Below are 144,179 nucleotides of genomic sequence, written 5' to 3' on the forward strand. Positions count from 1 at the left end.
AGTTACAAATAAAGCCTGCTGATTTAAAGTTACTTCTCGTAATAATTATGAGTACTCGTCGTAGTTAATAAAATAAATATATAATTTGTATTTGTTTTTATTGTTATACGACTACTGGTGTCTGAGTACCCACAACACAACGGCAATGCATTCGTAATTTTTTTTTTTAAGTACATAAAATTTCATAGGTGGTGTGGTGTAGGCGAGAGGCTGGCAACCTGTCACTGCAATGCCACAGTTTCGTTTTCTTTTAACCCCTTATTTGCCAAGTGTGGCCCTGAAGCTTTAGTAGTTTCATGTGCTCTGCCTACCCCTTTATGGGATACAGGCGTGATTGTATGTATGTATAAAATTTCATAGTAAACCTCCGCTCTGAGAGATCATGACCAGATCAAATGTGACTCTTAGAAAATTAGCTTTTTGAGGATTGATAGTGTCTATCATAAAATTGTCTCTGTTATGACTTACTCTCGTTGTTCCGAAAATCCGGACCAGCCGCGATGTTATCGTGTCCGGTGGAAACCGGGGAGATCAAACACATTGTCAGCGCATCTTAATGTGTTTTAAGGTGATATCACACTTGCAATTTTCATGCTGCGATCACTGGGTGTCTGGATTGTTTACGCTTCGTAATGAGCGACACGGCAATGTCTCTGTCGCAATAATGTGGATAGATTAATTTATTAAGAATTCAGTAATGTGCATAGTATAATAAAGAGTAGTATTGTACAGTATGGCCACTCCCGCTCCCCGCTGACAGTGCCGCCCACCCCCTCTCGGTTACCTGACAGTTACCGTCTGTCAAAAACGCGAACAGTCGACCTATCATATCTCACTCATACAAGCATGGTACGCGTTCACCTACACGAGCTTAGACTGTGTGCTAGGAACGCGCCTCTTTCATATATTTAATCGCCAGTGTCCGAGCTGTGACTGGGCCATTTTTTTCAAAGTTGTCCACCCCACTTTTTTTGTAACATGGGTATTTTTTACGCGATTAATACTCAGAATCGCGAGCTCTTTCGATCCTGATAGGAGAAAAAAAATGTCCCAAGATTTCCATACATTTTTTCGAACCTTCCATTCCGTTACCGCCATACAAAATGTATGAAAAAATGGTAACGGAATGGGAAAAAAACCTTGGGACACTTTTTTTCTCCTATTAGACTTGAAAGAGCTCGCGATTCTGAGTGGAAACCACATAAAAAAATCCAAATCCAAAAAAGAAGTGGGGTGGACAACTTTGAAAAAAATGGCCCGACTAAAGCGAGCTGAGCGGGTCCGTCCGCAGTTTACACTTTAGGTACAGAGTGTTCGCTGCGGTTGCATAGTGAAGCGTTTTATTTTCAATGAAGTAGCTTCTGCCTGATAAATTCTGTTTTTTTTTTTACTTATTAGATATTTAGATAAAAATAATTTATTCGTAAACCGCAGTGCTCAGTGTGATAAAGCCTTTACTTAAGCCCCGGTTTAAATTATGGGGACCTTCAATCTCCAATGTTATAACATTTCGACGTAACTTTGCGTAGAATCTTAGATACGTAGATATAGGTAGGTAGGTACTAGGTACATACATTATCACAACATAAACATATGGTTAGGTAGGTACCCATCATGTTTCGCAATACTACCTACTTTGAATATTAGACTTAACATTAGAATTCTGATGGTCTTCTTGGAACGTAGCGTATTCCTTTTATTGCCTTTCCGCAATTAAGAATCGGCTTCAGGCTACTTACCTATAGGAACGTCAAGAAATTTAAAAAAAAAACCCTGTTGGTCAGATTTTTGTATATCGATACTATCCGCAATTTTGGAAGTTTTCGTCAATAGGTAGGTACTAGGTACATCATCAACGGACAATAGTAACTGTGTGATAAGGCCTTGGACGCTTTTTTGGTCCATACGCCGACGACGGTGGCGGGCGTATATGTTATGTTTGAAAATGCTCGGATCTGATAGTTCTCATCCGATAAGGAAACACACCATTCAGACGCCGGACGTCGGGCCGGTGCTCGCCGCCCGCGGCGGGTCAGAAAGACCAAGGTCTAAGCTGATAGGAGTGATAGAATTTTAACTTATTTTGAATGCGGTCCGTCTCAAGCTCGTGTGTGCAAGATGGACGTTGCATAATCTTGCGTAAGGTCAATTACAATTCGTGCAAATCCTAACAACGGGTGCATTTTCGCAACGTCTAGGCAAACAATGATAATTGCTAAGGTATCCACGTCCCCAGATGCGATCTAGGCGATACTTAACACATATCTCCAAGTAGTGAAGGACGCAGTTGTTATTGCCACTAACGAAGCGACCATTCGCTTCTAAATGTCCAAGCGGAAGCTAGGTTTAGACGAGGGCTACCAGCGATGGCTTATGACGTATAAATAGTTTTCAAGACGCGTAATTAGCCAAGCCAATTTTCCAAGATTGGTGGCAAGTAGGTAATGAAAACTTTCTCCTTTCCCTTTTTTGAAGTGTATCCCTAATTCCCTATACGTAAACAACGCATAGGTACGCAAACCAAGACCGCACTGGTATTGGCTAGTGTTAATTGGGAATAGGGCTAGGCAAAGGCATTAAACTCTGCAGCGCTTAAACCTATGCGACCTATGCGTTCATGATGTTTAAGTGACTACTTATCATAATGTGACATAGGTATTCATCCCTGCGTGCTTGTTTTATCAATGTTCCATTAAAATGTAGGTACCTAAATATATTTTCCCCTCACTAGCTCGGAAACACGTGTTTTGTCCTTTAATACCAGCGAGTAAAAACGCATTTTATCCACTAGTGGGTAAAGTAATTTGACCTTGAATAAAGTCAAATTAACTGCTTTAAAATTGATAAAAGTAGGTGAATCTAGTAATAAAGATGATTTACCACCTGTGGAACTACTGGAAGCAGTGATAAACGCATTTTTTTCGTTGTAGTTTCCTCGCTATAGTGAGGGGAAAAGTTTTGTGTTCCACTCGGGTGCAAATGTATTTTACTTCTCGTGTGTTAAAAAACTCGCAAGTTCAGGATTCTATTCTCGAACCACTCGCTTCGCTCGTGGTTCAACTAGAGAATCCTTTCACTTGCTCGTTTTTCAATTTCACACTCGGCTTTAAAATACAACTTTGCCCCCTTGTATAACAAATAACTATTATTATTAAACGGTCAATAAAGGTGCTCTTTGAGTATGTTAGTAAATTGTTAAATAAATGGGAGGTTACCAAACAGTCGCTTAATTCGAAAGTGATTTTACAGTAGATACCTAGGTGTAATATTTATTACTACATATAAGTAATATATCCAGTTATTCAAGTCGCGCTGGTTTCGAATTACCCGAATACGGCTAATGTCGAGTAGGTATTATTTTCACCACCCATCTATGTTAAGGCCTCCCACATCTAGCGTCTCGCGAGCGTAGCGTCGGGCCAACTGTATGGCAAAGCCGACGCGGCGTCTTTTTCCATACAGTTGGCCCGACGCTACGCTCGCGAGACGCTAGATGTGGGGGGCCCTAAAGCTTACAAAATTAATGTTTACGAAATGGAGCTTTGATCCTTAAGGTTTCTAAAGGCCAAGTGGTCGTTTGTACACAGGCTAATGTCCTGCCCTTTCCTATTCGCCCTACAAACACTAAACTTTTACAGCAACGCTTTATGCAATCTAATAAACGGATCTAAGCATCAGACCCGATCAATCAGCGGTTGGAGTGATCCATTATATGCACTGTGAATGACCAATCGTTGTGAAATTGCCACTCCTAGCTTTACTAAGCAATTAGGTGTAAGATTCCTAACCCAAACCTCTTCGTTACTTAAATCGGACAGTAAATGTTCGACCAAGAGTGCGGCAACACAATCCGGCATTGCTAGTTAACTTAGTGAAGCCTATTCTGAGTAGGTATTCTGCTTAGGTATTGTTAGGTTAGGTCCGGATACATATCCGGACTTTCTGAGCCCCTTATGATATACAACATATGTAATCAAAACCTTAGAACGAGGAGAGCATACCTCATGGTAAGTAGAGTAGGTTAATGCGTGAAAGTTCGGACTAAATACTAGTAAATAGTTAAATTCAAAAGTGCGAAATGTCCGCTCTTGCCGCCATGGCCAATTGGCCATGCGTCTCCGTCGTTCGTTCGTCATCGTGTTCCTTGACTTCCTTGTGAGAGCATATAGTAATGCTGAAACAAATATCCATACTATATTATAAATGGGAAAGTGTGTGTGTCTGTTTGTTTGTCCGTCTTTCACGGCAAAACGGTGCGTCGAATTGACGTGACTTTTTAAGTGGAGATAGTTGAAGGGATGGAGTGACATAGGCTACTTTTTGTCTCTTTCTAACGCGAGCTAAGCCACGGGCAAAAGCTAGTAATTACATACATGTTACATAGCATAGGTTAAGTGGTTAAGTATATCGAGTTCTACACTTGTCAGTCCGTCATTGCCCTTGGTTCCCACGGACCACGTGCCATGCATGAACGCATTTCCCCATCGTAAAAATAAGGACTGCACCAAAGTCCCAGAACAAAATAATGCCTAATAGTAACTATCGACATTAAAGTGGTAGAAGTAGGCAAGACCCGCATATGCACTTACGAATTATGATATGATAGTTATTGGCGGTGTTTGAAGTTCATAGTTCCTTATCAACATCGGATGTAGGTATTTACCTACAACTAAAACGAACACTTTATATTCCACGCATATCTTACGTGTAAAATCAGCCAACCAAATCTGAGTAGGTATTTTGTAATACATAGATATATATGCAAAATAGCAATAGTGCACTTACTATTTCATACCTACTTAGCTAAGAGAAATCCTTATTTAGCATTTATTTAGTATAATTTAACTACTCTTCCAAACTCCAAACTCTCCAAAGCATTTTTGTGCGTAGGTTTTCTTTTATTTTTTATTTAATCGACGCAGAGCTCGAATTTTAGTGTAAGTACCTAAAGTCAATTTAATCGTTATTAGACTGTGTGTAGTCAACCAAGCCAGTTACTAATTATTATAACTAGTCCGTAATAATCCTTGTAACAAACTTTAGTACCTAAGCACCAACTCACCTAGTAAATGTTTACCTATTTATTCTGATCTGACTTGTCTTGGGCTTTGACTTTTGAAGCTGTATTATTAAAATAATAGTTATTTTATACAGCCTCACGTTTTACGTCATACTTATATACACAACTAATACACATACATACAACAGAATTTAGCGTATGCATTATATTAAATGGTATTGTTACTACGTAACGTAAAAGATATTAGTTATGAGCGGTTTTTATAATACGAGACTATTGAGGATGTACCTAACGGTAAACAATGTGGACTATTTACGTCATCCGAAATTTAAAGTTTGTATAAACGGAAGTCAATGCGAATGGTGAGAGGTAATATTGGTTATAAGATTACGTATCTTCCGCTTGAATAAATACTAAAGGAGTTGACTTGCTTTAGGCTATACCGGAGCTTAAAGTCGCAATGATGACCATTTGTTGGCCCGTCTTTCACGGCAAAATGGAGCGACGAATTGACGTGATTTTTTAAGTGGAGATAGTTGATGGGATGGAGAGTGATATAGGCTACTTTTTGTCTCTTTCTAATGCGAGCGAAGCCGCGGGCAAAAGCTAGTGTTCTATAACTACAACTTCGGAAACTGAGCCTTATTGTTAAGAAGTAAGAAGGAACTCAAATTATATCGAGGATTTTAGTAGGTATTGTTTATCTCAAAGAATCGCTACATTTTCGATTAAGCATGCGCAATAATATCATCTTGAGGTCAAAAGTAATGTTATGAGCTCTTGTAAGAAATGAGATGGTCCAAACGTTGGAAACAGAATACCTATTAGTAACGCGTTTTCTTTCCTCTTTACTTGTTGTTGTCTTGTTTATTAACCGACTTCTTTTGGTGACTATTTCAGTCATAGTACCTATTGAACATACATATGATATGTGTATAGTAGGTATATGCTTTACAGACATAGATAATTATTGAACTTTGATCAGTACAACAGGACAAAATGAATTATTATCAAACGTCATATTTTTATATAGACCCAGAGAGCCCAGGCCCGCCAGACCTTCCTCAAATTCTCAAGGATGAAACTTTGGGACAATGTAGAGTTCATATCGGCGGTTAATGTGTGCATATTTTCTAGTTCGGCCCATCGGCCAATTTTTTGCTATCAAGTGATGAAGGTGAAAAAAAAAAGTGCTTACTTTCCTTAAATTCTCAAGGCTGATTTTTATATATGTGTTAGAGCACGTTGTTAGAAATTGGTTATCATCAATGCCAGACCGTTTCCGCCGGCCATAACTTTTACCAGACGCGACAAAGTTGGCAAAAAACGACTCTAACTTACCTCATTTTCTCAAGCCTGATTTTGATATATGATACGCAGGGACCTGTAACCAGACCGTTTGTAAGCAGCCAGACCAATCGGATGGACCCAACCATCCGCCAGACCGACTTAAAGTTTCGATATGAGCATTAGTAGAATTGAAATATTCCGGGTCTATAAAAGCTAAAAACTTGAATTTTCTACATTAAGCTACGTGTATATTGTATAGGTACTTGACGTAATAAGCGACTTTCAAAAATTTTACTTCTAAGGAAATAAAAAAATGAAAGTTTATATGTGGTGCAAGATTAATTTTAAGCTATGAATTTTATTTACACTGCGTAAGTACATGTATATTTTATTATAAATATAACTTTTACCAGACGCGACAAAGTTGGCAAAAAACGACTCTAACTTACCTCATTTTCTCAAGCCTGATTTTAATATAATATGATACGCAGGGACCTGTAACTAGACCGTTTGTAAGCAGCCAGACCAATCGGATGGACCCAACCATCCGCCAGACCGACTTAAAGTTTCGATATGAGCATTAGTAGAGTTGAAATATTCCGGGTCTATAAAAGCTAAAAACTTGAATTTTCTACATTAAGCTACGTGTATATTGTATAGGTACTTGACGTAATAAGCGACTTTCAAAAATTTTACTTCTAAGGAAATAAAAAAATGAAAGTTTATATGTGGTGCAAGATTAATTTTAAGCTATGAATTTTATTTACACTGCGTAAGTACATGTATATTTTATTATAAATATAACTTTTACCAGACGCGACAAAGTTGGCAAAAAACGACTCTAACTTACCTCATTTTCTCAAGCCTGATTTTAATATATGATACGCAGGGACCTGTAACTAGACCGTTTGTAAGCAGCCAGACCAATCGGATGGACCCAACCATCCGCCAGAGCGACTTAAAGTTTCGATATGAGCATTAGTAGAGTTGAAATATTCCGGGTCTATAGAAGCTAAAAACTTGAATTTTCTACATTAAGCTACGTGTATATTGTATACTTGACGTAATAAGCGACTTTCAAAAATTTTACTTCTAAGGAAATAAAAAAATGAAAGTTTATATGTGGTGCAAGATTAATTTTAAGCTATGAATTTTATTTACACTGCGTAAGTACATGTGTATTTTATTATAAATTTAAAGAAGAAAAGTAAATTAAACTTTTTTTCGGTCGTCGAACAAGGTGGTTTAAAATTAGTTTTAAGATCGATCCTTTTTAATTTGTGGGCGAGGGACCTCACACTATGTATAAAGGCACTATGTGTATGTTGCATATAATGTCAAATCCCTCGCATACTACAAAAGTTATTTAAGCATTTATATAAGTTCAGTTAAAATGAGGTGGAAAGTATAAGTGTATATGTTGTGTACACACGTAAAGTATTCTAAACTTTTTATAACGGCATACATGTATTTGAAGAATGCCAAAAATGTATTCGTGTCTGAAAATTCAGCATCTCCAACATGGGTTATAACGGGGTCGATGATGTTCGTATTGAGTACAAATGTTTAAACTTCCTAAACTTGTAATTTTAAAGTTCGTCACTTAGGTATGTTACCATGTTTTGTAGGAGAAAGGAAATTCGTTTAGTTATATACCGTTGTAACATTGATTGTTTACTTCTTTGAATTGAATATTTAATTTATAATGCACTGTACCAATTTGTTTTTTCCTTGTTTAAGTTATTTATAATATAAAATTCAATTCATTATTCAAGTTTTTAGCTTTTATAGACCCGGAATATTTCAATTCTACTAATGCTCATATCGAAACTTTAAGTCGGTCTGGCGGATGGTTGGGTCCATCCGATTGGTCTGGCTGCTTACAAATGGTCTAGTTACAGGTCCCTGCGTATCATATATCAAAATCAGGCTTGAGAAAATGAGGTAAGTTAGAGTCGTTTTTTGCCAACATTGTCGCGTCTGGTAAAAGTTATATTTATAATAAAATACACATGTACTTACGCAGTGTAAATAAAATTCATAGCTTAAAATTAATCTTGCACCACATATAAACTTTCATTTTTTTATTTCCTTAGAAGTAAAATTTTTGAAAGTCGCTTATTACGTCAAGTATACAATATACACGTAGCTTAATGTAGAAAATTCAAGTTTTTAGCTTTTATAGACCCGGAATATTTCAATTCTACTAATGCTCATATCGAAACTTTAAGTCGGTCTGGCGGATGGTTGGGTCCATCCGATTGGTCTGGCTGCTTACAAACGGTCTAGGTACAGGTCCCTGCGTATCATATATCAAAATCAGGCTTGAGAAAATGAGGTAAGTTAGAGTCGTTTTTTGCCAACTTTGTCGCGTCTGGTAAAAGTTATGGCCGGCGGAAACGGTCTGGCATTGATGATAACCAATTTCTAACAACGTGCTCTAACACATATATAAAAATCAGCCTTGAGAATTTAAGGAAAGTAAGCACTTTTTTTTTTCACCTTTATCACTTGATAGCAAAAAATTGGCCGATGGGCCGAACTAGAAAATATGCACACATTAAACGCCGATGTGAACTCTACATTGTCCCAAAGTTTCATCCTTGAGAATTTGAGGAAGGTCTGGCGGGCCTGGGCTCTTGATCTAATACCACAGGTACTCTGTAGATGCTCTGTAGTGCGACACGTTTTCGTAGCAAATATTATGCCCACACTTGTAGAACAAAAGACATCAACGAGTTCGCGCAGACTGCCGGTGCGCACGCGCTGATACTACGATTGACTAATTTATTGTTAACGAAAATTAAATCATTTATTTTTATTACTATTTCAATGGTATATTTTTTTATAGACTACATCGATGACAAACAAGCATACAGCCTGCCCCTAGCCAATGGACGTTGCGTGTAGCAGGGACTACAGCCTACATTCACTAAAAATCTAATCATACATAAAAGGTAAACAATGAAACAACTTGTCTGCTGGATTTTTAGCAACTGAAATATTTAGTTACTGGTCGTTCAGATTTGAAAACTGAGCCACAGTTGCACAACCCACGAATCTGTGAAATGAAATACGGCTCGACAACGACATAGGATATCAGTATCACTTGTGTGCAATTCGTAATCTGGCCGTGAGATATTGCACTTGTAACAGGAGCGGGATGTGGAAAACTCACAGCGGTTGTCAGAATATTTTGTAGAATAGTTAAGATTTTTTTATTTGGTATTCTAATTGTGGCAGTAAAATTAAAAAAAAAAAATTATTTGATTAGTGCTTTCGTAACAGTCAGCGCGAATTGTTAAGTGCTTCCGAATCAAATAAATATTGAATGGTCAATAATTATCGGTGTTACGGCCCAGCCACGACATTGGTTTAAGCGCGACAGCGGTGAGCGGCAGCCATACGTGCGAATGAAAAGTCCCATCGCTGTGTCTCGCTCTAATGCAGGGCCGCCGCTCACCGCTGTCGCGCTTAGACCAATGTCGTGGCTGGCCCCGTAGCCGAATGGCATTTCTCCGACGCCAAACGAAAGCGATACGCCGCTGGCTCTGTCGCGCCAATACGCAAGCGCGATAGAGATAGATATCTACTAGCGCTTCGTTTCGTGAGCGTTTCGTGAGCGATTGTGCCATTCGGCTAGCCACCCTGAGCTGTTAAGATAATAATCGTTAAAGACCATGCTACATGATAGATATATTAGGTATATATAAACTTGCTGTTCCAACCCCAAGTAAATAGGATAGGCAAGCGAATGATGATAAATAATAAAAAAATAATAAAAATATTGGTGTGACCATGTACATATACATATGTTACATACTTAATAAAATCATATGTTTTAGTAGGGTACTACGAACCAAAACGTTTCGTAGCGTATTGAAAGAAACCAAACCAAACCACTCGCTCTACCGTATTGGCGCGACAGAGTCAGAGTCAGTCGCGTTTACCACTGAACGTTAACGATTATGACTTTGGCTAGGCCGCCTGTCATCTCCGACAGAGTAGACCTTTTTGTGGAATGTACCTTTCCGCGGAGTGTTTGGCCACAGCCTCCGGTGACAGTTCACATGTTTAGAGCCTTCTGGCGTAACACGGTGACGTCACCGTGACTAGGCGATGATGTCAGCGAAGTGCAAGATCAGCATGCTAATGCTAACCACGAGCGCTGTGGGAAAGGTATCACCCTGAACGGGGATTTCGGGGCCGTGGATAGTTGGATACCGACGGATTATAGTTTACACGAGCGGCTCCACTTGAACTTTAGATAATTAGAAGGTACCTCTAATTACGATCATAAAGCACATCGCATAAAAATGCAGTTGGTTTGTATACAGCAGGCGAGGTAGGGTAGGCGGGTAATAGGTTTTTCATCACACCCGCACTTTAAATGTGCTATTTCCACGCAGGCGGAGCGTTAGTTTTAGAAAAATCGTTCTCCCAAGGGAATAATGAAATTTCTTGTTCCGTACTTAACTTTTTTACATCTATTTACATATTTTTTACATTGCGAGTGTGATGAAAAACGTGTGTAACTCGGGGAGTATGAATATTACAAACTCGAGTCTTTAAATCGCTCCGGCAAGCCGTCGCGATTTAACTTACTCTCGTTAGTAATATTCAACTTCCTCCCCTTGTTGCACAATGTACTATTAATATGAAAAAGTGTGATAATAAAAATTGAATAGCTTCATAACTATTTATACTGTGCACGTAGGTTGTATATTTCGCTGTGCTTATACCTACCTACATAAATTCAGCCAGATTAAACTAAAAACACGAGTTTAATACTAACATTTATTATTGTAGGTGTGGGCAACGGGCATATTTCATAATTATAATTTATATCCGTCCTCAGGGCAAAGGCGAAGGTGATAATTGAAATATGTTCAAAAATTTGAATTAAATTTATTGTTAGGTTGTAGGTTATTAGGATGTTACAAGAATATAGCTGTGTCCAAGTCGGGATAATGTACTCACTAATAGTAGAATTATACTATGTAGCTACAGGTACTTAAGTACGAATATAGTTTAGATACGCTCAATTAGGACTACAAATCTGATGTACCTACCTACTGTCATGCTTGATGATTAATTTGTAGACCATCAAGCTCAGACTAATCGCCTATTACCTAATCTAAAACGCAGTATAAAGAACCATCTGCATCTAATGCTAAATGAACAAATGGGTCATTTATCACGAACACCAATCCATCAGCACCTTAGTCATAGTCACATAGGCTGATTCACAGGTAAATTCGAACTTACACTAATCATCAGCTATCGTGAATTTTGCTAGTCTTTTTACGCACCTAGGTATCTATTTGGCGCGGTCGAGACGCACGAGAACAGTTCAAATATGAGTGTTTTTTCTGATGTCAGTGTATGAGTGTAGGTTCGTTAGAATTGGCCTGCCAGTCGTAATTAGCCTTTATAGCAGTCATTACAAGAATACGAGTGATCGAAAAAATTCGAATGCACAAAAGTCCAAGATATAATTTAGAGCGAAGGCCACGGGGCGGGTGAAGGAAGACTAATTATTAACGTGTGCTTCCAAATAATGTGGCAACCGGTAAGGTCAGCTTTAGAATTGTGTTGGTTTTACCACTACATTAAGTATTTACGCGAAAATTCATGTTTTGATGGGTGTTGAGGCCGAAGTCAAGTGGTAAACTGAGATTGCACTGTATTTTTGGCACCAAATTCTGCGTCATCCTACTTATCTCATCACTACACGACACAGAATGTGTCTTAACTCCACATAGCATTGTGATATTGCGAAACTTCAGCAGATTAAGCAGCAATGTCGAAAATTTCTGCTCACGGCCCGGAACTGCATTATCAGTCCATCTTACACAATTATATTAATGCATATATAATTTACTAATCTCCTCTATTATTATATACCTCTATTGTAACATTTTTCATGCAGTTTGTATTTTTTGAGCTTTTTTATGGACCTGATTCACCATGATTGTTGAGTTGAGTTTGGTTTTTCGAATACTTACTCGAATAAAAATTGCACAGTTGAGTTGAGCTTTTCGAATACTCACTCGAATAAAAATTGCACACTTTTAACATATAAAGTTTAAAATCTTTGGGGCACGAAATAGTATAGCGAACGTAATAATACTAAGGGCCTATTTCACTCGAGAAAATATGAGACGGTGATATGTCAGTTGCAAGACAGTCTCACAGCGTAGCACAAAATAAAGTAAATAAAATGTATAAAAAAAAATATTTAGAGTAACGTCATTATTATATATGTGAATCTATATTTTCCATTTTTTAATAGTTTATTTGTAGCCGGGCAATTTTCCGAATTTTGACATTATAGAAATTTTGAAAATTAGTTTAATTGAAGTTGGAATGTTTGGCACGATATAATAATATACATAATTGATATATCCTCATCACGCCTGCCATACAACATTTTTTCTAGAGAATTTTTGACCGTAGTATTCCTAGTTGTATTTTAAAATAAGTTGAGTTTATTTGTTCATATGAAAGTTAAAATTCCACAAACAATATGATGTGCAGTGCAATGTAAATTGGGCGGCAAGAGCGTACATGCTATACCTACATCCCATTTCTGGGTGTGTACAGTGCATGAAGACCCAGACCCATGATGAATTCCTATTCGTTGACCATAATATAGAGGAAATCTGATTTCAGTATTTAAAAATATATTTTTCCCCTCACTAGCTCGGAAACACGTGTTTTGTCCTTTAATACCAGCGGGTAAAAACGCATTTTATCCACTAGTGGGTAAAGTAATTTGACCTTGAATAAAGTCAAATTAACTGATTTAAAATTGATAAAAGTAGGTGAATATAGTAATAATGATGATTTACCACCTGTGGAACTACTAGAAGCAGTGATAAACGCATTTTTTGCGTTGTAGTTTCCTCGCTATAGTGAGGGGAAAAGTTTTGTGTTACACTCGAGTGCAAATGTATTTTACTTCTCGTGTATTGAAAAACTCGCTAAGTTCAGGATTCTATTCTCGAACCACTCGCTTCGCTCGTGGTTCAACTATAGACTCCTTTCACTTGCACGTTTTTCAATTCCACACTCGGCGTTAAAATACAACTTTGCCCCCTTGTATAACAAATAACTATTTACGGCTATGTGTATTACGCAAAGAGTGCATATACGAATTACCTACTGTGTACATGACGTTTTTGTTTTGATGTTATACATGTTTACCGACACAGAAGGCTAAGATGAAAACGCACTCGCCGCCTTACCTTTGACCTCAATATTAAGCATACACGTACTTAACTTGGTATCTTAATTATTGACGTAATCCCATTGGGAGATAACTAATAACTACCGATCGGTAACTAATAAAAAAACTCTTAAGATCATCTTAACCTCGCCAGTAGTCTGTTTTCCGGCAGGAGTATTTAATAAGCCATAAGATAATGAAATACATTTGTTTCCCGGTGTTTCTTGCTGTTGAGTAAATAAAACGAATGTAAAATGTAAAAGCCTTGGTCGTGCGGGTGAACGACTCAGTAATATTATAGCTGAAGAGGACTGACGAAAAAATCAACAGGTTAACGATATATTTATATTATGTTACTAGCTTTTACCCGCGGCTTCGCCCGCGTAATAAAAGTATTCATTAAGATTTTCATTTGGATCCGTAGGGACCGTAGGTTTCTCTGTAGGTATATTTATCTGCGATTATTTCGATTGCACATAATACTTTTGCTTGCAATGATTGTAGAAATATTACACATCGACCACAGCGTAGGTAATTCTATATACGCTGGGGAAACCTTTATAAACATCCCACATAGCCCGTATTTAGACACTATGATCGGTGGGTAAAAAGTACTTTTTTCTATTATCCCTTACAATTTTTTACATTTTGCTTATACTTATCGCAAACTTAATCTTCAAGCAAGCAAACAACGATCGTCTTAGAGCACATTGATTGTAAGAGACCGCCGACCGATTATCCGTATCCCTCTAACGATACCCATATTATCCGTATCCGTATCCGTATCGCTATCGCTATCGCTATCACTATCGCTATCGCTATCGCTATCGCTAACGCTATCGCTATCGCTATAGCTATCGCTATCCCTATCGCTATCCCTATCGCTATCCCTATCGCTATCCCTATCGCTATCCCTATCCCTATCCCTTATCAAGATGTTTAATGATATAACACTTATATTTATTTATTATATTTACACATATTTAAAGTCACATACAGGTCGAACGCGATTAATTAACATTATTTTTACCTTTTTTCCCAAGGTTTCGGCCAGGTTGCACTGGCCGTGGTCGCGGAAGACTGACGTCCCAGCAAAATGTCACCGGAGATGTAAACAACACAAAACTACCCGATATTAATTTATATAAATGTTCGGGGTAGACAAATAAATATAATCTACCCGCTTTTAGTTAATGTTTATTTCCCACCATGTTTATTTTAAAGGTAAAAATAATGTTAATTAATCGCGTTCGACCTGTATGTGACTTTAAATATATGTTTAATGATTTCTTATCAAGTGCTAAAATATAAAGTTTCATGGTTTTATCATTTAAAATTAAGAAATCCCATACAAACTTTCAACCTCTTTTTCAACCCCTTCATCCCTTTTTTTCGAAATAAAAAGTAGCCTATGTTCTGTCTCAGGGTCTAAAGATTGTCTGTTCCAAATTTCATCAAAATCGGTTGCGTGGTTTAAGCGGGAAAGCGTAACAGACAGACAGACAGACAGACAGACAGACAGAGTTACTTTCGCATTTATAATATTAGTATGGAATGGAATAGTATGGAATAGTATGGAATGGAAGTATGGATTTAGAAAGAGCTCAAACCATGCGCGGATCCAGGGCCCCCCAGGGGGTCATGACCCCCATGACCCCCGGTCATGGGGGTCATGACCCCCCCTGGAGCCTAAGTTGGCCATACAAATAGACCACGTGACCCCCTCCTGGGGCCCCGGGCCTTTACCACGTGACCCCTCCCCCCCCTGGGCACGAATCTGGATCCGCGCTTGGCTCAAACTGTACATATGAAAACTATTTGTTATAATTTTTATTAATTATATTTCTATATACGAGTTTTCTATATTAAATTTCTATTTTACGTATCCATTGTTTAGTTAGTCCAAATAACTAATGATGGAATGGTCCTTCCTAGTACCGTGCACAATACCTCCTTTTGTAAAACGTTCAAAACGCACGAGGTACAGGCCCCGTAGTAGCCAAATGGCATTTCTGCGACGCCAAACGCCGCAGAAATGCAGTCTGGCTCTGTCGCGCCAATACGCAAGAGCGATAGAGATAGATTGCATTTTTGCGGCGTTTTGGCGTCGCAGAAATGCCATTCGGCTACTGGGCCAGGTACCTACAATTAAGTAGGTACTATAGGTACTGCTGTCGCTGTACGGAAAATATTTGAAAATCCTTTTTTGAACTAATTCCCTCCGATGTAATTATTATTTTTTGAACGTCTAGTGGAATCGCATTGCATAATAAAGTAAAGTCTAGTCTAGTTCACCTGTCTGTCGTAAGTGGCTTTCATTTGCCTGACGTTTTGGATGGTTCAAGCCACAATCTCGGATTGCTCGTACTTAGCTCGCGGGTTGCGATTTTTGCTATTGAGCAATTCGGCTCCTTTCACGGAACGGTTTTTCCTGGTCGCTCACTTGAACCATTAAGTCACACATATGGAGAGTCCGAGTCGGAAGGCATAATCCTCGTAATACTTACGGCCGTATTCTAATAATGCTTATAAGATTTCACTGTGATACGACACCGATCTGTCCGTATAAAAAGTGACATTTCTTCAACAAAAACGTCACTTTTGACTCTAGCCGGTATTGTATCGATGTGGTATTTTATAAGTTTATTAATAACCAAATAAATACAAACCTGATCCGCCACATGCTTCGTCAAAACACAAATGTAATCCGCCCAAGCGTCGTCAGATTTTTATTCTACATTATCAATAAAACAAACCACAATATCTGCAACACGCTTCGTCAACACACAAAAACTAACATAACTACAAACTATTTCCATCCCCTCTCTGCATCGTGCCCGGCCCGAAAGTTCCCATCACACTGGCCGCATTCCCACGCTGTATATAAGTATCGCTGCTGTTTTATAAGTATTGTTCGAATGTGGCCTGTACTTTTATGGTGTTTAACCGACAGCAAGCTACAAAATAGGGTAATGAGTTTTATACCTAAGCCTACGTGCTTTCGGGTTCCATGTGCATTTCTATAAATCGTGCGTAATTAGATAATTTGTCCTAACTCTTACCTTTGGAGGCTACTGATGTATTTAGGTCATTACCACGGCGGACGGTAAATAATTTATTATATTATTAGTAGGCACATGTTTTGGGAAGTTCTAAGAAAAACTCCTTAAGTCACTAAGGGGCGGAAAGTTTTATACGGACGGGGGTTGCCGGTTGAGGGGTCAAGCAAGAGTCAAAATTAAGGGGTCGGGGTACAGAATCAAGGCATTCTGTAATCAGGTAGGCAAGTATGATCGCGCTATAAATGATAAAACGTCAGGCCGTCCCGATCGCACTATTTGTAAATGCGATAGGGACGGCCCGATATTTTATCGTTTTTAGCGCCACCATGATTGCCTGCCAGGTAGGGAGTTTATAGATTCGGGTGATAAATAGTACGTTTTACCATACGTCCTATAAAACTAATTATTTTAATGAAATGTTTGTATGAAGTGAGCTTACTTCTCTATGTTAAGCTTAAGACGAACCTTTCACGGAACATGCAAGACCAATAAAATGAAATCAAATGGCAATAAAATGATTTCATACTGATAATTTTATGGCCTCCCATAAAATTACCTTTAAGACATAAGTATTTCATAGACAATTGTTGATAACGACCTACCTTCCTACATGTAACTTACCTATAGGTAAGAACCTATGTAATAGAAATTAATTGTTTTATTATCTAATAGTAATCAACACGTATTATTTCAGGAAATATGTGTTTACTGATTGTTTATTTTTAGTGACAAATTCTAAGCAATAGTTAGGTACTTATTTGTATTACAAGGGGGCAAAGTTGTTGCTTAACCGCGTGCCAATATTGATATCCGAGCAAACGAAATATTCCAATATTGAACCGCGAGCTTTTTGCCACCGAGTGAAACACGACAATTGTCACCACACTAACACAAGGAAAATATTAACTTTAAAACAGCCATACGTGCGAATGAAAAGTCCCATCGCTTACCGCTGCCGCGCTTACGGCTCAGCCACGACATTGGTCTAAGCGCGACAGCGGTGAGCGGCGGCCATACATTGGAGCGAGACACAGCGATGGGACTTTTCATTCGCACGTATGGCTGCCGCTCACTGCTGTCGCGCTTAGACCAATGTCGTGGCTGGGCCGTTAGACCAATGTCGTGGCTGAGCCGTAAGCGTCAATTCTACTAGCCAGATTTAGGCATCAAGTAAAATTTTGTATGAATTAGCTTTGCACTCGTATGGATAAAATACAACTCAGTCATTCGTTTTTGAAGTATCAAGAGAGCATATTGAACATGTAAAATCGGGTAACTCACGTAAAATTGTCGAGCGACCTTCGACAATTTTATAGTATGAATTTTCTGAGATAAACTTTTCGGTTTTGCCCTAATCTGTTAAACAAAGGCCTTTGTTTCTATTATTCGCGGTGGTTAGCTCCCGTTTCCACAGCACGTGCTAAAGTCTCAGTGTAGTTAAAAAGCAACTATCATGATAGCAATAAGGTTAAGGTAATATGTCAGTGTCTCACGGTAGTTTTATTATTAAAATTATAAAGAGAGCATTTACCGGGGAGTGGTGAAAAATTTCATTTTATTGGTAAATTGTTTTTAAATAAAATAAAGAATGAAGACATTGTTCCTCGAAATATAATTTGATGTTCACTAGACGCTTTTCGGCGGAGAAAAGAATCGTGGGGAAACTGGACTAATAAGACCTAGTTTACCCTCTGGATTGATAAGTCATCAGACGATGGTCGTTTCCGTAAAAACTAGAGCCTACGCCAAATTCTTGGTACGGTCAGTCAAGAAAGTGGTTTACCACTTTTCGAGTCTATGTTAAACACATAAGGTCGATAAGTGATAAACCACTTTTTTGGCTGACTCTAAGTATATATTATTTTCCAAGCAATTCAATATACCTACAATACACATACATACGTAGTTCTACCTTCTTATTTTACTTTTTTTTTTTTTTCTTATTTTTTTGGTTGGTTTCAACACAAGGCCCACCAAGCGTGACTAAAAAGCTTTACAAATTAATATTAGATAGTACGATTTTATCATGTTTAGGGATTTTACTCTCGTCTAAATGCGAGCCTAGTAAGGTATGACGGTGTAATACGCGCTTAGTATACAATGGAAACATTATTGACAGACATTAAGCAGGCTATTTACACCTTGTAAAACATCGTCGTTTGTCACGTTGCGGGGCTACCGCTTGCGATTGCGTGGGTAGAGTGTAGTGTACCATGTGCGATTGTGCGAGTCACAATCACATCATAACATAAACGTTCGGGACAGCCGTTTTTTCAATGGACTATTTAAGATTTACATAATATCGTCACAACTTTTAAAAAATCTCGTATCTCACGCTGTTCCTCAAAGTTAAAACAAAACGCGGTAAGTCTATATGCATTCCATACATACTACAATTTTCTTTTAATTGACAGACGAAGATACAAGTACAAGTAGTGACGATATGTAACGTAATATTATTTGTTTTACAAGGTACCTGATAACCCGATAACACGAAATATTCCAATAACACATTGTTCAAAAAGCATCCTCTTACGCTTTTAGATAATGTTCAAGCGTAAGATCATTATTGAAAGGTTGCGAGAGATTCAAGGCACAAATTTTGACATCGAATGAAACACAACATTTTTCAGGGGACTTTCTAGTATAGTTCGAGTCGTTAAGGACCGCTCTTGTATGAAAAGGCGATTTTGTGCGGACGTCTACATCCATTACCTATACGATAAGTAGATTCAAAGAGGATCGAGTATTATAGAGAGGTACTGTCGAAGTAAAATGTGTAATTACAGTGCATAGACTGCCATCTCTTGACACAGGCTTAAAACTTTTGAACCTCAGTTTTGACAATTTGGCCCATATTCTTAGCTCGATATGTTTTAAAATGTCAAATATTAATATTAGCGCCATCTAGCTGAGCGTAACCCAAAGATGTAATGCCATCTAGGCCACCGTACCTTTTTCTGTATGGTACTGGGTACCTACGTTTTTTTTCTTAGACTTTATCTGTCTTTACGGAGTTATATATGTCTTTGGTAGATTATAAAACGTTCGCCATTTCTTAAAAATAACAAAGCAGCTACATGTCACGAGTTAACATTACAGCAAGTCGAATAAACCTCTCGAGCTGAGGCATCAGAGATGACGGGCTGGGAGCAAGCCACAATGGGTTGCATCAGCGTAGGAACCGCTTCCGCTCCAAGACCATAAATAACAATTCACAGCACATGTTGTAACTTATTCGAGCACGTCCAGTATAACTTGACAATCATACCCGTAACAGCTAAGTACACACGGTGATTACAGCTTACACTGGTTCTTCAAAGTTAAAGCGGCCGGTGAGCGCTGTACATACTGTTCAGACCTCGCCGCGAGTGGGAGATGCCTTTAGTATATAACGCACGACCACCGACCCCTAGGCAAGCACTCATCGCTCAGCTTGAAGCATGAAGGTAACTAAATTACATTACATGAATATTCGGCAGCATTTAGGTTTAAACCATTAACCTCATCGTCTTCACAACCGCCTTTCATATTGCACTTTCAATTTTTTCGGTGAGATAATAATTATGTCGCTGCAACAATAATGATCTTACGCTTGAACATTACTCGTATCTAAAAGCGTGAGAGGATGCTTTTTGTGAATACTTTAATGAGATTTATGAGGAATCGGCTTTAGATTTCTTAATGGTAGAGCTATAAAAAGGTTTGATTACAATAAAGGAGCTATATAATTATAAATTGAGTAAACGTCCTGGAACTTGGCGCTGAATGTGAAACCTGTACTGTATGTTTCTATTTTGAATGAAATGTATGTTTAGTTTCATTAAAGAGGACCTGACAAACATAACAAAATGTGTAGCCGGCCCAAACATAGGCCATTTATCTTCGTAATTTCTGTACCTATATTATTCCATAAATTAGGACAAAAATGGACTAGTTAGGTAGGTACCTTATTTTGTAAAATTGACATTCTTAATGATCGGTAATAGGTATAGATTGAAAAATTATTTCGAAAGGTATTTCTAAAAACTAACCTCTGTTCCAGGTATTCGTGTGCTTGTTGGCTTTGGCCGTGGCGGCGCGCGCCGGTTCTATCGGCTGGTCCGGCGGCAGCGGCGGTGGTTATGGCGGCGGCGGTTGGTCGAGCGGCGGGGGCGGATGGCCGAGTGGCGGCGGCGGCGGCGGTGGCTGGTCGAGCGGCGGCGGCGGTGGCTGGTCCGGTGGCGGCGGCGGCGGCTACGGCGGTGGTGGACGTAAGTTATTTTCTGATCAAAATATTGGTTATTAACACAGTCCGTTTAAAAATATTCTTATGCCTAAATGTAATTTCCATGATGAACACAAAATGTCATTAATTTCTACACAGAGTGCAATAGTAATTAATTAATAATTAGAATTCCCACTTGCGCTTTGCACGCTGACATGATCGTAAATCACATTAGAAATCCTGAACTGAACCTTAGAGCTCACAGAATTTTAAAAGTTTGCAATTTACGCTTATTGTGATTTTTTTATTTACGCTCATTATAGTTAATAACTACTTAGAACATAAAGCTTTGCAGTAAATAGTATAACACCATACACATTATGTAAGTCGCACCCTTCTTTGTTCCATTCCAGAGGTGAAGATCATTAAAATCATCACCAGCGGCGGCGGCGGAGGTAAGTTCAAGTTCACAGATTTAAGTCTACAAATTCTTCCCACGGCTTGCGTTTTTAATTTATCAAAATTAGTTGAGCGTTTCCTTTCTTGACCATTATTTTTAAATGTGATATTTTTGATAAATTTTATTATTTCTGCTCAGTAGGTACCACTAGCTTTTTCAATCCTAATAGGCACAAAAGTGCTACCTATACGATTTTTCCTGCTGTGTTACCATTTCCCATACATTTTGTACAGGATAACAAAAGAGGACAGTAACAAAAACCCTATTTATCCTATTGAGATAGAAAGCGCTCGCGATTCTGACCTAAATAAAATTCACTAAAAAAGTAAATTTGCGTAATCGACAAAATGTATGTACATCTATAATGATTCAAAGCTTTATTCAAATTAAGTACCTATTCTTCAGCGAATAAAACTTTGTATTCACAAACGGCTTAGTACTGAAGTTTTATTTTGAATGAACAGGCGGCAGCGGTTGGCCTAGCGGCGGCAGCGGCGGCTGGAAGAGCGGCGGCGGCGGAGGCGGCTGGTCAAGCGGCGGCTCCTCCGGCTGGCCGAGCGGCGGCTCCTCCGGCTGGTCAAGCGGCGGCTCCTCCGGATGGCCCAGCGGCGGCTCCTCAGGATGGTCGAGCGGCGGCTACGGCGGCGGGAGCGGCGGCTGGTCGCTCGGAGGCGGCAGCGGCGGGTGGAAGTCCGGCGGCGGCAGCAGCGGCTGGTCGCTCGGCGGTAGCAGCGGCGGATGGCAGTCCGGCGGCGGCGGTGGCTACGGAGGCGGCAGCGGCGGCGGCTGGAAGTCCGGCGGATCGTGGTGATAACCATTCTTAGCTCAATTGTCAACAATACATTAATACTTTCATATGAATTCGTTTTATTTACATTTTACCTTGCCTAAATCATAGGCTAAGGCCATTCCCTTCATCTCATTATTTGATGCCATGGTAATACAACTCCAAAATGAAAAATATACAAATCTATCACCCAATAATTATGAGTGGGTATGTATAGTAGGTACCTGTATATGTATAAATAGGTACGGTCATCCAAGAATGTGGTTTACCACTTTTCGACTCTATTTTTAAACAAATAAGATCGCAAAGTCTTAAACCACTTTTTTGGCTAACTGTACCTATTGAAAGAAGACATGTATATGCGAGTAAACACAGGTGCAAGTTATTATCATTACAATCTGAAAAGGTTAATTATTTTATGGGCATAAGAACCTTGTGTTTGCATTCGTATAGTCATTTGATTTGACTCATTTGCAATAAATCGATGTTGAAGCACTTATAATAAAATAAACTAAATACGTATCTAATCCAAATATCTTGCAATAGAGATGATTGAAATAATCGCTAAAGTCAGGCCAGTGATATTTGCTGTGACAGTGTGGCAAGTTTCCAGCTTTCTTTGAAAATATGTCGTTCATAATGCCACTGCTGCATTTGTTGTGCTCAAGTTGGTGCAGAGTTAGTCTAGACGATGTTTTTAACTTCTCGTGGCGGCACGGATGCGAGAGGATCAATATATTACTATAGCGCACTTCCCTAATTAGAGCGATGACCGCACTGAGAGAAATTTGCATTGTGAATTTTACAAGTTCGACTTGTTGCGGGTTTATCCGTTTGAAACAAAAGTATTTTATTTAGTAAACGGAATAAATCACAATGGTGATGATACAAGTCGAATTTGTTCGAACAACAAGGTCAAACTTGTTAAAAGATATTTGATTGAATCAGCCAAACATATGTTTAAAACAATATGAGTCATGTTGCTTTTATAAAATCGACTTGTTGATTCAAATAAAATGAAACTTGTAGAATGTACTAGTTACACTTAACAAAATCTAACTTGTTGTTTGAACCAAAGAGCACGTAGGCGCTATTTCAACCAAAAAACTTGATGAACTAACATGAAAATTGGTTGTTTTTTCTCTCAGTGCGAGGTTATAATGGCTCTAGAGTCTAATGACTTCATAGTTAGTACAGAAAAAGTCTGTTGAGGTCAAAATACACGACCATGTTGTTTTTTTATTCGCATCATCTTTGCTAATAATAATATAACCATGATAATAAATAAATACATATTATAGGACATTCTTACACAGATTGTCTGAGTCCCACGGTAAGCTCAAGAAGGTTTGTACTCGAGAAGGTACTCAGACAACGATATATATAATATACAAATACTTATATACATAGAAAACATCAATGACTCAGGAACAAATATCTGTGCTCATCACACAAATAAATGCACTTAACGGGGTTCGAACCCCAAACCGCGGCTTAGCAGGCAGGGTCACCACCGACTGAGCCAGACCGGTCGTCAAATGGCGAATAATGCTTAATTAAATAGACATCATGATTAAAATAAGACAATCTTACACAGATCTACTATTGATTACGTCCCACGGAAAAGTTCAATAAGGCTTGTGATGTTGGGACTTAAACAAAAATATATACTTAAATACTGTATATATATGTACCTAGAAAGTATGTACCCAAGACTGGAATATAATAGTATACAATTTTATCTGAGTATTTATATTCGTTTTAATCCATAGGCAACCCTATATCGTCCGACGCTGCGCACATGCGGCTCGTAATTAAGAAAGTAATTTAAGAAAATAGGCAAAAATGAACATTCTCCACCCCCTCCCCCTTTATCTCCGAAACTACTAAGCGCAATAGTTTAAAAAACACGGGATAGCCTTCAATCTATAGATTACAGGAAAACCTATTAGAAATCTACAGTCAAGCGTAAGTCGGACTTAAAAGAAGAAAACTCAAATTACGAACTTCACTCACTGCCGCTGCAAGGAGTTACCAAACCAAATCTCTTGAAATTGTGTGAGTGCGTTTGAATATTACATATAAATTCATTCCTGTTTCATTTATTAGAAATTATTCAAAATATCGATTATTCGTAAAAATTACTTAAGTGCTTCAAAACAAGGAGGCGCTTAAGCCCTTCTTGTGGTGAACCCTTGCAACACGAGTACAACTCGCACTTGGCCGGTTTATATTAACAAGAATGCCATATACATATGTGTCCAGTCCACTGAACACGCGTGTCATGTGTAACCGGGGGACACTCTTATATGTGAAAACTGTAAAACATGACAAACATTACTCCTATTTGAAATTACCAATTCGCCATTGTAAATTGCCCCCTGTACCTTATCTAAATTATATATATAAGTATATACATAATTACATAATTTTTAAGAAAAAAAACCGCCTTCCTTTGGGGTTCTGGTGATAAATACTTTCAAATTTTGGATTATGTTATCAATTCGTCTGTATATTTTTTAATGTTTGTTATTTGATATCTCCGTCATTTCTGAACATCTGAACCAATTTTGAAATCTGGATGATTCTAAAGTACCTACTTACAGATGAGAATGATTATCAGAACGGAACTCTAACCAGGGGCGGCTCACTCTTCATCAGCAGTTCCACTACACCAAATGTCACTGTTCTGGACGTAAGTAAATAAATAAAATAAAATTCATTTATTTCAAGCTTCTTGGCTCATAATATTGACACATCCAACCCAATACAAATAATATATACAATAAAAATCACAATATTTACATTAAATCAACATTACATAATTAAATTACATTATATATTAAATTAAAAGAACACTAACCTATTCCCTTCTTAATTACATGCCTGTCGCAGCAGTGCATGATGTAAGGACAGTCCAGTCTATCCGCAATCATCGCTAGGACAGTGTTGTGGCTGGCCCGCACCCGCTGCACCAAGGACGCGGCGCGCAATCGCATGGTAGTATTAAAACACGCCGTGTGCGCCGCCGCGAACATGCCCGAGGCGCTGCAGTAGCGAGGCAGCCCCATCACTGCCCGGAACGCGTTATTGTATTGGACGCGAAGTGCATTGTATGTTTTCTGAGTGTAGCTAGCCCACAGGCTGCACGTGTACAGCGACGTGCAGAACGCTTTAAATAGCGTCAATCTCACGCCGCTAGAACAGCGAGCAAACCTGCGGGCCAACATGTTTGCCCTTACACACAATGCCCTTCGCTCCCGCTCCATATCAACGTTGTCTTTTAGGTCGGCAGTAACGACGTGCCCTAGATATTTAAAGGTATTAACCCTTTCAAGCGGTGTTCCATACAAAGCTATCTCAGGAACATTCATAGGTCTATTACTGCCTGTAGTAAGTGCATGCTGTTCTTATAAAAATACCAAAGTCACTATAAGAAGTGTGCCGTTCAGATTTGAGGAGTTCCGTTCTGACCATCATCAGCAGTTCCACTGCACCAAATGTCACTGTTCTGGACGTAAGTGCATGCTGTTCTTATAAAAATACCAAAGTTACTATAAGTGTGCCGTTCAGATTTGAGGAGTTCCATTCTGACCATCATCAGGAGTTCCACTGCACCAAATGTCACTGTTCCATACGTAAATGCATGCTGTTCCTTTAAAAACACAAAAATCACCATATGTATGCCTTTCAGATTTGAGGAGTTCCCTCGATTTCTCCAGGATCCTATCATCAGAACTGGGTTCTGAGAAAAATGGGATCAATCTGTATGCATATACATTCAATCAAAAAAAAAATTTCAAAATCGGTTCAGTAACGACGGAGATATCGAGGAACAAACATTAAAAAAAATAAAAAAATACAGACGAATTGAAAACCCCTAAGCTTCCTTTGAGATTTGGAAGGCGGTTAAAAAGTCAAAATCAAATGTATTTAATGTCCCAGAATCACTTAATGACGGCGATAGCCTCACTAACGTCGTTTGAAGAATTTTAACTATTTTCAGCTTAAAATCTCACCAAACAGCGCTGCATCAACCCGATCTATTCAGTAGGTAAGGTGCATTAGGGTAATTCTGAATGACAGAAATGATCTGGTAATTCCGAAAGGGGAATCTTGATATGATGGAAATAATGGTGATTTTTGTGCGACTTTCGAAATTAGACGACTTTCGGAATTATCCTAATGCACCTTATTAGGTTTTTGACAGGCTGTAACTGTGAGGTAACCGAGAGCCGGTGGGCGGCACTTTCAGCGGGGAGCGGAGTGGCCATACTGTACGATAATACTCTTTATTATATGTACTATGCTACAATGGAACCCATATCCCATACTTGGCTTCTACGACACAGGAGGAAAGGGGGTGGTGAAATTCATAACCCGTCACCGCACAGGATAAAATCATTGTCCGTCACCTTAATATAAAATGCCATAGAATTGTGCCTAAGGGCATTTTCAGAATTTAGGACCCCCCAATTAGCGAAAGTTGTTAACGAAAATTAACTCACTGTCAGTTTTATGACGATAATTAAGAATGAAATTTCAATAAAAATATTGTTTTTGTGTTAATTTCATAAACTTTAAGCGATAATCCACATTCAGAATGTGAAAAAATTTAATTTTTAGAGAATTTCATGCTTAATTGTCGTCACAAAACTGACAGCGAGTTAATTTATGTTAACAACTTTTGCTAATTGGGGGGACCCAAATTCTGAAAATGACCCTAAACCAGAAGGCTCGACATGCCAAGATTTTACGCGCGAGCTGCACTTCTCGTCACTGCATTATTTTCTTACAATAAACCTAAGAGACTGACAGGTCCCAACGACCTTGAAATGTTTATTTTAGTAAATACAGCAAAAACTATTTAAGTTAATATATTCATCAATTATATTTAAGTGATAATAATATAGGTAGAGCCGATTCAGGATTGGGCAAAATCGGCTAGGTAGAAAATAATTGCAAGGATTGGTCTAATAGGTAATCTATGTCTTTATGTCTGAAATATTGACTTCTGCGTCTAAAATTAAAATCACAATTCAGATATTCTGTATATCGACTGACGAGTGATAGTTAATAAAAAAAAAGTTTTTGATGTTTAATACTAAATAATTTAATATGGGTTCCATTATATTGTCATAACAGTTATTAGTGCATAAATATCCGAGCTCAAGGCATCACAGATGTCAAGTTGGGAGTAAAGCACAATGGGTTGCATCCGCTCCCCAAAACCGTTTCCGTTCAAAAAGCAATCTAATTAAAAACACATTTCGCACCGAAATGGTTTCGTACAATGTAACCTGACCTCCAGATCAGTAGGGGCTGGGTACGGATCGGGGATCACGCTTTTGCCGGTGCCCTTCAAACAAAGTAGTCTGTGAGCGCCGTGAACCAAGACCAGACCTCGACGTGAGAAATGCATTTAGGTATATAATGCACAAGTACCGACCCCTTGACAAGCATTCATCGCTGAGCTTCGATCATGAAGGTAACTAAACTACAATTTACATAGACTACACGAATTTCATTAAAATACAGCTCCTTAATACCTCTCTTACATTGTAAGTGGGTATGGTAGGAGCCCTAAGCCCTAAGGTTTATGTACCCTATACATAATCGCCGCCGTACAAGCTGTGTGAAAAAGTGGTTTCCTGCGTAACATATACGCAGAGCACCAAATAATATCAGAAAATCAAAACTAGAACATAATGCAACTTCTAAAGACGCTTACCTGTATTCCAGATATTCGCGTGTCTGTTGGCTTTGATCGTGGTCGTGCACGCCGGGTTCATCGGCGGCGGCGGCGGGGGGTGGTCGGGCGGCGGTGGGGGGTGGTCGGGCGGCGGCGGCGGCTGGAAGTCTGGAGGCGGAGGCGGCGGCGGCGGTTGGCGCAGCGGCGGCGGTGGTGGCCGTAAGTTATGTTTATGTCCTGTACGTGATGGCTCCTTGGTACAATTGGCCACCAAAACTGACAACTGACGTCAGCGGCTATTAGCCATGTCCATTTCGTCAAGTGGTGTTGGGAACATAATTATCAAAGCACGAACGAATAATTGGAGTCAAAAATTAATTTGAAATTCCCTTCAATAATTAGAGAAAATTTTAATCAGACCACACAATACACTAATGGTTGTTAAAAAAAACAGGTTAAGTGCAAGTCGGACTCGCTCACCGAGGGTTCCGTAAAAACTTTTAATAGTTGAATCATCAAATGTTATTCATAGCTCTACAGACTTGACTAAATCCCTCAAGACTCAATTTCCCACATAACAAGTAATATTTTGATATACATATTTTATTGTTATACAACGTCCAAATAAAATCTAGACTACGTTTACGACTTACGACATGTCGCAAGGACGCTCCTGAAGCGACCTCATTATATCAGGAAAAACGCGATGTAGGAAATGAGCGTTCAACGTACAGCGGCAAATTAAGTAAACTAATGTGCGCGAGCTAGTATGGAAGATGATTTTTATGGGATAATTGTTTGTTGCGTGAACCGATTTTAGCCATTTTGCCTCTATTTGAAAGCAGGTAATTTGATTGTTATTCTGTTAAAAAATACAGGTACAATGAACACCCGCAAGGGTGTTGAAATTCAAAAAGTAAATCTGAAAGGATTTTTATAAATTAAAAAAAGTTTTCAAGATACGTGTACGATTTTATTTTTCCTGTAATATTATTTCACTATTATAGGCTATTATAGCCATGTTTTATAAAAAAATCATAAATTTATGTTGGTAAACTTCGGAAATAAGGGGCGAACGATATTTTTTTTAACATTTTCCTTCGAAAAACATTTTTTTCCACAACAACAAAATTATAAAAGGTAGTTTTGATATGTACAGTTTGAGCTCTTTCTAACGATAGCCCACTTGACCTAGTTACTTAAAATTTAGTTTGCCCCCCTTTAATTTTGGCCATTTTCTGTAATTAATATTAATAAATTAAAAAAAAAATACTTTTAATTTGTAGAGGTTAACGTTGTTCATAAGTAGGTATTCCAAATTTCAAAGTGATAGCATAAGTAGCTCTCGAGATATTTAATAATGTGACAGACAGACGGACAGAGCGGCGCCATAAGGGTTCCTTTTGTACCTTTTTGGTACGGAACCCTAAAAGCGATGTTCAATCTATGCAATTATAGGTCTGAACTAGGTATACATACATTTGTTCCCATAAATAAATGTTCACGGATTTTTTGGGGACCTACTTTAACTTTTTTTTTTTTAACAATATTCTTTTTGTTTATTCGCAGAGGTGAAAATCATTAAAGTCATCAGCAGCGGCGGAGGTAAGTCTACGTTCACTCACGTCTCTTTAACTTCTTAATGGTTTAATAACATGCAGGTAATATAATATCCATCATAGTTCAAGGATTAACCAAGTTTAGGTACCTACATACTAGGACGAACTGTGTAAAGATGAAGATGACGTTATTTGTGACCTAAAACAAATAATAATGTAAGCAGGTGTTTACCATAAGTAGTTATTTAATGAATGATGTGTAGTTTATGCTAGAGAACGTTTGTCCGCCAAAGGCCGGGTCATCCATTCGCTCGACGACCCGCGGTTTCGCAACCGCGCAAATTACTCCGAAAACAGACGATACGGAGATCGTTCGAGGTTTCATTTTAATTTTTATATCTGTTATTATTGGTTATTCTGTTTTCCTACCTAAAGCTTCTAAACTATGTATTAGGTATGATATTTATGATGCTCGTATTGTCTGTTATTTTTACGAAAATTATAATCGTAGATGATTTCTAACTTGTCATTTATAACTATTAGGGTACCACGTGGTTAACTTTAGGCACATAGATAAATAAATTATTATTATTGGACATTCATGGACACCCGAAACACCAGAAGTCTCACAGACTCAGCACAGCCAGAAGTCATTCCAAACCATTAGTTATATTTAAAACCTTTACTTACTGACGGCATCTCACGGAATGTCCCTGCCTACAGGCGGAGGCGGTTGGCGAAGCGGTGGTGGCGGCGGCGGCTGGAAGAGCGGCGGCGGTGGCGGCGGGTGGTCGTCGGGCGGCGGCGGCGGCGGCTGGCGGTCCGGCGGCGGCGGCGGATGGAAATCTTGGTGATCCCATCCGTAGCTCCATTATCAACAATATATGACTCCTCCTACATACGATCGTTTTATTTTTATGTAATTAATTCATCCCTTTCATACCTACCCCGAAATATTCCCGGCTCAAACCACATCTTTCGCAAATTAAATTTCATTTAGATATGAATGAACAACCTCGAGAATCGCGGGTCAAAGAGGCTTGGTTGCCGCAGAATCCCGTGGCATGCGACAGACTGTTCTCTGGCGCACCACCCGTGAGTGTTGCGCTGGTAGGCCTTCGAAGTATCCCAAAGGATTTTTTCCCTGCTTGAGCTGCAGTATATGCGCCTTCAAAACAGGCAAGTGAAATTATTGAATTCTTGTTTTGTTGTAGGTCTTCAATGAGGCTAAAAATAAAAACCAAAAATGTATAAAAATATAAAATAAAATGCTTTAATTTCTAATATATACTTAAAACATTCATATGGCTTGGCTTTATTTAAGGATTATTTTTTATTTTTCTTCTTTTTAGCCTGTCTCTTTTTCCGATTGGGATCACAGTTCTCTTTGTCAGAGGAGTTGTTGCTGTCCGGCGTGGCTCCGCGGCCTCGTCTGGGCTTTTTGTTCTGGAGTCCAGCCCCATCTAATGGATTTAGGACACCATAATCTCTGAAATGGAATAAAAGATTTAATATGTAAAATCAAATATATAATTGAGGATATAAGGACATTGTAATATCCAGTTACAAAAACTAAGTTAGATTAATAATAAATTGATTAATAATTTGATGAACCCATCTTGAATGCATTATGCAAACACACAATTCATAATCGATCTGACTTAAATCAACTATCAATAAAAGAATATAAAAGTGTTTTATTTGATCACAACATCAAACTTTCTTTTATTTTTTCTATAAGAATCCCGTTTCAATTGCTCTTCCATTATCATTGATGAGCTCTTTAATGTCATAAAAATTTCAACAGGCAAATATTTAAGTTAAAACTAAAATTCTACCAATGATCTTCATGCACACTGTTTTTCATAAAAAGCCTGCTAATTATACATTTTATTAACTAAACTAATTAAGTATAGGACAGATTCCAACTTCAGAATTTACAAGAGAAAAGGAGGTATTAAATTAACTTACTGTTCGCTGCTATGCCCAAATCTAGACATATTATCCTCCTGGATGTTTTCATCAGCCTTATTCACTTGCTCCTCCAATAATATATCCGTACAAGAAGTCTTTTGAGAATCAGTCTCTGGCATATCACCTTTTATTAAGTCTGCAGTTTCAATATATTCTTTCATCTTAGCAAGGAGTGATGAAGAAGCCTCTTGTGATGGCTTTTCAAAGCCTAAGAACGGCTCTTCCACTGTTTGAACTGCAGTTGACTGTTTTTTACCAGGGTTACAATCAACTATACTTATAGTAGCTATGAAACTTTTATTCTCTACGGTTATTGAGACATCGTTAGATTTCCTTGGAGAACTCTTGTATGAACTTTGTTCATTATCAGTTGAAGTGTTCATGCTAGCATGAATACATTCTGTACAGTTTTCAAAAAGATATCTCTTTTTCAAAAATGGCACATGAGATGTTTTTTGTGACTGTAGAGTATTTTCTTCCGAATCTTCTATTATTTCCACAGATACCTTGCGACTGGCTTTCTGCACTTCTAAGAGAGCCATTCTATCTTTATCTATAATCTGATCCTGTGTGTCTTCTATAGTATAGCATTCTTCAATCTCAATCACACTATCGTTATGTTGATGTTTACCATACCCTTTAGATTCCACATGTTTGGGTTCTCCAAATTCTTGCTTTAACCTCTTAGCACCCCAAGATTTCTTAGACTCAGCTTTTTCTACAGGTTTCAAGAAGTTATCTAGACTTGTCTGTGGTGTTGCAGATGTCTGTCTTAGCCTTGGTCTTTTCCTGCCTTGCTGCATTTGACTGCCTGCATTTGACTGCCTTGTTCCTAACCTTGGAATATTTTCTTTTTGTACATCTTTCACTGGGGTAGAGTGTGGCTGGTTGTGGTGAGTATTTACTTTAAGGTCTGAGAAGGGTGAGCGTGGCTGTGGTCCAAAAGAAGTGTTTGATTGTTTGCTCAACCATTCCTGAACATATGATCTTGACTTATTCATTGTAAACTCTCTTGATCCTGATATCTCTTCTCCGGGAAATATGGTGTGTCTATTTTCTTTGTCCTTCCTAGACACATTCAAGCTTTTCCTCTTATTGTAGTACTTAACAGGAGCTTGTATGCATTCTGGGAACAATTCTTTCTCCACCCTTAGTTTTTCGGATACCCTCTGCCTCTGGTACTCTAAAAATAAAATAAAATAATTTATTAACATGTGAATAAACAAAAATAAAATCTAAATTAAATTATATTTTACACCAAACCTACCTTCTATTTGTAAAGTATCCTGAAGAGAAGCTTTAGCTGCTTCAGAGTGAGGGTCATCCAATAAAGGGACATCGGAACTTGGTTCCATCAAGGGTGCACAATCCTTGCACTCGCCAGCAGCCACGCAGTCACTACAACCCGGATGACCGCAAGCGAATATCGCGCTTCCATCCGCTTTACCACTGTTCGAATTAAGAACAATGAACACACAGTAATTACAAAGAATCTTTTCGATAATTATATTGCGTCTTACCAAAGATCACAGCGTTTCATCTCGTCTGTTCCCAATTGAACAGCGAGTTGTTTACGCAAAGCATGCATAGTAAACGATTTTAGCATGCGTATATTTTTAAAGTATGGGTACCTGTTTTTAAATAAATATTTCAATTAAACAGTCTCATATAACATATAAGTTTAAAGTAATTATTTCGTTCACAAAAACAGACGCAAACGCAGCTTTCACCTTCACCGAAAACTTGAACTTAAATTTGACAGTTAGATGACGTGACAGGAGTTTTTTTTTAAGATCCATGTCCAAATTGCGCTTTGGTTACTTTGGTGTGTGATCCTAGCGCAATCCTAGCGTTTATTTCTAACAAACTACAGGATCAACTAGTGATAAGATCCGAAAAATAAAGGAATAAGCATATTTGCTCTAGATTAAAAGCGTGTATTTGTAAACAAAACAAATAGAATAATGTAGAATCTATCCACGAGCGTAAAGACTTGGTAAATACAGCCAAGCAAATCTTGTCACTAAAAAAACCGGCCAAGTGCGAGTCGGGCTCGCGCACAAAGGGTTCCGTAGCAGCAAATATAATAAACCAATAACTTAACCAAAATTACAGTTAAATCAACCTATCTCAAAAACTATAAGAGATACTTTGATCAAACCAAAAATCGTTGAAAGAGTTAATTAGCATGCATCACCTCTATTTTTTTTAGAATTTTATACCCCGTAGTTATAAAAATAGAGGGGGGGGGACATACTTTTTACGACTTTGAGAGCTGATATCTCAAAAACCGTTCACTTTAAGAAAAATGTTTTTTAGAAAACTTTATATCATTTTAAAAGACCTTTCCATTGATACCCCACACGGGTATGTACATCGAAAAAAAATTTTCATCCCTCAGTTACATGTATGGGGGGCCCCACCCCCAATCTTTTTTTTACTATTTAGTGTCATAATTTTGTAGCGGTTCATACAACACATATTCCCATCAAATTTCATCACTGTAGTACTTATAGTTTCCGAGTAAATCGGCTGTGACAGACGGACAGACGGACAGACGGACAGACGGACAGACGGACATGACGAAACTATAAGGGTTCCGTTTTTGCCATTTTGGCTACGGAACCCTAAAAAAGTGGCAGAAAAATGTACACTAGAAAATTGATTGAAAATCACTTGAAAATGTATGGGCGAAGGTTTAAGTGCGTTTTCACATTATCCGATCCGATATCGGACCGATATCCTATACATTACAGGCGCCATCTTGGATTTTTTCCATTGAATTCCTTCCGACATCCGATCTCGGATCGGATAATGTGAAAATTTTTGACGTGATAACGTCTAATAACTCGTTACTACGGGCAGCATGCACGAAAAAGATGACGTCATTGTCCCGTTTCCCAATATAGCTTAAGCGCCATCTATTGGCGCGCGTTGGAACTAAGCGGCTGATCGATGCGCTCGGTATGGTTGTAGCGTGTGGCCTGAGTAAAGCACCACAGCTGCGACAGATGGCGCGCCCGTGTTTATTATTTTTGAGTGTTTGTAATTTAAAAACATGAAAGATTGCATTAAAATAAGCATCTTTTATAGAATGAAGTTGTTTGAAAAACCTACTTATTTAGGAGTTAGAGCAGTACGAAGTTGCGAATTTTCCCATAGTATTTACTAAGGCGCCAGAGACTTAATAAATTTACGATGATTTTTTTACCAATATAACCTATGTTAATATTGATAAATCATATAGAACACGTTTAAATAAGGATGTTTTGTTATATAAACTTTTTCTTCTCCATTAATATTTACTGAGATATTAGGGTTCTAAGATTAGTAAATGGCACTAGCACTTTAATAAAATTAACGCGTGTCTCGCAAACGGTCTAGGATACAAAATGACGACTTTTATATAGGTATAGGTTAGGTTCGTTAGGTATCTTCAAACGGCCGAAGGCTCCTATTCTGTGCAGTTTCTGTAATAAGCGGGGCTCCGTCGATATCGCTTTCTGTCTCTGGCGCCTTAGTAATGCTACGGGAAAATTTTGCAACTTTGCACCACTCTAACTCCTAAATTAGTAGGTTTTAAAAAAAACTTTAATTTATAAAAGATGCTTATTTTAATGCATTCTTTCTAATAAGAACAAAACACTATGCTAGAAAGAGTGCAGAGGAAGTTCTGTAGGCACATTTACAAACGACTGTACGGATATTACCCATATATGTATCCATCTCTATTCGTAACAGGAATGGTTGGTCTTCAAACTCTAGAAACCAGACGGAAACTGCTGCATATTATGCATTACCGCCAACTGTTTCACCATAGAGTAGATGACGCATCCGTGCTTGAGAGAATGGGGCTGCAAGTGCCAAGAGCGAATGTGGTGGTTGGCATGCCGGGCGCGGTGCCGGCGCGGCGGCGGCGGCGCCTGTTCGCGGCGGCCGGCGCACCGCTCGAGCCCGAGCTGCTCTTAACCGCATCATGTTGGAGACAGACGATATTGACATATTTGCTGATAGTGTTGGTGTGTTTTACAGAAAACTCTTAAGGTTCATAGACTCTACACTCCTTAGGTGATTAATGTAATAACCATAGTTTAACTTTTAAGTGTGTTTGCTTTTATTTATGTCAATTTAACATGTACATAATTATATTACCACATAAGTGCTTTGGTGAAATACTGTTAACTTTTGTGTATTTTTAATAAATAAATAAAAAAACGTGAAAAAAGTCCCAGAATCGGGCCCCTTTTGCTATACTCTGACCGCCCCTGTCTATACTACTGTAATGTTTGACGTTATCACGTTAAACTACCGTCCGTAAACCGACTTTACAGACAACCAATTTTTTGAAACACATCCCAAGTCGCCCGTGGGCACATACTCTAAATTGCCGTAGAAAATTTGAATTTCGCGCTATTTTTTAGCGCCAAGATGTGATTATAATGTATGACCGTCTATGATAGCAGTCACTATTTGTGTCCGTTGGGTCCTGTAAATTGTAAAGGGGTCATTTGATGCTGCGACAAGACCTGCACGGGAAGCATGGTCGCGCGATATGGCCCCTGTACACACATGGCCAACGGTTCCACCAGCCCTTTGTGAAACCCCTTGGCCAAGATAAGAGCCGCTGTTTACACATTGGCGAACCAATCACTTGGCATTGGCTCTTCATGAAAGATGGACGTGGAATGAAAAAATCTAGGAAATTCTTGGTCATAGACGTTGTCAGAAAAAAAATATTAAAAAATAATAACCCCGTAGTAAAATTAAATTATTTGCAATATTAAGTTATTAACAATTTTTTGAATATTCTGATAAGAACATTTATCTTTTTTAGGAAATACATTAAACATTTGAAAGGTTATTTTATTTCCTAAAATCTACACTATTATTGGCATAGATAAACTTATTATTTTCGTAAATATATCACTACTGTCCTCTCTGACGGCTGACGACCAACTGAATGAAGCGCCAACGTGTAAACGCAGTTGGCCATTGGCGCCAAGATCCTTTGATGTGTGGACAAAAAACCGACACGAATCGGTTGGCCGGCAAGCGCAAGCGCCAACTGCCAACTTACGGCCAAGTAGCCCTCTACACACATGGCCAAGGGGGTTGGTGGAACTGTTGGCCATGTGTGTACAGCGGCCATTAGACGATAAAATAGCAGGCCGTCCCTATCGCACTATTTGTAAGTGCGATAGGGATGGCCTGATATTTTATCGTCTATCGCGCGACCATGCTTCCCGTGCTAAACTCGTAATTGGCTTATTCCAAGCTGGCTTATTCGATAAAATTAGACACTTCGAATCACCTTCGAACCCAGTTAAAGCTAGGCCCCATAGCCGAATGGCATTTCTCCGACGCGAAACGAAAACGAAACGCCGCGAAAGCTAGTCTGGCTCTGTCGCACAAATACGCAAGAGCGATAGAGATAGATATCTACTAGCATTTCGTTTCGTGAGCGTTTGTGCCATTCGGCTACGCACCCTGACCAGAAATACTATTATCAAGAGGGCGCTGTTATTCTGATGTATGTGTTGGATTTGCCATTATAATGTTTAATAATTGTAACATTTTAAGGTACGTTTCTCTCAAACATTTAAATTTATGGCAATAATGTCGGTAGACAAAGAAACCGGGTCGGTCTGGCAAGTTTACCTGGACTGGTTATAAAAGGGACTGCTCGTCGGCGAGCAGTCACTTTTAGTTCTACCAGCGCCACGAACAGAGATAAGTACCTTAATCTGATTATATAATAATAATAATTGTCTGAATTAGTTTATGAAATTATTTGAAGTACCTTAATCTGATTATTTAATAAATACCTGAATTAATTTATAAATTTATTCAATGAAAATTGTCTGAATTAATTTATGAAATGGATTAATGAAAATGTAATTAAAAAGTTAATGTTTTAGTGTTTCGTTATAAACAACTCTACAACCCTGTTTATGTCTGATTATTTAATAATAATTACCCGTATTTAACTATGAAAATTAATTAATGAAAACTACCTAAATAAATTGATGAAACTGACTAATGAAATTGTAATTAAAAATAAGCATATTTTACTATTTCATTATACGTAACCTAATAGTAACCATGTTTATGATTTTACTCCCTTGTTGAATATTTGATTTGTTTCTAACGAGTAAATATATAATTGGTGTCATTGATTTATAACCAACGCAGTTTTATTATGTCCCATATTTGCCAATTGAATTACATATTTAAATTTATCCCAAAAACAAATTTAATTAGAATCGCTTAAATGGAGAATACAAATAAATGTTTACAATTATTTTATCATAATATTAGTCACTTCAGGTCATATGACATTTGGGTAAAGCTAATTTGTTCTTTGGAAGTTAGTTATTTCATCATATTAGTAGTCACTACAGGTCATATTATGACATTTGAGTAAAGCTAATTTGTTCCTTGGAAGTTAGTTACCTTTCTTGAAGTAAAAACGTTGATTATTATTTTAGACAAAAGGCTGCATATTATACCCCTTTAACATACTCGGTCGCATAATTGAATTGATATGATCTCTCATACAAGCATAAAATAAAAACGTTTCATTATATAACCAAAATGCTAAATTATGCGGTGACAGTTCAAAATAGTATGAAGAAAATAGTTCTAATGAAATTCCGCAATATGTCGCGTAGGCCGATAGTCCACTATCATATGTTTATCATAGAAGTATGATCATAGGCATCATGCCCTCCTTTTTCTTCACATTGGAGAAAAAGAGAGGTATACAAACCTATGATCATATTTCTATGATAAACATATGATAGTGGACTATCAGCCGTAGTCATATACATGTTTCTGCACGGGAAGCATGGACGCGCGATAGACGATAAAATAGCAGGCCGTCCCTATCGCACTATTTGTAAGTGCGATAGGGACGGCTTGATATTTTATCGTCTATCGCGCGACCATGCTTCCCGTGCTGGTCAGGCTAGTGGCTAGTTATAAATTAAAAATAAAACACAGTAATGTACTTGCAAAATACAGTTTATTATGACGATCTAGCTCATTTCTAATTACACACTACTGTCTAAAGATAGCGGCAACAAAACGCTAGAATTAATAAAGAAGTATTAACACATTTATATCTATAAATGCAGATAAAATCACAATTACTTCGTAAAAATGCAGTCACACTGCAAACTTAAAATACACAGAATTTTTAATTCAACTTTCAACTGGCACAAATATATAAATTATATGCATTATTTGCCTCGGTACCTACACGCATTTGGGAGGAATCATTAAAATATGAATACTAAACATTACAATAATTTATAGTAAACATCAAATTTAATTCTTTTATGCATAACATTATCGTCATTTCAGGAAAAAATAATAATACTAAAATGTAACAATAGCCCTAATGTACTACTGAGTGCAAGTGATTAGGTACTTCTTTTTTCATGATTGTTTATATTTATTTTTGTTCTCTAAATATTACCTAATTAATTAATTATTATCACAAACGATTAAAACCATTGGAAAAAGGTGTACTATCGAGGCCATAGATAAATGGTTAATCCATAGACATCAGATTTGGACAACAGGGGACACTATGTGCTGAGAAGGATAGATTCAACAATAAATAATACTGTGCTAGCCTTTCAGCTAAAGTCCACTCCAATGAAATCGAAATAATGCTCTCATTTTTGCGGCGACTAATTTCTTGTGAGTCTCAACAGCGGTAGGTAAAATAACATCAATATAAAACACTTATTTCTATACATATAGATTATTCAATGAAATAGTAACACATGAAATGAAATACGAAACAAATTTAAAATGTAAACGAGCCCTTTTAAAAAAGTGCGACACAAAATATACATACAGTTTTTAGTTATGATACTTTTAATCACTGGTTTCAAGAAAACACGTGATGCAGTCTTAACGTTAACTCGACGAGAACTAGTTACTCCACGATACACTATACAAATACAAGGTACATAAATATACCGTCCTATTAACAGAATATTACACACCGAAGCCCACTTCAAGATGATTTTGCGATACTTTTCCTACGGGTCTACCACGAAAATTGACTGAGAGTTAGAAAACGAAATTGTCATTTTCGCGGTAGATCCTATCCTAAATCATTCGCAGGATTGGGCCTATATCCACATTACAAATTTAGAAGTTTGGATGAAAGTTGGAAAAAATTTCCACCTTGGGAACTAACACTTCAATACCTCAAGTAAAAATAATTATAATTTTGCTCCCATATGACACAATCTACTATTGTCAAACCAAGATAGCCATGTGATGAAAATGTGTGATGTGATGTGACGAGATATTTATTTTTCCCCTCACTAGCTCGGAAACACGTGTTTTGTCCTTTAATACCAGCGGGTAAAAACGCATTTTATCCACTAGTGGGTAAAGTAATTTGACCTTGAATAAAGTCAAATTAACTGCTTTAAAATTGACAAAAGTAGTTGAATCTAGTAATTAAGATGATTTACCACCCGTGGAACTACTGGAAGCAGTGATAAACGCATTTTCTTGCGTTGTAGTTTCCTCGCTATAGTGAGGGGAAAAGTTTTGTGTTACACTCGGGTGCAAATGTATTTTACTTCTCGTGTGTTAAAAAACTCGCAAGTTCAGGATTCTATTCTCGAACCCCTCGCTTCGCTCGTGGTTCAACTATAGAATCCTTTCACTTGCTCGTTTGTCAATTCCACACTCGGCGTTAAAATACAACTTTGCCCCCTTGTATAACAAATAACTATTAATATAATTATGATTCATGAATTATCTTCCCTGTAAAATAAAATGTGTATATTTGTTCAAAGTTTCATCAAGTCTTCGTTACAAACATACATATATTGCAGGGGTTTTGTAAACCCAAAAGTGTTTCTGTATACAATACAGAGTGTTTTATCACAGACAACATGAATGTTACGTTTAAGTACAAAATGCTAAATCAATAATTTCATTACATCGAGTACATACCCTAATAGAGCAGAAATGTTATTTAATTTGTTCGAGAACGATTCCGCCAACTCGCGGCTACTCATATCCCCTCTCACTGCGCTCCCATTGGCTGATACAAGGTCAAGTAATAAGTGCTAGGGATGAGGTAGTGCGTAAGTAAGGTTTATCGATAAAGATATTTTAACCCCTTACGCGCTTTATGCACCACCGTGTGTGCAAGCCCCAAAAGTCCGTAACATTGCATGCACACACGGTGGAGCAGAAATCTATTACATACTACTATATAATAATATATAGTAGTATGTAATAGATTAGTATAAAACACGGTATACAAAAAGGGAAAACTATATTTTCTTGGAAGTAAAAATGGTATAATAATCAGATTATAATTATTTTAAGTAAAAGTTATGAAATTTTCCAATCCCTAATTATGTATCTTCGAGTTTCTCAAGTTGTGTTTTTTATTTCGATTTAAATAGCAATTTATTATTTTACAAATTACTTGAACGTAATATTTAAATTAATACATATATCAGATAAAGATTTTACGAAATCGTGTCACCTAAATATACCCACAACATATCTAATTACACCTAAGAATTAGGTACCTAATACATTAATATAATCAATGAAGCTTAACATAATCGATAATATACAAATATTCGACATAAACCATTAATGCAAACATTAGTGCAAGATAACTTTCTCGTTTGTTCATTTAAATAGAGTGTGATCATTATGTAGCAGGTACACACAATAATATTCCTTACTCATTACTTAAATATCGATACACCACTTGATGCTATAAATTAAGCATGTACAACACTAGTGCAGACTGGAAAGAGATGGTGTGATGTGAATTGAGTTACGTGGAAGCAAGAGATAACGACATACGTCTAGCCTGCGTCATCACCTTTCACTTTTGTTGTCCAGTTTAACTTGGCCTCCGGACAAAATTTAATATAAAGTAGTTTATAATTTAAAATCGTAACTTACCGATGAAAAGTTATTCCTTATGTTTTAAAGTCAGATGTTTTGCTGTTTTTTCTACGAAACTGAATAGAACAGCACGCCATTATAATAATAGTAAAACAAACTATAATTTATTTCGTGATTCGCAGAGACGTACGCACGGATCCAATACTGGTTTTGTACTGTTTTAGTGAGAGCGTGCGCTAACATTTATAAGTGACAAATCACATATCCGTTGCGCAGACGGACAGCCCCATATTACCACTCTATTGGGTATGTCCTCGATGTTTCATTATTAAAAGCATCAAAATAATCACAGACAATAAGGTGAAGAGGGGTAAGACAACCACCGGGATAAGAAGAAAATATAATTCAATCTCGGTTTTGTTTGTCCCGATCCCATCTTGAAGTAAAATGGAATATTTAGGTATAAGTATCCATAGCATTAAAAACTACACTAATAGTACAAAAATGTCGTAGTATGACACGCCATTTCCTATATCTATAGCATCAAATTAAACTTCATATAAAAATAACTTCACTAGTCAAAAACAAAGAATTTCTATTGATATTGAGGGTGGCAATTGCTGCAGTTGCCGTAGTGGAACTTTATGTAAAACACTCTGTATACTAACTTACTTCCCTATGTTTAAAATAGTCTAAATAAACATTAAATAAATGTAAAACTCATATAATCGGTGGACAACTCACTCAGATAATACTTCCGTATTGTCCTAAATGGAAATGCCTTCTGGCAGCTATCACATTGGTGCGATTTCCGCAAAGCTTTAAAGGCAAGGACGAATTATTACTACCGGACTAAATCTAATAATTATGGTCTACGGTCCCGCAGTTTGAAAATCTATTGCGTACGCTAATTAGAGGGATTCGTTGCCAACCAGGCCTCAAGTTCCCATAAGTCAGAAAGCTTGAGAAGCGCAGTGTCATACGCACGCCGATGGGTCATGCGGACTACGTATCAGTGTGATACCCGCCTAACGACTTCATAATAGATATATCTACTCTATTTCAAATACGAAGGCCCGAGGCCCAAATGTATTTGAAACTTAACAAAAGGGCTTATAATATTTGCCTTTTGTTATCTAATTATGGAGTTAGGAGCACTTAAAATTGGCACGCGTCGGTGCAAAACTGCATTAAACACAAGCTAAAGTGCCTCTTAAATACCACACCGAAAAAGGGTTGGCCAGGTTTTTAGCGATCCCATTTAACACCTAAAGACCGTCTCAAAAGATATCGAGCCTACGTATTTCAAATGGAGTATATAGTTTTAGTAATTTCACAGTCAACATAACAAGATCAACAGATTACATCATTAAATCTAAACGCTATCAATACTACATGTATACACAGAAAATACTTAATTTTATCATTTGTTATATATTTTAATTTCAACATTACAGTACTCTCTAATGTATTTGTATCGCTTTTTGTACATTTCAACTGTTCAAGCACTGCTTGATTCACGTACATGATTTTCGAATACACTTTAGGGCAACAAAAGCTTATTAATCCAGTAACTTTATACATCTGTAGTATGTGTCAAGTCCGGTAGTTCTGATTTTTTGCAGACTTGCTTATGATTTTGGCCTAATGAATAATCCAAGTTTGTGACCTCGAGCGCCGAACGCAACTTTGTCAAAAATCGAAAAAACCGGGACAAAATCGTTTCTTTTTCAAATTTTGCGATTACAACCCTAAACAACTTTGACGTCCAGTCTGGCCTAGCGCGCAGTGACCCTGCCTGCTAAGCCGCGGTCCTGGGTTCGAATCCCGGTAAGGGCATTTATTTGTGTGATGAGCACAGATATTTGTTGTTTATTTGATATAAAGTATTTGTATATTATACATATCGTTGTCTGAGTACCCGCAACACAAGCCTTCTTGCGCTTACTGTGGGACTCAGTCAATCTGTGTAAGAATGTCCTATAATATTTATTTATTTAAAAAAAAAAGTTATTGAAAAAACTTTTAAGGATGTTTTTAGACTAATTTGCTACAATATGATTTCAAAATTGCTTCTGTAGACCCAACAGTTTACGAGATAGAGCCTTTCAAAGATCTTTTTTTTTTTAATTATGTCTACCAGATTTGGCGCATACTGCCCCAAACATTCTGGCGACAAAGTTACTGTACTATATCAATTTTTATTAAAGATTTCAATACAACATATAACGAGAAAAGTGTTTTATTGCACTTGAGTGGATATTTATTAATTATTACTTAAACACTTTCACTGCATTTAATCAAGTACGAAAATAAAATGTCAGATCAGATACTGAAAAGAAAAGAAAGTTAAGAAGCATAGTGAGAGATATTTAATACAGTGCTCTTGTCACTCCAACATACTAAAATTATGTCATAACATAACGTAGAGAAACTTAGTGATGCAGATGCCAACCAACAACAATAGATTTTATATCTGTTTCAAAAAAAATATTTGGCGGTCAAGATGAAGTTTTAACTAATGAATTCAATTAAAACAAATATCATAATACTAATTCACACACATTCCATTTTTGTACATTTTATATTAATTAGGTAAATAATTGTAATGTTTTAAGTATTTAAAGGAGAGTGATAATCAGAACGGTTTCAAATACGCATCTTTTGTTATTACATTATATTGTTATTTATTAAATGAACCTTATAATAATTTTTGTCATGTATGCGAAATACTTTCGATTATTTATATAGTACAATGCTCATATTCGGCGGGGAAGTATGATAATCAGTGATCGTAAACTATGGGAGGAAAACTTTAACAAAACCTTAGAGCTGACGTAAATTAAAAAAAAACTGAGATTATTATTTTCAGATCATTGTTAAATTTGATTCTACAGGGTGGCCCAAAATTACGTTGACAAAGAATAGTAAAATGTTGAAATAAACCTAAATATCGAAGTTACCGAAAATATTTTTTGAGCCTATATTTATTGTATATTTCTACATTCACCATGAATATTTCAACAGCATTCATGTCCATTTCGCAAGATTTGCTATGTAGACCAATTGTAAAACGGCGATTTTTTCAATTTCATACGTTCGATACGTTTCAGCCTACCTACGTAAATTCACCTCATTGGGAGAAAATATTCATTTTATTATTTTCAATTTATAATGTAATTTTCGACGATCATGATGAGAAGATAAACATAACTTTGGCATGTAACAAATTTATAGTGTAATTTTTATCATGAAATAAAAATATCTAAATCTAAATCTTAAAACTATAAATTATAGTTTGTAATCAATCTTAAAACCCTAGCCCGTTTATTGATTACAAAAATTAGGATATTTAAAAAGCTAAACGTGCAATAAGTTAGACGAAAGTCATACTAGAGGTGCAGCGGCATATCGTTATTTTTTTTTTTCTTACATTTGGTGAGCGTCAGGACCCCTGGACCACTACAGATATTTGATGTTTAGTACATACTAAAATTTAGTACCTATTTGATACTATTTGGTACCTGAGTACATATATTTGGTACCTCCACTGATATCGAAAAATCGAGCGAATAAAGTGGCCAGACATTCTGACGTCAGGATGTCTGGACCATTTTTGGTTTACATAGTTCTAGACAACACTACTAATTGATATCTTAGTCAATATTTACTACCTATTTGGTACCTGTCAATATATTTTTTTCAAATTTTTTTGGCGTACCAGAAAAAAGTTATGACGGAATTTAAAGTTGTGAGCCCGGCCGTGCCGTTGAAGTATGTAGCGCCTGTCAAAAGTATAGAGGCAAATCCGCCTGCCCTCCTGCGCGCGTCAACTTAAATAGGAATTTAGTTTTAGGCACTCGCACATCATCTCTACTACTGACTAGTGGCATTAATATAGTCGAAATATAAAAGTAATTAGTGTAATTACACTAGTTTTCCATTTTCCTCCTGAGAGACCTAAACACGTGGCAACAGTTGGGCAAATTCTAGGGGGGAAATAGCATAAACTGTTATAATTAACAGCGTCATTGGTAATATTGGTATATAGGATGTATTTTGATGATGTGGACCAGTCTATGGTCCACGAGCTCCGTTATAGGGGTTTATCATATAAATAAACCACTGCTTTCGGTAACATTTGTTTTTTGCATCGATTAGTGTCAATTATGAATTAAGAATAAATACAAACATCAAATCAATCATCTACTATCAGTACCTACAACCACAATGCCGCCAAATCTGCCATACAGCTCTACAGCTGCTGAACAGTCGCAAAAATGACCGGCTGTCAGGGGTAAACTGATTTACAAATTTCTCCGCCAGGAGATGTCTCTCAGGGACATGACATGACATTAGACGTTATTGAGACTGTAGGAGGTTCTCTCAGGAGGAAAATGGAAAACTAGTGTAATTACACTAATTACTTTTATATTTCGACTATATTAATGCCACTAGTCAGTAGAGATGATGTGCGAGTGCCTAAAAATAAATTCCTATTTAAGTTGACGCGCAGGAGGGCAGGCGGATTTGCCTCTATTCTTTTGACAGGCGCTACATACTTCAACGCCACGGCTGGGCTCACAACTTTAAATTCCATCATAACTTTTTTCTGGTACGCCAAAAAATTTGAAAAAAATATATTGACAGGTACCAAATAGGTAGTAAATATTGACTAAGATATCAATTAGTAGTGTTGTCTAGAACTATGTAAACCAAAAATGGTCCAGACATCCTGACGTCAGAATGTCTGGCCACTTTATTCGCTCGATTTTTCGATATCAGTGGAGGTACCAAATATATGTACTCAGGTACCAAATAGTATCAAATAGGTACTAAATTTTAGTATGTACTAAACATCAAATATCTGTAGTGGTCCAGGGGTCCTGACGCTCACACAGTCACCGCCAAAAGAGTTTATCTGCTAGCAACGAAGGTTGTAGTGCTGCCATCTTGTGACTGTGCAGCGTAACTATAACTTACATGGACGACGTCGCTCAGCTTTCACGCCTGGCGCATTTGGCGCGACTAGTATTCACGTCGTTATCATCCCGCCGCGAAGTGGGCGCCTGCAGCCGCTGCAGTACATGCGCATTCAAACTCTCCACTAGCAACAAAGGTTTTAGTGCAGCTGCTGCCATCTTGTGACTGTGCAGCGTAACTATATCTTACTTGGACAACGTCGCTCAGCGCTCGCGCCTGGCGCGCTTAGCGCGACTAGTATTCGCGTCATCATCATCCCGCCGCTTAGTGGGCGCCTGCGGCCGCTGCAGCTGACTCTGCGCCGTCAGCTGCAACTGCAGCGCATGCGTGTTTAACCTCTCCGCTAGCAGCAGGGGTTGTAGTGCCGCCATCTTGTGGCTGTGAAGGGTGACTCTCGGCCGGCTGTTGACGGCCGCCGTGAGCTGTTCCCGTACGGACAGTTCGCCGCTTTCCGAGTTGTTGTTCCATTTGTTTTCTTCTTCTTTTGTTTCGGACTCAGATTTCTCCGAGTCGTCGAGGCTGCAGACGATGTGGACCTGGATGAAACAAAATACATCATTTTGGCAAAACAAAAATAACAAAAGTCTGTAAATTGCGATACATGTACTTGTATTTTTAATTAAAAAGTAGATTAAAATAAGAATTAATCTAATGTTTACGTTAAAAGGCGTTAAGCGACAAGTAGGTACCTGCGCGCGGACTTCGGCGTCGAATTTGGAAATGGTGCTGACCAGCGGCTTAGCCCAGCCTATGTGTAGGATGGGCGTCTGGCTGCCCTCTTCCCATTTGCATATTCCGTCGTAAAATCTGGAAACAAAACAAGGTAGTTCTGTCAGTTATCTACACATAAAACACAATCATTCATTAAATCACTACAAATAAACAAATAACAAAGCTGATATACAGTAGAGTAGTTGGATTTCTAGTTAAACCCTTTGACCGCAAAAGACATAATCTGACCCGCGAGGCTATACGTGCTACACAATATAAACCTTTGTACATTGCGAGAAGGTTCACAATTTCGTGCTGCGCTTTGTCATGCAGTAACGTTAGAATATAGCGTTTTTCCTGATGTTTAGAGGAAAACTATGCCATTACTTAAGAGGGGGTAGAGCAGGGAGAATTTTCAGAATCTGTCAAATTACCCCATTACACACACAAACACCCTTCACTCACACTACCTCAATTTACTGTGAAAGGTCAGTGACCCTTAATTTTTTTCAAGAGTGTTATTTTGAGTTTGTAGTCAACTACTGACCTCCTTTGAGAAATTAAAACTGTAAAAAAGGTAGCATACAAGAAGACAGAGAAAAAATACGCGTCATCTAGCTTTCCTTCTCTGTCCATGTCTCATGTGACTTTAATTTACCTAAAGTCAGCCTGCCTATCCCCGCAAACATTTTTCAAAGACGTGTGTGAAGGCCGATACCTCCAGGCAAACAATTATGGTCGCGTGCTAAATGATAAAACATCAGCCCTATCGCTTTATTTGTAAGTGCGATAGGGACGGCCCGATGTTTTATCATTTATCGCGCGACCATGATTGCCCTGCAGGTCTTCAGAGGCCTGAGCTGTGCATTACGTATATGCGGGTTGTATTAAAGACTATCAGATATTTTCTTTATTCTTTTTGGTCGTTAGGTTTTTTTATCATTTAGTTTATACAAAAATAAAGCATGTGTATAAAATAAAAACCTAATGAATAGAGTACAGCTAGCAGCAGTCAAGTCAGAGACCCAAAGGAAGACAGGGAATATCGACGCATATCTTATCATATCCAATACCGCCATCGCTATCTGCATCAGACTCTTGATCTTACCCAATTTCCTAGTCTCTTCTCTTAATTTCAGTCTCTTGAGTTGAAAATGTTGAAACTCATACTTAGCATCAAATAAAACAAAAATACATATAAAAATCACAATATAATTTTAAATTATGGCTTCGGCCCTGTACCAGTTGCAGTCGCCACGTGTGTAAAAAGCCACTTGTAGTTTCTTTTAAATGGCTAAATACCTAGATGTTATGTCATAAACATCTGTGACGTGACTGAAAATTAAAAAACATCGCTCAGAGATAAGGTTCAAATTAGCATGGCAAAAAATACAACAGAGCAGTCAAAATACCATCAAAATACGAAAAAGCAAATATCAATGTCGCCGTATTTCAGGCAATAAGGGCTGTTTTCTCAAATATGAAAAAATCTCAAAAGCAGAACTTTATTAAGACTTTTTAGGAAAATTATTTTGAACTTGATAGGTAGAACAATTTATAAAAGTTTTACGGAAAAAAATTCTGAACTAAGTTTGTAACTATATGAAAAGCATTTTTTTATCTCAGATTGCATATTTTAGTATCGTAACGATTTTTCTTTCAAATAAAAAGAGAATTATTAGAAAAGGTTCACGGTGTCTGCCGTAAACTGGGGTTACATTGACCAATTTGGGAATTTAAACTTCCCTAGCTTCTACATTTAATGGGTATTTTTACCCATTAAATGTAGAAGTTAGAGAAGTATAAATTCCATAATTGGTCAATGTAACGTAACAAAGAAAGAAAAAAATGGGACCATCAACTTTTTTAGTCTTTTCCTGCTAAAAATCTAGAAAGGTAACAAAATAATGTACGCAAAAAAAAACGATGTTATCAAACTTAAACTGACATTGGGGTTACTTTGATACCCTATGTATTTTTTTAATGGTAATCGAATGTAATCCCTTACAAAAGTATTTTATCTCAAGAAAAGATAAAAAACGGTTCGCAAAGTCAAATATTACAACTCTTTAACGCTATTTTGGGGTTACTTTGATTAAAAATAAAAATTACCATCTTCGAAAAACCAACTTTATTTGCAATTGTTTCAATATTTATCACAAGAAGAGATCAAATTATCAGTCTCAACAAGTACCGTGACATAATCAGACAATAATCAACTATGTGGCATTATGGTCAATGTTACCCCATGCAAGTGATCAAAGACACCCCACATAGTAAATAATTAGTAATAAATGCCTAGTTTGACTTTATGATACAACACTCAATACCATTGTATTGAGTGTTGTATCATAAGACATGTGTTTAGCTATACCATTGTATAGCTAAACACATGTCTGGCAAGCTAATATTCACTGTGAACCTTTTACTTTAATACCCACTACGTTAGTTTAGAAGTTATTTAAACATGAAAAATAGCAACAAACTATGCTTATATTTTGACAAGTTATCCACACTGCCCACGACCATACTTACTTGTTCACTGCGTCAGAGCACCATATAACTATAAAGGTTGGTTTAGGGTTATCATATGTCTAGATTTCGATAAATTTATTTTATTAATACATTACCGACTACTCATAACATATTAGTTCCTTATTTTTTGATAAAATAAATATAATATGCTCGTGACAGGTCAGGTTTTGTTCGTAATCCAAAAAAGTCAACCCTAGCACTTTTCCCTATTCACCCCCTTCCCGACCCTATTCACCCCAACGTTAGGGTGAGCGAAAATTACTAAATAACATACATACATACAATCACGCCTGTATCCCATAAAGGGGAAGGCAGAGCACATGAAACCACTAAAGCTTCAGGGCCACTCCTAGCAAATAAGGGGTTAAAAGAAAACGAAACTATGGCATTGCAGTGACAGGTTGCCAGCCTCTCGCCTACACCACAATTTAACCCACTACTAAATAAAACGACATATTTTTAAAGACAACCCGAAGTTCACACCGCTGGAAGATTTTTTGTGTAAAAAATTAGCATGGCACATATAAAAAAACTGCTATCGACGTTCAAAAGTCGGTTTTGGCCCTATTCACCACAAATTAAGTTCATACCCGTTCCGACCCCATGAACCCAAAATCTTCAGAAAACGATGTACTAAGTAGCCCAAAGTACAGCGCCATCTCTAGGTGAATTGGGTTACTAATTTATGCAAACTACTTAAGTCGCAATAGATGTCATTTCATTTAGTATTTTGGAGGTAACTAGTAAAGATAATTTAGTTTTACAATTGTGCGAAAATAGATTCTCATTTGGCCGGATTTTTTAACCGAATTCCAAAAATCAAAAGGTTATAAATGTATATATTTTTTTAAATATCACTCCTGGTCCAATTTAATATCCCACAAATATTAACGGCAAACTGATAATGACTTAAGTATTTTTGAAATAAATTTGTGACAAATGTGGGTAGTTTAGTAATTAGGCGCCGACTGATTGTGGGTAGGTTATATTTTCGCTCTATGCTAATAAATCTTGTATGGAACGGACGTTTTTTCTTTGGTGCCTCTTCATCAGCGCTGATCTTCGGCTGGGAGCATACCTTACAAAATTGAATGCCGAAAAAAAAGTTTATCAGCAAAAATTACTTACTTGAAAATAAAGTCATAACCGTTTTCATACTTATGCATTGAAATATATATCACGCACGAAAGTAAGAACGACAAGGCCTCCTGGTGGCTGAGCCGGGAATCGAACCCGCCATCTCTCTCGCTATACCCTAATCCTCTGAGTGCCACTTGCACCAACGAATATGGAGGGTTAACCTGAGGGTTAACCCACCATTTTACATGGAATTTGACAGTTGACAGCCCACTAACCCTGAGTTAAGTGGTTGTACACCGGTCAAATCTTACATGAAAATCGGCTAAAAAAACAAAGTGTGATGTAAAGCTGGATTTTTGGTATGTTATTTGGAGTCCTTGGGGGAATGTTAGACTACATTTTGCAAGCAAAAAAAAAGTGTGCTAACTTCGTAATTAAAAAAAAAAAGTAAAAAAATCGGACTTTTTTTGGTTTTAATTTTTTTATTAAAAAACTATGCGTTTTTGGTCAAAAGTTGCTTTGTAATGTTGAAAGCGCATTAAATTTTAAACAGTTTGACATCTTTTTTATCAATGTCCGTCAAATAGTTTTCGAGATATGAAGCGTCAAAAAAGGTTAATTTTTGACGCATTTATAAAATGTAGCGTTTTGCCAATATTTTTAAACAAATATCTGCAAAATACTTCATGATATGATATATATTGCAATATAACATTGTATAAAATTTATTTTGCTTTAGTTTTAGTGCAAATAAAGGTCAGTAAGACGAATAGTTACTTTGGTAAACAAAAAAATATCTATAAATAGAGAAGCCAAGAGTCTGGTAGATTGGTTAAGGTAAAATAGTTTACGCTAAAAGTTTTAGGTTGAAAGTGCTATCTATTCGATCTTACTTTCTTTGATATCCGTTTATCTGAAAAAATGTCTAAGCTAACTTTGCATCGATTTGACTATTACTAATGAAGAAATAAAATACAGTAAAATTTTGAAGTTTAGTAAATCACTACATAGTATAAAACATAGTCGCTGTTTCTGTCCCTATGTATGCTTAAATCTTTAAAACTACGCAACGGATTTTGATGCGGTTTTTTTTTAATAGATAGAGTGATTATAGAGGAAGGTTTACATGTAGGTATAGTACCCATGCGAAGCCGGGGCGGGTCGCTAGTTAGAAAAATAAAACAGAATTTGTTACATTTTACTTTTTCCTTTTTGAGGGTCCTGGTTCTGCATCTTGATGGCACAACTCCTGTAGTGATAGAAAGTCCACTTGAGTTGTATTTTACCACCAATTACTGTGGAATAAACTACGGGAAGGGAAAGCGCCCACGCCAATTATTAAGATACTGGAGAAGTGGTATTCCCAGCAGAAGAACGTAGTAAGATGGAAGTCAACTCTGTCCACAGCCAGCGGGCTAAACTGTGGCGTGAGACAAGGAAGCAGTATGTCTCCAGCTCTCTTCAGCGTGTACATGGATGGGCTGTCGCAGGCTTTCACCAGTACCGAGGTTGGCTGCTCCATCAATGGGCAAATTATAAATCACATCGCATATGCAGACGATATGGTCCTACTAGCACCATCGGTGGGAGCTATGCGTAAGTTACTTGCAGAATGCGAGAGATACGCCAGCCAGCATAACATGAGATACAATCCGGACAAGTCTGAATTTATGCTCATGGAGGCAGCACATATGCCCACACATGTACCACCTCTTTTGCTTGATGGATTTCAATTGCGGAGAGTACACGAAGTCAAATATCTTGGCCACATCTTGTTGTCCAGTTTAAAAGACCAGGAGGACATAGAAAGGCAGAGGCGAGCCACCGCAGTAAGGTCAAACATGTTGGCTAGAAGATTCGCCAAATGTAGTGACAGCGTAAAAAGACAGCTGTTCCTCAGTTTTTGTACAAGCGTGTATACTGTCGAGTTATGGTCCGACTACACCTGCGCGGCGGTGAGAGACCTGCGCGTGCAATACAACACATACTATGTACTGATATTTCGTTAAACGGAGAATACTATGATTCGGGCACGTCCACGACAACGCTCGTGAGATTGCATCGATGTAATTGACCCTCAGTGATATGCTTTAAAACCAGTCCGTACAAGAACAATTTCGGAACAATATGATTCAATTAATTTTAGGGTTTTCTACTCGTAAATATTTTTTTCCGCCAAGCGGCGTTCCTGAGCTCTTTCTGACCGTAAACTTAACTTACTAAATAAATGTTGATTTGATATACGCAAATATGTGTCTGAGTAATACTTGAATAGCCCCCAAATAATAATAATTCGTTCTCCGCTACGCCTCCTGTAAATATATGTAAACTATCCCATTTAGCCATTACCATCCACCGATTATTTCTGATCCAGTTATACTAGACTTATGATATAATCCTATTTTTTTAAATAACTGGCACTCTTTTGGTCTTAAATGAAAGCTAGTGAAATTTTATTTTACAATTTATGTAATAGCCTGAGTTGTTTTGCTGATATCAGTCTCAAAATATGAGCAAAACGAATATTTTCATAGAAAGGGGAAAAATGGTCTTTTTTTGACGCTTCATATCTCAAAAAATATTTGACAGACATTGATAAAAAAGATGTCAAACTGTTTGGAATTTAATGCGCTTTCAACATTACAAAGCAATTTTTGACCAAAAATGCATAGTTTTTTAATAAAACGGCAAAAACCAAAAAAAGTCTGATTTTTTTACTTTTTTTTTTAAATTACGAAGTTAGCACACCATTTTTTTGCTTGCAAAATATAGTCCTACATTCCCCCAAGGACCCCAAATAACATACCAAAAATGCAGCTTTACATCACACTTTGTTTTTTTATTTCTCTTTTTGACCAGTGTATTGGTGCAAAAGGGCCTTAAAGATTCATATACGAGGTGGTCAAAATGTGCCTATCAGAGATAACATACACTAGAGAAATTTCGTCGGGTACCACACGGCGGGCGGGTGGCCTAGTGGTAATGACGTTAGCTGCGTAAGCTGAAGACCCGGGTTCGATTCCCGGCTCGGCCACCAGTGGGCCTTGTCGTTTTTTCTTTCGTGTATGATATCTATTTCAATTTATGTATGTATTATGTATGTGAACACTTTATTGTACATAAGACAAGTTAGGACATACAAATACAGTATAGTTATGGTGTATAAAGGCGAACTTATACCTATAAGGGATCTAGCAACCTTTGAGCGAATTGAGAATTTATAAACTTGAAAATAACAAATCAAAAATTATTCAATAAAATAATTTTATTTCATCCCTAGATGTATAGTTTCATACTTACGATTTTTATTTTCCGTTTATATTATAGCAACCATGGGTGATTTTTGTGGACTTAAGTAGAAACGTTGACTTGTGGTTGACAGAAGTGTGATTAACATTTCTAAATGTTAATTTATTGTATCTAGTCTAACTACGAAGCAATACATTGACGTATAAATTGCGTCCATATACAGAGAGGTCATTCATAAAAACATCACTTTAGGTAAGTTATATATCTTTTATACAATTTGGCAACCATTGACTACACATCCCAATTCACCCCTCTTCCGACCCTAATCACCCCCTTCGTAAACCTATTCACCCCTTTGCGACCCGTTTCCCCCATTATTGATCCTATTCACCCCTCAGGCCGCGGATATTTGTTCATCCCGTAAAAGTTCCCCAACACAGTTGCATCGCTTTCTTCATGAAAACCATTATAAAAATGAAAATATGTCTTATGATTTTCTGTTAAACATAAACTTTAGAAGTGTAGGTATACACTACATTCAAAAGGATAATGAACAAATTCTTAGCAAAATTTCACACAAAAATGAAGTTAAAATGAGTAAAAAATCCAATAAATTTGAATGCCTACTTTGACAGACATTTTCATGTCTGTAAATATATTATTTACATAAATCATAAAATATATTATTTAAATATAATAGCATTATATACCCCGGGAACCCTATTCACCCCAAATTACGGTATTTATTAAATTGTCAATATGTAAAATGTCGGAAACTACGGAACGGAACCCTACACTGACCGTGGTCCGATGCGCTCTTGGCCGGTTTTTCTTCTGAATGATATGTAGAGATAATACAAAAATTCACCTCCCAATTTATAATAAGTTTTTTTGCAAAAAAATCATTTTTGGCACAGGCTTTACCTTAGCCGACTGTACCTTTCTTTCAAAAATCATCTATTGCTCTCCGAGATGTTTCTAAATACCCCTTACTCAATGGGGATACGACGTTTCATAACAGAGCTCCTCTGACCACCTTTCTGCTCCATCATAAGATCACCTCCATGATACCAGAATATTGCATTGTCACGTGATTTACATAAGTGTGCAAAATTTCAGCTCAATCGCAAATCGGAAAGCGGGTCAAATTTAGCTTCTACGTTTTGGCCCAAACTAAGATATACTAACAAGGCAAGTTGAATAAAAGCTTGTAAAAAGGCTTCTGATATCAGATTTGTAATAAGTTTACTTGTCATAGTTTAACAACAGATGAGACAGACATATGCACTGACAATACTTCACGTGTTTCGTGAGATGTCAAATCACCTCATACAATTTACCGCTCTAAGGCAACTAAGGTAGGGTTTGTTATTGCACTTTAATTACATATTAATGATTTCTAGCCCGTAAGATATATATTTGCTTTAACAATGGATAGATATTTATGCGAGTGAGAGTGTAATTTAGATTTTTATTTATCAGGAATCAAATATTTTTAAGCTACCCGATCAGATATTTCTGCGGATAAGGACACTCCCCACATCTGCCGTCTAGCAATCGTAGCGTCGGGCCAACTGTATGGCTAAGCCGCGCCGACGCGGCGTCTTTTTCCATACAGTTGGCCCGACGCTATACGCTCGCGAGACGCTAGAAAGAGAGACGATGTTTTTGCCGGTCACGGAGCATCACAAATTTTTGCCGGGAATATGTCGTCATATACTTATGGTCCCCTATAGAAAATTAGATATTTTTGCACGGCCGTTCATAGTCACATATGCTGGTGACTGTTCCATGAATATTTGGTCTAGTCTAGTTGAGTGGAGAAGTGCCATTCAAAACGAGCGTTAACTTTCTAAACAACAATATATTTAGGTACTTTATAATTATTATTGTTTTCAACTTACGGTTACGTGTTCGTGGTATGCACAGAGTAAATCTTTAATGAAATTGAGAATTTTTTTTATATATACAATTAAATTTGAACAAGAAGCACTAAACCTATACCCGCTCGCATTCCCCTTTTTTCCATTCTAAGTAAGAATCAATTAATAAGTATCTGAATATATGTATGAATAAATTAAATTGTAATTGTTTACATACAACCTGTGAAGTTTGGTTGACAAAATTTGACGTAGGTGCTGTCATTATATATTTTTAAAATGACGTACTGTTAATACCAGCGTAATGAAAATGTATTCCGATGAGTAAAAGAAAACATGAAACTTTTTTCAATTTAACCGAACTAGAATGAAATCATTTATACTCATTCGGTTGTGTTCGTTATTTTCTTTAATAATGTGATATATTTTTATTTATTTTTTATGCACAAGCCATGCACCTTTAAACTTTAAATGAGATTGGATCTCCACCTGACGTTATTGATTTACCCTATTTATTTTGAGCACAGTTTTACACTGGTATGGTTTTTCGTGTACGTACACTATTTTCTGTCAAAATATTTGTCAAATTTAAACGTCAACGCGGAGCGACCGGCGACACGTCTGCCTCCGATGAGCCGCTCAGGGCGTCTAATCGAAAGGAGAATTCTGACAGCAATGGCGAATGTATGGAAATTTTACGATAGTTTAAATTTAAGGTAAAATTTCTTTGTTGCCTTTGAGAGGAAAAATATAAAAAACCTCAAAACCTGTAGTCCATTTATCTGGCTTTTAGAATCACTTAATGTTATAACTAAAGTATTGAATTTTTTAACAAAGTTTACTAAACGGCGACATACGTTTTTCTCATTTTAGGTCAACTTTGTGTGGGTTTAGTTATTACACCGTTAATAATTGGAGATTGTGAATAGTCAAAAGTTGTAGACACACTCTTTAAGATAATAACTACATTTATTTTATTTCATTTAATTTAGAAATGTGAGCAGCATTTGTTAAACGCCGAATGCACTTTTCGAGGATTTCGTACGACCCCCTCTTAAAATGGTTTGCTGTAATGGAAAATATAAATATAACATTTTGAAGATATTAAAAATCTTTTCTTTAACCCTTAAATGCATGACCTTGACGAAGATTTATTCAAATTTGAATTTTGACATGCTGTCATTAGAGTCAAAAATAGATGATGCATATATTTATATACATCACTATGCATTTAAGGATTAAATATACCTAACCCTGCAAGCTGTAAGCTCTTACCTCACATATTTAATGAATCTACGGTTGTCCTCACGTTATTATATCGCTACTGCTGCAACATGTTTCGGGCCAATTTTTGGAGGCCCGGAGGAGTTCACGCGACGGCTAAACTCCGAGCACACTCGTTCTCGTTTTGGGTGCTCGGAGATTAGCCGTCGCGTGGACTCCTACATGCCTGAAGAGGGGCCTCCAAGAGTTGGCCCAAAACATGTCGCAGCAGTTGCGATATAATAACGTGAGTACAACCGTAGATTCATTAAATATTTGAATATGTCCCACAAAAGTTTAACCTCTTATCTCACCTTAAAAGAGAAGCAAAGCATTCTGGATCTTTAAGAATAGACCGTGCAGAATGCCCTGAGCTTTCAACCTTCATTAACTGGGGTATAAGCTCATTAGCAATTTCCGAAAACTCCTTGTAGATTTCTTCATCATCTCGAGAATAGTTGTAACTGCAATAGAACATCATTATTTTTTAAACTCAAATTAATAATCAATTAAGTTTACATTGTATGATATAACAAAGAGAACATTTTATTGTCAAAAATGAGAAGTTACTTAAGATAAAATCTGAGTAAATCCATAAAATCAGCTTATTGAGTCAAACATAGTGTATATTTTTCAACAGTCATGAAATTTTAGGTACATACTGCCGAATGACGTCCCCAGCACATGCCCAAGCATGAAACGCTTCCTTGTACATCTTATGCCGATGGTAGTAACCTCCTTGGAATGTGTACGGGTACACATGCCGATCTTCATAGTGTGTCCTTGAGGAACGGATGGCTTGCGTGTATAAGGCAGCGGAGTCTGGTCGAGAGGCACTTTTGGTGGTGTCTTCAGGCAGTGTGTTTTCTGATTGGTCAGAGCAGTTTGATAGCTTCATGTACTCGTCTAAGTCACCTAGGTTTCCGAGCGCCATGGGGTACATGTCTAGGCATCCTGTAATGTAATGTAATCCTGTAATTTTTTGGTTTCATTTTTATTTTATTAGACAAATTAATATATGAACTAAATAAATAATTATAATAAAAACAATGAAAAGTAAAGTTTAACCTATAAAACCTTTTTTGTTCGTACTATTTTTACCCCTACTTTTATCAGGGGCGGCTCACTCCGCGATCCTATCGCCGCGCTACAAGTACATGCCGGCGTTCGCGGCCCATTCACTGGCGACGACCTTCGCGCGGCGCAATAGAATTCAATGTCGTCTGCACGCGTGCGGTCCGTTTGTTAATGTAGGTAAGAATTTAGAATGGCGGCGTTTTCTGAACATCAAAGGAGTGAGCCTTCTGTACTTGTACTATTATATATTCTGTGCTTTTATTTGAGTTTTTACTTTGATGTAAAATATCCACAAAAGGATTTATTGTTGATAAAATATGGTTGTTGTGTAGAATATATTTAGTCCTAAATGGTCCTCTCTCCACATACCTAATTATATGTATAATATTTATGATACCTACATGACAAAATACCTTAAGTATTTATAATTTAAGTTCTATATATAAAGAATTAGGCTTTAACACAGATTTTAATTAGTTTTCCAATTAGTTTGATAGAAATGATAAGTTATCTCCATAATCACGATTAAGAAGCATTTTATTAATGCATCCTAATCATCATTATAATTCTCATTTCTGATACAGGATTTACAAATTGATTGGATAGAAGTGACACAATAATCTAGTGGATCCCAGTCACCTTAACCAGGCCAGTAACTGCCAGTAACTTCAATTCCATAAAATCCACAAACCATTTTCATAAAGAAGCCAGAGGAGCCTGTGCTGCATTTGTGCCACTTCATGAACATCAATGGTGGGGGTGAGAGTGATGTTGATGGAGGACACCAGCGCCGCCAGCTCCATCAGCCGTGTGCATACCACAGGCTTGCCGGCTACATACAGCCAGGACCGTGCCAGCATTCCATCCTCTACGGACCGGCCTCTTTTGTCTTCATTGCCTTTTCCATGCCATGTCACCTTATAAAAAGTTGAAACATGAATAAAGAAGGTAACTTAATAGTCATTATTGATTTTAATATTCCTTTTGCATGCTCTGTAAAAGTAGTAGCCAAGCAATTCAGTTCAACATGATCTTCACACATACTCCCACTCTTAACAAACTTATATTCAATTCAACACCTAGTTTGAATTGAAGCAGGTATGAATTCAATGGAGACAAGGCTTACCTCTGCTGTTTCAGTCCCATCTTATATTCAATTCAACACCTAGTTTGAATTGAAGCAGGTATGAATTCAATGGAGACATGGCTTACCTCTGCTGTTTCAGTCCCATCTTTCCCAAAAACTACCCATGCATGGTCTTCAGACAGCGCAAGGTGCACATCCCGCTTGCCCAGCACTTGGCACCCGGCGGTGACGGCAAAGGCTACGCCGAAGCAATCGAGCTTGTTCCCAGTGAGGAAACTGTAGATGGACTGCAAGTGTGCGCGGTCCTTGTAGTAGCTGCGCGTTAGCGAGTTCCACACCACGTCGGCCACTCGCTTCACCAGCTCGCGCGTCGCATACTCGCCGGCCAGCAGCTTTGCGTCCACGCCGCTGCGCATCAAAGACACGAACCGCTCGTGCAGACCCTTCACTTCCTCCCATTCTACGCATGGAAACTTTATCTTGGCAAGCTTATTTGTCAACACGTTAATAATGTTTACATCCTTATCGCAGTTCTTTACATTAGTCAAATTATTCTCGACTGCACCGACGATAATAGAAAATAGAGCCAAATCAGGCTCATTGTCACTGCGTAGTTGGTCTTCAAACAATTCGTATACTTTTTGTATACTATCGATGGGAAATGCTTTTTTATATTGTGATAATTCAGACATTATTGCTTCGCATTATATTACACTGTTAAAACAGACGTTTTTGATTGAAATAAATAAACAACTAAATGAAACACCGGCTTGCATTCCTTCTACAGATTAAATATTGAATTGCAATATATAAGCTATGCACTTGCATTTTTCGTTTATAGTTTTCAATAGTACATACATAGCTTACGATATGTTGGTAGTACTGAAAAAGTAATACTTTTGTCAGGTGTCAATATTGAAATTCCGAGTGTAAAGTCTGCTTAACTTGACTTACTTGACAATCTTGCTTGACACAATGTAATGTCAATTCCAGTTTATTTACTTTACATTGAGATAAAGTGCTTGTGCAAAATATTATAATTATTAATTGTTATAACTCGATTTCTAATTAAAACATATACTCTTAATAGTTGATTCTAACTCTCCTTGAATAACGCGTAAAGTGTATTCAATGAACAAAGCAACTTCTTACTTATAAGCTTGCTTCAACGATGAACAACGTCCTAAATGAAAAGCAAAATAATAGCTACCGTAAAAAGTATAAATTTATGAAAAGAAGAATTAAAAGTTTAATACTAGTAAGTACTCTATAAGCGTCTTAAGAATATATCTAGACTGCAGATTTCGTTGAAACATTCCAGCCCAGTTACACCCTATGAAATGTTTCATACTACTTTTGTACAACATAAGTATAATATGTTTAACTTCAAATGTACCTATTACTTATTTTATAGTGTGTAATGTCTGTCAGTATCTTTACACGTAAAACCTGTGCTATAGCAATTAAGTACTGTAACTGACACATTCTTTCTACCCATCCCTGCTGTCTGTCTATTGTCCTAATATAGTTTTTTTCTTTTATACAATTGACTTTTTAACAATTTTAGGAAAATGCTGCACTTTGTGATGAAGTTGCAAAAATTCAAGAAAGTATAATAATTGTAAAGGATGAGAGAAAATTTCTGTTGCGGAAACTACTGGAATATGTAAATGAAGCTGAATTTTCACAGCAAAACTACAGACATGATACAACTACCATGGCTAATGGACCCAGTGCAAAACTTAAGAAGAGAAAGAGTTTAGAAGATAATAGTAGAAGCATTTCCATATCGTAACTGTCTATATGTGCCAATATCTCAGATAATCTGATCATCTCTGGCATCTAAAGGAAGAGAAAGAGATTCCAAAAAGTTTAAAGCAGAACTATAATAAATAATACAGTTGTAAGTTGTAATGTTTCAGTTAAAATAAAATTATACATATGCTTCACTCACTACAGAAATGATGGAGTAATTTGTAAATCTTGATGTTCTTAAATTTTGTCCCAGTTACAATGTAAAGCTATCCAGATAGTGTTAGAGCTCACTTTATACTACACTGCATAGCTTAGCTATTAAAATGTAAATTAGTTTGACACTTGAATGGCTCAACAAATAAAGTACCTGGGTGTACTATAGTACAGTCACCTGCAATAACATATTACTATCTGAAGGCCGCAATAATATCTGACACAATCTTATTTGTAGAGCCATAAGAGTGAGTCACATCTTTTTGTGGTCTTCATAGAGTATGTTATTGCAGGTAACTGTACAATAGATATTAGTTAATAATTAGTTTGTCCAACATTGTTGTTGCATAGCTGCCTCTGTATGTAAGCAGTACTGTATAAGGATAAATAAATAAATATTGTGGACACCTTACACATATCAACTTAGCCCCAAACTAAGCAAAGCTTGTAATATGGATGCTAAGCGACAATATACATACTTAAATAGATATATACACAGGAAAACATCTATGACTCAGGAACAAATATCTGTTCTCATCACACAAATAAGTGCCCTTACCGGAATTCGAACCCAGGACCGCGGCTTAGCAGACAGGGTCACTACCAACTGAGCCAGACCAGTCGTAATGTAAGAAATTAGCTCCCTTTGCAATATTTTTCTGATATTCTAGAAATTATACCAACATTATCAGATTGCCTGATCTAAATGCAAAATATCTCCACCAACCAAATATTGTAATATGGATCTCAACATGTATGACAATGCATGTACCTGGCATATCAATATCACCTATGCTATGGGTACATTGGGTATGGTCAGCCAAGAAAGTGGTTTACCACTTTTCGAGTCTATTATTAAATACTCACTTAAAACATTCTGAAATTAAAGCATTTTAGCATTTGTAATGTGTTCATGGAGAGATGGGATGGATACTAAACCCGTATTTTATTTTATTTGGACTGGTTACTACATGTACTTTGTTAAATGTTGAGGAATTATAACAGAATACTGAAATTGGTTCTTTATTTACCAACATAAAAAAAAACTTCACATTATCTCTTAATTCTGCACAACTCATAAAATAGTCTTTATTGTGATATTTATTTTCATTATTTTGTGTCAAGTCCAAATCCATCAATTGGTTTTGATGGGTGCAAATCACAATGTAGTAATGTAAAACATTATTAACAGTAGATCAAATCACAGTCCGATCTGCTGTTAATAATCAGATTTATTTGACTTGGTGTTTGGCTGGTATGGTCATTCGCAATGTTAACTAGTTGTAACTAAATAACTGCACCCATCAAACGTACAAACAAAACTCGCACTAACTACTTTCATCATTCTCCTCTTCGTCATTAAATGACAACAATTGACTTTGCTTTTTTTGATTGGATTTCTTCTTGCTTGTCTCTTTTTCTTTTTTATCATTTTCTTTCTTTGACTTTGGTTTAAAAATAACTCGTTGGCTAAGGTCTGCCTTAGTTTCTTCCGCTTCTTTCTCTAGCCGTTTCCTCTCGACCTCTGCCTCCTCGGCCGTGAGGTCTCCCGGTTTCAATACGACGACTTGCGGCTCTTCACTTTCTGTATCATCCACGAAATCTTCTTCGGCATTCTCGAGCGGGTCGAATTTCCGATTTCTGTCATCGTATCCAGCTTGTCTCTTTATAATTTTAAGGAACTCTGGATCCTCCGGTTTGATGTAATTCACGTTCCTTTTTCTATTAGCCATAATGTTGAAAAGTGCTTAAAACAAATGTATGTCTGGTACCTATAACGAGGTACATTTAATATCAATGATCCAAACCAGGTTCACAATTTACAAGCATTTTGCATCAGTATTGCAGTTAGAGATGGGCGGCGGGAAAATACCCGGGGTAGATATCGGGTATTTACCGGGTATTTACCCAATCTACCCGATATTTACCTTTTCTACCCTAATGAGTGGGTATAAATAAATATTGTAATAAAATGGGTCATAAATTGAATTTAATCGTGAAAAAATGTTTTCTTGGTATTGTATAATATATTTATATTTTATTAATATAGTTCTATAAACATATATCGAAGTATTTGTATTGAATAAGGAATTTGTTAAATATCATTGACATGCTTGTGTGTTTGTTACCTCCTCCTCCTAAACGGCTGAACCGATGGGGATGAAATTTTGTGTGCTTATTATAGTTCCTCTCAAGTAACAATTTCTGGTCCTATAGTGGTCGAGGACACCAAATTAAATCACACTAAATGGACCTATAAATAGTCTATATTGGTACTGTAGAGCCGATTTGGCGCAATTATGCAGCCATTTAGTGATATAATAGGCCTATAGCAGTATCATCCGTGACGTTTAAGGTCTATAATGGTGATGTAATGATGACTATTGTGCTAATTTGTTGACGTAGAGGACACAGTAATGCTATTATAGTATCAATGTATGCTATAGTAGCATTTGAGATTCCGTTATACAGGTTATTTTGTTTTTTAATAGCAGTTGCCGTCCCTTTTAATGCGAAATTTCTAAAATAATTTAATGTGTGTAATATTTAACAAAAACTGTTCTAAACGAGGAACTTAACGAAAAGTGGCGTGTGAACTTGTGAAGTTTAGTGTCAATTAACATAATTTGGATTTCGTATACTTCCATCATTACTGCAAAAAGGTATGCGATGGAAATTTTACCGTTAAAAGAATATTAGTTTAATGGAGTATTTTAAATGCGCCCTCGATTTATACATGTTTTGAATAAAATAAATAAATATAATTTAATACAATAAAATTATTGGCACCATAGTTTCTAATATGGATCCAAGAAGTAAAACATACGCTTTTATAGTTCGACTATATCACTTATCATACGCATTCACTGCCATAAGCCCGCCATTGTGGATTCAATTAGGGTTGCATGAGAATTTAACTATGATCCAGTTTAACTTATAAGTTCTTTATATAGAAAACAATACTTGTTTTCAATGTTTTACTATAGAAAGATCTTTTAAACAGTATTAATAAATGTTGTTTTCTTTTTAGTATGACAAATCTAAACTACAATTGGTCGCTATGTGTATTTTTAAAGTTAATTTCTAGAAAAACACTGTACGGAACCAGATACCGCATCTTTGGCCTGATTTCATAATTACGATGTATAAACACCATAAAGCAGCCTTTTAAGGTCAAAATTGTCATTTAAAAGTAATCGTTTTCTACTTTTATATATTTGGTTTATAAAACATATAGTAAACTCAGCTATAACGCTATTGTGTTTTAAAAGAGATACCGAAATCATTATTAAACAGGTCTGTGATATTTAAAGAGTCATTGTGGCGTATACGGCGATGAGATATAAAAGGCATTAGAAAACGACTATAACCTTTTCAAAGCTATATAAACGTATCCTGAAAACTTCATTATAAAAATAGCTCTATAATGGTATTCATATCACTACTATACAGTGTTAAATACTATAGCAGTGTTTTCCAAAGCCACTATATCCCAAAATAGTGGTATAGTTAGGTTTTAAATCTGTTAAAACACAACTACTAAAAATACTATAAGCGGCTTGTTGGTAACCTTAATAGCGCAAATTGATTGCATAACAGTGATTTCTAACACCATTATACAGTAATATTGTTCTATAATAGTCATATTTGATCCTGTTATAGACCAGGCCTATAGCGGCTCTATAAAATGGTGATATAAACGTTTACATCACTTCCTAATAACACCTTTTAGCTGTATAACGCAACAACTATAGCGGCTTGTCGGGAACCTTAGTAGCGCAAATTGATTGCATAGCAGTGATTCCTAACACTATTATACAATAATATAGACCTATAGTAGTCATATTTGATCCTGTTATAGACCAGGCCTATAGCGGCTCTATAAAATGGTGATATAAACGTTTACATCACTTCCTAATAACACCTTTTAGCGGTACAAGCTTATATAGCTAAAAGGTGTTACAGGAGGCTTTTATACGACAGGCGGTCACGCGAAAACCTTTATACGACATCTATAGTAGCTTTTAGCGTCGAAAACCAAAATTATAGCACTAAAATGTTACTTGCTGTTTGTTTGGTAAAGCCTACTATCTAGCCGAAGTCCAGTATCTAGCCAAAGTCACATAGAAGGCATTATTACAGTCCGAATTTAAAGCAAGTGTTAATTAAAATCACACATGGACGTGGCGCTTGTTTAACTAAGTACAAACTAAAGTATAAGTATCCCATAAATAAAAATAAAAAAAAGTAACTGACCGGTCAAGTGACTTATTGCACCCTTTAAATACGGATGCAACTACCTGGCGTTTTGCAAAGCTGTGACCTCATTGGCTAATGAATTTGAATTTGTCTGTCCACCGTGTTTAAGTTAAGTAAGTTATTTGAATACTTAGTGGGCCTAAAACATCTGGGGAATACAACTTTTTAATTGAATGTGGTAAATTACACATGATATATGGAATATTTGGAATCTCTGTTAACATTTTAATATTAGTTAGTCAAATATATATATTTATTTTAGTAGAAAAATATATTTCAGTCATGTAAATTAAGAATAATCTTTAATTTCATAGATTATTTTTTATACCCGCTCATTTGGGTAGATACGGGTAAATACCGGGTAGATTGGGTAGATATGGGTATTTTCCCGGTATTTACCCGTCAGCGCCCTCTATCTCTAATCCAATTTTTGCTTCGGCAAGCAGGAAAACCAGTAGGGTTATCAATGGACTCCGAAAAGTACATGTAAGCTCTTGTATGACTACATGTTTCTGAAACTTAACAAACAAATAATACTTAGGTTAAAGTCTTATAATGCATAAGAGTAGATATCATTCAGAATAAACATAACAAAAATAACATACTCTCACAGCCAGGTTGTGGTGGTTTACCGCTGTTTGGATAGAAGTCAGCATGGCCACTGTTATTCATGACGCCCAAGGCTCCGCCGCAGGTGTGTATTACGTCTACAAACACTGCGTCTGATGAATCCAGGGTCAAAGTGTTCGGTTTCTTTGGATTATCGAAGAGAGGTCGGGCTGGGTCGAGGCCTGAGGTATAAAATAAGTAACTTGGAATATTTATTCAGGCCAAACGCCTCTACTTTATGTTTTAATGTAAAAGTCTAATCTGTTACCCATTCTAAATCACTCACTTAGTGTTCAATTATTCAAGGAGTATTCTGATATCATAATTACCAGTGACTCTTCCTACCGCCACACTAGTTGTCGACGCAGCGACTCCCATCAAGTGTGCTCCGAGGCTATGTCCGATTAAATGCAATCTTTTACCGGAGACATTGTAGAGTTCGCAGAATGCATCTAAAAACTGGCCAACATGTGCCCCCACTTTCCCTGTGCTCTGTACTACAATTGGATAGATTAGGTCATTCGCCGTATCACTCCAGTCTACGGCTATTACTGCGACATCTTTGTTTTTCAAGTATGCATCCTTGATGTTCTTGACCATATCGCCTTCGGTAGATGATAACCAACCGTGAGTTACCAATTTTACCGGTTTGTTAGATAACAGACCGGTCATATTTGTACCGTTGGGTGGCTGTGCTGATCCATCGAGATTTATATAATTGGATAATTCCCTGAGGACAATTCCAAAAGAGCTATACGATACAGTGCAGAATTATTTAGATAACTTATTAAGTCTTATTAAATCATGAAATGGGCAAATCATTAATGAAAGTCAGGCCCATAAAGTACCTAAATTAACATTACAAACCTTATATACAATCTATATTCAATTTCCATATATTGTCCTCTACGCAACTGTTTCTGATCAGTAGAGGTCAAATTAACAAAATGCGGTATGCCATCTCCATCTGGGAAGTAAACCCACTCCGTCCCGTAGCCAGGGTAAGGTTTGGAGCTATGATTGGGTCCTCCAGAAAACTTAACCCCAACATTTAACATTTCATCTGCAATAACATTAGTAGGGTTAGTTTATGATAATTTCAGCCAAACGATGGCCATTGTTGGAAATGATTTCACCTCTCCTCCTTTATTCTATAATTTCAGATTGATTAATTACCTACTTACATAAAACTATTTAGTTACTAGACTTAGAGAGGCTAAAGATAAACGTGTTACATTAGAACTTATAAGTATCATATATTTGACTTATCAATTCTATTACTACCTTTTCCGATACTTTTTGTATTGTAAACACACGTCAACTGAAACACGAATGAAATACTCAATAATAATTTGATCGAAGTTTCCATCTCCAAACACGCACTTATTTTTAGTACAGCTAGGTACGTGTTATCTCAGTCATAAATAACAAATTTAAGTCATGGTTGATGAGTTTAACAACACTATAAACTAATTGAGAACTACAGTATTTAAATGGAAAAATAAACTAATGATTTTCTAAGTTCATGCTGCGAGGGTACGTACGAGGTAAAATGCATTGCCCATAATCTGGGCTTGGATCCAGATTATGAGGGGAAAAATTCTTGCCCGTCAGAACATCTTCGCGCCACTAATGTCGTCGTTGCAACCGTTACATATCCAATCCGGCTCGAAGGACCACTTTACCTATACATATATATGTCTACAATAGGTACAAATAACCAATTGAACACGACGATGTCATTTAGGCGTTTAACGTTTCTGATATTGAGTATATACACTCACCATTAACCATCCCGCGCCTAGCCAGGTAGAGGTGTGGTGTAGGGATAGATGGGCCAAATAAAAATTGATAATTTTGATAACATTTGTAAATACAGCTTGGCAAAAAAGAGTAGAAAATAATAGGGGCGCCACCGTCAACGTAAACCGTCTTAAATTTCTTAGAATTATTTAAAATTGGTTAAAATACGACGATTTTTGCTTTATAAAATACGGCAGCTGGCGGGACACACTTCAGGGACCAGCTATTTTTTTTTTCTATTTTTAAGAAAACTAAAGGATGAGATTAGCCCAGGACCGGGAGAAGTGGCGTACTAGAAGAGAGGCCTATGCTCAGCAGTGGGCGATAAAGGGCTGATATGATGAAAGGACCAGCAACAGCAACTACAGTAAGAAAATAGGGGGTCTGTAGCGAAAACAGAAGTTAGAAAATTGCGGACGTCCGCGTAGTATGTTCCTAGGTTTAAGCTAGGAACATACTACGCGGACGTCCGTCGTAAATCGACCACGGACGGGAATCTGGACAATGAAATTACATATAACCGTGCAAACTATCGGTCGACGGACGTGGACGTGGCCTTGAGCGCATGGACGTCCGATCGAAATCTGGCTCGCTGGATGTTTTGTTCCGTGCACACTGACCGGTCGCGGTCGCGGTCGATTTACGACGGACGTCCGCGTAGTATGTTTCTAGCTTGAGTCTTCTAATCAAGTCGTCATTAGAGTTATATGAGAAACATGAGATTATCTTATCTAGGTTAAATAAGTTTGTACGGAACCCTCGGTGGGCGAGTCCGACTCGCACTTGGCCGGTTTTTTCATATCTACAGAGTGGTTTTGTAAGTACTAGCCAAACTTTTGAGGTCATAATGAACAATTTTTACTGTGGGAGCAATGCTGATATCGACTTACATGGCTATTACATAGAAATGAGCGTCATCACATCAGTGGAAATGAAACAGTCAAATTTTTTCGCGATTTCAGTATTGAACTCAAAAGTGACAATGCAAAGTTTGGCTGGTATGTACTTAAAAAATCACTCTGTATATTGCTTTGAAAATTAGGCGTTTCATTTTCCGTACGGAATTTGTGATCAATATTCGCATTGTATCACGAACACGTCATGTGTTAATCTAAATGAAAAAAAAAAGACGTAACTCGTGAGTTTATTTTCACTCAATCGTATTTTTCAACTCTGATTTTTTGCTCTTAATTACCTACCTACTTCTACAAATCTGTGCGAAATAGTTTGAGTGATACACCCTTGGGCAGCGTTCCCACTTATGCGTCGCGTGTCTCGGGGCGCGCAAGGGGCGTCCGCGCCACGCCGCTTAAGTGTAATTCAAAAAGCGTCTCCTCAGTACATTTTGTATAGGAAGGACGTAAGGCGCGCGCCCCGCCGCCGCCACGCCACCTGGGGCGCGTCTTACGTCTTTCCTATACAAAATGTACTGAGGAGACGTTTTTTGAATTACACTTAAGCGGCGTGGCGCGGACGCCCCTTGCGCGCCCCGAGACACGCGACGCATAAGTGGGAACGCTGCCTTGGATACACCTAATTTTATAGTGTACAACTACAACATACAGTTTTGGCGCTTCTATAGCAACACTGATGATCGAATCATAAGTAAAGCCATCTAACACGGTACCAATTTTAACCTTACTTTATTTTTATAATCTGAAAACAAATCATTATATTGTGTATTTTTATATGCTTTAGGATATCTTCTTTATGTAATCATTTTATTTGACTCCAAGTACTTTTTAAACGAGTGTTCTACAAATCGAAAATAACCATAGACAAGAATAATGCGACATGTAAGTACGCTTTTTCAAGCTTCATGAAAACAACGGACTATGAAGTGTGTATGGAAGTGCGTTAGACTGATTGCGCCGCAAATTACTTTCTAGGTAAGGTTTGTACGATTATATTTATATCAAATTTTTGATAAGTTTACGGCAAACAATTTTCATCCGCATTGGAAATACTGTTATACACATTTCAGAACTAGTTTGTTGTGTCATACAGGGTGTGTGCTCCTTATTTTCTAATTTTACTGCAAAACAGTTTTTACGAGATATCCAGGCAAAATATTAAGTTCGGTATGTGTATTTCTTAGCAATATTGCCTTCAATATAATATGAAAACAGTTGTAAGACACGTAATTAAAGTATTGGTAGTGAAAAGAGGTTATAAGATTTTGGTCTCTAAATTTCTGCTTTTATGTATTTCAGTGTGGCACGAGGTGAGGAATGAATGTGAATAAATCAGCCTGATTTGGTTATTACGAAGAGAAACGAAGACAAAACATTTTTTTTTCAAGATCACAATGACAACTTTAGAGCAACAAGCTTCCAAACTTTTGGATTTTAACCAAAAGCTAGACATTACCTTGCTGGACAATATCGTGGGATGCCTCTACTCGACGGTAGGAGAGCAGCAGCGCATCGCGCAGGACATTCTGACCACACTTAAGGAACACCCTGATGCCTGGACTCGTGTCGATACAATACTGGAGTTCTCACAGAATCAGGAAACAAAATACTATGCTTTACAAATATTAGAACAAGTGATACAGACAAGATGGAAAGTTCTCCCGAGAAACCAATGTGAAGGAATAAAAAAGTACATTGTGGGTCTCATCATAAAGAACTCATCAGATCCTATCACTATGGAGAGCAACAAAGTGTTTCTAAAGAAGCTCAATTTGATTCTGATTCAAGTTTTAAAAAGAGAATGGCCTCACAACTGGGAAACATTTATTAGTGATATTGTGGGTGCCTCGAAAACCAACGAAAGCCTTTGCCAAAACAACATGGTAATCCTCAAGCTCCTTAGTGAGGAAGTTTTTGTGTTCAGTACTGGCCAGCTCACTCAGACTAAAACCAAACATCTGAAAGATACCATGTGTTCTGAATTTAGCCAAATATTCCAGCTCTGTCAATTTGTACTTGAGAATTCCCAAAATGCCCCACTCGTGGAAGCCACGCTTCACACACTGTTAAGATTTTTGAATTGGATCCCATTAGGTTATATTTTTGAGATGAAACTCATAAGCACACTTATATTTAAATTCCTCAGTGTACCGCTGTTCAGAAATGTGACTCTGAGTTGCTTGACTGAGATCGCAGGTGTGACTGTTAGCAATTATGAAGATCAGTTTGTTGCCCTGTTAGTGCAGACAATGGAGCAGCTGGAGGTGATGCTGCCTCTCACTACTAACATCCGAGATGCATATGCTGCTGGACGTGACCAAGAACAAGTATTCATCCAGAACCTTGCTCTGTTCCTCTGTACCTACTTGAAGGAGCATTGTCAGCTTATTGAAAGACGAGGGTTGACTAACACTTTGATGAATGCCTTGCGCTATCTTGTATTGATTTCAGAAGTGGAAGAAGTAGAAATTTTCAAAATCTGTCTGGAGTTTTGGAATTCTTTAGCTGCTGATTTGTACAAAATTGCCCCCTGCTCCCAATCATCAAATCTGGTCCTGGGCAAAAGTATGGGCAGGAAAGCCCTCTATGCTGATGTACTGAGCAGCGTGCGCTACATCATGATTTCCAGGATGGCTAAGCCAGAGGAGGTCCTAGTGGTTGAGAATGAAAATGGTGAAGTAGTGAGGGAGTTTATGAAGGATACAGATTCCATTAATTTGTATAAAAATATGAGAGAAACATTAGTGTACCTTACCCATTTGGATTACCAAGATACAGAACGAATCATGACTGAGAAGTTACAAGCTCAGGTGCATGGCACTGAGTGGTCTTGGAAGAACCTGAATACGTTGTGCTGGGCTATTGGCTCCACATCTGGTGCAATGATGGAAGAAGATGAGAAGCGATTTTTGGTAGTGGTGATTAAAGAATTATTGGGTTTGTGTGAGCAGAAAAAGGCAAGGACAATAAGGCTATAATTGCTAGCAACATCATGTATGTTGTGGGACAATACCCGCGCTTCCTCAGGGCTCACTGGAAGTTCTTGAAAACTGTTGTAAATAAACTTTTTGAATTCATGCATGAAACTCACGATGGCGTACAGGATATGGCTTGTGACACATTTATTAAAATTGCGTTGAAATGTCGTCGCCACTTTGTGACCACACAGGTTGGGGAGGCTTGCCCATTTATTGAGGAGATTTTGAGCACAATCAGTTCCATTATCTGTGACTTGCAAACACTTCAAGTTCACACATTTTATGAGGCTGTTGGATACATGATTAGCGCACAAGTGGACCAAGTTGCTCAGGAGCAATTGATTGAGAAGTACATGTGTTTACCCAACCAGGTGTGGGATGATATAATTTCCCAGGCATCCCATAATGTAGATATTTTGAAAGATCCAGAGGCTGTCAAACAGTTGGTCAGCATCCTTAAAACGAACGTGCGCGCATGTCGCGCGCTCGGGCATCCATACGTCGTGCAACTCGGCCGAATATATCTCGACATGCTGAATGTCTACAAAGTAATGTCAGAAAACATAAGTCAGGCTATTGCGCTAAACGGGGTCGCCGTCACGAAGCAGCCGCTTATTAAAAACATGAGAATTATCAAAAAGGAAACATTGAAGCTCATCTCCGGCTGGGTCTCGCGCTCCACGGACAATAGCATGGTGTTGGAGAACTTCATTCCGCCCCTCCTAGACGCCGTCCTATTGGACTACCAGAGGACCGCAGTTCCCGACGCGAGAGAACCCGAAGTATTATCGTGCATGGCTGCCATAGTGTACAAGCTGGGAGGCCACATCACATCGGAGGTTCCCAAAATATTCGACGCAGTTTTCGAATGCACCTTGGAGATGATAAACAAGGATTTCGAAGAGTACCCGGACCACCGGACCGAGTTCTTTCTGCTGCTACAGGCCGTGAACACGAACTGTTTCAAGGCATTCCTGAGCATACCGCCGGCGCAGTTCAAGCTGGTGCTGGACTCGATAATCTGGGCGTTCAAGCACACGATGCGGAACGTGGCCGACACGGGGCTGCAGATCCTGCACCGGCTGCTGCAGAACGTGGAGCAGCACCCGCAGGCGGCGCAGAGCTTCTACCAGACGTACCTGTGCGACATCCTGGAGCACGTGTTCAGCGTGGTGACGGACACGTCGCACGGCGCGGGGCTCACCATGCACGCCACCATCCTCGCCTACATCTTCTCGCTCGTGGAGGCGGGCCGCGTCACCGTGCCGCTCGGCCCAACGCCCGACAACGTGCTCTACATACAGGTGAGCCACCGCTTAACGCTTTAACGAGATCTGATAGCTTTTGGGGCAGTGCATTTGTGCAGTTTGTGTTAATAGATTAGATTAGATTTCTTTATTTCATGATAATAATTACACCATACATTTGCTACTCCCAATAAGGGTCGTCATTTACAAAGAAAAAAAGAAATAAGTCAAGAAAAAATTAATAAATTAAATTACAGTTGGTGTCATCATAAAATTGTAAACTGTCGTACAGTAACAAACATATCACAAAACAAAATTTTAACATGTTCATGTATTTAATTCTTATTGGTTACATTTTTCCTTTTCATTTCGAATCAATTGTTCTTATACAGTAACAACTGCACCTGGTCAAACCACCTGGCCTGGGTCCAACGGAAACTGATGGTTGACCAGTAGAAAAAGCTTTAACTTCAATATCTGATTATTATATCACGAAGCGAATATAGTTTAGGTATATTCGTTTACGATTGCATAACAATGGAAATAATAAAACGCATATCCATTTAACAAAAAATCTATTTGTTTACAGGACTATGTGGCGAACCTTCTGAAAACTGCATTTTCTCATTTGACGGACAATCAAATAAAAATCACCGTGCAAGGACTGTTCAACCTGAACCAAGATATTCCAGCCTTCAAGGACCACTTGAGAGACTTCTTAGTTCAGATAAGAGTGAGTTCTTTCTTCATGATCATAACATGTGTCCTACATTCATCGTTAGTAACTTTAGGCAGCGTCCCCACTTAGGCGTCGCGTTTCTCGCGGCGCGCAACGGACGTCTCCGCCACGCCGCCTGAATGTAATTCAAAAAACGTCTCCTCAGTACATTTTGTATAGGAAGGACGTAAGACGCGCCCGCAGGCGGCGCGGCTCGCGCCACGCCGATAGTGAACGTGTTCAATGCGACCGCAACGATTTCAAAACGTCACAATTGTCACAAAGTCAATTGCCGCTATGTTTATGCAATTTCACGAGTTCGCACCGTGCACGTTAAGAGGATACGGTAGCGAAAATGCTAAAATGGAAAGGAGCCCCGCTTTCAACTTGGGAATTTTAGTTAAATATACAAGTGTCATTAACCAGATTTATCGAAAAAAATTGTCCATTAAGAACAACTCAGTCAAAAGATATTTCAAAAAAATCTTTAAAATCGAGGTTCCGCTCTCGACTCTTTCCTCCTTCAAAACTTAATCAATCGGAACGAAATTTGAGAATCTGAATAACAATGAAATAATATATGTCGGACCGTTTAGCTTTTTTGGTTAATTGTTACCAATCTTGAGTATCACACCTTTTTTTGCGCCACAATGAAAAAGGCCGTTTTTGGAAATTTTTGATTGGCTCTAGAGTCTTTAAAAAGCAGAATATCAAAAAAATCAAAACGGTCCGACACAAAATCATTGCTCTATCTTCAAAAACCAGGGAGGAAATAGTCGAGAGCGTTTGTATGGAGAATTGACCCCTACCGTATCGTCTTAACCGTCGCGTTTAACCGTATAACGTTAACGTGTGTGCGTCGCTTGCAGGAGTACACGGGCGAGGACGACAGCGACCTGTACCTGGAGGAGCGGCTGTTCGCGCTGCGGCAGGCGCAGGAGGAGAAGCGGCGCGTGCAGCTCTCCGTGCCCGGCATGCTCAACCCGCACGAGCTGCCTGAGGAGATGCAGGACTAGGCCTCCACACACCACACACCACACACACGCACAGCGCACGGGGCGAGTGTGAGTAGCGATGGCCGAATTTAACCTGGCAGGCAATTATGGTCGCGCGATAAATGATAAAACATCTGGCCGTCCCTATCGCACTTACTAATAGTGCGATACGGACGGCCTGATATTTTATCGTCTATCGCGCGACCATGCTACCCGTGCAGGACCGTTTATTGGCACGCGAAACGTTAAAATTTAGGCCGACTACTATTTCATTCGTGATTAGACCTAATCAGGAACATTAAGAGCCCTGTAGGAAAGAGACGAGTCGTGAAATGTATGAGATCCATAACATTATACCACTGTTCTATTTCGGTTCGGATTCTAACAATAAAGGGTATCGCAAACAGATCTGAAAATCGGAAGCGAATAGTCTATAGCTCTCTCTTTTTTTCTACGGTCACTACAACGGGCACGTAAATCTGTCAGATTAAAATATACATTTTAAATCTATTCTAATGTTGCAACAAGTTTCCGTTCGAATTGACAAGGCCCAAGGTGAACCCCAATATCGAAAAATTGAAAATCTTTTTCTATGCTTCACACGCTCTTGCATACTACAGCAATCTGAGCAATAAAGAGACAGATATGTATCAATTTTCCATATGACGCACAGTGACAACACAATTTGAGACAATATAGACATTGCTTTGAATTTCTCCTGTATCTGTGAAGACCCTATGACAGGTTTCGCGTCATCTACACGTACGTTTAATGACATAATAAATATGAATAATATAATGATGTTGATGGCCGGTCGCTGCTCACTTTATCGTCGCTGATCAGCTGCCCTAATCTTATTGACTTCCAGATACTAAAATTACATAGTGCTGCTTATTTATGATCTTAAATTTGTTGATACACCGAATTAACTACGGATTTTCATGGTAATTTATTACATTTACTAACTTATTCGTTTTAGGGGTATATTTGTAGTTTTAATTGGTGATAAAATTCTTTAGCTCTCAAAGTGACTTGTGAGCCGTTTCTGTCAAGATTTAGTTAATAGATTTTTTATCTTATATTTTTATACCCGAGTACTGCTTTGCTAACTTTGGCCTTATAGCTGTCTCATATCAAACTGTTATTATAGTATCTGGAAGCTTAAGCTATAAACTGTGACGAGAGAGACGACTTGTCTGACTGAGGAATCGACAATATCCTCGATTACTCTTAGGAGTCTCTTAAGGCTGCCCGTTAGGATAAACTCCTAGCTACGCTGAAGACTAGTAACAGTTCACTAAAATACGCTACAACCACTCGACAATTTGACAAATCGAGTTTTCACAGTTAAGTGGCTAAGTTGAATAACGGTTGGGGGGAGATTTAAAATCGATACATATTTTTTCTCTACTTTGACTTAAACAGTAACTATTAATTTTGCATCAAATCTAAATAAAAAACTTTGACTTCAAATATACACCATGTGGTCAAGAAACCTATGATTGAAATTGGACTAAATACATGAGTTCATGTCTGTGTAATCAATTTACATTATTGAACCATCATTGCAGTTGGAAATCCATTAAAACATCGGCTTTAACAAAAAATGGTTTAAAAACCAAAGTCCAAATTATTTGTGTACCCAGATCAGTGTGGTTTCGTATTAGTGTAAGGGCGCTGTGACGTAATATAATATAGATCAGGATTTTATACGGCTTATCTAATAGTATTTTTATATTTTTGGACACGATGTTAACAACCGTTATTATAGCAATACAACTCTGTTATTCTCTAAGGCATTGAGGGCTTGTCTGTGCTCCATAGCTAGAGAATAAAACTTATCCGGTATGACGGAATTCAGATCAGAAGGCCAATAAGTACATTTAGACGCATGACATGAAGTCCACCACCATCGATTAAACGCATGTGAACGAAGGTGTTTGCTTGGCTTGCGTGGGTTTACCAGAGCCTGTCGCACATCTGGGATAGCAACTGTTTTTGAACAGATCAAAGAACATTTGTTTTCTTGTCCGAATACAGTAACACATGCAGCACGGGAAGCTTGGTCGCGCGATAGACGATAAAATATCAGGCCGTCCCTATCGCACTTACAAATAGTGCGATAGGGACGGCCAGCTATTTATCGTCTATCGCGCGACCATGCTTCCCGTGCAGGTGTGTAAATGGCATTCAAGCGTTCCGTTACGTCTATGGTTAAGCATTACATATAGGTTTAGAAGCTAATATGTCTATTTCAACCACCTGCTCCATGGATGGATGTTGCGCTGGAGCATACCTAATCTACAATTGCCTTTCATATTGAATAACTACTGTGACTCGTCACTAAAGCTATTATGTTTTGAGGCTGGTCAAGTTTATTATGCGTTAAGTTTATTATGTTTGCTATAAAGAATAACAGAGTATACAGCTAGTACTTAGTGGTCCACGATTTAACGGGAGTCACGTCACGTGCATTGTAGGTGAGCCTAGTTTACGCTTTTCAACTATTGTTTGTAGCATTTAATACTTATTAAGGATCACGTAATTTCAATAGAGTTAGTCCCAATAACTACTATTTACTATTTGCGCGTTTAGTGTGCGTTTTGAGCAGTTCATAAAAAAATATGTGCATTTTAAAACTGTCTCTTGTGAGATTTCTAATTTTGTACGTGTCGTCTAGTTTGATTCTGAGCTAAGATGATAAGTGACAGTAATGTACTTGCGTTATTTAGCCAGAATAACCTCTTAAGCTACGCTGATAGGGGTGACTTCTCCGAGTCGTGTGTATCACGAGATGTGATAAAGATTAACAGCATGCCACTTGGATGGAAAGTCACTTGTATAAGTCTAGCTACAATATTTCGAATGTAAATGAGAAACGACTTACTATGAACATATTTGAATAAGCTGCCAATGTCATGGTCATGGTCCACGGTTTAGTTTTAAAGTAATTTGATGTTATATTTGTAAGTTATAAAAGGTATACATAATAACGATTGGACTTGGCTCTGCAACGAGGCAGCAAGACTAGTGGTTAAGATATCAGATTTAAGTGGACTGTTATCATAGTTTTACGTGGATGCAAATCTTGTGCCTATAAAATATTACCTTATTCTGCCAGATTGTACAGAGACCGTATGGAACATGTAAGGTGATGAATGCTAGGAAGGTTGGATCACAAACCACTCCGATAAGGGCATATTTTGCTGGCACAAGTCGTAGGTGGGCCTTATTTAAGCAAGCATTAAATCATGCATCAATTTACATTGCTAGATGAGATAGAATATTTCTATGTTTTTAAGTAATCTTCAAATGTAATGAAATCTCTGTGATGGAACCAGTGTCGGATGTTCAACATGTGCGCTACTAAAGCTGAGTATTAATTCGTAGATCCTAGGTAAAACTTTATGAAGTGAATTGCTGTTAGTAACATTTTTTATGTTTTGTTTAATGTTGTCTCAACTAATTTCATGATGGTTTGGGAATCTGAACACTCAGGGTAGTATCCAAACGCATTTTGGGCCCGATTAACTGTCAGTCTTTCATTTTGTGTTTGAAATAAACAAATAAATATTAAGTGATGTGTCTCTTTTAATTGAGTTTCCCTGATCTCAGATGTTTCCTTCCTAGTGTCCTAGTCTAAAGCCTGACTAGTACCTACTTAAGAAATAAATGTGGCATTCCATTCTAAAAGGTCCGTATGCTTCACCTTTATGTAGATTCTTCAAAAAGAGAGCGGACTCATCTTAAAGGCTGGCAACGCACCTACAACCTTTCGGGTATTTCGAATGTCAAAGGCGGCTGTGATCGTTTACCATCAGGCGCGATTTTTTATTGAAATATCAGATGAAATCATCCTTATTGTCAAGCACAAGCCACAGAATTACAGTTAAACCAGAATGAGTAGTTAGGTCAAAAAGTGTGTCCACATGAGAGGTCACTGCTCGGGCTGGCGTCCCCCTCGCACCTACTGACAATATCAACATTATTCAGTGACGTCATCACTGTCATACATTGGGGATACCAGTCAATTTTCAAAGTTACTACCAAATCTACTAATACCCATTTGAACATATTTTTTAATTATACAAATCTTTGATTTATTGGCATCAAAATAATTACATTATAATTATTTTCCAATTCTTTGAAATATATCGAAACCCTAGTTTGAATATAACCCTAAAATAATATAAGAAGTTATAAAGTCAGGTAATATACAGATAAAATGACTTCTACTATGGTAACCTCATTAACACTGGCAACACGTGCGAGAGGGACACCAGCCCAAACAAGGCCCTCTCATGTGGACCGTTTTCGCTTGTCTGATACGATCACCTTTCTGTCTCAGTAATAAGGTTCAATTTAGAATGGCAAAAAATGTGATTCCACAATCTAGTTTAATAATTCTAAATCTATGGCACAAGCACATAACTTTTATATGGAAAGTCACAAATATTTTTAATAGCTTTTGCCCGCGGCTTCCCTCGCGTTAGAAAGAGACAAAAAGTAGCCTATGTCACTCTCCTTCCCTTCAACTATCTTCTCTTAAAATATCACGTCAATTCGTCGCTCCGTTTTGTCGTGAAAGGCACGCCACAGACAGTCTGAAGAAATTCATAATCTTAAAAAAGATTTGTATGCAAACTGACAGTTCAAACTGACACTGACAGATCTGTCAGTGTCAGTTTGCATACAAATCTTTTTTCAGGTTATGAATTTTTCAGACTGTCTGTTGCCGGCCAAAGGCTCCCCACAGACAGTCTTAAAAATTCATAATCTTAAAAAAAACTTGTATGCAATCTGACAGTTCAAACTGACACTGACAAGACACTGACAGATCTGAACTGTCAGATTGCATACAAGTTTTTTTTAAGATTATGAATTTTTAAGACTGTCTGTGGGGAGCCAAAGACGGACAAACAAACAAGACACACACACACCCACTTTCCCATTTATAATATTAGTAAGTATGGATTTGCTATTATTAAAACCTCATTGCGTAAAATTGTGGTTACTAGGCAACAATGTTTATATGTCAATTAGACTTCTGAAAATTTTCGATTCAATATACGTTGTACATTGCTTTTTGAGATTCTTTTCGTTAATATAGATATACATATTTAATTACTTCCATATAGTCAGTAGTCACCATTAAGCTTCCAAAAGTATTAATATATAGTGCGACTCCCAACTTTAAAAGGTGATGTGCCCAGAGTAATAATGGATAATTTAATGACTACAAAATTGTTGATCGGCAACCTAGAAGGAAAAACAAATTGGTCAACGTGGAAATATAAGATATGTATCGCCTTAAGAAGCATTCCAAATGCGTTGGATGTTGTTGAAGGCAAATTAGCGAAACCCGCTCAAGTAGAGGGAGCAGAGGCCGCAGCGGCAGCAGGAGCAGGAGACCAGCTTGCTACCTACACCAAGGCTGACTGCAGTGCTCTGCTTCTCCTAACAAGCAACATGACAGATGAAACACTTCAAAAGGTCATGCGGTACAACACTGCTCGAGAAGTCTGGTTAGAACTCCATAGATTGTTTGACGGAACTAACGAAGACAAAAGCTATAATCTATGCATGAACTTCTTTGGATTCAAAAGGAGTCCAGAAGATGACATAGCGACTCACATGAGTAAATTGAAGAATATTTGGTCCGAACTTAATCAAGACTTGAAAAAGATAATAAAGAGTTACCCGAACTATTATTGATCTGCAAAATTCTTGATACACTAAGTGAGGAATATTCGACTTTTAAAAGTAGCTGGCTTTTAGTTCCGAAAGCAGATAGAACAATAGAGAGTTTGACAAATCATCTTTGTGCTTACGAAAGATCAATCAAGGGTCCTGTGCCTGATCAAGAAGCATTAGTTACTCACTCAAATGATGTTCGAGTAATCGATAAGAAAAACAAAGATAAAAAGATTAAATGCAATTACTGTTCTAAAATCGGTCATCGTGTCAAGAACTGTCAAAAGTGGATACGAGATGGCAAACCTCCGAAGAACATAAATGCACAGAAGGGCGAAAGTACGCCATCAACTTCCCAAGCGTCAGTAGTTAATATGACAGTAATGCTGGTGCAGGAAGAAGTCTTAGTCGTTGAGCATGACAAGGACAATTGGTACGTAGATAATGGTGCCACTAGCCATATAACAAATAGAAGCGACTTGTTTACAACTTTCAATAATTTTGATGACAGGCATACCGTTACAACAGCCAATGGTCATGTTTTACAAGCCAAAGGAAAAGGATCGGTAGTCTTAGAAACGAATGTTAATGAAAAAGTCTCAACTATTACTTTAGAAGATGTATGGTATGTTCCAGGTATCCAGAAAAATCTATTCTCGGTCCTAGCAGCTCACGATAAGAATCCCGATAGCAAGTTTATATCTACAACTCAAAATTGCAGTATATCTATAAATGGAAATGTCAAGGTTATCGGAAGACGAAACAAATTTGGTGGTCTCTATAAATTAGATGTCCAGAATGTCATACCAAAGAAGATGGTAGCCTGTCTGACAACAGAGACTCAACTTTACCATGAGAGATTTGCCCACCAGAATAAGCGGCATATTAGAGCGTTTGTGAAACGAGAGTTAGGGATAGAGCTTCCCATTGATGATTCATTATGTGAAAGCTGCATTTTTGGTAAATCGCACAAGCTAAAATTCGGTACGAGAAGTAGAGCATCACATCCAGGTGAGCTAATTCATAGTGACGTGTGCGGACCATTTCCCAACTCTATCACAGATTTACGATATTTCGTACTATTTCGTGACGATTACTCTGGATATCGTATGATTTACTTTATGAAAGCCAAGTCTGAAGTAAAACAAAAACTAGAACAAATGATTTTAGAAGCTCACAATCAAGGTCACCCAATAAAGACACTTTTGAGTGACAATGGAGGCGAATATGACAATAAAGATGTCAGAGATATTCTTGCAAAGAATGGAATCAAACAGAGGCTGACAATGCCATACACGCCGGAGCAAAGCGGTTGTTGCGAACGTGATCATCGCACGTTAGTCGAAGCAGCAAGAACGATCATGTATAGCGGCGAAGGCTTTCCTCAAGCGCTTTGGGCAGAGATTGTTAACACGGTAACATACGTCATTAATAGAACAGGTCCCTCCAGAGTGGAGAATAAGTCACCGTTTGAACTATGGAATGGCAAGAAACCAAAGATATCGCATTTAAAAATAATTGGCAGCACGTGTTATGCTCACATTCCCAAGCAAAAGAGACAGAAACTTTCGAAGAAAGCGCTTAAAGGAAGACTTGTCGGATACGATAATGATGACGGTTATCGTATATGGGCGGCAATAGAAAATGACAAATATAGACTTATACGATCTCGCGATGTCATATTTGACGAAAAGCCGCTCAACAGACAAAACTACTCTGAGATTAAAGTGCCCCAGAAATCTAGAGATTCGAAAAAGAATGAACTGGAAATAAAAATTGTCTCACCAGAAATTCGTCCAGCATTCAAGTTTGGTGTGCCAGTACCAAACGACTCGCCAATATATCCCCAAGAAAATACATCGCCGTTCGAATTTAGGGAGGAAAATCAAGTCGAAGACACAATACATGTCGGTGAAATGCCATTTCGAGTCGATAAAAGACAAGAAGTCGAAGATTCATCATTCTCTGAGGAAAGATCAGAAGGTTTAGCGGAGGTGACTAATCCAATCGCGTCTGAGTCAGTTCCTATCGAAGAAGAGGCATTCTCTGAGGAAAGATTAGAAGGTTTAGCAGAGGAGACTAATCCAATCGCGTCTGAGTCAGTTCCTATCGAAGAACAGGAAGAACCATTCTTTGACACCGAACATTCCTTACAGCCCAAATACGACTTAAGACAAAGATCGACCCTTCGACCCCCAAAGAAATTCGACGACTATGTATGTAATGTTGATACCTTTACAGATCCTCAGTCCTACATGGAGGCTATGAAGAGCCCTCTAAGAGGAAAATGGGAGGACGCTATGAAAAGAGAGCTAGCATCTTTAAAAGAGAACGACGTGTGGACACTTAGTGAACTGCCACCAAATAGAAAGGCACTCTCATCAAAATGGGTATATAGAATCAAGAGAAATCCTGATGGCTCTATAGATAAATTTAAAGCACGACTTGTAGTAAAGGGCTTTAAACAGCGAAAAGGAATTGATTATGACCAAACTTTCAGTCCCGTTGCAAGGATGGCAACAATAAGAGCGCTTATAAGCGTTGCAGCTAAGGAAAGGCTGGTACTTACGCAATTTGACGTCTCAACAGCATTCCTATATGGAAGACTTCAAGAAGACATATATATGGAACAGCCAGAAGGTTTTAATGATGGCAGCTCCAACAAAGTCTTAAAGTTAAAGCGCAGTCTATATGGACTTAAACAAGCACCACGCTGTTGGAACTCATGCTTCGCTGAAATCCTTTTAGACTTAGGCTTTACACAGAGTGATGCAGATAGTTGTTTGTTTACTAAGAAGACAAATGGAAAGAAGCTTCTCATAACCTTGTATGTGGATGATGGACTAGTTGCTGCTACTGATGCAGAAGTTACCAAAGATTTTTTGAATGATTTGCAAAAAAGGTTCAAGATAACGACAAAGCCTGCATCCTACTACTTAGGATTAGAAATAACACAAGAAGAAGATGGATCTGTCGGAATAAAGCAAGAATCTTATACAAAAAAGATTCTGGAAAGATTCCATATGAGTGACTGTAACCCTATTTCAACTCCCATTCAAAAGGAATCAGTGTCACAGACTAGTGAAAAAGGGAAAGTCGCACAACGCGAAAAGAATTTTCCATACAGAGAAGCAGTAGGTGCTCTGACGTACCTGATGGTTGGAACACGTCCAGATATTGCTTATGCTGTCGGTATTGCATCTAGAAAGCTTGAGAACCCCGACGATTCGGATTGGCTCATGGTCAAAAAGATTTTTAGATACTTGAAGGGAACAACCAGCTTCGGTATAAAATACAAATCAGACCATCCCGAAGGCTTTATTGTTGGATACAGTGACGCTGACCACGGGGGAGATCAAACAACAGGAAGATCGACCACTGGTGTCACCTGTTTATACTCGGGAGGAGCTGTCTCGTGGCTGAGCCAAAGACAACCATCAGTTTCAATCTCTACCACTGAAGCCGAGATCGTTGCCGCAAGTGAAGCCACAAAAGAATTAATCTGGCTTCAGAGAGTATTTAATATGCTGACTCAGCTTAAAGAAGTGCCAATTCTCTTCGTTGATAATGAATCAGCAATTCGACTTGCTCACAATCCTGAATTCCATAAGAGAACGAAACATATACAAATTAGGCACTTCTTCGTGAGAGAAAAAGTCCTTGAAGGATTAATAACCGTGGAAAGGATAACCACAACAGATCAATTGGCAGACATGTTTACTAAACCAATGCCAAGACCGAGGCTCAATGAACTGAGAAAAAGAATCGGCTTGACACACATTGTTGAGGGAAAGTATTAAAACCTCATTGCGTAAAATTGTGGTTACTAGGCAACAATGTTTATATGTCAATTAGACTTCTGAAAATTTTCGATTCAATATACGTTGTACATTGCTTTTTGAGATTCTTTTCGTTAATATAGATATACATATTTAATTACTTCCATATAGTCAGTAGTCACCATTAAGCTTCCAAAAGTATTAATATATAGTGCGACTCCCAACTTTAAAAGCTATAACAGAACTATTATATGTATAGTACTCATCGCATGGAGACGATTTTATCAAATCTGATTTAAATAACATTAATATGTAGTTTTATTATCTTATTTCTATAGAAATCTTCAGTCTTTATCATCAGATCATAGAGCCTTCAATCAAACACGTTTGAGATTTTTTTGAGAAAAGGGCTCACGGTTTATGGGTGAAATCGATTAATAAGCAACCCTTCGCTGCTTTTTAATTTTGCCGCCTTTTTTACTGGCGGAAAAGGGTTAACTGTTAAAAACGCTTTTCTATCCGGAATTCCGTTTCGTGTGTAGTAAGCTTATGTGGTCATTTGGACGTATTTATGCAGAAGGGGACCAACCCACACATCTGTCAAAATTGAGTTATGTATGCAGAAGATGTTAAAAATGCATCTTACACCCCCTACACAAAGATCAAAGCCATAGAATCATTTTTACGTATAAAATAATTTCGTTAACAAAGTTACCAACCCACATTTTCACTGTTACATTATATTTAAAAAGATCCAAGCTGTTTAGTACCTTACTCAATATTCTTTGTATTTATTTCAAAAAGATCCAAAGCACATGGTTCATCTATATAATATTGTTTTATTTATTTCATAAGAGACCAAGCGGGTTGGTTCCTTTTTAAAAAATAAAATCTGCACCGTCGAAAAGATCCAAGTCGCATGGTTCCTTATTAATTTTTATTTTTTAATATTAAGTAATTAACTAAGTTCATTGGTTCTTGTTTGCATAATTAAAATTAGCTCAGTTTATGTGTTCATAAAGATCCACATTACATGGTTCTTTATTAAATGAATTATATTTTGATAGTTAAGGGAACTATGTGCCTTGAATCTTTTTTTTTTATAACTTTGTATACTTATTATTTATCACACTCGTATAATATATATTTTTTTATTATGATTTGTTATGAATAGAGTATGAAATGATAAAAAAAACATAAGTGTCTGAACAAATCGGCGTAAAGCGTAAAGAACTGTTGCAAATATTTACAACTAGCAACACTGTGCTTCATGTCAAAAATAAATGGACGTATTTATTTGGAAGGGAACCAACCTACACAACTATAGTTTTGAGATAAAGCACTTTTTGTTCATAAGTTATATACAAAAAATATTAACGGCTTATTTTTTTAAGTTAGATTGTCAAGTGCTGCAGTATGGCATTGTTTATATTGTTTTACTTAAACAAGCCTTGTAAATGGAGTTTTAAGTATAGTTTTCTCTTAAAAAGGCAATAATTCCTTTTAGCAAAATTGGTTAAGTGAAGGTTGGTCCCTTATTGATTTATAGGTAATCTAAAAGGGTATACAAAAATAATGCACAATAATGGCAAATTTACTTTATTCGTAAACATAAACAATCTCTAAACTTATATTATATCGCTTTCGTAAACTATTTTCTTAGAATTATTTGGAGCCGGAGTCAACGGAGAGTACGGAAGTCAAATCCAGTTTCGGTGAGTAACTTAGAAGCATTTGAAGCAGGAGTCAACACAGAGTATGAAGGGAGCTCTATACATTCTTTAGATTGAACAGGAGTTAAGTTTTTTTGTTAAAACTTATTTTCAAGTAACTTCCAATTAATTTTGTGCGATCTGTAAGTGTATTAAGAACATTTTGAGCATTTCCGATATACTTCATTTCAGATTTTCTCGACAACTGATTCAGATATCTGCAGGTACGTATTATAATTTTTTCTGTAGCTTATAATTTGCATGCCAGTGTTTTTAATTTTATTTCACTGCAGCAAAACCCTTCCGACTGAAGAATTAAATGTTTTCATTTACGTTTACGCTAATAATGATTATAATAACCATTCCTCTCTGCAACATTATTTGTAGGACTAACGTTTCGTAATAATATTAACATTTATTTATTAACGTCCTTAAATGAATAAAAAGCTATCTCTATTCTATGTAAGCATGTATATGTAAGTATGCAAATGCTGGGAAAAACGCTAAGAAGATGATGATGAGCTTGGGATGGGGTTACGGTGGAATTAATGTGTTAGGTTTAATGTAAGGCTTATTTTTCTTCTAGATGGCCTGGGTTTGCGAAAAAACGTTAATTCTGAAAATGTGGCTTCTCAGTTGCATAAAAAAACCTTGAAAACTGAAACAACTAATGGTGCTGTGAGCCTATTAACTCCTGTCCAATTTAAAGAATGTGTACAGCTCCCTTCATACTCTGTGTTGACTCCTGCTTCAAATACTTCTAAGTTACTCACCGAAACTGGATTTGACAAAAGTGTAGAGCCTCCTCCGTACTCTCCATTGACTCCGGCTCCAAATAATTCTAAGAATATACTTAGTTTACGAAAGCGACGTAATCGCCTAAACTGAAAAAAGTGGACCTCCGTACTCTCCGTTGACTCCGGCCCCAAAGAATTCTAAGAATATAGTTTACGAAAGCGATATTATATAAGTTTAGAGATTGTTTTTGTTTACAAATAAAGTAAATCTGCCCTTATTGTGCATTATATTTGTATAACCTTTTGGATTACCTATAAATCAATAAGGGACCAACCCTCACTTAACTAATTTTGCTAAAAGGAACCATTGCCTTTTTAAGAGAAAACTTATACTTAAAACTCCATTTTCAAGGCTTGTTTAAGTAAAACAATATAAACAATGCCATACTCTAGCACTTGACAATCCAACTTTAAAAGAAAAGCCATTAATATTTTTTGTATGCAACTTATGAACAAAAAGTGCTTTATCTCAAAACTATAGTTGTGTGGGTTGGTCCCATTCTGCATAAATACGTCCATTTGACATTGGCCACATAATACATCTGTCATTCGTATCTGTGGTATGATTTTACATTGTCTCTGGTGAGTCAATATTCATTTTGCAGTTTTCGATTTTATTTCTATTTTTATGTCATGGCAATGGCGTAAAAATCAGTCCTTTCAATCATTGATCTCAGTGTTATATTCTGAAATAACCTCATTTATTGATGATTTAACATTTACCAAAATAAACGGCATTTTAAAGTGGAAGAGATGGCTAACACAGAAGAAACGACGAGTAACGATTCTGCAGAAGATAGATTGGTCCCTAGTGAGAGCAATGATGCCAATGATGCTGGGTTATCACCTGATAACGTCGATGTAAGTTTTCATATGTTTTATTTAACTTACTATTTAAATGTTTTCGGGATAAATCGATTGCAAAACTAATAACAATGTCTTTCGAAAAAATAGATGTTCACTAGAATTTTACATTGATAATTTACGCTATATATATATATGTCAAGGTTCAAAATTTTTATGGTCACGGTCAATCTTTTAAACCGAACTAAAAATTATTTCAGATTAATGCTCAAATTGACGAACAGCGCGCAAGGATGCAGCCAACAAAAATGGAGTCGTTTTTTGCTGTAACAAAATCCTTGATAATAAGGGCTTTGGTTGTGTATTTCATCACCTCAATGTTCCGACAGCCGGCTGCTCCTAAACCAGAAGTAAATTCTCCAACAGGGGCCCCAAGGATTCCCGCCATCAACATGTTTTCCAATGGGACAGAATTAGATATGTTTTGTTATTTATCTGAAAAAGAGTTCTTTGGAAAATTTGGAGAGGCAAAGTTAATTTGGAAGCATGAAGGTATAACCTATGGAGATTGGTATGCAGGGCCAAATAAGGATGGAACCTACACATTTTCTACTACAATTGAACCTTCACATTCCTTGAAAAATAATGGCTCAATTTATCTTCATGTGTTCATAGTCGAAGCAGGAAAGTCCCCTGACCCAAGAGATAAAGATAACTATGCTGGGGACTTCATTACCTATGGCAAAAAGATGGTTAACAAGTACAAGAAGCTACGCTATATGAAAACACATAACTTATTAACTGGCCAGACTGAAAAGTCGGAGGAAGAACAGAAGAAAGCCGAGACTTTAAAAGAGGAAATAGTATCTCATTGGCATCCCAATTTGACTGTGAATTTGGTGACAGATCAGACCAATTGGATGCAGGGTAGTGTTCCACCTCCTCTAGATGAGTTCATATATTTTGTGCCTGATGGCAAGTACTACAAGCCAGCTGTGTTCCTAAATGACTACTGGAATATGATGAGAGATTATGTGCCAATTAATTCATCTACAACTACTCTTGAGTTGCAGTTAACGTACCAACCATTGAGTTTGTTCAAATGGCAGTTGTACACAGCACAAGCTATGCGAGACAAGCTCAGTATGTTTTCAGCTCTTGGCGCTGAGGAACAAGATGAGGAGCAGGACACCGTCAAGGAACTGCTCCTGGATACCTCTCCGTATCTGCTGGCACTCACCATATCAGTCTCCATACTGCACTCTATTTTTGAACTCTTGGCATTCAAAAATGACATTCAGTTCTGGAACAACAGGCAATCACTTGAAGGACTCTCAGTGAGATCAGTATTTTTCAATGTTTTCCAGTCAACTGTTGTACTATTATATGTATTGGACAATGAGACTAATGTTATGGTCAGAATTTCATGTTTCATAGGTTTATTGATTGAAATATGGAAAATTAACAAGGTGATGGATGTGAAAATTAACAGAGAAAACAGAATACTGGGTATCCCTACACTGAATTTTACAGACAAGGGATCCTATGTGGAATCAAGCACTAGAGAGTATGACACTCTGGCATTCCGTTATCTCAGCTGGGCTTGCTTCCCACTGCTCATTGGTTATGGAGTTTACTCCCTACTTTACCAAGAACATAAAGGATGGTATTCTTTCATTCTTAATATGATGTATGGATATCTATTGACATTTGGATTCATCATGATGACTCCACAGTTGTTTATCAACTACAAAATGAAGTCAGTTGCCCACCTACCTTGGCGAATGATGACATACAAGTTCTTGAACACATTTATTGATGATATATTTGCATTTGTGATAAAAATGCCAACTATGTATCGCATAGGCTGTTTCCGCGATGGTATGTATTATGTTTCATTTAAATTGAAAGAAACAATAATTTCCAACATCTCGTCAGACTTTAACATTGATTCTTTTTGGTTTGTTTTAGATATTGTATTCTTTATATTCCTGTACCAACGTTGGATCTACAAGGTGGACCACAAGAGGGTGAACGAGTTTGGCTTCTCCGGTGAGATGGAGCTGCAGCAGAACAATGGCACCGCTGCCATTACCGAAGGCGAGCCAGCTGACAAGAAAAATGACTAAGGCTTTTGCCTGAAATATATGTAATACTGTTGTTATCCGTACATTTTTGTCCTTAATGTAATGATTGAAAATGGGCAAACATATTTATTAAAATCTAGTTAAATACGATTTATCTTACATGATGGCTGGTGTAAGCTAAGGAAAAGTAAAGATTTGTACTAGGAATTCCGTGATGAAAATTCTAGCATAATTCTTTGCAGTGCTTGTGTTATGTACATGGGTATGTCCATGCCATTGCTGTTTTTATTTACATAATAAAGTATGAAGTGAGTATTGTGGATGAGTGAACCTTATGTCTTGGTTTAATTAAATTTGCATATGAATTAAAGTATTATACGATGTCTTGTGATTAAATACCTACGTACAAACATTCTATAAGGTTACCAAAGAACTTATCTTGGTTCTACTTTTATTCAAGTTCTATCTAACAGTATTCTTTTATTATTTTCTAGGGGTTAGAATAGCAGGGCCACTAATCTTGCAGGTAGGTACATTTAACTTAGAAATACTTACCCTTACACGTTACACGGATTATTTACGTAAGAACGTGGCCCATTTTTATAAGATTTTATCATATCATTCTTTACACTTTTTGCTGATCTTAAAAATTGTTATTTAGTTAGGATTGTTAAGGTTCATTGAATTCATTCTTTAATCATAATTATAATATATTTTAGCAGGGTAAAAGAACAAGCGACTTAGTAAAAATATTTGTTTTCACTTGGATGTGCGTCTCAGCCTCGTGCCTCATAACTCTTCTTTTTACCTAACATTTCAATGTTAGGTAAAAAGAAGAGTTATGAGGTCCGAGCAAGCAAAAGATGTCAAAATTGGGTGACAAGATATTGTCTTCGGTTACCGCGATAGTTACTCATGAAATAAAACTTTGGAAACGGATTATATCGCGTATAATGAATTTACAATTCATGCCGACGTTCCGATCACCAACGGGTGTTATTACGGGGGTTACACCAACATTATACGCAATATAATCCGTTTCCATAGTTTTATTTCTTGGGTGACAAGCTTAGCGAGTGCCATAAAAAATGATGTCCAAGCAGGTAACCATTTCTGCTAATCCCAAGTGAAAGTTTTCAATATTGAATCACGAGCGCAGCGAGTGGTTTGTAAAGTGGAATCTTGAGCGTTGTAAGGATTGCAAGGCACAAAGGTTAAACAATTTTTGTCACCTAGTGAAACACTCAATTTTTCACCACACCACTAACTGTAAAACAAATGAAATCCTTCAATTTATTTAACATTTAACTATGAACAAAAATCATCATTGTCTGCATTGGACACCTAGTTCAAATTTGTATGAAATTACTTTGCACTCTTGAGGAGAACTTTCTCATCCGTTTTTGAAGAATCAAGAGAGCTTTCACCAGTTGGTGTGAAAATCATATTAAGACGACGTTTTGTAGTCGCACTTAGCAAGTGATAGCAAATTCAGTTACGCGAATCTTATTTCAAGTAAGATTACCTATCTACGCTATTTCATTGTCTTATCGTTACTGAATTACTTCTTTCTGTAGTTATTAAATTTGTTGTTCTTCGAATATTATAAATTTTGTTAAAACATTTAAAAATATTGAATATTGTGGAAATAAATGGGTATAGCGTGCGGGAAGTAAGGATACTCAATGACAGTCTGAAAGCCTATGGCAAATATCTTGGATTATTACAATAATTTTGGTTCTAAATCGCTCAAATAATAAGTACTATAATCGGAGGATATAAGATGAGCCAACGATTTGAAATATTTGCAGTAGACGTCGACCTGCAGCGATACTCTTTACTTACCGACTACCTATACTGTTAATGTGACTTGTACTATTATTCATTACCAGAAGAACATCCTAGTTAACAGTCTTAGGTTATCGTTTTCATTGATTCGTTAGCAGCTTAGGTGACGAAGGAAATTTCCAAAATTGACAACATAGGAATAATTATGATACTTTTCTCATTGTTGTAGAGGTTGAAACTTTCCATTTCGTAAAATTTACCGTATTGTGAAACTTTCATGAAATTTCCAAGAACTTCTCAATTTGGAAAGTTTCCGCAACTTGCACATGATTATCAGTAGATGCTCAATTTTAATTCAGGCGGAGAGTTGTAGGCCGCAACCGCGATCCGAGTGAAATTTTAGGTAAATTCGCCGCACACCCCTGCGTCAGGTACTGATATAGATGTCGGCGGAGGATCGTAAAATCCGCCAGATCACGAAATTCCTAGGCATATCGTGAAACGGCGCCAAATCATGAAATGCCTAAAAGTTGCCCAGGCATACCACGATGTGCCTGATAAACAACACGGCAGATCGATTAAAGCAACGTATTCGTCGATATTCCTAGCTCTATAGCGGGCACTTCGTAAAATAGTTTCTTTCTTGGCCATTGGTGGCGCTGCGTATGCAATGGCGCAGATGGCGGCCGTGTTTGTTTACCTAGTGAAAAATGTCGGCGCCACAACAAAATGATTGTAGCACCGAAAATAGTGTGGTTATTCAAAATAGAAGTGCAAAAGAAGCTTTTTTTCTACTCGTCGACTTTACTCTGTCAATAAAGACACCACAGACTAAACTGTAAGTGCTTGACTTTTCAGTGTTGGCTAGGTATAATATTTCATTACAGTTCACTTTAGTTAACTGAGATAGTTTTATTCAATAACTTGCTTTTGCCTGCGGCTTTGCTCGCGTTAAATCCAAATATTCGGCATGCTCCATACAAAATTCCACCCCCCCCCCTTTTGGGAAGTGGGGTAGCCTACGTCACTCTCCATCCCTTCAACTATCTCCACTAAAATAAAAATCGCCTCAATCCGTCGCTCCGTTTTGTCGTAAAACACGGACAAACAAACAGACACAGACACACACACACACTTTCCCATTCCATTAGTATGGATTTAATATGTTTTAACAAAATTATTGAAAAGGTTAATTTAATATTTATTCCAATTAGGTAACAATACAAGTCTCGTTTTATTTCATTTGTAAAATACAGTCATAGTTTTTAATTAAATATTGTACTTGGCATTTTTTACTTTAATTTTGGAACCCTACGTATTGAACAATATGGCGGCGTATCATGATATGCCTAGGAATCACATGATCTGCCTAAATGCCACTGGCGGGTTTTAGTGGTGAAATCACGAAATGGCGGCGTTTCATGATATGCCTAGGAATTTCATGATCTGCTTAAACGTCACTGGGAAAATCGTTAAACGATGAGTTTTGAACGATATGGCGAATGTTACTAAGCCAAATCATGATTTGGCGCCGTTTCACGATATGCCTAGGAATCTCGTGATCTGGCGAATTCGTCGTTCGGCCGCCGACATATATAATAATATAATTATAGTAGTAGCGAGACTCCTTCGTCCAGTGGCGGCCTTATACAGGGGAATGTGTAAGAGTTTAGGGAATTCAATGAAATACCTGTTTAATTTAAAAATACTTCTTTATTTTTTGAATCAATATTATTATAATAACTAAATTAAAATTAAACAACATATCTTTTTGTAACATATCTGACGTTCATGACACATTTTTATAATACTCGTAATTATCAATTATTCAAACATCAAAGGTTCATCATTTTTATCAACATGTAGTTTCATTAATAATAATCTTAAGAGGACGCTGATAAGAATCATACAATCATTACGTAGATAATTCTCACTCTCTTAGCGGTAATGAGTAATGCCACTTTGTAATGACAAGGAAATATGAGGCCAGAGATATACTAGGCGATAAAGTTCGTCACACGTGTGCAAGAAACGGCCCATCATGAGAAAAGGCGCGACTTTCTCAGAAACATCTAGCGACAAGTGTTGTAAGTCGTGTAACCTTGTCTACAATGCTCTGCTTCCGACACTGCTGACTACACAAGCCATCGAACATTTTTTTCCTAATATGTACATCACTTAAAGAATATCTGTCATTAATTTTACAGTTCAAATTTAGTTGATATACCTACGTACTCAACTACGAATATGAAAATAAAAGTACAAAAAATCCAACGGATCTAGCATATTACTAGATGGCTGTTAAAATTACAATATCACAGTCTTTATTAATATTCATTAAAATTTATTTTTACAGTAGGTTCCCATTATTCGTAACACCATGCTTATTAAACGCCTGACATTGTAGGCGTGGTATGTTCGGTTCGGTGGGCTGTATAATTATACGTACGAAGTTATAGTAATAGATAGTGGCAAATTTAATAACAGGTGCCCTCTATCATCTAGATTGATTTAAGGGCAGTTTAACAGTTCCTATAAAATATTTAAGCGCAGAAATAATGAAGGGCCGACACATACGTACTGCGACTCAACTGCAGTTAGCGTGCACTTTTCCTCTACACTTGTTTGAAAGTTGCAGTTAGCAGTCCGTCTGTATCGCCTCTAAGAATATCAATACCTTATAAGTCAAGTAAACGTCTAGTTTGTTTTAGGACAAATGAGTATTACATGAAGAGGTTAATTTTCCTTCGTTAACACCAGGTAGGCGGCAAGCATGGTCGCCCGATAAATGATAAAACATCAGGCCGTCCCTAATCGCACTATTTCTAAGTGCGATAGGGACGGCCCGATGTTTTATCGTTTATCGCGCGACCATGCTATCGGTGCAGATTGTTAATGTAATGTAATAAATATAGATTCTATTTTTAGTGACTTAGCAGCTGTGAGCAACTTCTCACTACGTCTGCGCGGTATCTGAAGCGGACACTTTCAGACTCCGTAGATACGAACATCGCACAGCTCGTTAACAAACAACTACTGGTTCGCCGGCGGGGGTTGGTGTCGGGGCGGGTGCGGCAAGGCGGGGCGGGCGGGGCTACCGGTCGGGGCAGCCGGGCGCCCAGTGGCCGCGCGCGCGGCAGCGGTAGCAGCGCCCGTAGCCGCCGTAGTAGGAGCCGGGAAGCCCGGGGACGTAGCGGCGGCGCCGGCGCCCACTCGCACCAGCTGCCCGTTCGCCATCTAATTCAATTATGGTATTTATCAGTTACCGAACGGGCCGTTCCTTCCTAGACATTTTTAAACGAGGATACTCTAGGGGAAAACATTCTGTCACGTGGAGAAATCTGCTAATGTGATCCTAAGAAACATTAAAAAATATGCGTTATGAACTCACCCTGACCACCTGAATGACCTGCGGCAGCGGCTGCGTCGGAGGGCGCTGGAAGTACGCCCGCAGCGCCTCCAGCGGGATGGCCCCCGGCGGCGCCGGCCCCGCCCCCCGCGGCACGGGCAGCGCCCCCCGCGGCAGGCGCACGGCGCGCAGCTCCCGCGTCGGCGGCGGCGGCGTCGGGATCCACGTCAGATCCACTGTCGGAATCGGAGCTGGACGTGTAGCGACCGCGGTAGTCGCTGAAGTAGCGCCCGCCGCGGCCGAAGAATACGTCGAGGGGGTGTTCGTAGTCGCTAATCGTAAAAAAATGTCGTTTTAAAAAATAAAAGAAACATGTAAGTTCACTGAGAGAAATTTGCATTGTGAATTTAACAAGTTCGACTTGTTGCGGTTTATCCGTTTGAATCAGCCAAACGTATGTTTAAAACAATATTATATGTGTCAGGTTGTTTTTATAAAATCGACTTGTTGATTCAAATATATTGCCGATTCAAATGACAGCTTGTTGTTTGAACCAAAGAGCACGTAGGCGCTATTTTAACCAAAAAACTTGTTGAACGAACATGAAAACTGGTTGTATTTTCTCTCAGTGTTGTCTTTAGAGCCGACCGACGTTAGTGCTCCGCAGGGATGCCTTTTTCTCTAACGCCGACGCTCAAGATGCAACTAAGGTGACCCGAAATAGCCGACCGCCTCTTTCAAGAGTTATTAACTAAATGTAATCGTGAGAATTCTAACATTGTTATTTTATCACAAAATATTTCTAGCCAAATATTTCCAACTTGGTGATACAGTCAAATTCACAAACCAACATTCAAATACACTATCTTATTATCATTGTCTTAGAGACGTATAATACGTAAAAGGAATGTTGGCTTATACTAACATATTGTGAAGAATAATGGGAAGTGGATCTTGTCTTATAAGATAAAAAAAAACTTAAATATTCTAAACAGCTCATATTTTCAACCATCCATAGATAGCAAGATGAAAAATTAAAAGGTGTGTATTTGTGTAAGCTGTCGTAGTAAAACAAGTGAGCTCGTTCAACGCTGATTTTATTAAATTATATATTATAGGATACAATAATTTACAAGTATTATAGTATTTACAAGTATAGAAAATTGTCACAATTCATAAATATATTACACATTATCTTAACTTCATCTCACGAACCTTAAAATTTGTTCTAGCAGTTTTCTACTCTGCATCTTGCCGTTTTCCAACTTCGTACAAAAATATACTAATATTGCACATGTAAGTATCTACATACCATGCGCGTCGCCAGGGGTAACAAAGAGGGGAGTTTCCCAAAAATATTTATTAAAATGTATGCGACATGCAGTGTGCGTGATTATGGTAACTTGTCGTGGTCGTCACAATCCATGGCTGGCGACGCTCTTGGCATGAACAGAATGATATACCATGGTACAGAATGTCATGTCAAACTATTGGTATATATAGAATGTCGTGTATATACAATTAATTATAATTTCTTCTTTAGACGTGAAAATGGGCGTTTTCCTAGAAATAAAACCTAGCTAGATCGATTTTACGACTCCAATACCCCCATGTACACATTACTACATCGAAATCGTTAGAGCCGTTTACGAGATCCTATATTAATAATATTAATATATCGGTTTTGGTTGTAAATAGGCAAACGTGAGCCGTAAAACAACGTACGCAACGTACTTGTCGCGGCGCAACGAAATCGCACAGATTTGGAGACGGTCCGTAAACAGTGAACTCCGCGGCCGAACTGAACTGAGAACTGGAGGTCAGAAGGTCGCTGATAGGAAGGCTACTCACTCGGCGGGGCCCCAGTCGTACTCGTCGTCGTAGTTCTCGTAGTCGTTCTCCTCCGGCCACGATTCCTCCCCGACGTTGTCGCTCTCGCTGCCGGTTGACGAGTCGTCATCTGAATGACCTCCGCTACAAAAGAAAGGGCTTGTGTTATTCGAGTGCCTGGGATCAGGGAATGAGTGTAAGGACTGAGTCGACGCTCGGAGCGTTCAGTTCCACTAGGTGTGTAGCGGGGCGGCCTCGTAATGCGAGCGTGCACTCAAGCCTTACACTAGTGTAACGGCCCAGCCACGACATTGGTCTAAGTGCGACAGCGGTGAGCGGCAGCCATACGTGCGAATGAAAAGTCCCATCGCTGTGTCTCGCTCCAATGTATGGCCGCCGCTCACCGCCGTCGCGCTTAGACCAATGTCGTGGCTGAGCCGTAAGGCCTTAAACAATTGAAGCTCATATACCTAGGCAACATTGCGTGTTACACGGCATGTCGGTATTTTGGTTATGGTATAAATTAATAGGGATTCTAAATATTGTTCCACGTGGGCAACGCATTTGTAATAAAACGGTTTTGCGAAAATTAAATTACTTTCGACGAAACTACGGAGTCAATTTTGGTGTTGGGTAATGAACATACATTTGTCTTTAGATACGCCACGGGTAAAATAAGCTACCGTTTAAATTGACTTTTAAAACTACACGAACATTCCGTACCTTATAACTATTTGTTTTTGTGCTTTTAAATATTTACTATCACATTAAACGGCACATATAATAGACGGACGGGCGCATGCAGCAAATATTGTAAAGCATACCGACTGGTCCCGGCGTAGGAAGTGGTCGCCTCCTTAGCCGCCAGCTCTGCGAACAATACAGCTTCATAAGATCCCGATACTACTCTAACTATTCTCAAATCTTACGATACGATCTTACGATGTTTGGCGATTGGTGTACTAACTTTACAAGCCACTGCCATTTGACTACTTGGACCGTTTTTAACCAACTTTTAAAGCAACCTAAAATTGTCAGGCATTTTACACAAATCCTATTGGGTTTTTTCGGTTTGATTCGGTTTCCTTGGAGGGTTCGATTCGGAAAACTCTCGGGACAGATCCACGACGTCGCGTCGGTAAGCTAGATAACATACGCTCCGTAACTATTACAATAACGAATGCCCAAGATCCGTAACAACTATGTGATTCCCATTATTTGTAAGTACGAGTACTAAGTCGGTACTAGATCACTTTATCATTTAAGAAGAATATACGTATCTTTCCGGCGGTCCGCAGTTAGTTGAATGACAAATAAAAGGACGTGATATAATTACTATAAACCTTAATATTCAAAGAGGGAGATGGAACCTGGAGGCGCAGGAAAAATAGAGAGCTGGAAGAGCTAATGGCGGCACCTAATATAATTGGCGAGATCAAAGCCACACGACTCCGCTGGCTCGGCCACCTGGAAAGGATGGGAGAGAAGAGCATATGTGGGCCACCCGGGTGACCCGGGTGGAAAACGTCCGCGTGGGCGTCCCAGATATCGCTGGTGCGAGGAAGCCCTGAAAGACCTGTCCGCACTCGGTGTACCCAACTGGCGTGAAGTGGCGCAGGATAGGGCAGAGTGGCGATCTCTTGTGTCGGAGGCCAAGATCCTTTTTGGGACGCTGAGCCAGTGAAGTAAGTAAGTAAGTAAACCTTAATATTCAGAGCTAACCAAAATAAAATATACCCAACGCTACGATTCCCATGTTAGTATATACATATTGTGTTAAAAAATGTTTCATATAAAACGTTGTATTTACATCATTGTATGAAGCTGCATTGTTCACGAGTCCGATCTTTAGCTGGATGTCTCAAGCGCGAAAGCAGTAGGTACACCAGGCGGTTTAGCACAACTCGCGTCAGATGTATGGACTTGCTAGACCGCCTGGGATTCCTTAGTCTAGCAAACTAATTGGTCAGTAAGTACCTACATACCACTTAGTGACTACTACTGAGTAAGAAATGTGTGCACGTTTTCCCCACCAACAAATGGCAGAACGATTTATCGCTTGGGCTCGTCCCTTCCGACCGAGCTTCCGACGTGTCGGAAGTCGGTGTTGCTTGAAGGCCTGAATCTATTCAAACCCGTACACTCGGTTATTCCAACCAGTCGTTACCAGTGGAAGTAGCAGATAATAGCACACTCAATGAAGCCTATCTCGCGGGAAATAATTCGTGTATAGGCGAATTTTGGCATAGTTGTAGGGAATGGTGTTCTAATCCACATACTCAAAGTACTGATGGGTAGGGGAGGAGCTAATGGGTGGAGGGGGAGTGTAAAGGTCCCTTTTTTTAGTTTTTCGCGAATAACTCTTAAATTGTGGCACATAGCAAAAAATGTTCTGAAACACAAGTAATCTTCATAAAATTCTCTACAAAAGTCTTATACACTTTTTATCTGGGACCAATCGTTCATGAGATATGGAAGGGAAAAGATGGACAATAAAGGAATAAACTCATTTATTAGGCTTAGGCGTGCTTTAAATGTTATCTCACCTTTTACAACTAAGGTACAGAGGGACAAACCTCGACTGGGAGGCAAATGTAACTGGTCTATTTTTTCCATGTTTTACAATGTTTGCATTATTAAATAGTGTCCACCGGTTATATATGGTAGGCGTGTTCAGTGGATACATGTAGAACTCAACATCATAGTGTAATAATAATGGAAAAAATGGATTAGTTTAGTTACAATTGCCCCCCAGTCGAAATTTGCCCCGCTGTACCTTACTCCTATTAAGTGGTTACCATTCTGAGTTGCCACTGTTAACAGACAACGTAACTTTTCCTGTAATTTTGGTGCAGCATTGTCACATTAAAGGAATATAATTGTCCGAAGCCAACTGGAATAGTTAATTACGTATAATAACAGTAAATGAGCCTTAATTGTTCATCTACCTCGACAACACATGCATGAATTAATTTATTTCTACAATTAATAAAATAAATAAATAAATATTATAGGACATCATTACACAGACTGACTGAGTCCCACGGTATGCTCAAGAAGGCTTGTGTTATGGGTACTCAGACAACGATAACCAACGGCAATGTGGCACCGAAATTGCTGGAAACGTTACAATGTCGGGTTATCACTAGTGTGAAATTGCAAATAAGGCGTAAACTCGTACCTATGGGTCTCCCCACATCTAGCGTCTCGCGAGCGTAACGTCGGGCCAACTGTATGGAAAAAGACGCCGCGTCGCCGTGGCGTCAGGCTTTGCCATAGAGTTGGCCCTATCGGTTTTAATTTAAGTAATGATATTACAAACCTGCTCTCGCGTTGAGGATCTCTTGCCGTTTCTGCTTAGCCTCCTCGGATGTCTGCATCATTCGCTCGATCAGAGAGTCCAGTACTATGCTCTTGCACTCAGACGTTATGACTGTCCTGTGGAAAAAACGTAACCTGTATATTGAGTTGGACAATCTATCTACTGATTCATAGCTATAAAAAATCAGAATATTCTTGACACGACCACTGACAATTAACACTGTTAAATCATGAAGATTGTTTATACAGAACACATCAAAGTATCAATACATTTATATTTTTTACTGGTTTCGTAGTATGTTTGGATACCAGTCAGTAAATTCTTCTTCCACTAATTGTAGTATTGACAGCATACAGTAAGCAGGTTTTCATCACAGTATTTAAGATGCTTTGCGAGAGTTCTGAACAGATGGAACATTGGAGTTCTAGTTCTGCATCTATGTCTTCTACATAAGCAGTCTTGATTTGCATAAACACTGTATACATACCTGCATATAGGACATTCTCTCTTATTCTTCTTCCACTTGTCGATGCAGTATTTGCAGAAGCTGTGCGAGCAGCCCAGGGTAATGGCATGAATGAAGAGTTCGGAACAGATGGAACACTGCAGTTCTGTCTCTATGATGTCTTCGACGTCGGCAGACTTGGAGCCCTCGCCCACGCAGGTCACCGTGAGGCTCTCGAGGAGGGACTTCTTCTCGGTTTCTACTGATTGTAGTTGGTCTCGGACCTGGGGAATCATAAATTATACGTGTACAAATCGGATGGCAAGTTAGCATTAAAACAAAGAGAATATTCAGAATTTCAGACATATAAAATTGTCCACTCAGAAAGTTATTACTCACCACGTTCACCATTCAACGCGACATTTGTGTCCCGACAAGTCTTACGTATAGTGATTAGGCAATAAAATATAACTATTCTGACAACACAGAAAGGGACAGTGAAAGTGTTAAATCGCAGTGGTGGTATGCAGCTTGCACTACCTACCCATAGCCATAAAAGTTCAGTAAGTAGCGATCGCAATGGGAATGCGCTCAGAAATTTAAGTCAATGATCTTGTGTTCCTGTTGGATCTAGTGTGAGTGAGCCAGCGTTAACAACCCTCTAACCTTTTCGAGCTGCGCCTGTAGAGAGCTGATGACCTCGCTGGACTGCTCCGCCTGCTGCTGAATCCTGTCGGCCGCTAGCGCTGACAGCTCTATCTCACGTTTCTTCACGTGTTCCTGTTTATTAAATTATTAATATTTAAGTCTGTTTAACCAATGAGTTTCTGGGAACTTGTGTACGAAATTTTGTTTGACCTAGTTTACCTTCTGGGTTGGGAGGATAGATGGAAGTAGGTTTCGTGAAAAAACTAGTGTCTGCACATTAGTTGTCAAAGCAGAACCCAAAGAGAACTTGGCAAAATGCCGTGATAATGATTTCTATCAACTATAGCCTTGGTTACCACAGATACCATCAATTGAATGAAATAAAACTATGAAAACGGATTATATCGCGTATAATGAATTTATAATACCTACATCCCGACGTTTCGAACTCTTAACAGCTTTCGTGGTCAACGGGTGATATCAACAACGGGTGGTGATGATGATGATGATTTATGTAGTTGATATTTACCTCTAGTGTCTGTATAGACTTGCCAGCATCAGCTTCAGCCAAAGCCAGTTTCTTTTCGATTTCAGCACGCTCCTCTATCTATAACAAAGTGTATTGTAACATTAATCCTACATAAGTTAACCATCCTTAATGTGAATATATTTGAAAAGCGATTTTCGGGATGCGGATTAACATTGACTGCCAGCGCGAATTATGCGCATAGCCGATAGCGTGTATTTCCGGATTGTAGCGAAAAGTGCCGCCGAACAGAAACTCCGCAGGTAGTGAATGTGTTAAAAATACTGCATACTTTTATTTATTTTTATTTTTTATTAGGGACACCTTACACAGACACCATACACACCTGGAGGCGGAGCGTTGAGAATGAGCTGAGGGAATATGGACTGAGCTGGAACGAGGCCAAGGCGGTGGCTCAAGATAGAAAGGCGTGGAAGGATCTTGTGGAGGCCCTATGCACCTATGGGGTGCCTTAGGACATACAACAACAACAACAATACCTTACACAGATCAACTTAGCCCCAAACTAAGCAAAGCTTGTACTATGAGTGCTAAGCGACGATACAAATACTTAAATAGATAAATACATACTTATATACATAGAAAACATCCATGACTCGGGAACAAATATCTATGCTCATCACACAAATAAATGCCCTTACCGGGATTCGAACCCAGGACCAGGCAGGGTCACTACTGACTGAGCCAGACCGGTCGTCCACGTCTCTCATGTCTCATGCTTAACTCGTAATTGCGCGTCTTTAAGACTTGCTTGCTTGTATATGACTCTAGTATATAGAGATCAGACCCTTTAGCACAACTTGCCTTGTCACGCGCGAGTCTATGCATCAAGCGCCACTTCAAGTATGGACTCGCGCGCGACAAGGCAAGTTGTGCTAAGAGCTTTCTAAAATTCGCGCGTCTAACATAGAGGACATAGCTTTCCATGCATCAATGAAAATTCTTGCATAAAAAAATTACAACACTTACTAATTGTTTAATCTTAGATTTCTCCTCATCTGTTAGTTTCTGTAGCTGTTCCTTCTGCTGATTAAGGAGTTGTTCCGCTTCCCGCTTCTCATTCTCATGTAACTCTATCTGTTTTGCAAGGTTACTCTTTATACTGTTCAATTGTTCTTCTAACTCCTTTTCTCTAAGTAGTTTTTGTTCTTCTAATTCTTTTAATTCCTGTAGAATAATAAAAATGAATTTTTAGTGCCAAAGTGTCATCTACTAATTAAGTAATTACTTATTTATTATGACAGTGTGTGTTTAATATGTATATTGTAAAAATCGAAATACCTGAAAAATAGTCTAAAAGGCAAAGAAAAAAGATTTTGCTGTCAGTCTTAACAACTGTACTTATAATGCATCCAATTCGTTATATGTTATGTTATGTGTTGTGTTTATAAGAATATCACCTTTTCTTTAGCAAGTCTGAATTGTTCCGTCTCTCTCCGCAGCGTCTCCTCTAACTCTTTCTTTTCTTTCAGCCGCACTTCTTCCTGCTCTCGTATCCTGGCTTCCAGCTTATCCAGCATCTCCTGCTTAGAGGAGCTTTCTCGGTTCAGCTCGGACAGGAACTCATCCCTCTCTTTTAATAACTTCTCTTTGAGAGCATTATTTTCTTGAATGAGCTCTGACTCAGTTTCATTATGTTTTGATATTTGTTCCTGAAATTATAATAAGTTTGTGGATACACTTGTGTGTACATTATACTGTATACTGTAGAGAAATTTGTCCATCCCAATCTCTATTTTAATTCAAATTGAAAGGCCTGGCTGACTCTAACATTTTATTTGAAATATGTTTTATTACTACCTAACAGGCATCTTCTGGGCGAGCTCACTCCATTGTAGGCCACGTCTTTGCCTTTGGCTAGTCTGTGGCCAAGAGTAACCCTATTTATAATAATAATTAAAAAAACTTGTCCTTAAATCAATGATACTTTTTGCTGGAAATTAGTCTAATCTATTCTGTACGGATTAAAAGAATGCTTACCATTAAGGACGCAATTTTCCCCTCCATTTCCACTTTAACGGCCGCCAGCTGCAGGTCCCGCTCCTCGAGGAGCAGCGCCTTCTGCTGCTCCACCTCATCCTGCTGCCCTTTCAACTTCTTTATCTGTGCCGCGTATTCATCGTGCAGCTGCTGCTCTTTCCTACTCAAATCTAACTGTAGCTGCTCTTTTAACATCTTACTAGTACTCTGCATGTGCTTTGCATTCTGGATTTTCTCCTCAATATGCTGAATTTCACAACTCTGGGACTCCTCAAATTTCTTTTTCACATTATTTATAAAATCACAGTTTTCATCTGTTTCTAGTTTCCTTCTCTTACATGGCGTTGACTGCTCAATACTACTGACGAATTTATACACAAATTCATTGGAAGATTCTAGCTTTATGACATCCTGATTATTTAGTTTGCGTTTTTGGCCTTTGCCCAGTTTGTCTCCATTTACTTCAATGCCAAAGGAACTGCAGTCTTCCAATATCCAGTTGTTGTCTATTTTCTTAAACACGCAATGATCTCTAGAGAGACAAACGAACGGTATAACTACAGAGTTTTGAAGACCACGACCAAGTTTGAACTGAAAGATTTAGAAAAAAAGTCACTATTATGACATAGGCGCACATGTAATTAAGTACATTTACAAGCATTGATTGCAACGTGCACGCATCATTAATAATCTACGTTTTCGTGTATGTACTTACATCTTCAGAGGTAATTGCGATTCTTTGGAATTTTACAAATTCTGGCTTTAAAGGTTTTGAGGCACATAGTATCGGAAAATGATCTTCCATTTCGAAGACACATTAAAAAGTGTACAGTACGCACATTTGCATCGATACACACATTTATTGTGTTATTATAAAATAACAAACTACGAAAATCCAGTATAAAGCATTGATTCGAAAAACAAAGTCAAACAATGTGTCAAACTCAAATTAGGGTTACCTGTAATTAAAATTTAAGCCCTCTACGAATGTCCCAATTTCACCACGACTGATCTGTCAGTCAGAAAAAATATCTCTTTTTCGCTCTCACTTTCGGGATGCTCATACTCATAGTCTCATAATTTTATTTATAATTAATTAGACAAGAGGAATTTGCATAAGTTACGGCTATCCAATGACTTGTGTACTGGTTGAGTACTAATTATTTAATTTAATTATGATATTATCAAATACTATATAAACTCTAGAGTTAATACGTGCAGCTTCTGACGTTTCCCATACAATTGAGCGGCAACAATTTTACTAGCGCCATCTAGCGGTTCGAGTTGATCAAAGTAGTTGTTCAGACTTTTATTTGAGTAAATTAAAATAGAAAATGCTATTACTTGATCTACTTTAACATTTTTAGACGGAATAAAACAAAAAAATAAGAATTTGTAATTTTTTTAAATTTTATGCTGTATGAAACTAAACTATTTTGATCAACTCATGCCGCTAGGAGCGCTAGTGTGCATGTTGCCAACTTTGGCACTGAGCTGCACGTATTAACTCGTAGAGTTTACATAGTATTTGATATTATTATGTATTTGTATATATTGGTATAATAGGCTGCAGGTTCTAATTATTACTGGGGTAATAATTGAACTATAAATTTTTCTTTTCTGTACATAGTGTTCGTTTGTCTATCATGTTTTTATTAGTTTTTTCCTCTCAATTCGCTCAAAGGTTGACTGGAAGAGATCCCTTATAGGGATAAGTTCGCCTTTGTACACCATAACTATACTGTATTTCTATGTCCTAACTTGTCTCATGTACAATAAAGTGTTTACATACATACATACATAGCTGGGCACCGTTAATCAAATAGTTAACTTCGATAATCGTTAATCCGTTACTTAAAAAGTTAACTTCGTTAATCGTTAAAGCGATACATTTCGGTAGATTTAACGGAAGTTAAAGTTAATCGATAATCCGTTAACACGTCATAAAAATAGGACTCACTGTAGGTATTATGTATTTCTATTTACTAAGTATCCACCAAAAACCATTACGCTCCGCGCACACGGATGCAACAGTTGCACGGCGACATTTTTTGTCTCTGTCGTGCGTCTACGGAGTGACGACAGAGACAAAAAATGTCGCCGTGCAACTGTTGCATCCGTGTGCGCGGGCCCTTAAAACCTGTGACGCCAATCGGTAAAAAACCCAAATGTAATAATTACTGTCTCTTCGGGCTTTTGCCGCCGTTGGTTGGCTAATAGATAACTTGGTAGAGTAATCTAAGGCCCGCGCCGGACTCTAACTCGATGCGTCGGTTGCGCGATTTGTCTGCCATGCCTGATGATTGCACTCTATTCCCAGGTTAGTGATCGATCTAGCACGCCTAATAAGATTTAGAAGATCTCGAATAAGTGATCCAAAATCGCCAATTGGTCTTTAGACTGTTTATAACCGACGGATCTGCTTTTACCGATAAAACCAGGGGCGGCTCACTCCGCGATTCTATCGCCGCGCTACAAGTACATGCTGGCGGCCGCGAGTTCGCGGCCTAATCAGGGGTGGCGCGCGTTCTCATAGAACGCACGTTCGCACTTTCTATTGTTACTTTACGTCGCGAGTTTTTTAAAAGTTTTATATGCGATGTCCGCGTGTGAATGGCTAATAATACTTAGTTAAATAGACATCATGAATAAAATAGGACAATCTTACACAGATTTACTAATGATTAAGTCCCCACGGAAAAGTTCAATAAGGCTTGTGATGTTGGGACTTACACAAAAATATATAAATACTGTATATATACTCAGAAAGTACCCAAGACTGGAATATAATAGTATAACATTTTATCTGAGTAATAATTGGTTTTAATAGGCAACCCTATCGTCCGACGCTGCGCACGTGCGGCTCGTTTCTTTGTTAGGATTTTGTAGGCATTTAAAAGGCGGCATTTCGTGAACATCAAAGCAGTGGGCCTTCTGTACTTGTACTATTATATATTCTGTGATAAAACCTAGGTTTTGCCGTACTACGGGCTTTTACAGTAGCAGTAAGAACGTGGTTTTCGCGGCGCAGCGAGCCGCTTGGGGTGCTGGATTAACGATTAACGGACTCGATGAAATTTAACGGAAGTTAACGAATCCGTTAACATTTTTTAAAGTTAACTTAAAAGTTAATCCGTTAATCGAAATGTTAACTTCGTTAATTAACGATTAACGGATTAACGAGTTAATGCCCAGCTATGCATACATACATACAAATAACAATAGAGGTTAATATTACTATTATGTCGTCTTCAGGAAACTTATATTTCGCGCCGTTTTGTACTAACAAGTTGGGTGTTTTATCAAAATATCACAGTTGCATTTAAGTACATATATTTCAAAATTATAGACGGTAAAGCCAATCTTGTCACAAAAAAAGCGCGAAATTCAAATTTTCTATGGGACTGTAAGTGCGTTTTCACATTATCCGATCCGATATCGGATGTCGGACCGATATCCCATATATTTACGCCGCCATCTTAGATTTTTTCCTTTGAAATCTTTCCTACTTCCGATATCGGATCGGATAATGTGAAAACGCACTAAACCTGCGCCCCTACATTATTCAAATTTGCTGCCTTTTTTTTAGTGACAAGATTTACGTGACCGTCTATATTTGGTCTATATTTTAAAATTGGTTCCATGCCCTACTGAATCTGGATTTGATATATTATGGTATCTAACGGAAGTCGCAAAAATAGAGATTATTCTTGAATTTGCCTATTACTAAAAGGAGTAGATATTCATTCTCTTCTCAAGACTTTTCAATAGAATCCAAACTCCATTGTGGTTGGTGTGTCCATCATTTTTAACCTCCTTGGTTCACAATAAGGGTTGAGTTGAGCCTGGCCGCTGCGATGATGGTTTCGGAGGAGTAGAGTTCTTTTATTAAGTTTAAATTCGTGATTATTTGATTCCAAATGAGTAAAATTTTCTGTTTAGGTACATGAAGTTTTTTTTTGTTGTAAGTACATAAATATTATTTGCACGTCGTGCTGATTTATTTGTTTCGTATTTCTTCTTTTCCGCGCTTATTATTTGTATTAAAAAGGGTTTCAATACGAGAAGTCCTACATCTGTTGTGTTGTGTTAATAAACATTATAGTTTATTACGATTTGACGTTATTTAAAGTAAAAAAACTGTCAGTGATTGTTCTAAAAAAATATATTATCAAGGACATGCAGGTCTCAGTCAACTAAGAGGCGAATCATGTGTAAGTACTTTTATATTAAAATAAATTATTCCATTAAATTACCCTTATTAACATGTTATTTATTGTTATTAACTTGTATACCTACTTATCTAATAAATAAGTACCTATACACTAGATAGGTATAGGTTAGGCTTGTGCCGTTTCGTTCGTTGATCGGAGCGCTCCGATCTCGTTCAATCGCTCCCACGAACTAGTTCGCTCTTTTAGGTCTTTTGCTCATTTAGTTCAGCCAGACCAGCGACCACTGCGGTCAGAAAGATCAGAACCAATGGGACCGAATAGTGTCAAAATGATACGAATAGTCTACAGATAGAAACTTTCCGGGCCGAAAGGTTGTAAGTAACCGAAGTTTAATATGAAAACTTGACTTTTTTTGTTGCTCTGCTAAGTAGCTCTCGCTCTCGGTCGGCGCAGTCACACATTCGTTCTCGTCTCGATCCAAACCGCTCGCGCTCGCCGATCCTATACTGAACTAAATGAGCAAAGACCGATTCACAGACCACGGAAAGATTCAGTTCATTTCGGTCATTGATGGGATTTTATTCCTAACAGTTCATAGTTCGTGAACGACACAAGCCTAGTATAGGTTTAAACGGTTTGTAGATATTAAGTCTTGGGACTATCAAAACCGCAGCTGTTGAGCTGTCTTGGCATGACCTACCTACATGTTAAGGCCGCTTTGCACATGGGACCAACGGTTGGGCCAACCCTTTGACCAACCCCTTGGCCAAGCGTGTAGAGAGTTATTTGGCCGTATGTTGGCAGTTGGCGCCAGCGCTGGCCGGCCAACCGACTGGTGTTAGTTTTTTGTCCACACATCGAAGGATCTTGGCGCCAATGGCCAACTGTGTTCACACGTCGGCGCCTCATTCAGTTGGTCGTCATCCGTCAGAGAGGACAGTAGTGAAAAATTTCCGAAAAAAATAAGTTTATCCATGCCAATAATAGTGTTGATTTTAGGAAATAAAATATCCTTACAAATGTTTAATGTATTGCCTAAAAAAGATAAATGTTCTTATTCGGAATATTCAAAAAATTGTTAATATTTCAGAAAATTTAATTTTATTACGAGGTTAAGTATTATTTATTAATTAAATTTAGCTGACAATGTAAATAACTTAGAATTACCTAGCCTTTTCGATTCTACGTCCATCTTTTATGAAGAGCCAATGCTAAGTGATTGGTTCACCAATGTGTAAACAGCGACTCTTGTCTTGGCCAATGGTCTGCTCCAAGGGTTGGTCCAACCGTTGGCCCCATGTGTACAGCGGCCATTAATACAATAAAAAAATATACCTATAAGTACATAATTGTAGGTAAGTATATTTTTCATTCTTACGATTAGCAATCGAAATCACTTTTTATTCGATACTTATTGTCCTATATTATTCATACCTAATAATAACGATCTCTATTCTTAAATTTCAATTACTTCCCTCATACTCCTATCATCAATACATTTATTTGAGCGTCAAATTATCTCGATACTCACACCTAAGTTAGGTTGCAATTTTCTCTGATTAACTCGTATTATATACCTATTAGAATTACTATAAGTAAGCAAGGATTATTTATATAGGATTTACAATCTTCATACTAAGAATCGTACCGCCATTTTTTGCGCCACCTATTAAATATTAAGTATCATAACTACACTGATGATACCTACAAATTTATATTTTTCAAAATGTGTATTGAATTGACGTGATATCATGATATTTGTTCTTATAAATTAAAATAAAAACACGCAAAAATATTTGGGGAAAATATGATTTTGGCCACTTCCAGGCTGGGAAACAGCGCCAGTTTCAAGCCTAAAAAGCCATTAAAAGACATTTCAGGGGTACGCTTTTTTGTATGGGCTTTGTTAGTCCCGTATTAGGTATATCGTTCTTACTATAAGTAAGTACTCACCAACCTTTATTTTACAAACAAAATAATAAGCAAAAAACATAAAGTACATTTAAGGTCATTTCCCAAGTCTGTTGATTAAACAAATAACACTTGAAGTTCCTTAATGACGTGATACCCAAGACATGTTTTGAAAAACGTCCTTAATGAGATTTTTCTTTAGAAACTCTTGGGGCGGCGGCGAGCGTTCGCTATGAAGAGGCGGGAATGGAAGCATATTTCTTGAGGGATAAAACGAATAGATAGAGGTCTTTAATATAAACGAAGCAGACTTTAGTACTCTCGAAAAATGCAAGCCTGGCGGTTGGGTACACTGTGAATTTTTAAGGGCAGACGGGTTGGCTGGATCGTGCCGTGGGACATGCGATGAAATTTTCAGTTCGACGTTTTCGGCATTGAACCTTTTAGGAATTATGTGAATGGATGGTTATGGCTTGATCTATTATCGGAGAATGAATATTGTAAAAGGTGCCGACTGCTTCAAAACTGAAACTTAAGTTGAAACATTATTTTTAGGTCGAAACTGTATATTTACTTTGGTCGAATGCCCTTCTGGCGTTTCGGGTGTCCATTGGCGGCAGTGATCGCTTACTATCAGGTGACCTGTCTGCTCGTTTGCCTCCTATCGCATAAAAAAATGCAACTGAAAACATAACTTCGGCGTGATCGAAAGATTCTGCATTTTTTAAGAAACATCATGGTTTGACTGAAACCAAAACTAAAATTCCAGTTGGGCGCTAGATTTAGGTGCCTACCGAATACGCTGGCCTCACGCATGACGAGTGATATGGGAGTGAGCTAGGGTTGCCAACCGTACTATATAATATAGTACTGTACTATATTTTGGCCCAGCGTACTATATTCTATATGAAACATATATAGTACGCAAAAGTACTATATTTTTGGGGTCCATGCCAGTGGCGAATTTACACTAGGGTCAAACCGCCAGGAGCGGCTATGATAATGAAAAAAATTTCGCGCTCGCTCCGTTCGCGCTTTTATTCATATTTAACCTTCACTGTACATTTCATTATTTCGTGCAAATATTGTAGTTACGTATTTTTTCCATGATATATTAAATAACGACATTTCTCAAGGGGATTCTCTACTCCGATGAGCTTCGATTTGAATCCATTGGTATTATGAATATTACGATAGTTTCTAAAGCGTACCATATTAACAGCATCGTCTTTAAACAAACTAGCATCCCATAATTAGGTACCTACTTCACAGCTCATTCATTCTGTGATATTTAGCATCAAAGTTGAACTATTTTAGGACCGAAACTGGTTCTTTGGTCAACATTTTTGCCCTAATTAGTTTAAAATTAAAATCGCTTTTGCATTTTTATAAAAGTCTAGATTTCATTTAAGTAAAAATGTTTTTAAAACAATGTCAAATTTCATAAAAAATATAAGTACCTATAATATGGGTATTCTTTTTTTATAATATGGATTTGTAAAAAAAGTAAGTAGGTAACTATTGAAATTAAAAGAATATTAAGTTAATTACGTACCTAGGTAAAAATTGCATACCTGTCAATAAATTTAGAAAGTGATAGAAGACTCAATATTGCATATTTTTTGAAATACGCCATAATATATTGTTGGTGTTCAATAAAACATTTGGGACATTACATACAATAAACAACTAGTTATATATTACGCTAAGTAAAACATTCGACAACACGAAAGTTTGCTTTTTTAAAAAAGGCCAAATGTTAAGTTGGTAAATGTGAGCTTGGCAAATAAAACAATAAGTTGGGAAATGAACATTCGGCGGAATAAAATTCCGTGAAACGTGAGTTGGGAAGTGATATTCGGCCATACAACTTGCGACGATACTTAAATAAGAGAACCAATGCAACACAAAACTTGTCAAAAGTTAATGAAAACCGAATGAAGCCCCTTAGAGTGGACAGAAAGAACGATCTCTACGACTTGGTTATTGATTATGTGTACCGTACTATATTTTATTTCGGTGTACTATATTTTTTATATGGAATTTTCTAAAATACTATATTTCCCTAAAAAAAAGTTGGCAACCCTAGAGTGAGCGTCAGAATGGCGGGTGTACATCAAGCAATCCTAGTGTGGTATACGTCAAGAGTTAGTGCTAGCAATGTGCCAAATGTGCGCCAAAATTCGAGCAATGTGCTCTTTGAACTCCAGAGATATTTAAGAAATTAATGACACCCGCCATTCTGACGTCAGGTTGGCGGGTGCACTTCCAGTTCTAGCTAATGGCTGCTTACTCAAGTGTGAAAGTACTGCCTAAGGTTAGTGCTCGCAATAGTCGCAATGTGCTTCCACATGTATGAAACACGCACTAATTCAGAGAGCCGTTGAAGAGTAATTATGGGATTGAATAATATTAGTTTGTGTTTCATACATGTGGAAGCACATTGCGAGCACTAACCTTAGGCAGTACTTTCACCCTTGAGTAGGCAGCCATTAGCTAGAACTGGAAGTGCACCCGCCAACCTGACGTCAGAATGGCGGGTGTCATTAATTTCTTAAATATCTCTTCTGGAGTTCAAAGAGCACATTGCGAATTTTGGCGCACATTTGGCACATTGCTAGCACTAATTCCTGACGACCACACCAGGATTGCTTGATGTACACCCGCCATTCTGACGCTCACATATGGGAAGGAGGGATTAGGCTCTGTCGACTTCCCATGCCATTTGTCGCGTGTGTGGCCCAGTGTACTAAGGTACATACATATTACGCCATTTTTAGGGTTCCGTCCCAAAAAGCTACAAAAGGAACCCTTATGGTGCCGCTCTGTCCGTCTGTCTGTCTGTCTGTCTGTCACATTATTAAATATCTCGAGAACTACTTATGCTATCGCTTTGAAATTTGGAATACTTATGAACATTGTTAACCTCTACAAATTGAAAGTATTTTTTTTTAATTTATTAATATTAAATACAGAAAATGGCCAAAATGAAATGGGGGCAAACTGTAAATTTCAAGTAACTAGGTCAAGTGAGGTATTTTTAAAAAGAGCTCAAACTGTACATATCAAAACTATTTTTTATATTTTTTTGGTTTAGGATAAAAAATGTGTTTTGAAGGAAAATATAAAAAAAATTAAAAAATACCGCCCTCTTATCTCCGAAGTTTACCAACATAAATTTCTGAAATTTTCACCAAACTTGCCTATTATAATGAATATGACAGGAAAAATAAATGTCATACATGTCGTAAAATATTGAAGTCGAACAGGCTTGATTTTATTTAGACGTTGTCTAACAATAAAATTGTATATTAAAATATTATCCGTTATGTCTTCGTGGATTTATCTGCAGCCTACGACACAGTATGGCGACATGGTCTGTACTACAAATTAATGAAAGCAGTCCCCTGCCGCAATATTACTAGCCTCATAAACAATATGCTATGTAATAGGGAATTTGTCGTCCATCTGGGGGATTATCAGAGTCGTCCCAGGAAGCTAAACAACGGCCTACCACAAGGCTCCACACTGGCGCCACTACTTTTCAATCTTTACACACACGATCTCCCAGAGACAACGTCCAGGAAATTTGTTTATGCTGACGACATTGCATTAACTCACCAGCACTCCACCTTTAAAACGGCGGAAACTCAACTCACCACAGATCTGCAATTACTTAACTCGTACTTTAAAAAGTGGAGACTAGTGCCAAACGCCAGCAAAACAGAGATTTCCACATTCCATCTAAATAATAGACAGGCCTCATACACCCCCACAGTGAGCTTTGATGGCAAAACCCTTTCGCACAATCCACAGCCAAAATACCTCGGCGTGACCTTAGACCGTTCTCTCACATACTCCTCCCACCTCTCTAAGTTGAGCAAGAAGTTAGGAACCCGCAATAACATCCTGCACAAGCTGACTGGAACTACATGGGGAGCCAGCGCTGACGTTCTTCGTACGACAGGACTCAGTCTAGTGTATTCCGCTGGCGAATACTGTGCTCCGGTATGGCTCAACAGCGCACATGTGGAGAAGATCGATGTTCAGCTGCGAAAAACCATGCGATGTATAACCGGCACTATACAGTCAACACCGATACAATGGCTGCCAGCTCTGAGCCATATTGCTCCACCTAATCTCAGGAGACAACAAGCCCTGCTAAAAGAAGCACGCAAAATTGCCTCAAATCCAAAACTGCCCGTCTCCTCCGAATTCTTCTCTCCACCTAAGCTACGCTTGAAATCCCGACAACCGCCGTATAAAACGGCACATGCAGGAACTGAAAGAGGGTAGCTTTAACATTAACGAAAAATGGAAAGAGGATTGGACTGCTAACTTGCCGAAGGCATCTCTTGCGAACTACGATCCCACTAACAAACCGCAGGGTTTCTCAGCTCCAAGACGGGAATGGTGCCAACTAAACAGACTTCGCACTGAAAGCGGCCGATCAGGAGAATTTATGTTTAAGTGTGGGTGGCGAGACTCAACTAAGTGCGACTGCGGAGCACCCGTGCAGTCCATTTACCACATTATCCATGAATGCCCGAAAAGAAAATACCCAGGAGATCCTCTGGACTTACATAAACTAAGTAAATACGCAGCCGACTGGGTGAAGAACTTAGATATTAACCTGTAAAGCGACGAATAAATTCTGATTGATGCCATATGACTAAATAAATAAATCCGTTATGTGGGAAATTCAGTCTTGAGGGATTTATAGTCATCTATCTATCTCAAAAAAATCTATCTTTTTATTGTATCGTCCGATTTTGACAGAACGTATCTCAAATGAAAGGTATTGCTTTAATGTACTATTGAGGTATAATGTACTAGAGAGGACACGGCGAACAAAAAAATATATTTGCGCCACGAACATAAGTCCAGTGGACTTATGTTGCCTCAGTCAGTCTCTGCGCGTGGTGGGAGGAGGTTGTCTCTGACTGCACACAAATAAAATGAAAAAAAACTGCCTTCCTGTGCTATAAGATACTGTTGAAGTTATACGAGAAAATCTAATAAAAGTGACTGTGTCACATTTCATCGGTTAGTAGACAAGCTATTTTGATCTAACTTAATTTAAGTAATTATTATAATGAAGGGACGGGCTCCTTAAACGCGATGCTATGGCCGCCATTTTGACAACTGGAATCATAGATGAATCGCGCAGACATGACATGTAGGTAATAAGGTATAATAATTGTGATCATATTCTGTTTTCAATATATAATATAAAAATATTTATTTCAATTTATAGTTTTGAATATTACACGGTTCTAATACGAATTTTAGTCGATAATATTATACAATAAGCATGATTTTGAATTATTTCTGAATTATAATTCTCATTATTGACGAAAAATAGTGACACCAAAACTGAAATAGTATTTAATGCAACCGGTGTTTAAGGGAGGTAAAACAAGGTGAATGGCGCGATTATTATTCTGAGTGACAGAAACTTACAAAACTAATTTTATTCAAAGGAAATTAAAATTTATGAAAAAAACAATTACTTATTTTTATTTCACTGAGTAGAAATTAAATATAACACAATGTATAATAGTGCTAAAAGTAAACTACTTAGTATTTCACACGCAAAGTATAAAACAAAGGTCTACAACTCTACACTAAAAGTGTCGCGTCTAGGTGGTCAAGTCTTACTCTATGACACGGTTCGCTTCACGCGCATGCGCCTCGCGCTGCCGTCGCTGCCGGTCGGCGCACAGAATATGTTCGAGTTGTCATTTCTAGTACGTAGTACATAGTAGTTCAATGCGCCGGCGAGCCGATCAGGGACGCTCCGGGCCTTCGGCCCTACGCGGAGCTCGGCCTTCGGCCTTCGCTCGGCTCCGAAGCTCCGCGTCGGGCCTTCGGCCCGCCGCTTCGCTTGTTAAGATACTTTTTGTTATTGTTTTGCTTGGGAGCACAGTCTGTACGCAGCTCGGCCTGCGGCCTTCGCGTGCTTGGGAGCACTCTGCCCGCAGCTCGGCCTGCGGCCTTCGCGTGCTTGGGAGTCTCTCAGATACGCTCCGGGCCTTCGGCCCTCCGCGTAGTTACTGTGGGGGTTGTAGGGAAGTTGGAGCTTAAACACGACCCAATAGTAAAAGTGTCTTGAGAAGCTCACGACGGGCCTGCGGCCTGCGGCCTCCGGCCCGTCGTTTCGCTTCTCTAAGACACTTTTACTATTGGGTCGTGTTTAAGCTCCAACTTCCCGGTCCGCCGGCGAGCCGATCAGGGACGCTCCGGGCCTTCGGCCCTACGCGGAGCTCGGCCTTCGGCCTTCGCTGGGTTTCGAAGCTCCGCGTCGGGCCTTCGGCCCGCCGCTACGCTTATTATGACACTTTTAATTATTGTTCTGCTTGGGAGCACAGTCTGTACGCAGCTCGGCCTGCGGCCTTCGCGTGCTTGGGAGCACTCTGCCCGCAGCTCGGCCTGCGGCCTTCGCGTGCTTGGGAGTCTCTCAGACACGCTCCTGGCCTTCGGCCCTCCGCGTAGTTACTGGGGGTTGTAGGGAAGTTGGCGCCCCTCCCAGGGACGCTCCGGGCCTTCGACCCTACGCGGAGCTCGGCCTTCGGCCTTCGCTTGGTTTCGAAGCTCCGCGTCGGGCCTCCGGCCCGCCGCGTCGCTTTTTAGACACTTTCATTATTGTTCTGCTTGGGAGCATTCTCTGCCCGCAGCTCGGCCTGCGACCTTCGCGTGCTTGATGGGAGCCTCTCAGACACGCTCCGGGCCTTCGGCCCTCCGCATAGTTACTGTGGGGGTTGTAGGGAAGTTGGCGCCCCTCTCAGGGACGCTCCGGGCCTTCGGCCCTACGCGGAGCTCGGCCTTCGGCCTTCGCTTGGTTTCGAAGCTCCGCGTCGGGCCTCCGCGGCACTTTACTTATATTTTTAGACACTTTTACTTATATTTTTTTGCTTGGGAGCACTGTCTGTACGCAGCTCGGACCTCGGACCGGAGCAATGACCGTTGGGCTGTGGAACGCTCCCTCAGGCTGGTAGGGAAATTTGACTTTGTCCCCTCTCGCCGCCGTTTTTGACTTTTCCAAAAATTTTTTTTTCTCATTTCTATTTTTGGCCCCCGCTCTTACCACGTGCCAAATTTGAACGCGCTCGGACCGAAAAAAAAAAAAAAAAAAAAAAAAAAAAAATTCAAAGTCGGCCATTTTGAAATTTTGTAAATGCCATTCGATGGACCTCAGATAACTGTACAACATTAGTTTAAGCACTATTAACCTTTTTCCTACCGTTACGGAGCTATGGGGATTTAAAAAAAAAACCTCCATACAAACTGGTAGGGAAATTTGACTTTGTCCCCTCTCGCCACCGTTTTTGACTTTTCCAAATTTTTTTTTTCTCATTTCTATTTTTGGCCCCCGTTCTTACCACGTGCCAAATTTGAACGCGCTCGGACCGAAAATAAAAAAAAAAATTTTAAAGTCGGCCATTTTGAAATTTTGTAAATGCCATTCGATGGACCTCAGATAACTATACAACATTAGTTCAAGCACTATTAACCTTTTCCCTACCGTTACGGAGCTATGGGGATTTAAAAAAAGGACCTCTATACAAATTTCAATTGGCCTTCAAAGGGCGCCATTTTGAATTTTGCAAAATTTTCTTTTTGTATACTAATCTTGGGGTGGCTGTCTACCCGTGTGCAAAATTTCAGCGCGCTCGGACCATTTTGAAATTTTTCAAAAAAAAAAAGTCGGCCATTTTGATTTTTTTTTAATGCCATTCGATGGACCTCGGGTGACTGTATAACATTTGTTTGAGCACTTTTCACTTCTTTGTACCGTTACGGAGCTATGGTAATTAAAAGAAAAACCTCCATTCAAATTTCAATTGGCCCTCAAAGGCCGCCATTTTGAATTTTTCAAAATTTTCTTTTTGAATACTAATCTTAGCGCGACCGTCCACCCGTGTGCCAAATCTCAGCGCGCTAGGCCCATTTTGAAAATTTTCAAAAAAAAAAAGTCGGCCATTTTGATTTTTTTTTAATGCAACTTTTTTCTACTCGGATACCTGTATGACATTTGGTCGAGCACCCCCCGGCTATCTCTTACGGTTTAAAAGTTGCCATACAAAATAAAAGTGGCCAGTTTTCCCACATTTGTAGCACTTTTCAATTTTTTTTTATTTCATTCGAATCAAGGCCACTTGGAGATTCTATGACCAAAATTTGAGCTCTCCACGACAAACTTGAAAAATCGTCAAAAAAAAAAGTCGGCCATTTTGAAAAAAAAATGGCGGCGTCAAAAACTGCCCAGAGTTTTCTATGACATTTGGTCGAACACTCCCCGGCTAACTCCAGCCGTTTGGCCAGGCCGTCCGACATTTTTTTACCCGGAACCGGTAGACCGACCGTCTGGTCTATCCGGGGTCGCAGGACCAAACTCTATACGACCACACCAAACACTGCCACCTTCAAATCCCCCTTCTGCCCATTTTTTGAAAAATGTCAGTCGGGTTGTAGCTTTATATTATATAGATTTTGATGATTCAAGTATTGAAAGTTTGTACTTCCGTACAAGCTTCCGTACTTCGGTGAACGAGTCCGACTCGCACTTGACCGGTTTTATTCATACATCATAAGTTCATAATCTCTGTCTGAAAAACTGTCTTTAAAACAAGAGGAATATACCTGGATAGAAAGTGCTTTGCCAGAGATATAAATCGTTATCTTTCGCTAGCAAGTAGGTACTCTGTGCAAAAAGGTTTTATCATGCAGTTCTGAAGCGCAAAGTTAAATTTTACCGTCGCCAAGGCAATACAATAAAATTAAGTTTTCTCCTCTGCATCAGACTGAATTCATATTGAAATGAGGTTGGTTAGTGAAAATAAAAGGATAAAAGTAAAAAAGCAGTTTCAACTAGTTTAAGTTTCTCCGCGTTGCGCACAGAGAATCAAATCCTGCAGAAGTCTGAGTGGTAGGTAGTTCAAAATTAATTATTGTTTGTAAAATAGAGACTCAATCGCGTACAGCCTGGCGAAAAAGGCTAGAAATTAAAAACATCATGATTTTGTCCCGTTTTTTCACATATGTACCTATTATTAGATATTTAGACATTAAGTATGCTAATTGACACTTGAGCCAATAATAAGGTAATATGGATTTTTGAACGCACACTTAGATTGTTTCTTTTTTTTAAATTATGACAAGTCATAGACTTTGCCGCATTTTCCAAGCGACATGACAGTGACGTTTTGGTTTTGACGTGGGGTTTTTTGGTGGCGAGGAGACGCCGGTTGTGATTTAGGAGATTTACTGAGATTGTCTTGTTAAACATTTAAAAACCTTGTAAAAGTGAAATAAAAACTAATTATAACTCAAGAGTGTTTTACTTGGCTCTTTTATCAGAAGTGACAAGTCGAAAATGGGCCGTAATCGGAAGAAAAGTAAAAAGCGATCTCGACACTGGTCAAGCTCCGAGACTTCCTCAAGTTCGACTTGTTCGGAAGAATACGCTCACAAACGTAATAAGACTCGAAAACGCAGTAGACGTCATCGTAGCCGGCACCGTTCATCGAGCCGTATGACACGAACGCGAACGCCGTCAGGTCGAAGATCTTTGGTGTCAGTGGAGCGCCAAATACCATTGTCAGCGTTGTCACAGCCGCAGACGTCGTCTACACCTTTTCTGCGACCACCGTTGTCCAGCATAGTGTCTGCGCAGAACACGACTCCGATGGTTGGTGAAGTTAGTGATGGTAGTCGTATACCTGTGGTGATCGGTGGTAATAGTGATAATCGCAGTGTTAACGGCAGTGATGTACCTGTGGGAACTTTTCATGGACAACCGGAACATCAAACACAAGGTCAGAGCATGTTACCTTCAAATGTGCTATTAAACTTGAAAGACATTTCCCAGTTGTTACAAACTTTCGGAAAACCCAACACACCATCAACTTTTAATAGCAACATGACAATAATTCCAGAATTTGATCCAGCAATAAAAAACAATCGTATTGAACAGTGGATATTAAAAGTTGATGAGTGTGCAAAGATATATAATTGGGACGAAGCCCACATTATTCATTATGCACTTCCTAAGCTAGTTGGGAGTGCAAAGGTTTGGTATCAAGGCCAGGCTTCCATCTTGCACACCTGGGCAGAATGGCAAACAATGTTAAAGAAAGCTTTTCCCGCAGAAACCAACTATGGGGTACTCTTAACAGAAATGTTACAAAAGCGGTTAAAGAATGGTGAAAAATTAGACAGTTATTTTATGGAAAAAATGATGCTGCTTAATGCTTGTGACATTTCTGGTAAGAAAGCAGTAGATTGTATAATTTTAGGAATAGATGATCGTACAATTCGAGCAGGTGCTTCATCTGCCCGATTTTCTCAACCTGAAGACCTTTTAAAATACCTTAAAGATGTATGCACAGAAAATTCAGATATGTTCAAAACTAGGGGTGCGTATACATTCAATAAAACAAATGGATTGGGACAAAAAACAACACCAGGAACTACTAATTCAGAAAATAACTTTTTATGTTTCAACTGTAAAGACAAGGGACACAGGGTTAGAGAATGTACTAAACCCATTATTAAATGTACCATTTGTAAAAGATTTGGTCATACTGATGAAAAGTGTAAATTTAAGACAAACAACAGTGAAAAACGTGTACTGTGTATTGATAGTGCAATTCCCAAAAATGCAAAATATTACAAACCAGCACTGATTAATAAAAAACATACAGTAGAATGTTTTGTTGATTTGGGAAGTGATTGCTCACTTATAAAAAAGGATCTGGTGGAAAAATTAAACTTACCAATTGTATATGACAACTTACCAGTAGTTCTGAGTTCTGGGTCAACTATTCCATTATTGGGAACAACCACTTTTACTGTAAAAATTGACTCTGTAGAAGCCAGTATTGATGCTCATGTTGTTGAGGATAGGTATGTACATCGATCAATATTAATTGGACAAAATTACACTGAATTACCACAAGTAGTAATTACTAAGACTGGTACCACATTAAATATCATGTCTCGCTTAGTTGACTGTGAATTACCACAAGTTGAACCTGAACAGTTAGAAAACCAAAAATCTCCATTGTATGTGTCACATGATTCCGAAATAAGTGAAATAGGTATTTTAGAGTGTTACAGTAAAAACATAATTAGCAGTGATATATATATAAAAGGTAGTTATCGTAATATCAATGGCATGGAATACTGCATTCAGGAGGGAATTTACAAATTAAAAGATGGAAAATGCAATATAGTTATTTTGAATCTCAGTGAATCAAAACGCACCTTGTATTTCATTAAAGACGCTGTGATAGCTCGGGCATATACAATATGCCCTGATGACACTTTATCACAAAATTCAAAATGTGAGGTTCAAAATGTAAGGTTAATTCAAACTGATATACCAATGCAACCACTAACCTTAGACGATATCCATTTAAATTCACAACTAAATAATGATCAAAGACAGACTGTCCTTGAATTAACTAATAAATACCGAGATTGTTTTGCACAAAACTTATCTGAGTTAGGCTGTACAAATTTAACAGAATTAGACATTAAATTGACAGATGATATACCGGTGATGTACAGACCATATAGATTAAGTCAATCAGAGAAAGGCATTGTTCGTGATATGGTCCAGGAACTTTTAGATAATAACATCATAGAGGAATCAGATTCGCCTTACGCAAGTCCTGTTATTTTAGTATCAAAGAAAACAGGAGGTTACCGTTTATGTGTGGATTATAGAGCCCTTAATAGGAAAACTATAAAAGACTTGTACCCATTGCCACGCATAGATGATCAGATTGATCAATTGAGTGGGAACAAGTATTTTATAAGTCTTGATATGGCAAGCGGCTACTATCAAATACCAGTGAAAGATGAGTGCAAACATCTGACTTCTTTTATAACACCTGATGGATTGTATCAATTTTGCAGAGCTCCGTTTGGTTTAGCAAATTGTCCTGCAGTGTTTCAGCGCACAGTAAATAAAATGCTTAGTAAGTCAAAAGATAAGTGTGCTGTGGCATATATGGACGATTTGCTAATTTCGGGAAAAACTTTTGAAGAATGCATCAATAAGCTTGAACAAACGTTCGCTTTATTAAGAGAAGCTGGTTTAAAATTAAATATAAAGAAATGTAGATTTTTTGAAACAGTCATAGAATATTTGGGACTTGAAATATCAGAAAATGGAGTGCGACCGGGTAAAGGGAAGATGAATGCAGTGGAATCATTTCCAGTGCCCAAAAACGTTCACCAGGTGCGACAATTTATAGGGTTGGCTAGCTATTTTCGGAAATTTATTGAAAGGTTCTCTGTTATAGCTAGGCCTTTGACTGATTTGACTAGAAAAAATATACCATGGACTTGGAACGAACCACAGCAGTCTGCCTTTGATACACTCAAGCAGAAATTAATAGAACGCCCAATTCTAACTATTTATAATCCAGAGTATATAACAGAATTACATTGTGATGCGTCCAAATCGGGATTGGCTGGAATTTTGTTCCAAAAAGAGACTGCAACATCAAGTTTGAAACCAGTAGCATATTTTAGTCGTAAAACTACAATTGATGAGGAGAAATTACATGCATATGAACTGGAGACGCTTGCAGTGATTGCATCACTGCATCGTTTCAGGGTCTATTTATTAGGACGACAATTTAAGGTTATTACTGATTGCAACGCTCTACGGTCAACCTTCACAAAAAGAGATATTATTCCCCGGGTAGCACGATGGTGGATAGCGTTGCAGGAGTATACTTGTGACATCGAATATAAACCAGGTCATACCATGAATCATGTGGATGCTCTTAGTCGGAATCCGGTGGCCATCGATGATGACAAGGATGTGAACGATCATATTACTACTCGTGTACTTCAAATATCACAGGAAGATTGGTTACTTAGTTTACAAATGACAGATCCTAAAATAACTCACATTCGAGCTGCTTTAGAGGATCCTCAATATAAAGAACTTGTTGATATAAAACAAAATTTTGTGATCAAAAACAACCGTGTGTATCGAAAAGTTGGGGACAATCTAAAGTGGGTAGTGCCAAAAGGGGCTAGATGGCAAATATGTCAACGCAATCACGATGAAATAGGACATTTTTCAATAGAAAAAACATTAGAAAAAATAAAAAAAGATTTTTGGTTTCCTAAAATGAAAAAATTCATCACTAAATATGTAAGGTCGTGTTTGCATTGTGCATTTGCCAAAGAGCCTGCCGGACCGAAAGAGGGATATTTACATAGTATCTCCAAAGTAGATATCCCATTCCACACTATACATGTGGACCATTTGGGTCCATTTGTGAAAAGTGGATTCGGTAATCAGTACATCCTTTTGATCATCGATGGGTACACTAAGTTCTGTGTTATAAAACCTGTACGGAATACAAAGTCAGGACCGGCTATTAAAGCAATTAAAGATGTAATTTACAATTACGGGTATCCAGCTCGAATTATATCAGATAGGGGAACTTGTTTCACGTCAGCAGAATTTAGTAAATTCTGTCAAGAGTTCGAAATATCTCATGTTCTCAATGCCGTATCGTCACCACGGGCAAACGGCCAGGTCGAGCGATACAATCGCACGGTTTTGGATAGTCTTAGAGCATATACTGACAGTATGGGAGAAAATAAATGGGATTTGAATTTAGGTAAAATACAATGGGGACTCAATAACACACTTAATAAAGGTATTGGAAAAACACCAGCAGAAGCTCTGTTCTGCAAAAGGCCTTTGAGCAAAGGAGAGGGACTGTTAGGTGAATCAACATTAGAAATACGACGTAATGACAAAGAAGTAGAGTTAATTCGTAAAGAGATTAATGAACATGTAGGTAAGGACCAATCACAACAACGTTCGCGTTTTGACAAAACGCGTAAGAAGCCGACTATTTATGCAGTTGGTGATTTGATAAAAATATTAAAGAACACGCCATCTAATGATGGTAAAAGTCGAAAGTTATTACCTAAATTTGCGGGGCCTTATAAAGTTAGCAGAGTGTTAGGTAACGATCGGTACGAGGTAACAAATATACCAGGATCAAATATTACGCGAGGTAAATACAAAAATGTTTGGGCTGCCGATCGCATTCAGCCTTGGATATCAGTAGCACAAGAGGATAGTGATTGCAATGATGATGAGTCAGATTCGGTCGAAGAATGAATGAATATTATATGGTTTAATAATACGATACTATGTTGATTTATTTTAAGATGAAAATTTAATAGTAATGAATGATTATAGTTATGTTACGGAAAAGTTATACTGTTTCAGTTACCTAACAGTATTGAGATATTTTGTGAGAAAATGTGCCATATCTATTTTATGAGAAGAAAATTGTTTTTGTATTACTGCATTATCGCAAACCGGTATTGTTAATGTTATTGAATCGTTGACAAATGATAATTTATGTTGATGTTATAAGCTGAATGGGGAGGTTCACACGGACACACTAGGGACTAGTGTGGTACGGAGTGAAATGTCATTCATGATAATATGTTGATGTTATAAGTTGAATGGGGAGGTTCACACGGACACACTAGGGACTAGTGTGGTACGGAGTGAAATGTCATTCATGATAATATGTTGATGTTATAAGCTGAATGGGGAGGTTCACACGGACACACTAGGGATTAGTGTGGTACGGAGTGAAATGTCATTCATGATAATATGTTGATGTTATGAGCTGAATGGGGAGGTTCACACGGACACACTAGGGACTAGTGTGGTACGGTGTGGATAATACGAGCTGAATGGGGAGGTTCGCAGTGAAATGTCATTCATGATAATTTGTTGATGTTATGAGCTGAATGGGGAGGTTCACACGGACACACTAGGGACTAGTGTGGTACGGAGTGAAATGTCATTCATGATAATTTGTTGATTTTATGAGCTGAATGGGGAGGTTCGCACGGACACACTAGGGACTAGTGTGGTACGGAGTGAAATGTCATTCATGATAATTTGTTGATGTTATGAGCTGAATGGGGAGGTTCACACGGACACACTAGGGACTAGTGTGGTACGGAGTGAAATGTCATTCAGGAGAAAATGTTGATGTTATAGATTTATATTATTGCATAGACTGATTGAAAAGGACTGAATCATATAACCACAGATAAGACTGAACTAATGTATGTATGATGTAAATGTAATTCAAGCTACTGCACCAAATTCATATTGGTTTTGAATGAGACAAATGTGTAAAATACTTTAATATGTATAATGATATTGACTCATGATATATGAGACAAAATAAAGTCGTGAAAACGGCTATACCAGATAGAGTTTGAGGACAAACTCCTAGATTTGTCAGGTTGGCCGAATATTAGATATTTAGACATTAAGTATGCTAATTGACACTTGAGCCAATAATAAGGTAATATGGATTTTTGAACGCACACTTAGATTGTTTCTTTTTTTTAAATTATGACAAGTCATAGACTTTGCCGCATTTTCCAAGCGACATGACAGTGACGTTTTGGTTTTGACGTGGGGGTTTTTTGGTGGCGAGGAGACGCCGGTTGTGATTTAGGAGATTTACTGAGATTGTCTTGTTAAACATTTAAAAACCTTGTAAAAGTGAAATAAAAACTAATTATAACTCAAGAGTGTTTTACTTGGCTCTTTTACTATGTTTATTTAGAAAGTGACGACACTTCCAACTATGTAGGTTTTACATAAATTGTTTAAATTATAAATGAAAACCGTTTCAAATTAAAACAATATAAAAAAAATTTGGTTTCTAACCACGATATTTCGCCAGGTTTTTCTTGTAGACAGATTAAGACGATACGGTAGGGGTCAATTCTCCATACAAACGCTCTCGACTATTTCCTCCCTGGTTTTTGAAGATAGAGCAATGACTTTTTCAACACAGATTGTTATTATTTTTATCTGTGTCGGACCGTTTTGATTTTTTTGATATTCTGCTCTTTAAAGATTCTAATAGAGCCAATCAAAAATTTCCAAAAACGGCCTTTTTCATTGTGGCGCAAAAAAAGGTGTGATACTCAAGATTGGTAGCAATTAACCAAAAAAGCTAAACCGTCCGACATAGATTATTTAATTGTTATTCAGATTCTTAAATTTCGTTCCGATTGATTAAGTTTTGAAGGAGGAAAGAGTCGAGAGCGGAACCTCGATTTTAAAGATTTTTTTGAAATATCTTTTGACTGAGTTGTTCTTAATGGACAATTTTTCTTCGATAAATCTAGTTAATAGCACTTGTATATTTAACTAAAATTCCCAAGTTGAAAGGGACCTTTCCATTTTAGCATTTTCGCTACCGTATCCTCTTAATGAACAATCTCTGTAAAAAATACCAAAAAATTTGCTTTGTTAGGTTGGTACCTACTTATAATAATGTAAGGAGCGTAAAATTATAGTTTATCCACTAACTTAACTAAGCATTACGTTTTCTGTGTCTTAAGCATAGAGGAATAAGTAAGGGAAGAGTTGTAACTCCATTTTTTTTTTCCTCCTTGCGTTATCCCGGCATTAGCCGCGGCTCATGAGAGCCTGGGGTCCGCTTTGACAACTAAGTTGTAACTCCATACACCAGTAAATGCGAGTTATTTGTGTAGGCATAGTTAAGTGACATCTAGCGACAATTACGCTTCAATCACGCGTCAAATAGCGTGAATTATCAGTACCACTACTCGATACTAGGTGTCACAGTGTCTCGTCTGCCAATATTTTAATATTCGGACAGTTTACAACTTGTATTACAAGCAGAGTAAAGGCCTTTACTCGTCAAGAGGTCCTTAATAATACCAATACCTGAGACATTGTTAAGAAAATATTATTTTTAATATTAGCTAGCTATACCTACAATTATTCATGTCTGCATGAGATATAACTAATTGATTTAATGTTTTATTTAATTTATTGATGTAACGATAGAGTGTTTAATGTTTTAATGATGACTAATGTATTTATAATCAAGTTTAAATTATTAAGGAATTGAATGGCTTAAATAAATAAATAAATTACAAGCAGAAGGAATTGAAAACAGAATAGGTACTGATTAATACTATTGTAATATTAGGTAAAAATTGGTGAGCATTAGACTTTTCGTTCGTCGCGACATCTATTGACAAGTAGCAGTACTGATAATTTACGCTAGTTGACGCGTGATTGTCGCTAGATGTCACTTAACTATGCCTATAAAAATAACTCGCATTTACTGATGTATCGAGTTACAACTCTTCCCTTACTTTATTCCTCTATGGTCTTAAGCCACTGCGCCGCTAGTCCTTTAATAAGAATGATAATACCTTTTATCTATTTGGACTAAGCCGACTCATTAACTCCAACTTTATGCCGGGATTTCCATTCCTACCCTTTTGGACCACTCCATAAATATTATCCGTTTATTATTTAGTTAAATCGCAGTTTATGCGTTTCGTGTTTTTTTGCAGACACATTTAAGCCGTTCACATTATCCAATTTAAAAATACATTGAACTTAAGGTTTTTTATAACTCTGAACAAAAGCGAACTGAAGTCCTTAATTAGTCCCTTTAACGTTTAAGACGATACAGGAGGGGTCAATTCTCCATACAAACGCTCTCGACTATTTCCTTCCTGGTTTTTGAAGATAGAGCAATGATTTTTTCAACACAGTTATTATTATTTTTATCTGTGTCAGACCGTTTTGATTTTTCTGATATTTTCATTTTTAAAGACGCTAGAGCCAACGAAAAATTTCCAAAAACGGCTTTTTTCATTATGGCGCAAAAAAAGGTGTGATACTCAAGATTGGTAACAATTCTTTAGACAATTAAACATTAAATGGTTCGACACAGACTACGAGTATTTCATTGTTTTTCAGATTCTCAAATTTCGTTACGATTAACCCTTAATTAAGTTTTCAAGGAGGCAACAGTCGAGAGCGGAACCTCGATTTTAAAGATTTTTTTCTACTCCCGAACTGTTATACGTCATTTACACGGTCGTGCATAGATCTTTAAAACCCTACGTAAAGGTCTATTCCCCAAAGCCAGTCTCCGCCGGCTTTCCGCGCATGCGCGCAGTATCGAAAAAACTGAAAACGCATTGTTTGGCTCTGTAACCATGGCAACGCCTTATAACGACACTGCGCGAGTGCGCGGAAAGGCTTTGGGCAGCTGAGCTGACAGTGCAAACCTTTGCGTCAAAATACAGGAAGCAGTGTGAATTTCACGAAAGTTATTCAAGAAACCTATTAAAAACTAAGTGCATGGTCGTAGAAAAAGTATTGTATGCAACGGTGTTTAACTGGGTCAAAAAATACTCGTGTCGTCTCAATAACAATTTTCGGCTTCGCCTCAAATTGTTACCCAACGCCACTCGTCTTTTTTGACCTCCTTTAAACGCCTGTTGCATAAAATACTATTCCGCAATATCTTTTAACTGAGTTGTTTTTAATGGACAATTTTTTTCGATAAATCTAGTTAATAACAGTAGTATATTAAACAAGAATTCTCAAATTGAAAGGGGGGCTCCTCTCCATTTTAGCATTTTCGCTCCTGTAGCGTCTTAAGTTTATTAATATTTTTTGACAAGTTGGGCATAAATTTGCGGTAATGTAGTAGTGTAGGTAATAGAAGTGACCTTTGTGTAAAGCCTAAAGTATTTTTTATCGTGAGGCTTGAGTAGTTTGACCTTCTTTGTGTCAAACGCTTGACACCCGGTCCGTGAAGACATAATTATGATCTGTATAAAGGGTTTCAAATTTAAAGTTATTTAATAACTAAACTAGTAATATCTAAGGAGGTGATTACATTGCATTACATAGCTGACACAGCTGAAAATGATAGAGAGAAGTATACCTTCATTTTACTATAAACTGGTTCAAAGGTGTATTGTAGAATACTGACCACTTTGCTTGATAAGTGATTTCAATAGAGAGGAAGAGTGAGAAAATAAGTGACTTTCGATTTTATGTACCTACTAAAAAGTATTCGCTGTGGAGCTTGAGAACGGCAACATTGGTTCCTTGCCTTAGATTTGTCTTGTATTCGTAAAGTGTAGCGTTGGGCGACACGTAAGGTACCCCAACGCGTCCCGAGTCCTTTCATCGTAACGTACCCTTCCGTGGATATACGTATCAATAGGCCTTAAATAAATAATCAGAAACAAGGGCGGAAGGGCCTAAGTGTAGGACATTAACAAGGGTCCAGTCCAATTTTCGTCCTGTCCACGTTGATATATTGGGGCCGATGGGCCCGCCCGCGCCGACCGCCCGACGACACAACACAACTCATTTACTTTTTCACTAGACTCTGAGAAATAATTGTGACGGTTTAATAGGTCGTGCAGGGTGTTTACTGTTTACCTACACACCCACAGTCTTTAGACTTAGGATTTTGTTCATTGTAGGCACAAATGATTGGGAATTTTTAAATAATTATTTTACGACTCATCATTTTGTGTATTTATTTACGTACCATTCTATGACTTAAAATTCCTCAGTCTTGAAAAAGCTAGACGAAATATACTCTGGAATCTTTAACAATAAAGTTAGGATTTTTTTGTCTCATAACTAAAATATCATATTATTTAAAAAGGTACATCTAACGCATTCGCTAAATCAATTACGCTGTACGCTAATGCTAACTGCGGTCGATGCAGCTGGCCCTTTAGGTATTTTCCGTGAATAAATTATTATATCTCAAATCTAGGGTGAACAGTTGAACAGACATATTCTGGGCGAGCTCACTCCATCGTAGGCCACGTCTTTGCCTTTGGCTAGTCTGTGACCAAGAGTAAGCCCATATAAAGTAATAAAAAAAAAGTTCCTAACTTACAATAGGTAGTTACTTGTGGCAGTTATAGCAAGATATTCTGAGACGATAGGATAGGATGGGCTTCTGCGAGCTGTATTAGGTCTTCGCGACATGCTTAATAAGTAGAAACCGCGAAGGTGATAAATAATTAGTTCTTTGAGTCATTATCACAGACAACTCACGCTGATCATTAAGTGTCATAATTTTTAAGAAAAAAAAACCGTCGCCTTTCGGGTTCTGGTGAAAGTTACTTGCGAATGTTGGATTATGTAGAAATGTGTAGGTATTTTTTAAAACTGCTTTTAATGCTTTAATTATTAGATGGCAACATAAATGAATATACGTATAACGTTAAGGTTTGAGGAGTTTCCTCAATTCCTCATGAATCCGATATTATATTATAAGAAATCGAAGCTTGACAAACTTTGACTTGAAAATAAATAAATGTCACTGTTCTGAACTTAAATGCATGCTTTTCTTGCAAAAATACCAAAGTCACTTATGAGTATGCCGTTCAGATTTGAGGAGTACGGTTCTGACTATCATCAGCAGTTCCACTGCACCAAATGTCACTGTTCTGGACGCAAGTGCATGCTGTTCTTATAAAAATACCAAAGTCACTATAAGCGTGCCGTTCAGATTTGAGGAGTTCGGTTCTGACCATCAGCAGTTCCACTGTACCAAATGTCACTGTTCTAGACGTAAGCGCATGCTGTTCTTATAAAAATGGCAAAGTCACTATAAGCGTGCCGTTCAGATTTGAGGAGTTCGGTTCTGACCATCATCAGCAATTCCGCTGCACCAAATGTCACTGTTCTGGATGAAAGTGCATGCTGTTCTTATAAAAATACCAAAGTCACTATAAGCGTGCCGTTCAGATTTGAAGAGTTCTATTCTGGCCATCATCAGCAGTTCCACTGCACCAAATGTCACTGTTCCGTACCTAAATACATGCTGTTCCTTTAAAAACACAAAAATCACTATATGTATGCCTTTCAGATTCGAGGAGTTCCCTCGATTTCTCCAGGATCCCATCATCAGAACTGGGTTCTGAGAAAAATGGGACCAATCTGTATGCATATACATTCAATTAAAAAAAAAATTTGAAAATCGGTCCAGTAACGACGGAGATATCGAGGAACAAACATTAAAAAAAAAAAAAAAAAAAAAAACATACAGACGACTTGATAACCGTCCTTCTTGAGATATGAGGCGACGGTTAATAATTATACGCTATTGACACCTTGTATACAGACAGTGGTAACAATGCGTTTAAACCGATAATAATATGACCCATTAGCCATCATTGCGTGTATCAGCTAATCATAGTTAGGTATTTAAGGGAACTGCAAAATCAAATTTCGGAAATCTACAAAATCTCTAAAATTTGGAAATCCATAAATCATTTTACTTTGTAATTGTTTTTACTCATTACTCACATCGCTCATACTATATGAGCTGTCATTTCATTGCCGTGACAACTGGCAGTATTTTTAATTTATTTGTTTATTTATGCTTTATTGCACATAAAAAAAATAAGTACAAATGGTGGACTTAATGACTCAAGGCATTCTCTACCAGTCAACCTTTGGGTCAAAAAGAAACTTTTGATACGTGCAGGCATCGTGACAGAAAACAATCATCAGGTATCACTTTCTATTCTACTATTTACAAATTAAAACTATAGAGGTAATCATTAAATACTATAACCAGGGGATAAACTTACACTACTTACTTATTTTTTTGTTAGAAATATAAAGTATTTTTATTTGTTTTATCCATTAAATTACAAAAACAGGCATGGCTAAATTATAGTTATTTGTTATACAAGGGGGCAAAGTTGTATTTTAACGCCGAGTGTGGAATTGAAAAACGAGCAAGTGAAAGGATTCTATAGTTGAACCACGAGCGAAGCGAGTGGTTCGAGAATAGAATCCTGAACTTGCGAGTTTTTTAATACACGAGAAGTAAAATACATTTGCACCCGAGTGTAACACAAAACTTTTCCCCTCACTATAGCGAGGAAACTACAACGCAAAAAATGCATTTATCACTGCTTCCAGTAGTTCCACAGGTGGTAAATCATCTTTATTACTAGATTCACCTACTTTTATCAATTTTAAAGCAGTTAATTTGACTTTATTCAAGGTCAAATTACTTTACCCACTAGTGGATAAAATGCGTTTTTACCCGCTGGTATTAAAGGACAAAACGCGTGTTTCCGAGCTAGTGAGGGGAAAAATATGTTAGAACACGCTCCTTTAAAGTAGCCTACTTGCTGGTAACACACAACACACTGTATGTAGGTACTAGGTAGATAACGCTAATGTAGGAATGTACACTCAGTTCAACCTAACTTGTCCAATCATGTACACAAACACTGCTGGAAAACATTATCTCAATTTTCTCTGGAATTGCACATTAACCATCACTAAAAATGTTATGATATACTTAAATAAACTCACAAAGTATTGAAATCAATCAAAAAACCACTGAAAAATATCATTTCTAAAAAGATTTTCATCAATAATTGTAATTACGAACGGATGACATCAAAAACTCCTGACATTACGAAGTCTAAATTGTCTATGAGTCATAATGTTGGGATGACAACTTATCGTTATAGACTAAGAAAAGTAAGCTACCCTGGACATAATTCAATAACTCGTCCTTTTTGATATTTTATCGGGTATTATTATTAAGCATCAAATAGTAATTATGTACATAGATAAAAAAAAATACGATCGTATTCATATCTTATAAAAATCATGAGATATAGTTAGTACATTATCCAACTTTTCGCTAACAGCAAAATAGTTAACCGAAAACTTTGTTAGATTAACTTTGTGGTGCACTCAAATGCGATCAGTTATTTGCGATATTACAACGAAAATAAATCTGATTGTGTACTTTTTTTACCGTTTTCATTTAATGTGAATATCTAGGTAGGTAAAAATGGTGACCATGATATATATATCAATTTGCATTGTATTGAGTATATATAGACATTTAGCACCGATCTTAAACATATATTTTTAACGCTTATAGAAACATGAATTTCTCAGTAGGTATAAATTGTAACTGAGATTTTTTTGCTTAAGACCAGGTTTTTGTGTACTATAATCATGATTTTATCAAAATTAATACTGTGAAGGTCGCGCTTAAGAAACTGTAAATGTCAGTAATTTAAAAGGGTGCAAAGTTGTCGTAGAGCGGCTGGCGCGGGGCGGGGGGAGCGCGCGGGGAGCGGGCCGGGGAGAGCGCGCCGTGCACCGGCCGCGTCACCGCGGCGGATCGGTTTACATTGGTACCAAATTTCAGCTTTCTAGTGCTTACGGTTACTGAGATTATCCGCGGACGGACGGACAGACAGACAGGGGGAAACTATAAGGATTCCTAGTTGACTACGGAACCCTAAAAAACATTCAGTCGAATTGAGAACCTCCTACTTTTTTTGAAGTCGGTTAAAAAAACAACCTTTATTGCCGGCCGGCAAACGGCTAACCGATTGAAACAAAAACATAAATGAAAAGAGAGGGCGAACGGCGACACCTGCGTGTCGGCGATTTCAAAGGTAAGCGCACGTGCACCCGATCTCGCTACCTACGCCCAGGTGCGGGCGCGGCTTTCGACCTTCGTGCCGTGCAATAGAATACAATGTCGGCTGCTCGTGTGCGGTCTGTTTGTTTTATAGAGTGGCGGCATTTTCAACATCAAAGGGTGAGCCTATTTTGTGCAAAATTCTGTTATATCAATAACTTCTCACGTCACTAGATTATCGACTTTGAATGTCGAGTATATTTATAGTATCATCACTTTATTTCAGTGTACGAATTTCGTATGTGTTAAAAAATCATTGTTCTAGCTTCATAAACCAGGGAGGAAATAATGGAGAGCGTTTATATGTCTTGTTTTGCCTTAATTCAATATCATCACATATTTTTGTTGCTGATAAAATAATACATCCTATATATCAAGCGGCGCGCCACCTGTGCGACGCTCGAGTTGTGTCTGCTAGCGGCGCGTCGCTTGAGTTGCCTGCGCCGCCTGCGCCGCGCCGCTTCAGTGTAATTTAAAAAACGTCTCCTCAGTACATTTTGTATAGGAAAGACGTAAGACGCGCCTCAAGCGACGCCGCGCCCCGTCGCCGCCACTGCGCCGCCGCCACCTCGTTAAATTACATTCAGGCGGCGTGGCGGAGACGTCCGTTGCGCGCCCCGAGACACGCGACGCTCTGGTGTGGTCGGTCACTAAGGGTGCATTGGGGTGATTTCGAATCACAGAAATACTCGGGTAATGTCGAAAGGGGTTCTTGATATGATGGAATAAGTTGTAATTTTTATGTGACTTTCGAAATTAGACGACTTTCGAAATTACCCCGTTGCACCCTATTACTTAATGGCCTCATAAACGGTATGATTTATTCATTTAAACATTATTGCACAGTAAAAAAATTTACAAAAGGCGAACGTAATACCTACCAAAAGGCATTTTATCTTTACGATCGGTCGTAAGACATTAATCGAAACGACCGATCGGACCAATCGACAGTGTATTTTTTTTATTTTAATATCGTTATCGTTAACGATATCATTGTTCGCATATGATATCGGACATCGTAGCAAAATCCTGTGCAATCATGAATATCGCAACGATGGATCAAAAGTGTGTGGCCGCTGGCGACCAACGATTCGATTTTAGGTTTTAGTGACATACCTATTAAACCTGGCGTTAACTAGGCTTGCGGAATCGAATCGAAAAAAAAACTGCCTTCTATACATTTACTTTGAACAGCGAATTCGATTCATCGCATCGGCAATGAATGCAATCTCATCGTAAATATAGGCGATGTTGAACGTACATGTGCATCAGCCACTACATTTAATATAAATAAAATCCCATAATAATAAAATAAATAAATAAATAAATAAATATTATAGGACATTCTTACACAGATTGACTGAGCCCCACGGTAAGCTCAAGAAGGCTTGTTGTGGGTACTCAGACAACGATATATATAATATATATAAATACTTATATACATAGAAAACATCCATGACTCAGGAACAAATATCTGTGCTCATCACACAAATAAATGCCCTTAGGGCCTTATCACACTTGCGATTTACAAGCGAGGTGAAAGCGAAGCGAGCGCGCAGCGAGTTCGTCGCGAGCCCGTTACCAATTCGCAGCGAGTGCGTCGCGACTTCGCCGCGAGCGCGCAACGATTTCGTAGCGAGTTCGCCGCGTCTAGATATGCTGTATCTTCGTCAGCAAAATTCATTTCTACCCACTTTAGTTTAATCCTATCATTTGTAGTAGTTTATTATCTACGAGTGTGAGCGGACAGTAACAATAATGGCGGAACAATCAAACACTGTTGGAATCGATATCGAGGCATTTATAAAATTTAAAAAATTTTTGATTCGTTCACAAAACAGCACATAATAGTCGCTCTCTTGCAGTCGATTACTTAAAAATGGATCCTCCCAAACACGCCGTTTCTGCTTTAGTTATCGTTTCTTACTTCTTCGAAGCAATAAAGCTAACAGAAGTGTTTCGTCGTCGGAATCCATTATGTAAGTGACTGTCTAAGACGCAGATCACTTTCAGCGAATACGCAGCGTATTCGTTACGCGCTCGCGGCGAATTCGCGACGCACTCGCTGCGAATTAGTTACGGGCTCGCGACGAACTCGCTGCGCGCTCGCTTCGCTCTCGCCTCGCTTGTAAATCGCAAGTGTGATAAGGCCCTTACCGGGATTCGAACCCGGGACTGCGGCGTAGCAGGCAGGGTCACTACCGACTGCGCCAGACCGGTCGTCTAATAATAACTTGCAGCACAGAATATATATTAGTACAAGTATAAAAGACTCACTGCTTTGCTTTGTGGTTCACAAAATGCCGCCCGCTCTTCATAATTCTTACCTACATCCTACATACATTCAATAATCACAAAATTACAATTTTGAAAAAACCCCCGACCGCGACCTAGTGGACCGATTTTCATGAAACGTGGCTAAGAACACTCCCGACTAACTCAGCTTTCAGACAAAAAAAACTAAATCAAAATCGGTTCATCCATTCGAGAGCTACGATGCCACAGACAGACAAATAGACAGACAGACAGACAGATAGACATACACACAGACAGACACGTCAAACTTATAACACCCCTTCGTTTATGCGTCGGGGGTTAAAAACGGACCTAACGCGAGCAGACGACATTGAGTTCTACTGCCCCGCGAGAAGGTCGCCATCTACTGCCGCCGTCATGTCCTTGTAGGCCTTCTAGCTCGGCGAAAGAATCGTGATCGCGGAGTGCGCGGGCCCTGATTATAATTATTTTGTCCAGTTATTATAATAAAATAACCTATACAAAAAGTACCGATAGAATAGGTATTCTAATCTATATTATAATCTATCTATAGTTCTAAATTGAAAGTGTCGGACAACAAAGTGAAAACAACTTGGAGTATTATAAATAAAGAAGCTGGTAAATGTAAATCACGCGATTGTCAAGTCAACATTGTATCAGATAATCAACAAATAGTGTCGAACAGCGATGTTGCCTCGGCATTCGAAGATTATTTCTCAAACATAGCCGTTAACACCACAAAATGTTTACATTCTTCTGCGGCTCAAGCCCATTCATTACTTTGTGCTAATGTTAAGAAATGTAATAATTCATTTGAATTTAGTCAAGTAGACTCTGTAAATATTGTTAAAACATTCAAGTCACTCAATTTAAAGAAAACGGAAGACTTATGGGGAACATCAGTTAAAGTAATTAGTCATGTCATAGATATAATAGCACCTTACTTGGCCGTAATATATAATATTTCAATTTCACAAGGCACCTTTCCAGATCTTATGAAATGTAGCAAAGTCATACCGCTTTTTAAATCGGGTGATTCGAGTGATATAACCAATTTCCGTCCCATATCAATACTTCCTGTTCTAAGTAAAGTCTTTGAGAAGCTAATGTTAAATGATCTACTGGGACACTTCAACAGACATAGATTACTTACAAGGAAACAGTTCGGTTTTACAAGGGGCCGTTCCACGACCGATGCTGCTTCGGTACTCATTAAACATATATATAATATTTGGGAAAATTCTTGTGATGCAATTGGCATATTTTGTGATCTTTCAAAAGCCTTTGATTGTGTGGATCATGGAACGCTCATTTTGAAATTAGAACACTATGGTTTGTCTATAAATGCCCTAAACTTTATGTCTTCTTACCTTAGCAATAGAACACAAACAGTAGTTGTTAACAAAACTCGCTCTAGCGGGACTGTTGTCCAATTAGGGGTGCCACAAGGCTCAATTTTAGGTCCATTCCTGTTTTTGGTTTATATAAATGATTTGCCATGTATAGTAAAAAACTTTTGTGAAATAGTACTTTTTGCTGATGATACATCACTGCTTTTTAATGTTGACCGAAAATCTACGGATTACAATGTAATTAATAGCACGTTAGCTGATGTACTGCAGTGGTTTACTGTCAACAATTTACTTCTTAATTCTAAGAAAACCAAATGTATTCGATTCTCTCTGCCGAATGTTAAACCAATCGATACAAAAATACTTTTGAATGATGAATGCTTAGAGATGGTAGATACAACACTGTTCCTTGGCTTAACATTGGACAAAAATCTACAATGGAGTCCTCATATAAGGAAACTAGCAAGCAAATTAAGTTCAGCCGCATACGCCGTTAGGAGAATCAGGCAACTGACTAATGTTGAGACAGCTCGCCTAGTGTATCATAGTTATTTTCACAGTGTAATGTCATACGGTATTCTGGTTTGGGGCAAAGCAGCTGACATACAGACTATCTTTGTATTACAAAAGAGAGCCATTCGTTCTATTTACAACTTAGGAACACGTGAATCAGTAAGAGAACTCTTCAAAGAAATTAATATCTTAACTGTAGCTTCCCAATACATTTATGATAGTATAATTTATGTTGTTAAGAATTTAGACTGTTTCACTAAGAATTCTGATATCCATAATTATAACACTAGAAACAAAAATAAGCTTGCCATAAAGAAGTTTCGTGTCCGTAAAGTACAGAAGTCATTTGTTGGGCAATGCATTCATTTTTATCTGACACTGCTTTGAGATTACCCCTCCCAGCTCTTAAGAACTACTTAAAAAAATCATTGATGTTAAAGGCTTATTACAGAGTCGAGGACTATTTGACAGACAAACATGCATGGCCCGAACCAGAAACTACAAAAAACGAATAGCAATTAAAATAATTGTATTATGTATAGAGGACACAGTTCAGATAAGAAAGCACATCAAATATTTTATATTTTATGTTGTGTAGGTAAATTACATATTTAATGATATTGAGATTCATATTATCTTTTTCTTCTGTGACAATTTGATATGTTTTCTCTGAAGAAGAACGACGTATTATTAAGCAATAATATAATTTATTGAAATTAATTTCCATAGAGTACCTAGTCTGTTCATATTCTTTGATGAATACTTTTGCATGTTAAATTGTATTCTTGTTATTTAATGCATGTTAGTTATAAGATGTAATGTTTTGAAAAGAAGTTGCCCGCCGAGTTTCTTGCCGGTCCCATAGTGGATACCCCCCTCCCAACTGAGGGGGGACTGAAATCTTCTCGAGGCTGAGGCGTAGGGTTAGAGCCGGCGTAGCTTTATTTGACGTTCATATGCGCATTGTAATATGCCTACTTGAAAAATAAATATTTCATTTTCATTTTCATTTTCATTATATCTGCATAGAACTATTTAAAACAAACCACAAAAGTTCATAGTTGATCGTTATTGGTACAGTCAGCAACTCAGCTGTGAATACAGATAAAGTGGCAAATATATGTATACACACACCTTAATGTACCAAGTACCAACACTTGTACAGGAAATAAAATACTCTATACATATTTTTGGCACTTTGTCTTGCCAGCTGTGTTGTTGACTGTACACGATCTAAAAAGGAGCCGAACGGTTATTATAATTATACGCGGTGACTTGCGTAGTCGGCGGCCGCGCGATACATAGTGCTGTCTCTGTTCAGGCCCCGTAGCCGAATGGCATTTCTCCGACGCGAAACGAAAACGAAACGCAGTCTGGCTCTGTCGCGCCAATGCGCAAGAGCGATAGAGATAGATATCTACTAGCGTTTCGTTTCGTGAGCGTTTGTGCCATTCGCCTATTACGCACCCTGTTCTCACTACCACGAATTTGAAGAACAATATTGCTGTCTCTCTCAATCTTTAGGCGTCATTCATATATTACGTCATACTAAATGTGACAATCCATGTTAAAGGATTAAAAAAGCGTGACATTGGGGGGTCCAAATAGTAGTCCATAAACCACGTCTTTGACCAACGTGAGTGATATCTCTGTCACTCTTTACGTCTTTACTAACAGAAATTTAAATGACAATAGTGCTATCTCTGTCACTCTTTACTAACAGAAATTTAAATAACAAAAATGCTATCTCTGTCACTCTTTACTACCAGGAACTTAAATTATTATAGTGCTATCTCTGTCACTCTTTACTATCAGGAACTTAAATTGTTATAGTGCTATCTCTGTCACTCTTTACTACCAGGACCTTAAATTATTATAGTGCTATCTCTGTCACTCTTTACTGTGTGCGGGAAGTGCACATACCACGAGTTTGACTAACATGAGTGCTATCTCTATCACACTTTACTACCAGGAACTTTAATTATGATAGTGCTATCTCTGTCACTCTTTACTACCAGGAACATAAATTTTATTATTATAGTGCTATCTCTGTCACTCTTTACTACCAGGAACTTAAATGATTATAGTGCTATCTCTGTCACGCTTTACTGTGTGCGGGAAGTGCACATACCACGAGTTTGACTAACATGAGTGCTATCTCTGTCACTCTTTACTACCAGGAACTTAAATGATTATAGTGCTATCTCTGTCACTCTTTACTGTGTGCGGAAGTGCACATACCACGAGTTTGACTAACATGAGTGCTATCTCTGTCACTCTTTACTTCTAGGAACTTAAATATTTTTTTCGGTTTCGCTTTCGGTTTTGGTCTTGGTTTCGGTGTCGGTTTTGGTGTAGGTTTCGGTGTCGGTTTCGGTTTCGATTTCGGTTTTCGTTTCCATTCCCGTTTTGGTTTTCGTTTTCGTTTTCAGTTTTGTTTTTGTTTAAACTAACAGTAGAACTAAAACTAAAACCAAAACCAAAACCAAACCAGAAACGGGAAACCGAACACGGGAAACTGGATATCGGATACCGTATATCGGATACTGGTTACCGGTTACTGTCTACCGTTTACCGGATACCGGTTACCGTCTACCGGTTACCGGATACCGGTCACCGTTTACCGGATACCGGTTAACGGTCATTGGTTACTGGTTACCAGTTACCGGTCACCGAATACCGGAGACCTGTCACCGGTTACCGGTTAACGGATACCGGTTACAGGATACCGGTTACCGGATACCGGTTACCGGATACCGGTTACCGGATACCGGTTACCGGATACCGGTTACCGGATACCGGTTACCGGATACCGGATACCGGATACCGGATACCGGATACAGGATACCGGATACCGGGTACTGGTTACCGGGTACCAGATACCAGAAACCAGGTTTTGATTTCTGGTTTCTCATGTTACAACGTGTATAGATTAGTCGATACAAAGTCGGACACTTCCGATTAGGCGATTTCGGCTCGCATTGTTACGCAGCATTCGAGTGTTGAGTTTCTCACACATGAGGCCCCCTAAGGTAATGGCGCCTATTAACGTGGTACTTAAGGCAGATTTCAAAAGATACCAAAAAATTAAGGGTATCAAAGCTCATTAACGACCACAAATATTTTTTTTATGGAAGAGTATTTATTGAACTATTAGTTTTGAAGAGTTTTAGGATAATTTTAGTTTATTATATGTCATAAAATGATTATTGAAGCCAACATACCTAAATTTTCTATTACCGTGGTAATGAACAGGTTGCAGTTCTATTAACGCGAATTGAGATTTCATTACCGAGGGTATGAATGACAGTGTTTTTCTGCCATCGGTAAATAGAAACCCATCTCAAAATTCGGAGCTTAATACCGACGGTTGAATATACAAATTATGACAAATACATATACCTATACTATCCTCCTTTATGAATACCCACAGAAGACTCAGTTTCACCTAAGAAATCTGTACTTACGATACACTAAATGTCATATTTTGATACAAGACTAATATGTCGCTCGGTAATAGATACTTCTATAGGAACCCATTACCGACCCAAACAAATATTGCATGGATCGGTAATAGATTCTTATATATTCTATTACCGAGGGTTATCTGATCGTACCATCGGTAATAGGCATAAATTGGAGTATTATAAAATCTAATTCCGACCCATAAAAACAAAGTCATACAGATGTATTTTCATTACAAATCAAAATAAAATATTGCAACCTTATATTAAAACCAAGTTTACATAACTGGTAAGTAAGCATCAGACTTTATGTCAATGTTTAAAAAAATTGACAAATTAACGGTTTTCATAGAAACTACGAAATCAGTCATGAAGTTTTTGCTAAAAATTAAGGTTTTGTTGAATAATTTTCATACCGCGTAAATAGTTCTTTGATAGCGTGAATAGATCAAGATTGAAACAACTGTAAGACATTATATAACTGATCACATATACTTAAAATAAAGCAAAAAGAACTAATATCACTACTTTAACTATTACCGTGGTATACCACAGTAATAGAATCTACTCACGAAATGGCGCCTTTCACCGCTGTCTTTTAATTTCCACTTTAAACACATTTCCAGGCTAAACAATACGTAAAAAGTACTCAGAAGTCATGTAGAAAACTATAAACAATAATTTGAAATGCATAACTTTCACCTGTTTGCCATTATTATTACATAAACTACTAAATGAGATTGGAGTTCACTTAGGTTTAGCGTCACACGTCAGTATGACACAAACTTTTCTCGCGGCCCCGTGGCAAAAACTGTCAAATAGCGAGCGTCTTCTTTCATTCACACTCTCTATCGCCTATATGTGCGTTAGTCAACTAAACAGGCTTCCTTTGTGTGAGTAACTTTTTTTAAGAAATTGGTCGGTTTGCCTATAAAATGCGTATTTGCAAATGCGGCGGTAATGGACGTCGATTTCGATACCCGCGTTGATAGCCGCCGTTACCTTAATTTGTACCACTCATATTATTGATTTGACTCTCGCAACACAAACACCTCATGCCCACACAAATACACACAAAATAAAATCATTCACAAACTTCAAATCATTCAAAAACTCAACTGTCACACGTGCTCCTCGCGGTCCTCTAAGAACTCCCTCGCGAGAGTCGACACTTCAAAATGAAGCGACATCGCATCGGCTCATCGTCCACAAATCCGAAAAGATCCACCGATAAATTTGTACCGGAAAGACCTCACCGTGACAATGTCACATTACCCAAATTACTTCAAAAATCCTCTGAAAGTGAAACAGTTCATTAGGTTTACCGTAAGAGTGAGTGAGACAGACACGCACTGTGCTTCAAATTTGCCTCGCCAAAATACGTTACACACGACTCGAAAGAATACAGTATTAAGCGCCGCAAGCTTTCATACATATTACGTTGTTGTGATCCAAGCATCTCGTCAAGCTCGATAGGTACTATTATTGAGCTAACGACTTGACCAGTTTAACGTGACCTATCGGACTAATTGATTTGTATGACTTTTGTCACTTGTAATAAGGGAGCTCTCTTATACTGGACGGTGAAATATTTGTTATCGAAGCGTTTTGAAAACGCGGCGCCCTTGATATCAAAAATTATTCAAAGTTCGTTTTTTTTTTTTTTTAAATTGAATCGGAACCCTAATTTGATTAATAATTTGTATTTTAACTATCACTAATGATACTTTATACGACAGAAAAAGAAAATTACGGTTACCGAATTATGTCCAGGTCAAGCTATTTTTACTGGCCTATTATGAACGATCGATATGAACGTTTGAGTTTGTGTAGCTTTGAAAAAGTGCGTTGATATTAATTACAATAATTTATCAGATTTTTTACCGACTTCTTTACGTTTTATTTCCTACCTCTTTACAATAAATATTTTACTATCAGTATATTTTTTGTTGTATTAATGTTAATGTTAGGTACTATAAAATGAATACTGTACTAGCCTTTTCCATAGGATTGTTGCAAATGTGACGAAACCTAACAAAATTTAGTTTTTACATAAATATTGTGTGACGTAAAATTGAAAATCCTCTGATGACGTTAGCAGCGTTTATTTACAAATTATCGTTAATACATCATTTTATCGACATTTCCAATCACTAGTAATTGTCTTTGATCATATTTGACGTTTCGTTTGTTTACATGATAGGACAAGTAAAGATGAACTGACTGTAAGGATGTGTCAAAACATGCCAATGTCCAAAGAGGAAAAAAGGAAGATGTTTGTAAAACCGGTTTTTGAACTCATACTAATAAATGTAATGCAGCACTACGCTGAAGTCCGGGGTCGGCCAGTAACTGGGTATAAAATGAAATATTGAAGGCAAATCCTTTGCTGTGTACTTGTCCAGTACTACGTACACAAAGCGTTCATTTGTGGAGCGTGACATTGTTATTCTACGTGTAGCTCTGTTTGTTTTACTTACTCGTATATAATGTTTCTGTTTGTAATGTAATGTGTACACTACACGTGTTTGCTTTCAGCTGTTGCTATGGCGTGTCATCGTAACAGTAATTAACAAAATAACGTAAATAATGTTATTTTGTCATTATACAACCCTGCACTTATTTCAAAAGCTTAATCGCATCCATTTTAGCTTTCTGGATAAAACAAGCAGCTCCACTCGGACTTTTTTAGTCACTTGCATGTTTTTAGGGTTCCGTAACTCAAAAAGGAAAAACGGAACCCTTATAGGATCACTCGTGTGTCTGTCTGTCCGATGTCACAGCCAATTTTCTCCGAAACTACCGAACGGATTAACTTGAAATTTGGCATACATATGTAGACCTCTGACCCAAAGACGGACATGTAATTTAAACTAAGAAAATTCAATTATAGGGGCCACTTTTGGGGGGTAAAAGTGAAAATTAAAAATCAAAGTTTCTAGAACTATATTGTGTGACATATCAAATGAAAGAGCTTTTTATAAGTATTTCAAAAATATGTTTTTTAATAATTTTTAGTAAAATAATTTTCAAGTAATTTAAGAAAATAGGCAAAAAATTACCTTCCCCCCTTATCTCCGAAACTACTAAGCGTAAAAATTTCAAAAAAATACACGAGATAGTTTTCAGTCTATAGACTACAGGAAAACCTATTAGAAATCTACAGTAAAGCGTAAGTCGGACTTAAAAGGAAAAAAACTCAAATTACGAATTTCACTCACTGCCGCTGCAAGGAGTTACCAAATCTCTTGAAATTGTGTGAGCGCGTTTGAATATTACATATAAACTGATTTCTGTTTCGTTTTGTTCAAAATATCGATTATTCGCAAAAATGACTTCAGTTCCTACTAAAAAGGAGGCGCTTAAGCCCTTCTTGTAGTGTACGGAACCCTTGCAACGCGAGTACAACTCGCACTTGGCCGGTTTTTTTTATGTACATATATAAGTATGTATTTATCTACATTATTTATTAAGCTTTGTTTCGTTTGGAGCTGGGTTGATCTGTATCAGGCCCCGTAGCCGAATGGCATTTCTCCGACGCCAAACGAAAGCGATACGCCGCTGGCTCTGTCGCGCCAATACTCAAGCGCGATAGAGATAGATATCTACTAGCGCTTCGTTTCGTGAGCGTTTCGTGAGCGATTGTGCCATTCGGCTAGCCACCCAGGTGTCCACCAATTTCACTTGCATTCATTTTACTATGCGACAAACACCGAAATCAATAAATAAATATATTATATTAAATTTCGTTGATTTGACGTTGATATTTTCTACGTAAGACT

The 144,179-nt window shown here is 37.9% G+C and overlaps 9 protein-coding genes across 11 annotated transcripts; 4 read left to right on the plus strand and 5 right to left on the minus strand.

Annotated features, from left to right (window-relative positions):
* Positions 1 to 19,928: 19,928 nt before the first annotated feature.
* On the plus strand, positions 19,929 to 30,207 carry LOC125225249 (loricrin-like). Its single transcript, XM_048128861.1, has 8 exons — positions 19,929 to 20,052; positions 20,649 to 20,856; positions 21,224 to 21,265; positions 21,735 to 22,077; positions 25,000 to 25,102; positions 27,800 to 27,968; positions 29,319 to 29,354; positions 30,032 to 30,207. The coding sequence occupies exons 1-8, from the start codon at positions 20,047 to 20,049 to the stop codon at positions 30,160 to 30,162; spliced, it is 1,038 nt and encodes a 345-aa protein (XP_047984818.1). The 5' UTR covers positions 19,929 to 20,046; the 3' UTR covers positions 30,163 to 30,207.
* A 350-nt stretch (positions 30,208 to 30,557) lies between these two features.
* On the minus strand, positions 30,558 to 33,022 carry LOC125226273. Of its 2 annotated transcripts, none has more exons than XM_048130212.1 (4): positions 32,914 to 33,022; positions 32,550 to 32,731; positions 31,280 to 32,465; positions 30,558 to 30,797 (listed from the first exon to the last, which is right to left on the minus strand). In XM_048130212.1, exons 2-4 carry the CDS (start codon positions 32,635 to 32,637, stop codon positions 30,635 to 30,637), a joined length of 1,437 nt encoding a protein of 478 aa, XP_047986169.1. In that variant the 5' UTR covers positions 32,638 to 32,731; positions 32,914 to 33,022; the 3' UTR covers positions 30,558 to 30,634. The 2 variants fall into 2 exon arrangements, with proteins under 2 accessions (XP_047986169.1, XP_047986160.1); XM_048130203.1 differs by having other exon boundaries at positions 32,803 to 33,010.
* A 13,072-nt stretch (positions 33,023 to 46,094) lies between these two features.
* Positions 46,095 to 59,868, minus strand: LOC125229177 (menin). The gene is made up of 6 exons (XM_048133971.1): positions 59,182 to 59,868; positions 58,661 to 58,886; positions 57,555 to 57,846; positions 57,207 to 57,356; positions 46,864 to 46,981; positions 46,095 to 46,710 (listed from the first exon to the last, which is right to left on the minus strand). Exons 1-6 carry the CDS (start codon positions 59,746 to 59,748, stop codon positions 46,378 to 46,380), a joined length of 1,686 nt encoding a protein of 561 aa, XP_047989928.1. The 5' UTR covers positions 59,749 to 59,868; the 3' UTR covers positions 46,095 to 46,377.
* A 156-nt stretch (positions 59,869 to 60,024) lies between these two features.
* LOC125226442 (transforming growth factor beta regulator 1) lies at positions 60,025 to 60,984 on the plus strand. The gene is made up of 2 exons (XM_048130427.1): positions 60,025 to 60,314; positions 60,624 to 60,984. Exons 1-2 carry the CDS (start codon positions 60,228 to 60,230, stop codon positions 60,849 to 60,851), a joined length of 315 nt encoding a protein of 104 aa, XP_047986384.1. The 5' UTR covers positions 60,025 to 60,227; the 3' UTR covers positions 60,852 to 60,984.
* A 1,047-nt stretch (positions 60,985 to 62,031) lies between these two features.
* Positions 62,032 to 62,867, minus strand: LOC125226435 (uncharacterized protein KIAA1143 homolog). Its single transcript, XM_048130420.1, has one exon. The coding sequence runs from the start codon at positions 62,755 to 62,757 to the stop codon at positions 62,353 to 62,355; it is 405 nt and encodes a 134-aa protein (XP_047986377.1). The 5' UTR covers positions 62,758 to 62,867; the 3' UTR covers positions 62,032 to 62,352.
* A 2,819-nt stretch (positions 62,868 to 65,686) lies between these two features.
* Positions 65,687 to 67,264, minus strand: LOC125225256 (pancreatic triacylglycerol lipase-like). The gene is made up of 5 exons (XM_048128867.1): positions 67,178 to 67,264; positions 66,761 to 66,956; positions 66,223 to 66,623; positions 65,890 to 66,075; positions 65,687 to 65,802 (listed from the first exon to the last, which is right to left on the minus strand). The coding sequence occupies exons 1-5, from the start codon at positions 67,260 to 67,262 to the stop codon at positions 65,687 to 65,689; spliced, it is 984 nt and encodes a 327-aa protein (XP_047984824.1). The 5' UTR covers positions 67,263 to 67,264.
* A 2,279-nt stretch (positions 67,265 to 69,543) lies between these two features.
* Positions 69,544 to 78,129, plus strand: LOC125225614 (exportin-1). The gene is given in 6 exon segments (XM_048129405.1): positions 69,544 to 69,590; positions 69,910 to 71,559; positions 71,562 to 72,892; positions 73,425 to 73,568; positions 74,423 to 74,645; positions 74,770 to 78,129. Coding segments are annotated over 4 exon segments (3,177 nt in total). The 5' UTR covers positions 69,544 to 69,590; positions 69,910 to 70,004; the 3' UTR covers positions 74,570 to 74,645; positions 74,770 to 78,129.
* Positions 78,130 to 87,121: 8,992 nt separating this feature from the next.
* Positions 87,122 to 90,228, plus strand: LOC125230659 (cleft lip and palate transmembrane protein 1 homolog). The gene is made up of 3 exons (XM_048135893.1): positions 87,122 to 87,391; positions 87,595 to 89,215; positions 89,306 to 90,228. Exons 1-3 carry the CDS (start codon positions 87,284 to 87,286, stop codon positions 89,461 to 89,463), a joined length of 1,887 nt encoding a protein of 628 aa, XP_047991850.1. The 5' UTR covers positions 87,122 to 87,283; the 3' UTR covers positions 89,464 to 90,228.
* Positions 90,229 to 92,923: 2,695 nt separating this feature from the next.
* LOC125231111 (E3 ubiquitin-protein ligase RNF8-like) lies at positions 92,924 to 104,350 on the minus strand. 2 transcript variants are annotated; one of them, XM_048136475.1, is made up of 12 exons: positions 104,046 to 104,350; positions 103,331 to 103,921; positions 102,751 to 103,002; positions 102,320 to 102,517; positions 101,333 to 101,410; positions 100,822 to 100,935; positions 100,198 to 100,439; positions 99,711 to 99,826; positions 97,213 to 97,258; positions 96,410 to 96,532; positions 94,601 to 94,890; positions 94,278 to 94,446 (listed from the first exon to the last, which is right to left on the minus strand). In XM_048136475.1, exons 1-12 carry the CDS (start codon positions 104,133 to 104,135, stop codon positions 94,304 to 94,306), a joined length of 2,283 nt encoding a protein of 760 aa, XP_047992432.1. In that variant the 5' UTR covers positions 104,136 to 104,350; the 3' UTR covers positions 94,278 to 94,303. The 2 variants fall into 2 exon arrangements, with proteins under 2 accessions (XP_047992425.1, XP_047992432.1); XM_048136468.1 differs by lacking the exon at positions 97,213 to 97,258 and having other exon boundaries at positions 92,924 to 94,446; positions 104,046 to 104,349.
* Between the last annotated feature and the right edge of the window lie 39,829 nt (positions 104,351 to 144,179).

Source organism: Leguminivora glycinivorella, chromosome 1, assembly GCF_023078275.1.
Source record: "Leguminivora glycinivorella isolate SPB_JAAS2020 chromosome 1, LegGlyc_1.1, whole genome shotgun sequence".
In the NCBI taxonomy this organism is placed as follows: Eukaryota; Metazoa; Arthropoda; class Insecta; order Lepidoptera; family Tortricidae; genus Leguminivora; species Leguminivora glycinivorella.

Coding starts and splice junctions, on each gene's coding strand:
- LOC125225249 (XM_048128861.1), top strand. Junction 25,103..27,799: donor CCGCCGCGAACATGCCCGAG/GCGCTGCAGTAG, acceptor CCTGTATTCCAG/ATATTCGCGTGTCTGTTGGC. Junction 29,355..30,031: donor AGTCATCAGCAGCGGCGGAG/GTAAGTCTACGT, acceptor CCCTGCCTACAG/GCGGAGGCGGTTGGCGAAGC.
- LOC125226273 (XM_048130203.1), bottom strand. CDS start 32,888: ATGCTAAAATCGTTTACTATGCATGCTTTGCGTAAACAACTCGCTGTT. Junction 32,732..32,802: donor ATGAAACGCTGTGATCTTTG/GTAAGACGCAAT, acceptor TAATTCGAACAG/TGGTAAAGCGGATGGAAGCG. Junction 32,466..32,549: donor GGATACTTTACAAATAGAAG/GTAGGTTTGGTG, acceptor TTTTATTTTTAG/AGTACCAGAGGCAGAGGGTA.
- LOC125229177 (XM_048133971.1), bottom strand. CDS start 59,748: ATGTCTGAATTATCACAATATAAAAAAGCATTTCCCATCGATAGTATA. Junction 57,357..57,554: donor GCTGGGGACGTCATTCGGCA/GTATGTACCTAA, acceptor GTTCTATTGCAG/TTACAACTATTCTCGAGATG. Junction 46,982..57,206: donor TGCTTTGCTTCTCTTTTAAG/GTGAGATAAGAG, acceptor TTTTGTTTCCAG/ATTTTACGACGGAATATGCA.
- LOC125226442 (XM_048130427.1), top strand. CDS start 60,228: ATGAACAACGTCCTAAATGAAAAGCAAAATAATAGCTACCGTAAAAAG. Junction 60,315..60,623: donor GAATTAAAAGTTTAATACTA/GTAAGTACTCTA, acceptor TAACAATTTTAG/GAAAATGCTGCACTTTGTGA.
- LOC125226435 (XM_048130420.1), bottom strand. CDS start 62,757: ATGGCTAATAGAAAAAGGAACGTGAATTACATCAAACCGGAGGATCCA.
- LOC125225256 (XM_048128867.1), bottom strand. CDS start 67,262: ATGGAAACTTCGATCAAATTATTATTGAGTATTTCATTCGTGTTTCAG. Junction 66,624..66,760: donor GAATATAGATTGTATATAAG/GTTTGTAATGTT, acceptor AATTGTCCTCAG/GGAATTATCCAATTATATAA. Junction 65,803..65,889: donor ACCACAACCTGGCTGTGAGA/GTATGTTATTTT, acceptor TTGTTTGTTAAG/TTTCAGAAACATGTAGTCAT.
- LOC125230659 (XM_048135893.1), top strand. CDS start 87,284: ATGGCTAACACAGAAGAAACGACGAGTAACGATTCTGCAGAAGATAGA. Junction 87,392..87,594: donor TATCACCTGATAACGTCGAT/GTAAGTTTTCAT, acceptor AAATTATTTCAG/ATTAATGCTCAAATTGACGA. Junction 89,216..89,305: donor CATAGGCTGTTTCCGCGATG/GTATGTATTATG, acceptor GGTTTGTTTTAG/ATATTGTATTCTTTATATTC.
- LOC125231111 (XM_048136468.1), bottom strand. CDS start 104,135: ATGGAAGATCATTTTCCGATACTATGTGCCTCAAAACCTTTAAAGCCA. Junction 100,936..101,332: donor AGTCTATACAGACACTAGAG/GTAAATATCAAC, acceptor TTTAATAAACAG/GAACACGTGAAGAAACGTGA. Junction 94,891..96,409: donor TACGACTGGGGCCCCGCCGA/GTGAGTAGCCTT, acceptor TTTTACGATTAG/CGACTACGAACACCCCCTCG.